This window comes from Leptosomus discolor, chromosome 9 (genome assembly GCF_034619465.1).
Source record: "Leptosomus discolor isolate bLepDis1 chromosome 9, bLepDis1.hap2, whole genome shotgun sequence".
Taxonomy (NCBI): domain Eukaryota; kingdom Metazoa; phylum Chordata; class Aves; order Leptosomiformes; family Leptosomidae; genus Leptosomus; species Leptosomus discolor.
The window spans coordinates 16,868,874-17,002,547 of record NC_141399.1 but is presented as its reverse complement, the minus strand read 5'-3'; the positions used below and the strand labels follow the sequence as shown (position 1 = coordinate 17,002,547).

Sequence of the window (133,674 nt, the reverse complement as noted above, 5' to 3'; positions counted from 1 at the left end):
TTTGGGACAGACATGGGCGCCTGTGTGTGCTCTGTCGGGGATGAGGAGTGGGCAGCTGGGGGCTGCGCTGCTGCCTGGGCCCCATCGTGTAAACCCCTTACCTCTGCCCCTGAGCCCTGCCGGCAGTGTGGAGGGCTGGGCTGGAGCCAGGCGGGGAGTGGGGGGACCCTGGGAGAGCACTGGGAAGCCAAGGGCACTGGGTACAGAGATGGGCACTGGGCAGGATGGGGGACCTGGGGAGGTGACAGTACTAAGTGGTACGGCCTGGGTGTTAATGGTACGCTGGGCTGGACTAGCGGCCGGTACTGGGTGTTACTGAAGATACTGGGAGCACTCAGAGTCTATACTGGGAGCACTCAGAGTCAGTACTGTGAGCACTGGGGGAAGTACTGGAGTGCTAGGATTCGGTACTGGGAGCCGGTACTTGGTGGTACCGAGGGTATGGGGTAGGAGGGACTCTACAGGCAGCACTGGGGGTGGTAGTGGGTGATACTGGGCTGTACTGAGAGCACTTTGGTCGGTACAGGGGGCAATGGGGGTGGTACGGGGCTCCTCTGGGCAATCCTAGGAGGAGGCACTGGGGTCAGTGCTGAGATGTCCTGGGTTATACTGGGAGCAGTACTGGGCACACTGGGGGCGGTGCAGGGCTATACTGGGGGCACTGGGGGTGGTGCAGGGCTACACTGGGCACAGTACTGGGGACACTGGGGGCGGTACAGGGCTATACTGGGAACAGTATAGAGCACTCTGGGGGCGGTGCAGGGCTATACTGCGGCGGTACTGGGGGCTGTGCAGGGCTATACGGGGGCAGTACTGGGGGCGGTGCAGGGCTAGACTGGGGGCGCTGGGCTGGGTCCTTTCGCCCCCTGGCGGCCTAGCGCGGCTCTGCAGGAGCTCTGCGGGGCGGGGCGGGGCGGGGGGGCATGGGCGGGGGGAGGGGGGTCGGGACACTGGGCTCTACTGGGAACACCTAGGGCAGTCCTGGCAGGGCCTGGGGACACTGGGGGCGGGGGGACACAGAGGGGTTACTGGGGTGTCCCTGGGAACGCTAAGTCTTACCGGAGTGGCCATGATGGCAATGGGTGGGCGCTGGGGACATGGGAGGGGGGAACTGGTGGCCTAAGAACACTGGGGAAGGGTGCAAAGAGGTCTGGGGTCAGGGGTCACTGCGGTTGGTGTGGGAGCACTGGGGTGGCACTGGGGTGCACCTGGATGTTGGGCAGGGCTTTTTTGGTGGTGGGGGGGTGGTGGTGATGTGTGTCCTGAAGACACCAGGGTGTACTGGGATTGCCTGGGGGCACTGGGGTCATACTGGGATTTCTCCTTGGGGTACTGAGGAATGTTACTGGGGAGGGGCTTGGGGGCCCTGGGGAGGCATCCCTGAGGACATTATGCAGGTGTTGCTGGAGGCGTCTGGGGACACTCAGGGAGTGTGATACTGGGCTGGCCTGCTGACAGCGGGAGCCTACTGGTGGGTGGCTGGGGACACTAAGAAGTGCATCCCAGGGGCCTGGGGACATTGGTGGAGGGTCCTGGAAGGGGTCCTGGAGACACAGGGTGGGGTGACTGGGGCTGGCGTTTCACCACTGAGGGTGAGGGGGTGTGTGTGTGTGTGTCTGCCTGTGGGGATACTGGGATGGATTACTGGGGGGAGCTGTGGGCACTGGTCCAGAGCGGGAGGGATGACTGGCGTGAGCTGGGGACAATGGGGACATTTCCACCCACTGTCTCCAGCCCCTGCCAGACCCCTGCAGAGCCCCCCAGCTCAAACCCCTCCAGGGTCCACAGCAGAGCTGGAGCTGTGTGGTCCCACGTCCCCAGGGATGGCTGGGTCACTGTCCCCAGCCCCAGAGCAGGGGGGGGGCGGGGGGTGTGGGGCTGGCTGGCCTTGAGCCCCCCCAGCAGAAGAGCTGACGCTGGGAGCCACGGGATTGCTGAGCTCAGCCTGCTGCAGATTTAAGGGGGTTTATCCAGGGAGGGAGGGTGGACAGCTTAAGCCATGGGTGCTGAGCGCAGCACCCCACCACGCATCCCCCGGGGACCTTGGCCCCGTCCTTGGCCCACATTGGGTGGGCGGTGGCAGCAGTGGCAGTGGTGGCAGCGGGGCAGTCGACGGCGAGCGCAGCGGGCACAGGGAGGCGAGCACTGGAGGCAGCGGGGGGCTGGAGCTCGTTGCCCATCCTGGTGCTGACCTCCAAGGAGCGGGTGAGCCGCAGGGCCGCAGGGCCGAGGATGGGCGCCGGGGCCAGTGCCGAGGAGAAGCATTCCCGTGAGCTGGAGAAGAAGCTCAAGGAAGATGCTGAGAAGGATGCCAGGACCGTCAAGCTGCTGCTGCTGGGTATGGCAGGGGACAACACCCTGGGGGAGACACCCGTCCTTTGTGCATCTTGCCCCAACAGCCCACCCAATGTTCCTCTGACTCTTCCCTGCACCCCTCAACCCAACCTAACATTCCTCCAACCCTCCAGACACACCCCCTAAACCCAATACCCCACCCCAACAGCCCACCCAATGTTTCCCTGACTCTCCCAGCACCCCTAAAAGCAACCAGCCCACCCCAACAGCACCCCCATTCCCAGGCAGCCCTAAACCCACTCTCCCCACCTCAACAGCCCACCCAGTGTTTCCCTGATGCCTCCAGCACCCCTAAATCCAAACAGCCCACCCCAAGAATGCCCTCAACAGCCACCTGCTCCCAGGCAACCCTAAAACCAACCAACCCACCCCAACGACGCACCTGAAGTTTCTCTGACCCCCCCTAAACCAAGCCCACCCAGCCCAACAGTCCACCCAACAGGCCTCTGGTCCTAAGCACCCCTAAAGCCAAGCAGCACACCCTAACAACCCCCTAATGTTTTCCTTGCCCCCCCCCCAGCACCTCTAAACCCAATATAACAGTCCCCCATTCCAGGGCTTCCCTAAACCAGCTCATCTCAACAGCTTGCTCAACAGCCCCCTCCACCCCACCCGCACACCAGGCACCCCAAACCCAACAACCCAGCTCAACAGCCCACCCTAAAATCCCTCAGCTTCCAGGTATCCCCTAAACCCAACCTGACCACCCAACATCCCCCCACTCCCAGGCCCCCCTGGACCCCACCCACGCACCTCAAGAGCCTTCAGCAACACCACTTACCAGCATCCCACCCTGGCAGACCCCACCCCGTCCTCCTAGGCACCCCCATGCAGCCCACACCACCACTCCTGTGTTTGTCCCTGCAGCACCCCAGCACTGAGAGTCCCTCCCAGTCCCTGCCAGCTGCCCCAGTGGTGCCCAGGGAGTGGGGTGCCATAGACGTGGTGGGGCCACGGGTGCCATTGCTGCCCTCCCAGCATGGGGCACATCCCCCTGCACTGCCACAGGCTCGAAGCATCAGGTGGTGGGTGGTGGGGTTGCAATGCCACTGTGTCCCCAACCCCTCCTCTGTGTCCCCAGACACGTCGCCAGCTGAGCTGCTGCAGATCCCATTAGCCACAGTGGCTCCGTCCAACCTTAATGCCTGCTGGCACGAGGCTGTAATCCCACTGCCCTGACCCATGGACCTGGCATGGCCACCAGTGCCCCCTGACCATGCCAGGCACCAGGGGGACCAGGGGGCCCGCGCAGGCACTACCATGACCTGTGCTTTGTCCCCACAGGAGCAGGGGAGTCGGGGAAGAGCACCATTGTCAAGCAGATGAAGTAAGTGCCAAGGGGTGCTTGGCTGTGTCCCACCCCACCACATGTCTGCCCCACACCGCAGCCACAGGGTGCCCCTGTCCCATCGTGCCTGGCTCTGCCCCATGCCATAGCCATGGGGTGCACCCACCCCTTAGTGCCTTGCTCAACCCCATGGTGCCCACCTCAGCTGCATGCTGCACACATGGGTGCCACCTACCCCACGGTGCCCAGCTCAGCCCCATGCCCCCCTCCCCGGCCAGGATCATCCACCAGGATGGTTACTCACTGGAGGAATGTCTGGAGTTCATCGCCATCATCTACAGCAACACGCTCCAGTCCATGCTGGCCATTGTGCGGGCCATGACCACCCTGAACATCCAGTATGGGGACTCAGCTCGCCAGGTGAGGAGCACCCCACGACAAACACAGAGGTCCCTGCATCCCCCCAGCCCTGCTGAGCCCCTCTCCCTTGTAGGATGATGCCCGCAAGCTGCTGCACCTCTCAGACACCATCGAGGAGGGCACCATGCCCAAGGAGATGTCAGACATCATTGGGCGGCTCTGGAAGGATACGGGCATCCAAGCCTGCTTCGACCGCGCCTCCGAGTACCAGCTCAATGACTCAGCCGGCTAGTATGTGGGGTGGGGGTCTGGGGGGGTGTGGGGTGTGTGTGTGTGTGCTGTTCTGGTGATGCCAACCCATGTCTTATGCTCTCCACGTGCCCGGCCAGCTACCTGTCAGACCTGGAGCGCCTGGTGACCCCTGGCTATGTCCCCACGGAGCAGGATGTGCTGCGCTCCCGAGTCAAGACCACCGGCATCATCGAGACCCAGTTCTCCTTCAAAGACCTCAACTTCAGGTGGGGGCCGAGCCCTCAGTGAGGGCTGGTGCCAGGAGGTGGGCAGGGGGTGGGGGTGCTGACCCCCCCCCCATGCCCTGGCCAGGATGTTCGATGTGGGTGGCCAGCGCTCAGAACGGAAGAAATGGATCCATTGCTTTGAAGGGGTGACCTGCATCATCTTCATCGCAGCCCTCAGCGCCTACGACATGGTCCTGGTAGAGGACGATGAAGTGGTGAGGAAGGCTTACCAGCCCGCACTCCCTCCTCTTTGTCTCCATCATCATGACATCTGGGGGGGGGGGGGTGTCCCTTGGGGCTGACGGGGCTGTGTCCCTCCACAGAACCGCATGCACGAGAGCCTGCACCTCTTCAACAGCATCTGCAACCACCGCTACTTTGCCACCACCTCCATCGTCCTCTTCCTCAACAAGAAGGACGTTTTCCTGGAGAAGATCAAGAAGGCCCACCTCAGCATCTGCTTCCCCGACTATGATGGTGAGGGTGGCAGCGGCTCTCCCACCGGGTGCAGGCAGGTGGTGGTGGGAAGGTGGTGAAGGGTTGGGTGCCAGCACCCTGCAGCAGCCACCCACCAGGTGTCCTCAGCACCCCATGCAAGTGATGCTGCACTAGCCTTGCTCATGGACCGAGCAAGGTTTGCTCACCCGGGAGAGCGCTGGGTGACACTGGGCGAGCACTCATGGTGGCGGGGGGGGGGGACACCAGCCCAGGAGGGGACCCTGCTCACTGCCACACCACCAGGTCCCAACACCTATGACGACGCGGGCAACTACATCAAGCTGCAGTTCCTGGAGCTGAATATGCGGCGGGACGTGAAAGAGATCTACTCCCACATGACCTGCGCCACCGATACCGAAAACGTCAAGTTTGTCTTCGACGCCGTCACTGACATCATCATCAAGGAGAACCTCAAGGACTGCGGGCTCTTCTGAGCCCCAGCCCCAGCGCCCCCTTCCCAGCCCGGGCCTCCCCATCCCCTGGGGTCCAGCCCCACCACTGCCCCCATCCCCGCTCCGCAACCATCTCTGTTTGCCCCGAAAACCTGGGATTTGACTCACTCAGCCTCAGAGCCACCCCTGGGTGGGGGGCATGGCCACACTCCCCCTCCTCACCAGCTCTCCCACTGGCCAGCACTGCAGGGCACCTGGTGCTGCTGAGTGCTGAGGGGTACTGGGTGACCCTGGGTGCTGCAGCATGCTGGGGATCCCTGGGTACCCCTTGGAGCTGGGGAGTACTGGGGGTCCCTTGGTAACCCTTGGAGCTGGAGGGGTGTGGGGCAGTCCTTTGGGTGCTGGTTGTCCCTGGGTACTCCTTAGAGCCAGGGGTGCTGGGGGTCCCTGGGTGCCCATTGGAGCTAGAGTGCTGGGGGTCCCTTGGGGTGCTGCAGGTCTCTGAGTGCCCCTTGGAGCTGAGGGGTGCTGTGGGGTCCTGGGTGTCCTGGGGTTCCATTTGGAGTTGGGGGGGGGGTGCCGAGGGGGGGTCTCCAGAAACCCCTTGGAGCTGAGGGGTGCTGTGGGGTCCTGGGTGTCCTGGGGTTCCATTTGGAGCTGGGGGGGGGGGTGCCGGGGGGGGGGGTCTCCAGAAACCCCTTGGAGCTGAGGGGTGCTGTGGGTCCCTGGATGACAATGCTGGAGAGGCTGGGAGGTCTTTGGGTGCCCCCTGGAGCTGAGGGGGTGCTGGAGGGGTCCTTTGGGTGCTGCAGGGTGCTGGGTGTCCACGGGTGGCCCCTGGAGCTGGGGATCCCTGTGGGCTGCTGGGTGCAAGAGGTGCTAGATCTCCCTTGGGGCCACAGGTCACTGGATGTCCCTGGGCACTGTGTGTCCCCAAGGACTGTGTGGTACTAGGGCCCCTGGGTGCCACCATTCCCCTGCTGCAGGGCCAGGGGCTAGTCATGGCTGCCCCCAGCAGCACCACCAGCTGCTGAGCCACCACCCCTGGCTCAGCCCCCCAGCAACATCCCAGCTCCCTCCCCAAGGCTGCCACTGCTGCCCTCACCTCCCACACCCAAGGGATGCTGCTGAGCCCCCCAGGGTGATGCTAGCCCACCCTATGTCCCTCTCCCATGCCTGGGGATCTCCCAGCCCTCCCACAGAGGTGAAGCACCCATGCCCACCCCCAGGTGATGGAGAGGGGTGTCAGTATACATATTTTGTTTCGTTTTTTTTGTTTTTTTTTTTTCCTTTCTACATTTTATTATTTCAAATCATGTGAACAATTCAGTAAAACATCCTGTGGGAAAAGCGAGGCCGCGGGCACCGGCTGAGGGGACCCCCCCAGGCTGGGGGGGGGACAGCGGGGGCCGGTCTGTACAGCGGGCTCTCCTCGCCCAATGCAACAGCTAGCCCTACAAAACTAGGCTTAGAAAGAAGGGGGGGGGAATACAGGCAGCGGGCAGCACCCCCCTGCCCGCCCTCCTGCCCAGCCGCTGCCCACCAGGGGCTGTCCGACCCTCTGGGCGATGGGGCGGGGGGCAGCGAGGCAGGGTGGGGCAGGGACCCCCCCCAAGGCACACGGTTGGGGGGTGGGCTGGCCATGGAGGATGCCGCCACCACGTAGCACTTGACGCTTTTAAATAGTTTGGTAAAAAGGTTTCTTTAAAAAGCAACCTCGCCCCAGCCGGTGTGGTGTGGTTTTTTGCATGGTTTTGGGTTGGGTTTTAGGTGTTGGGCTTTTTTTTTCTTTTTTTCTTTTTTTTTCTTTCTTTTCTGGTTTACTAAAAGGAATGTCATTGGTTGTGTTTTTGGCCAGCTGGGAATCCCTGAGGGGACCCCTGTGTCCCCTCCCCGAGCCAGCAACACTTACAATGTAAACAGTGAGAGCGCCAGGGCTCAGAAGCGAATGAACAGGGGGGCTGGAGGGGTTCGGGGTTTAAAAAACAACATTAAAACCTCTTTTTACCCAGGAAGGCTGATGCCGGCAAGGAGGAGGAGGAGGATTGCGGGGGGTGAGCATGGGTGGCAGGAGGGACATGGGCCCTGCCGTTGCACTGGAACCCAAAAAGTCTTTTTATGGGTGACGGGCAGAGGGATGAATCCAAAGAGAAGCAGGAGGGGGGGGGGCGGCATGGTCCTTCCTTCACCGGCGCGGACGGGGGTCCTAGGAGAGAGCGGGCGGTGAGTGGGTGGGGTCTGTGGAGCGGGGCACAGGCACCCACCATCAGCCTGGGTCACAGTGCAGATGGCAGGGGGTGCCCATCCCCAGAGGATGCTCTGTGACCACCCCATTTTGGGGGCCACCACCAGGACCACCACCCACCTGGGCAGCGCCAGCCCTCAGAAGAGCCCGCAGTCCTTCAGGTTGTTTTTGATGATGACGTCGGTGACGGCATCAAAGACGAACTGCACGTTCTTGGTGTCGGTGGCGCAGGTGAAGTGGGTGTAGATCTCCTTGGTGTCCTTCCGCTTGTTCAGGTCCTCAAACTTGCTCTGGATGTACCCAGCTGCCTCATCGTACTTGTTGGCCCCTAGGGAGGAGGAGACACTGGGCTGCCCTACGGCCACCCTGGGGACACCAGCACCCCCCTGCCACTGGCACCGAAGGGGTTTGGTCTCGGCTTGGCTCCCCACACCGTCGCAACCACCACCCTGATGCCAAATTGATGCTCTGCACAGTGAGCCTCAGCTAAATCCCCCCCAGGGCTGCTGCCTCTTTGTCCCCCCCATCTTCCCCCATCCCCTGAGGAACCTCAAACACCACCAAACTCCACTCGCTGCCCCAATGTGCTGTTCCCGGGTACAGGAGAGCCACCATCTCCATCCCCAGTATTTCCTGTGACACTGCCTGTGCAAGGCACCGCCTGCTCCTCCTGTCAGGTCAGTCACCGAGTGTCCAGCGATACCTGTGTACTCAGGGAAGCAGATGGTCAGGGGGCTGTGCACGATCTTCTCCTCAAAGAGGTCCTTCTTGTTGAGGAAGAGGATGATAGACGTGTCCGTGAACCACTTGTTGTTGCAGATGCTGTCAAAGAGCTTCATGCTCTCATGCATTCGGTTCTGGCAGGGGAGATGGCAGCCTGAGCTGGGCAGGGACCCCCAGGCAGCACCCGTCCCACTGCTGCCCCTCCACCACTCCTGCCTGCCCAGGCAGAGGCTGCTGATGGCCCTGCAAGGCTTGGGCCACACTGGCCAGGGCACTGTGGGCACCAGAGAAGGGGGTGCTCCCCCAGCCCCCCAAGGAGGGGATAAGACATGGTGCCAGCTCCATCCCCTCTGACTCACCATCTCCTCGTCTTCAGCCAGCACCAGGTCATAGGCACTCAGGGCCACGCAGAAAATGATGGCAGTCACCCCCTCAAAGCAGTGGATCCACTTCTTCCGCTCCGACCGCTGGCCACCCACATCGAACATCCTGCAGCAAGGAGGTGGCGTGGCGATGGGCGGCAGCTCCCGGCCCCACCACCCTCGCCCCACGCCCTGCCTCAGTTTCCCCAGATGCCTGGAGCAGGAGCAGCACCAGGGCAGGCAGAGCACAGTGCCTCTGCCCCAGGGATTTTGAAGTGCCGCAGATCCACTCCGGCACCTGCTGCCCATCTCAGGGGCAGGGAGGTGTCCAGGCTCACTTCCCAGCCAGAGCAAAACCCCGCCGTGAGCCAGGCAGGATCAGGCTGCCTTTCCCAGCAGGTGTCAGCATGATGTTCCCTGGAGCCAAGCTCCAGGAGATGCTCTCGGAGACCTGCTCCGGAGCAGGCGCCTGCAGGGTTTGGTCAGAGACCTTGGACCAAGGGGATCCGCTGGCGCTCAGCCAAGTAGCCACGGGCTCAGCAGGATTGTGGGCAGTACCAGGGCTCAGGGGATGGTCCCAGTGCCTCTCCCACTGTGGGCAGCAGAGGATGCCCTGCCTCCACGGAGATGAGCCTGGCAGCAGCGCCACACTCACCACCAGCTGCCCGGCTGGCAAGGAGGCTTCCTCACTGCTATGCCCCGCCCCACCCCAGACCGTCCTCTCTGCCCCACTGCCACATCCAAAGCACAGCCCTGGCAATGCGTGACCAAGCACCTCCATCCCACTGGGGTGGCACAGGAGTCCCTGAGAGGCCCCCACACTCAGAGAGGACCCCAGTAGATCTTTCTGTCAGCAGCTCCGTTGCCAAGTGACTAAATCCCCCAGGATGTACACAATGCCAGCCTTTTGCCTCAGAAACTGGAGCCTTAACTGTTTCCCATGGATTTTCAGTGAGCAGCAGCGCCAGTGCCCAACCCCAAGACCCCGGCTCCCACCCAGCGCCCTTCCCGCAGTGGAAGAGGCGTCATGGCACTCGGAGAACAGCTTCCCTCTTCCTCTCCTCGCCAGAGGCTGGATCCACCCCCAGGCCGAGCCCTGTGAGGCGTTTTTGAGGCTGCTCCAGCTATTTCGGCGGTTTCCGCTCTCTCCAAGGCAGCAGCTCCCACCATGAGCAAACCCAGGAGGCCTCGGTACATGCAGCACTCAAGGAGGATCCAGCCTGACATGGGGAGGAATGGGGATTTTTTTTTTTTTTTTGCCTTGGAAAAGCCAAAAGGGAAAGGGTCAGACGTACTTGAAGTGCAGGTCCTTGAAGGTGAAGTGGGTCTCTACGATGCCAGTGGTCTTCACCCTGGTGCGCAGCACGTCCTGCTGAGTGGGGATGTAGTCGGCACGGGCTATCCTCTCCAGGTCATTCAGGTAGCTGGGGAGAGAGCAGAAAGGCACTGGTGAAGCTGTCATCCTGCATCCCATGGGGCATCCCCACACCACCCCAGGGTCCCCTGCCCACACCCCAGCATCGTCCATTCGGGGTGGGCAGTGCCGAGCCAGGCAGCACAGTAGACCCCACCCGCACCCCGGGGTCACCCCAAGGCCCTGCCAGACACAGGCAGGGCAGGGCAGGACAGCCAGCTGCCTGGGCAGCAAGGGGACACATGGGAACATGGGCTTGGGGGGCACTGTGCTGGCACCGGGCGCCAGGCAGGACACACAGCTGGGGCTAGGGTGCTCCCCCCAGTTCCCCCAGCCGTTTGCACGGGGGAAATGGCAAGAAGAAAGTATTCAGTGCTATAGCAACCAGCCGCAGCGCCTGCGGAAACAATCGATGGCGCCGTGCCATTTATAGTCAAAAAACACAAAGGGCCAGCGTCCTGGGAGGAAGTGGGAGGCGAGTAGCTGGAGGGATGGGGAGCAGTGCGGCTGGGGGCTGCTGCCCACCCCGAGCCCCCCAGGGCGGCATCGCCTGCCCTGCTGCCTGGCCCGGCCCTACCAGACCCCAGCTCCCAGCAGCGGTGGTGGCTCAGTCCCCAAGCAGCTGCTGAGACTGACTGAGGGGTGCCAGGGGAATCAAGGCAGGTTTCAATTTCTCCAGCTCACGTTGCTTTAATTGGGTTATTATAAACAGGCTCCTTTAAGTAAATTAGGCTTGCGCTAATTAAGGCCTTTGCAGCTCCGTAATCTGGTGAAAGCCAGATTACAGCTAGCGAGGCCACGGGGATCCCCAGCTCTGATGGCAGCACGGCTGCTCACCAGCTCCTGGGAAACCCTCTGGCATGCCAGGGCAAAGCCAGAGCCGTGGGTGCCCGGGATCCCACCACGGGTGCAAGGGCGGGGGGGGGGCCGACGCGGAGCAGCTCAAAAACAGCCGGAAACACATGCGGCCTCCGGCTGACAAAAAAAACAGGAAACACCACAGCAAGGCCATGCACGGCACCAGCGACACTCGGACCTCATGCCCAGCCCCGGGGTGCTGGCAAGCGCGTGCCCTGGTGCCCTGCGCTCCTGGCACCCCAAGGGGCTGTGGAGGAGGAGGCCAGGGGCTGACGCAGAGGGCTGGGGAGCAGGTGGGCTGCGTGCTGGGCATGGCACGGGGCTCCTCGTCCCCAGGGTCACAGCACCAACCCCACAGGGATGGACAGGGCATTGAATACTGCACCAGCATCTCTGGGGGGCTGGAGAAAGGCTGGAGCAATAGCTCGAGGGGGCTCCTAATTAATGCTTGTCCAACCCCCGCAATGTGCCAAACGCTCCACAAATGCACTTCCAGTGACACTCCATTTGCAGATATATTTGCTCCTGCTGTGAGTGCGAGCTGCCAGGCACCTGCCAGGTCTCCTGTGCCTCCAAACCAGCACCCACGGCACAGCACGACACTGCCTGGGAAATGCCAGTGCTGGCTGGGGAGCAATGGGGCTGAGCAGGACAGGGGCTGGGGAGCATGGGCAGGTGCCAGGCAGGAAGAAGCGAAAGCCACAGGCACTGGAGGAAAGCACCGGTAGGAGCTTCTCCAGGGTGGGCGCCTGCCCAGAGCTTTCCTGCAACCTCTTCCCCTCAGTGACCTCAGTGCAGAAGAGAGACCCATCAGTGCCAAGCAGGAGGGGACGGCTGGGCTGGCACGCAGGGATCAAGCAGCCCCCAGCACAGAAGCAAGTCCCAAGGGTGCTCAAACCCCGTCGGGGCCAGCCCTGGCAGGGGTTTCCTGGCACACCACAAGCTCCTCCCAGCTCTGCTTTACCACAAGGGGTCTGGGCAGAGAGGGCAGGAGGGCACCATGCAAGCTGAGCGCAGCCTCGGCCACACCACCCTCTCCAGCAATCATACTTTAGGCAGATTAACTTATTTATTAAATCTCTTCAGGGATAAACCCAACCAGATGCAGGCAATTTATCTACCTAAACACTAGTTTGCTGGCTAATGCAGTAGTACAATGCCAAGTCCTTCCATATAAGTTAAAAGTTAAAAAGAAAAAGAAAAGCCTCTTGTGCATCCTACTCATCCTGTTCAGACATAAGAATCCCCAGTGCTTTCTTTGGGGCTTTTTCTTGCCTTCATGGCCCATAAAAGTCCATGAGGATGGGCAGGACCCCTGGCTGTACTCACATGAGGGGAGCCATCTCAGAGAGGCCAGGGGAGAACATCCCCAGGGAAGGGTAGGGGGCACAGAGCGGCAGCAGGAGGGGGATGGCCCAGTGCCCTGCTCCTAGGGGATGCAGCACCCCATCAGAGGAGGAAACAGCTTTCGAAACATCCGCCTTCCCAGTTCTGCTCTGGCTTAGCCCCAGCGCCGGGTGGGAAGTGGCAGCATCAGCCCCCAAGCCTGGTGATGGGGAACAGCAGCCCCCGAGGGGATTTTCTGTTGCTCAATAAAAGCGACGTGGCCCACAGGGCGCAGATCCAGGCGAGCTGGGGGAGAGGAGCAGAGGTACTCACTAGGCAGCAGAGTCATTCAGCTGGTACTCTCGGGAGCGGTTAAAACAAGCTTGGACTCCATTGTCAGCCCACAGCCTCCGGATCACGTTGGCCAGGTCCTCCGGCATGGTGCCCTGTTCCTCAGCAGTGCAGGAGAGTGCAAACAGCTGCCGAGCGTCATCCTGCGAGGAAAAACCAGGGCTCGAGCATCGGCATGGGGTTATCAAGGCTCGCTCTGCCCCAAAGGACTTGACCAGAGCCCACGGTGTCCCACCCGGACAGCAGGGCAGGAGCTCCAGTGGTGGATGGGGACAAGACCCAAGTGAAGCAGCAGGACCCCCACCCTTGCACCCATCAGGGGCTGTGCCAGGGCACCCACCCATGGGTTACGCTTTGGGTCCCCCCATCCTCAGCACCAGGGACACGAGGTCACAGCCAGCCAGGGAGCAGCGGGGCTTGGGCAGAGCCACCCTTAATCCTGGTCCAGCTTTGGGCACATCTGCTTTTGCCCCACAGGAACCCCCACCCCTGCCAGACACGGTGGGAGAAGGAGGGCACCCACTGCTCTGGAGGAGTCTCCAAAGTCGATCTGCAGGTTCCCCATCGCCTTGATGATGGCCATGATGGACTGGATGGTGTTGCTGTAGACCACGGCTTTGTACTGCCGGCACTCCTCCTCTGAGTAGCCATCCTCGTGGATGATCCTGGGGCAGGGGAGAGACATAGGCAAGGTCAGCCCTCTGCAGGGCACTCCAGCATGCTGCCCCCCACCCATGTTCTTCAGCAACACCAATGGGGAGCTTTCCCCAGCAGCCACCAGCTTCAGAGCCCATGGCCAAGGTCTGCGTGGTGTTGGCTGCAGCAATGGTGCAGGGACCACTCACTTCATCTGTTTGACGATGGTACTCTTCCCAGACTCACCAGCACCTGCACAGAAACAAGAAAGGGGGACAAGCAGTGAGGTGCTGCCCAAAGTCAGGGACGCCCATCCTATTGGTCAGAAAGGGAAGGCAGCAGGCACCTCAGCCATCAGAGAAGAGCTCCCAGTGTCAGCTGGAGCAGATGCTTAGATGGGCACCAGGCATGTCAGGGCCAAGACAGGGGGAGGAAAAGGCGAGCCTCGGGGGGACCTTGCAATAGCTCCGGAGAGGAGAAACAACACCTGCTCCAGGCCAGGAAAATGGCACCAACACCCTAATGTTTGCCCTGTGGTCCCAGCACGCTGCAGCCGAGACGACTGGCAGCCCCAGCTTCATTCAAGCTTAGAAATAGGGACACCCCTGCGACAGGGGGCTAAGCCCTGCCTGTCACCCTCCATCTCAGCTCCAGGAAGAGGCTGAGCTTAGCTGCTGCATCCCACATGCCACATCCCTACTGTGTCAGGGTACCACGGAGCATCATCCCTGCCACATGCCCACGACTGGAGCTGGCAGCAGCCAGGACACAGAGATGCTCGCGCCATCAAGTATGGGCAGTGGGTCAGGCACCCGAAACTGAGCACCCCAGGGAACTCTGGAAGAAGCTGCTGCCTCTGCCATCCAGCTCCCAGTGGGATCAGTCGCCCCCGGGTTGCTTTTTAAATAGTACGCACTTTCCAGCCTGCTGGGTCCTGCGCCCCAGCCCGGCTGCAGAGGCGGCTGCCAGCAGGGAAAGCCGATGACTTTTGGGCTGGGTTTTATTTTCAGCATCCAAACACAGGATGCCAGGGGTTCAGAGGGGACAGCCAGGGTGCCGAAGACTCCCACTTGGGTATGTTACCCCTGCGTAGGCGACGTGCAGCTCCTGGCCCAGCCCTCCCTCCCCAGGCTGGGAGCAGGGAAGGAGTGAAGTCACCCCGACTTCAAGAAAAGGGAAGCTCAAAAGGGAAGCTGAAAGTGATGGTGCATGTCCCTTGTCCCCTCTCCAGGCAGGGAGTGCCACGGAGATGGATGAGCACCTGGCTCGCCTTGCTCTGAGACCCCCAGCAGGACGAGCCCCCTTCGGCCAGGGATCAGTGGTTCCTGCCTCTGGGTGCAAATCACAGGGGATCCCCCCAGTCCAAGTCCACCCCTGAGTCCTCTGCCAGCCCTCTCAGCAGGTCCCCCCCACTGCTGCCCTCAGCCATGGAGCTGCCCTTACGGGGGGCCCCAAGCAGGCAGCGGCAGGGCTGCGCCGGCATGGCCGCAGAGGGGGAAGAGAGATTACAGAGGAGTTTAAAAAAAAAAAAAAAAATTACACTAAAATTAACCAGGAAAAACAGAGCCCGTCATGCCAGCTGAGACATGGCAGCAGGGAGCAAATGCTTTCTGCCCATGCCACCGGCATAAATGCAGCCTAGGTGGTGGGCACACATCCACATGGACATCACTGTGGGTACAGCTCAGGGCACAGAGCCCCCCGAGGGGGGGCCGTATCGAGGCTATTAACAGACCCTACATTTATTACCACGACCACCCTACTCCATGGTTTCCGTGCTGTATGTGCTAAGGGAGAGGCTTTGCTCAGCCCAGAGGTGAGCATTTGGCATGGTGGGGGCTCTCCAGCCCTGCCAGCCCAGCCTCCACCGGCACCCTTGGGATGCTGACGCGGCACCCAGCACAGCCCGGCTGGTGTTTGTGGTCAGCGCTGGCAACTCCTGCCCAGAGCCGGGAGCAGAGCGGGGGAAGGACTCAGCGTATCCCTTCATTTTTTCCATTAAATACCTCTGGTTTCCAACAACGCCGCCCTGTACCGCTGGGCTCAGCAGCCAGAGCCGGCTGCATTCACCGTGCTCTTCTCCGGCGGGTGCCTGGACAGGGAAACTGAGGCACACAGCAAGAGAGGATGCTGTTTATAAGCATCCCTGGGATGAGGTGTCAGAGAGTCATGCCCTAGCCTCCTGCTCTGCCTGACACTTGCTCCCTGCTCAGGAGGGAACAACCGCCCTGGGACCTCTTGCCTGCTCCCGGCAAGGTGACAGTCACTGTCAAGGCAGCAGTCACCGAGGCCAGCCGTTTCCCCTCACAGCTCCTGGCTCCTTCTCCGCAGCCTGCAGCCGTGCCATTGTCCCCCTGTTTCAAGCTAGCACCTCCACTCGCTGGGAGCTCACCCAGCACAAGAGCCCACATGCTTGCAGTGAGCAGAAATTCAGGCCTGAATTAATAACACCGCCCAGCTGCCCTGACAGCGCTCAGAAGGAAGCTGGGGGGAGCAGCAATCAGTGTGTGCGTCCCCCCACCTTCAACTTCCCTTTCAAATCATCATCTTTGCCTAACGAAGGGACCTGGTAATTGCCGGGGAAGTTGCGTGTCTCCCCCTGCCATGCCACCCCCAGCATCTGCTGGGGCTCAATGGGCAGCCCAGCACCCCTCACTCAAATGAGCATGAGGGGACCCTTCCTGGCCCCCCCAGGCGAGCACGGCAGACCGGAAGGGTTTCCAATCCCCGGAAAACCCTGGCTGCCATCCATTCAGCCCCAAAACAATCCCTGGGCAGGGTGCCAGCTGCCGGCTTCCACCCTCTGCCCAAACCAGGCAGGAGGCAGGCAGTGCCAGAGGGGCTTTGCGCCCTTCAGACCCCTCGTGTCGGCAAGGTATTGCAGGGGGACAGAGAGAAGCCCCCTGCCATGGGCTGACCCCACGGCCAGGTTTCCTCCAGCCCTGCCCACTCCCTGCCCGCACTGCCTGCCTGCCGGGACTGTGCAGTGCTCGTTCCCAGAGCAGCGCCTCTTAAAAATAGGAGAGCTCTCTCTCAGGCTGATTTCCCCCTTTTTTTATTAAAAAATAATCTTCAAAAATTTAAAATAAGCAAGCAGCTGCCCGGCTCCAAAACGCCCCATTAATCCACCAGCAAAAAATTTATTTAGCCAACATGTATTTTGCAGCCTGCGATTTAAGATGCTTTCTGGCCAGCATATATTTAATGCAATACATGGAATATATTTCTGGCCAGCATATATTTAATGCTATATTTTTAAGGAGTTGGTCACAGGTTTCAGGGTCCATCTCACCCCACAGCGCCAAGAGGGGATTTTCCATCTTGTCACACAGCACCATCATTTTTTATGCCTTCAAATATCCAGGCAAGGATGGAAGCCATGCACAGCTGGAAAATTTTTCTTATTACAGAGGAGAAGCTGGAATTCAATCTGCCAGTAGGTCCAGAGCCATCCCCATCCCCAGCACCAAGAGCCCCATCCCCAGCCACTGTGCCGGCAAGTTTTCCTGGCCTGGCAAGCAGCAGCTATTATTTGAGCATGGATTTACAGATGGTTTTTGCTGCTGGACAAATCCCTTCCCTGCAGGACAGACAGACAGACAGCTGGACAGAGGGACAGCTGCGGAGCCCATCCCCCTCAGCACCTATGGGGTCCTCGCCACCAAACGGGACTTTCAAAGGTGTGCATTAAAAGAAGAGTTACCCTAAAGACTCAAAAAATAATAATAAAAAGAGATTCCCCTCGCCATTTTCCTTCCTACCCAAAATAGATGGAAAATTGCTGCAAAAATAATCGCGTTTTTTTAAAAGCCCACAGCGACACAGGGCGTTTTTCCCAGGGGCCATCCCATTCCAGGGCAGGGCTGGCAGCTTCCCAGGAGGAGCCCACACATCAGCAGATGGTGGGATGCCACAGCCCCAGGCAAGACCCCAAAAAATTGGGGGTCACCAGGAAGGAGGCACAGACCCCCCTGCCCAGGGCAGCTGATGGAGACGTGGCAAAAAATTCCAAAAAATAAATAAAATAGAAATAAATCGGCAGTGGGAAGGATGTTTGGAGCACACGAGGGAGGAGGGGCTGGGCTGGGGATGGTTTCCCGGGGGGAGCATGGCAAATGCACCCCCGGTGCTGACAAGGGCTGCCGGTATTCGCAAGCTGGACAAAACTATCCTTGTGCCAGGCTTTTTCCAGGAATCCCAGAACTTTGCTGCTCTCTGTCCCTGCCATAGCTGGAGCGATCCCTCTCCCCTGGCACCAGCTGCCCCAGTGCCACAGCTGGGGAAGCGCCCCTGCATGGTTCAGCAGCGAGCTCTCCCCTCCTCCTCAACACATTTGGGGTCACCACCACCAATTTTGGGACTCAGCCCTTAGAAAAGGAGTTTCCTGAAGACCATCACCCACCACACCCCCCTAGCCGCTCCGGGTACAGGGACACCGCAATGGTCCCTGCGTTTCCCCCTCCCCAAACACCCAGAGTGGCTTCGGTGCAGCCCGTGCCAGAGAGCCACCCCCGGTGGTGCCGTGCCCCCACGCCTGCGTGCCATCATCCCCTCCATCCCGCCCTGATGGGGTGGGGGCGCACTCGCTGGCACAGCCGGGATGCTGCTGGCACCCTGCTCCCCCAACCTGGGTTTTCCGCCGGCGGGGATGGAGGATTACTCAGCTCCCCCAGCTCCGGTGATTCAGCCGGCCTCCGGCCCGGAAACCCGCACTCAGGCCTGGAGCAGGAAACCCGGCAGCTGCGGAGAGGCCAGGCCAGACCCGGCTACGGCATTCGGGCACATCGCGATCCCACCCCTGGCACCCACAGCTCTGGGCGGGCTCAGCCCATGGGAGACCTTCTGTGAAGCTATATATATAGGTAAAGCAAAAAGTATATGTATATATATATAATATATAAAAATCAATTTATATATTGCTCCATACAAAAGAGCAATATATACAAAAAAGCTATATATATATTTAAATATACAAAATATATTTTGAATGCATATATGCAAAAATATATATAAACTATATGCATATGAGCCTGCCACCTCTCCTGGGCAAAGCCTAAGCACTCGTCTCAGAACAGAGGGCAGCTGCCTGCACCTGGGACATCACCATCAGGGACATTGGGGTGACCTGTCCCAGGGCCTGGGTGCTGGGCTCCTTCCTCCCACCCCAGCCCTTCTCAAGCCTGGACGCACACTCCAGGGGGTTGGATGTGGGGTCCCCCTAGATCAAACAGCACCGAGCTCTCCCCTGCTCCCTACTCTCCACAACACCTCCTGGTCCATGGCCAGAAACACCACCAGGGCCCTAGCAGTGTCCTCACCAAAGGGAGGACCCAATCTCCTCCCATCACCCTGGACGGGGGCAGGAAGGAGGGCGTAAACAAAACCTCAAGACAGGACGCAGCACAGCACAACGGGCGGCTTGCACGCAAGCACAGGGCAGCGCTGGGGCAATGCAGCCTCCGAAAGTCACAGCTGGTCCCTCCCTTCCTCTATTTTTATGCAAGCCCTGAAAAAAAAGTATAAAGTTGCTGAGCCCTGCCCTGGCCGCCCTCGCCCCGGCTACCAGCTCGCCCAGGCAGGATCTTGTACAGGCAGCTGCCTGCGCGACTTACCCCAGTAAGACCCAGCCCGGGTGGGTGTGAGGGGAGCATCCTTGCCCCAGGATTTGCACCTCCAGCACTGAAAACCACTGGGGATTGACATGATCAACCCACCAGCACGTTCCCCCACCCTGGGTGCCTTCACAGCCTCCAACGCCTTCCCAGCAGCCAAGAAATCCTTTTGCTTTCCTAATCCTCCAAAGGAAGATAAGGAATCTGAACGCGGCGATCACTTGCCTGACACCAATCCTGCATCTCCCCGGAGCACCCCAGCTCCTGCAGGCAGGGCAGAACCTGACTTCCACTGCTGCCCAGCAGAAACGGCCAGCAACTCCAGTGGCTTGAGCTCTGGCAATGCCGAGGAGCCAACAATGGCACAACGGAGAAGATGTTCCAGGTGCTTTCAGGTGCCAGCAGCGGCTCCTGGCCTCTCCCAGCACCAAAACCTTGGGAGGTTGTTGGTTTCCAGCGGCAGGGAATGGGGGTATTGCTTCATTTGGGTCTTCTCCCTGCCAGAGACTGAAGCTTCAAACTATCTGGCACTCAACCTATTTGCCAGAGCTGGCAAACAGCAGAGGAAAAGCTCCAGGCAGTGGCAGGTGCCTCAGGCAGGAGCGATGCTGCGCCCATGCCTGCGGTGCCGGGTGCCATGGGGGGGCGGGGGGGTCCTACCTGCCCCCACCACAGCAGCCATGGCGTGTGTCCCGCCCTCCTCAGCTCACCCACTGCAGCAGAGGAAAGGCAGAAGTGGGCTCATGGCCACATGCAGGGCACGGCGCTGAGCCGAGGCGCCTTCACCAGTCAGACCCAAGCCCTCCACAGCGCCAGCGGCTGGCACAGTCCTACACTCCCACTGCCGCCACCACCACACACCAAGACCGATGCTCTCTGCTCAGGCCGCATCTTGCCCGGCTGCACCGGCAGCTCCAAGCTGCAGCTGCAGGATGGCACGAGCCACCAGCAAAAACCATGCAATGCTTAGAAGAGGCATCTCCTCTTCGTGCCACAGGGTGATTCGGCACAAAGGGTGAAACTATTTTTCTCCTTGGTTTTTTCCCTCCCTAACTTTTCCTCCCTGTTTCTGGAGGACACAGGAAGGTTGCAGCCCCCAGGGAGGACCACAGAGCTCTGCCTTGCCAAGCGTGCCCAAGAGCCAGGGTGCTCACCAGAAAAGCACCCTCCTGGGTTCACACAAAGCCCCAGTTCTCCTCAAAACTTTCCTCCGACCATGGGGAAAAAAATAAACCATAAGAAGGGTGGGCAGTGGGGACATGGGAGCATCCTCCCGGTACGAAGTCCCCACCTCGAGGGGTTCACGTAAAGGGGGCAATGCTGTGAGCAGCCAATGCCGGTCCCACCTCCCCAGCCGCTCCCTGGCGGCTTGGAAGGATTTTCTGGCTGTGGCTCAGCAACGGGCAGCAGCGACCCAAGGCTCCAGTGCTATTTACACCTGAACAGCTGCGAGGGCAAAAAATAAACATAAAAAAAAAATTAAAAAGCCATTTCACTCTATTTTTGGCTTTAGAAACCAGACAATATCAGAAATGTCGCTCGTAAATGCTGGACCTGGCAGAAGGGAGCGCAGTCATCCTCCTCCTCCCGCCTCCACTTTGACACAGAGCAGGACACAGGAAAGGGATGCCAGCCGGCCGGGCCATGCCTTGATCCTCACTGACCAGTGAGCCCCCAGCTGCCCCTCGGTGATGCTCAGTGCCAGCCGGCTGGGCTCCCCCAACCTGGGCACCCAGAGTCGACAGCACCGGGGTGACGTTGCCCATGCCAGCCAGTCCCTGGAGCCCTGTGTAAAGGAGGTGCCAACCCGCCAGGCCGGCTGCAGCCCCTGCCACCGTTACTTCACACCGGGCAGCAGTCTGCGAGGAGCCGCGGCAGCAGCAAGGCCCGGCGCAGAAGCAGCTCGCGGTGAAGCGAGGACCACGTGTTTCCCCAAGAGCCTGCAAACGCCATGGGGTTTCGCTCCGCCGGCACCCTCCCCTCCCCGGAAACAAGCGGGTCGCCCAGCTTGCACAATCAGTGAGCCCCCCCAGTGACGGCGCAGACCCCTGCCCAGCCCCCTCACAACGGGTCTTGCCACCAGCACAGCTCACACCAAGGCAAAAATAAAATAAAAATAAACCCCAAAAACCTAAGCGCTCTGTTAAGCGAGCGTTTCAAGGCGTTAATTACGTATTTCTCAAGGCAGGCAGGAGTTGAGCAAATAAAGGGCTGCCGGATTTCGGCGTGACTTCCTGCTGCTGGCGGCTTCCTCTGCCGACAGCGACAAGCTGAAAGACATTTTCTACCAGCACTCCCCAGGCAGCAGCCGGGGATTTCTCTGCCCATCCCTGGTCCCACCGCCCCACAGTGCCATGGGAGCCCTGCGCGCCCCCATGTCACACCTGGAGCAAGGCTCTCCCTGGGAATTTCAGAAAGGGAATGAAAAGCCCAACTGGGAGTTATTAAAAAAAAAAAAACAAAACACATAAATAAGTGGCTGCCTTGCCTGCAGGCACAGGGCAGGTCTGTGAACGCCCACAGGAGCATCACCGCGGCGCTTTGAAGAGTGCGAGCGGCCCGTTATCGGTATGAAAATTGGGTAACCCGGGGCAGAGCGCCCGTGGGCTGTGCGGGGTCCTGCCTGCTGTGGGCAGCACGTGCGGCAGAGCCTGCTGCCCAAGCCCCCCGCACCCCCACAGTACAGGGAGGGCAAAAGTGGGACGGAGAAGCTCGGGCCTGTGCCGGCGCCCTGGCGGGTGGAGGCGTGGGGCAGCGGGTGCCCCACGGCCCCGTTACCTCCACTCCAGCCAGACTGGGGCCAGGGTGAGAGGAGCCCATGGGGGAGCCCCCTGGCACAGCTGGGCAGCCAGGGGTCCTGGGCAGGCAGGATGGGGTGTCCAGGCTGGCAGGGCCTTTGCTGGGGGCGGGGGCCCAGCCCTGAAGGGATGTGCCCAGGTTGGACACCAGTGGGGTTGGGGGGACAGTACCACAGGGGGGTGGGGCTCGCACCCCACTTCTGGGGGAAACGCCACAGCCAGGGTGGGGCTGGCACCCTGCTCCAGTAGGCCCAGCATCCTACTCCCAGGGGGCAACCCTCAAAGTCCGGGGTGGGGCTGGCACCCCACTCCAGAGGGGATCCCCAAGGCCTGCTGCGGGGCCAGCATCCCACTGCTGGGGGGATCCCTGGGGCCTGCGGTGGGCTCAACACCCCACCCCTGGAGGGGATCCCCAAGGCCTGCTGCGGGGTCAGCACCCCCGTCCTGGGAGGGAACCCGGAAGCCTGGGGTGGGACAGGCACCTCACTGCTGGGGGGATCCCTGGGGCCGGAGATGGGGCCGACACCCCACTGCGGGGGGGTGGGGAGGACCCCGCCGCCTGGGCTGCGGCCGGCATCCCACTCTGGGGGGATTCCCGGGGCGGGGCCGGCACCCTCGCAGGCCAGTACCCAGCGTCGCTGCGGGGCAGCACGGGGAGTGGGGCGGCGAAGCTGCCCGGTTCCGGCAGGGCCGGGTGGGAGAGCCCGGGGCGGTGTCCCGGGGAGGCAAGGGGGGGGGGCGGGGGCGCGGTCCCAGAAGTCTCACCCAGCAGCAGCAGCTTCACCTCCCGCGCCGCCTTCTCGCCATCCTCCCGCAGGTTCTTGTCGATCATGCGGGAGCGCTCGGCGGCCGCCTTGTCCTCGGCGCTCACAGTGCAGCCCATGGCGGCGGCGGCGGCGGCTGCCTGCGCGCGCCCGCGGCTCTGCCCTGCCCGCCCTGTCCGCGCCGCCCTGCCCCGCCCCTGCGCGCCGCCGCGGGGCGGGGCCGACGGGAGGGCGAAGCTGACGGGGCGGGGCAAGGAGAAGGGCGGAGCCTGCCGGGGAGGGGGCGGGCCCGCCGCGGGCAGAGGGGCGGAGCCTCATTCCCTGCCCGGCGGGACGGGCCCCCATGCGGCAGCGCCGGGCACCGGCGTGCGGTAGGACTCGGCGTGCCCCGGGATCGGGGGCGTGGGGCCTCGGTGTGCCCCGGGACAGAGGGGCTTGGGGCCACAGTGTGGTCTGGGACAGGGGGGCATGGGGCTGTGATGTACCCTGGGACAGGGGATCAACAATCCCCAGTGTGCCCCAGGACAGACATGGGGAGGGTGATGGGGTCTGAGTGCTGCATTTGGGGACTGTGGTCTTTGGGCACAGAGAGGTGGGTGCAGCCCTGGGGCCAGCAGTGAGGGGGGATGCTGTGTCTCAGGGCCACCTTCTATGGGGACACCGTGTCACAGGGTGATGGCTCAGCCGTTGGGGCCCTGCTTGTCCCATCATTGGCCGCGGGGCTGAACCCATGTGCCGCGTTGCCAGAGGGTGCCAGGGCTGGGAGTGCCCTTGACGAGGGATGGGGCAGGATGGGGCAAGGGGTACCCCTAGTGCTTCTCCCCCAGCATGGGTCACTTGGGAATTGGACCCCCCATGCAGCCCGAGGAGGGTGCCCGGCTATGCCAGCCGCCCCGCGGGGCTGGCCCGTGCCCAGGAAGATGCGTCAGCTCCGTGCCAGCCCCACGGCAGAGCCTCGCCACACGCCTGGGCCCCTCATCACCCCCCAAGTTGGCACCCACCGAGCAGGGTGGGGGGCAGTGAGAGATGCTCTAATTTAGAAGCCGCCGTGCCAGGGGAAGGGGTGCAGCATTTACCCATGCAGGCCAGCCGTGGGGGCCGTGGGGCAGAGCCTGTGGGCCCGGCCTGGAGGGAGCAGGGCTGTTCCCGTGGGAGCGGGCTGCGGCGCTAATGAGGCTTCGCTAACGAGCTGGCACTGTGCCCAGGGCTGGGGCCGGCTGGAGGAAAGCCCCGTGCCCGCGGGTAGGGGAGAGAGGGGACCGGGCTTGGGGCGGGGGGGGGCATGGGGGGCTCACCCCCACATGCCGTGCCATGGGAGAGGGCTGAGGGGCTTGGGGCTGCCCCCGTGGGGTGCTGTGGGGGCACCCGCTGCCCTACACCGGGCACAGGACGCCCCCAGCCCCGGGGATCCCGCTCCCCCTGGCCGGATCCGCGCGTGGGAGGGAAGCGCCCCATTGCCGCCGCGGAGCCCGACCCCTACCACCCCGAGTTCAGGTCCCCGCGGGCCTACTGCCCCCGCTGGCGCGCGGCTGTCCCCGCGTCCCCCTGTGTGTTTCCGTGTCTGTCTGTCCCTGTGGGTGCGTGGGAGTGTCCACGCTGTCCCGGTGTATGTCTGTGCATCCATGTCCGTACATCCGTGCTGTCCCTGTGTACGTCTGTGCACGCGCGTGCACTGATGCTGTGCATGCGTGTCCGTACGTCTGTGCTGTCCCGCTGTATGACTGTGCAGAAGCACACAGACCCTGTGCTCGTGTGTCCGTATGTCCGTGCTGTCCCCCTGTACACCTGTGCATCCGTGTGAATGTGTCTGTATGTCCGTGCTGTCCTGCTGCACGTCTGTGCACGCATGTGCACTGATGCTGTGCATCTGTGTCCATATGTCCGTGCTGTCCCGCTGTACATCTGCACATTCAGACACACTGCCCCATGCGTGTGTCCGTAAGTCTGTGCCATCCTGCTGTACGTCTGTGCATCCATGTGCACTGACGCTGTACATGCATATCCATATATCACTGCTGACTCCATGTATGTCCATGCACCCGTGTGCACACATGTCCGTATGTCCCTGCTGTCCCCATGTACATCCGTGCATCCACGTGCGCATGTATGTCCATGCTGTCCCGGGATGCTGTGTGCCGGGTGCCAGCTCCTCACCCACCCCAGTGATGCCCGAGACCTGGGCACATTCACATCTTTATTCTCACTGCCAGAGGCTTTGCTGGCCACCACCAGCATCACCCCCACGGATAATTTATAAGCGTCGCCCCTCGGCACGGCGTAGGGGTGGCCACGGGGCAGCTGGGCTGGGGACAGGGCCACGCAGCAGCCGGCAGCCCTGGGGCGATGGCAAGGATCCGCAGCAGCGCCCCTCTCCACCCCATATAGATATGTACATTATACAGAGCTACTCAGAGCAACACAACACATTAAAAAAGATCTACTCTTATATACAGTATTTATAAAAAGAATCCCAGCCTCCACCACCCCGGTAAAAAAATACGTCTTATGTACTTCAACGAAGCACAGCCCCCCGCCTGTGCTGCCCACCCTGCCAGGCTGCACCCGAAAGCTGGGAAGGGAGGCGGGGGGGGGGGGCTGGGAGAGCTGCTCCCAGGGTTTTGGCATGGCATGGGGTGTCCCAGCGGCATGGATGAATGAGTGGGTGGGTGGGTGGCTGGGAGAGGGCTGTGGGGGGCCTGAGTGCTGGCCCAGGGTGCAAGGCAAGTGGGGTTGCGGGGGTGCCCATCACCCTGGCGTTTGGGCACGCAGGCAGGGGGATGCCTCCAGAGCCCCGAGATGGCCCCCAGTGAGCGCTGCCTCCAGCTCCCTGCGCGTCCCACCTTCACCCCTCGGGGGGGACCAGACCCCGGGCAGCCAAGCCGCAGCACAGGCAGGATGCCAGTGGGTGCCAAGACCCCGGCGGGCATGTCACCTCCCAAAGCAATGTGGCCAGTCCCCAAGTATGGCCTGGGGGTCACCAAGGTCCTGTCCACAGGTACTGGGAGCCAACCGTTCCCCCGGCAGGCTCAAGAGCAGCGTGCAGGGTATCGCCAGCTGCGGCGGCAGGACCACACACGCCCACGGGGGCCAGGGTGCCCCCTAATGCTGGGCCAGTGGGGTCACGTCTTGCCAGGGACCTGGGGACAGCAGGGGGAGAGGGTGAGTGGCTTGGGCATGGGCACTGCCACGGGTCCGAACACCAGGCTGGACTCCAGCCCCCTGTGGACGCTGTTCATCAGGGCTCTTGATGCTGTCTGAGGGGGCCAGGAAAGTGCCCCGGTCCTTGGCCCCCAAGGCAGGCAGTGCCCCACACCCCTGGCAGTGCCCGCTGCTGGCGGTTCTGATGTGCAGAGACAAGCTCCACCTGACAGCCAGCTCCCGGTGAGGTAGGGCAGTATTAGTCTCCCCATTTTACAGATGGGGAAACTGAGGCGCAGAGCAGGGAAGGTACCCGCTGGAGTGGCGGGGGGGCACAGCACCTGCCCCGGGCTCGCTGCCCCATCCCGGGCACCGCTCAGGGTGTCCCCCGCACCTGCCATCGCTCATGCCCCCTCACCACCACCGTGGGTGATGGGCAGCAATGGCGGAAGGTCCTCAGGGAAGCCCGGCGGGGCTGTGGCACAGGGGCTGAACCCGGGGCCAGCTCTCCCTGGGGCACCGGTGGGTGGGGCGGAGGTTGGCGTGGGCACCCGGTGCTGGCTAGTGGCTGCCGCCGCTCTTCCCCCCACCCGTGGCCCAGTCGATGATGATGAAGCTCAAGCTCATGATCATGAAGAGCACCCCAAGGAGGGCGAAGCAGGCAGCCTGTGGGGACAGGGAAATGAGTCAGGGACAGCCAGGGCCATGGGGTCCCCGGGACAGCCAGGGCAATGAGGTCCTCAGCCCAGCTGCGGGACCCCTGCCCCCATCCCTGTCATCCCCCCCCATGCTTACCAAGATCTTGGGGGTGGAGCGCAGCGGTTCCTTGTCCTTGGGCATGATGCGGATGTAGAAGATGGCGGGGAAGATGAAGATGAGGCAGGGAGCGGAGGTGGCGCCTGGAGCAGACAGGGACAGAGCGGGCAGGGGGCCCGCGCCCCACAGCTCAGCCCTGCCAGCCCTACTGCCAGGCAGGTCCTGTTGTTTCCCCCCCTGCCACCCCCAGCCCTGGCAAAGCCTTCCAGGAACCCAGGGACACTGTGTCCTGGCACTGTCCCCACGCCCCCCCGCCCCGCAGCCAGGGCCTTGGCACCGAGCCGGGTGCCGAGCAGGGCAAGCCTGGCTTGGGGGATCAAGGGGAAGAGCAAGCACCGGCTGGCAGCGTGGCAAGCAGCTGGAACCCCCCTGCAGGAACTAGCTTGCCGGGACAGGGATGGGACTGGGGACCCTCACATGCCATATAGTCCCAGCACAGTGAGAAGGGGAAACTGAGGAACAGGGCAGGGGCAGACAAAGCCCAGTGCCCGGCAGGGGCAGGGGCTGGTGTGCTGCCCACAATGCCCAGCGGTAGGCGGGGGACAGGAGCACGGCACTGCCACACACCGATCAAGCCGAAGATGCCAAGGATGGAGGGGGCAAAGATGACCAAGAGGTTGATGAAGGTCAGCAGGACCACAGCAATGGTGACGTGGCGGATCCAGCTGAAGTCCTTCCCTTGGAACACCATCTGCTGGATGGCCCGGCGCACCTGGGAACAGGGACGGGGTGTCGCGCTCCATCTGTGAATCCAGCGCCCATCCCCTGTCCCTGCAGTCCTGATGGTCCCCATCACCCCTTCCCAGCCCTGTCCCCATGGCCCTGCCAGTCTCCATCACCCCTGCCTCTGCCCCAGCCCTGTCCCTGACATCCAGGCAGTCCCGTTCCCCAATCCCTGCAGCCCCGCTGATCCCTGTCACCCTGTCCCTGGGCCTCAGTCCCATCACTGCCTCAGTTTCCCCTCTCAAAGCCTGGTGCTGAGGTCTTGTTTCAGCTGGGGGAAGGCAGTGCCACCTGGCATCCCCATGGAGCTACTCACCGGGAAGAGGACGATGGGGACGGTGAGGGTGACAGCTGTCAGCACGGCCACCCGCACGCACAGGATGAGCACGTCGAAGGGGTCCACCTTGTTGTACGTGTGCAGCAACTCTGACTCCACCCGGCCTGTAGGCACCGGTGGGGAGCCGCTGGGTGAGCCCCGGCACTGCCACCCCCCCACCTGGTGCCGGCATGCCAGCAGGGCCCCCAGCCCCCTTCCCTAGGGCTCACCGTAGAACGTGAGGTAGCCGAAGAGGGCAGCCAAGAAGTACATGAGGTACATGACCATGATGGAGATGTTGGAGATGCACTGCATCTTCTTCTTGGAGGGGCTGTGGGAGACGGCGGGCTCAGCATGGCCCCCGTGGCCCAGCCCACCCCGTGGCACCTGCTGGCACAGAGCACCCACCCAGCAAGGAGGGGTGATGCCAGAGCACCCACCCAGCAAGGAGGGGTGATGCCAGAGCACCCTGGGGTGCATGAGGGTTGTGCGGAGAGGGGCTGTGTCCTTTTTCCTGGGCTGCGTGGTGGGTTGGATCACCCACCAACAACCACTCACCCACCCACCCCAGGTCATAACACCCGTGTTCCAGGGGTCATATCATCCCACCAACCATTCCGAGCCGTATCACCCACCTCCCAGGGGTGAGACCACCCACCATCACCCACCCACCCACCCACCCACCCAACCAGGGTCATATCACCCACCTCCCCACAATGCCCCAGCGCCGGTCCCACACCCGGATGGCACTGCCTTTGGGTGGGTGCTGGACGCAGCCCACCCCTCCCCATGGGTGTCCCCACCCAGGACTCACTCCTTCAGCTCGGTGTAGATGGGCAGGACCTCAGGGTGGCAGACGAAGGCAAAGGCCATGATGGGGATGGTGTACGCTGTCTGCACAAGAAGATGGCAGCTGAGTGCTGGGGGCCAAGCCGGCAGGTGCTGCTGGCACTGAGACCACCCACCTTCATGGGGTGCATGGGGTCGGGGCTCACCAAAAGCCCCAGGGGTGGATCTCAGTCTCTACCTGGGAGTTCAGGGTGAAGAAGCTGGGGGTGCAGGTGCCCTGGTCAGCTGCCTGGAGAACGGTGTAGCCGTTCTGGTAGTCGCTGGTGATGATGGGGGTAGAGTTGAGACTGCCCGTGAGGTTCCCCTCCTGCTCGGGGAGCGGGCAGGGAATCTGAAACTTCTTGTAGATGACCTGGGGCAGGGGGGAAATGGGGACAGTCAGTGCCCAGTGCCACTAGCCCCCAGCACCAGCTGCACAAGCCAGCACCGTGCCCGGCAGGAGAGTGCACCCTTTGCCAGTGGTGCCCTGGGGCAATGCTGGCCCCTCAGCCTGCTCCTGTGAGGGTGGGCAGCAGGGCAGAGCGGGGCAGCGGCACGTGGAGGGGCCACACGCATGGTTCCCTCGCTGGCACCCTCTCCCTTCCCCTTTCCCCGGCACTCAGCTCCTTCAGCCAAAAATAACCCAGCAGTGTGACAGCACCGCCACAGTGTCTCCACAGCCTGGAGCACCCACTGTCCCCGCTGTCACCAGAACACGTAGCCCAGCTGCACACCAGCGGAGCCACACACTCCAGCAGAAGGGATGCTCAGCATCCCGAGCTGCTGGCACATGCCGGCGGGTACTCACTGAGATGAGGAAGAAGCCCATACAGCTGAGGGAGAAGCCGCTGGCGTAGCCGAGGTAGCCTGGGGAGGGAGGAGAGTGGCTGGTGGGTACAGGCAGGACCCTCATGCTGGCTGGGTGCCCCCTCCTTGCTCACCACCCCAGGCTGGCACCATCAGCCCACAGGAGTTCCAAGATGCCAGACCTCACAGGCAGCATCCCCCTGACTTACCCAGCTGCTTCATGAGGGCCAGGGGCAGGATGATGGTGACAGAAACCAGGATCACCAGGTAGTTCCCGTTCATATACCAGTCCCTGGAAGCAGAAGGCCAGCTCACTGCCCCACTCTGCTGGGGCATGAGAAGCAAAGGCAGCCTTGGGGGTGGGCTGTCTGCCATCAGTGGGGACACCAGAGCTGGCAGCCCCAGGGACACTGGCATCTCCTGCAACTGGCATCTCTGCTGTGCCAGCATCCTTGGGGATCCCAGAGGCCAGTGTCCCTGGGGGCCCTTGTGCTGGGGTCCCATAGTGGCATGCCCCCAAGGGCTACACCTACTGTGGGCAGGCTGAGAACTGCTGTTCTCAGCACATGTTTGCCCGTGGGCAGCCTGGGGTAGCAGCATCTGAAATGGGCCTCAGCCAGGTCCTCAATGCCCCAAGCAGAGCAAGCTGCCCCTGGCCATCCATGGGGCAGGATCCCTGTCCAGGCCTGCTCCCACGTGTGGTCAAGCAGTCGGGGTCGAGCCTGGCTGGGACACCCAGTCCCGGACTGGTGGAGGTCCCAGTGGCAGCTCTGCCCAGCTCTCACCTCCCATGCCACTGGGTAGGGATGTGGGCATGGGTTGAGGGGAAACCATTCCCAACCAAAGCTCCTGTTGCCCACCCTGCAGCCCTGGGCTCTGCTCAAGGAGGAAAGTCTGATCTCAAGGAGATGTGAGGAGCAGGGATTGGAAGTTCAGCCTGGTTTAATCCCACCCAGGGGCTTATTCAGCACTGACGGTTATCAAAAATAGTAGTGGCTTAATGGCACTAAATCCCTGCCATGGGCTGCACAGCTGGAGCCGAAGCCCTGGCGTCTGACTGGGGAAGGCACGCAGGCAGCGTGGGCAGGAGGCACTCACGTGGTCTTCTCCTCCAGGTTGAGGAAGGTCTGGATGACGAGAGGCACTTCGGATTTGACGATGTACAGGTAGCTGGACATGGCTGTGGGGCAGAGCAAGGTCATGCTGTGCCGGCATGCTCCAGTTCCATCCCCTGTCCCCAGCCCTGCCGGGTCCCCCCCCCAGCCCTGTCCTCACCTCCGATGTTCTGCAGCGTGATGGCAATGGCCGCGGCCAGCTTCCCTGGTGTGCCGAAGGCTCGGTAGCCCAGCTGCTCGTAGGCACGGATGCCTGTGGGACAAGGAGAAGTGGTGGGGTGAGGGTCAGGAGGGGATGCCCCCTAGCATGGCCCCGCTGGGGACCTGGCACTCACCCACGATGCCCGAGGACTTGAGCAGCAGGTGGATGGAGTAGCTGGAGAGCAGGGCCACCGCCGTCAGGAGGAAGCTGTGGGAGGACAGCGCCGTCACCAGCAGGTCACAGCACCAGGCTCAGACACAACCATGAGGCAAACAGGCAGCCAACCTGGCAGGCCACCCAGCCCCTCACCTCGACACTGGCTGGGTGCTGACAGGGTGGATGGGCCACAGGGTGCGGGCACCCCACAGCCATGGGGCTGCCCCAGCCCTGTGGTCCATGGCCCCACACCCAAGGGGAGCCGGCACACACATCCTTTGGGCCATGTGGGGAAATCTGGTCTTCTATTAAGGAAGTCAAGCCTTCATCCTCCTCCCCAGTGGGTCACAGCACCCGGCAGGGGCAGACAGGCCCATGCCAGGGACGGGCATTGCTCAGGCAGCGGGACACCAGTCCCTGCATCACCCCAAGCCAGGGACCCCTTTCCTGCCTGCACCCCGGCACCCTCCCCTTGGAGGAGCCCCCCACACGCAGGCCCCCCCACCCAAGTCCCCACGGGTGCACAGCGCTCACAGGAAGAGGATGATGCCGGTGTTGGCCATGGCATAGGCCAGCCCCAGGATTCCGCTGCCCATGATGGCGTTGCTCAGGTTGAAGACGGACATCCCAAAAGACGTCTTCCCTTCAAACTGCACGCACAGGACACAATGGGGAGGGGATGCACTGGTAGCACTGAAAGCTACCCCCATCCCACCTCCACCACAGTGCCCACGCCAACACTCACATCGGTGAAGTGCGTCTGCTTCTTCTCAGCACCATGGGGCAGGAACTCCTCCATCTCTGCCGCACCAGACTGGTTCTCCTCAAACCTGGCCGCCAGAGGGAGGGGGTGAGGTCGAAGCAGAGCCGGGGGCCGCCATGCCCCTCCTGCCCGTGCCCAGGCAGCACCGGCTGGCATCACAAGGGCAGGGAGCAGCTGGGAGGACCCCACAAGCCCCTGGCACCCTTGCTTGTCCCAGGGCCCTACCTGTCGCCTGCCAGTGAGGGGATGGCGGAGGCAGTGAGTGCGGCCGCGTGCTTCCCGTTGGGCACCAGCTCCACCATCTCAGCTTGGAGGGGCATGTCCGTGGCATCCATGGCGGGGAGGCGGCTGGGCTCGCTGCGGGCTCTCCTTGGGCTCTGCAAGAGGGTAGCAACAGGGGTCCGGCTCTGGGCAGGAGCACTGGAAGGGCTGGCCTGGGGTCCCACAAGTCCCGCATCCACTGGGCATGCTGGAGTCAGGCTCAGCACCAGTGCCGGCGGCAGCACAGGGACAGGCACCCAGGGATGACAGCGATGCCTGGCCACGCATCACCACAGCTGGACTTCTCCCTTCTGCCTGCTCAGCACACAATGCCCTGTAGTCCTCACCCCAATTCCGACAGCCCCACAAGGGTCCCCAGGTGGGACCGTCCCCTTGCTCAGCCACCCGTCCCGCAGCCCACCCCATGGGACCACTCCGCTCCCTTGCCCGCAGCATGGCACCAGTCCAGCCCCAGAGCCTCCATCCATGACGTCTGCCCACCTCCACTGCCCTGCCCGCAGCTCTCAGCTCTGTGCCTCAGTTTCCCCTTCTGGAGACAGGCACTGACAGGCGAGCAGGGGTGTTTAGGAGGGCAGCTGGGGATGGGGCGGGGAGCTCGGGGACCCCCCAGCCACCACCGTTATGTAAAGCCTGTGGCGCTGCCCAGCGTGAAGGTCTCGCCCGCATCCCGCCGCCCGGAGCTGGCACTGCCGGAGTGCCAAGGTAGAGGGGGCTCGGGGGCACGTCAGGGCTGGACAAACGGAGCAGGAAAGAGCACGGGGCCGGGAGACAGCTCCTTGGCAGGGGAAGGTGGCCAGGCTGCCGAGCGCGGGACGCCTTGGCACGCCGCACAAAGCTGCCTCTGTGAGAGCCCCGGTCCTCCCCGCCCCGCTGAGAAACGGCACAGGGTGGCTTTCTGGGGCAGGCTGGCAACCGGGGCAGGGTCCCCTGACACCCCCTGCAGCCCCGGGGGGCTGGGGTCCTGTCTGGCCGGCTGAGGGGGCTCCACCTCAGGGCCACAGGATGATGCCACCCGGCTCAAGGCAAGGGCTGGCCAGGGTATGGCGTGGTCCCTGACCCTGGGAGGATGCTGCTGCCCCATCACCCCAGTGCCTGGGGTCCTCACGGGCTGAGCAGGGGCATGCCAGTCTTTGCGCTCCCAGGGGATTGGTAGCCCTGGAGACCAGGCGAGTCTTCCCAAGGCACTGCCAGGGCAGGAAGATGCTGGGGACAGCAGTCCCCCCAGCACATAGGGGAAGGATGCCATGATGAGGTGTGGGAACCAGCACCTCTAGGCTCTTGAGCCACTGCCCTGCCTGTCCCTGCCCATCCAGGCCACCGAGGAGACCTGGCAGGGTCATCCCCGGCCACATGCTGGCTATCGTCAGTGCCAGGGGGGCTGAGGCCCTAAAGTTGGCCTGGGGTGGGGGGCACACAGCTGGGCCACGCCATCTGCGGCATCCAGGCTGGTGGGGAAACTAAGTCAGGGCGCAGGGCAGCAGAGACCAGAGCAGGGAGGCTCAGCCATGCGGGTGAAGAGAGGGAAGCACAGGGCGGGCACTGGGCAATGATTTATCCCCTCTACTAGGCCTCCACTTGGGCCAGATCCAGGCACGAACAAGGCTGCCAGCACGTCCAAACGCCACCGTTAACTCTGCACCTTCCCACCACTGCAGGCGGGCATCACTGAACCCACCGCTCCTGGTGCCAGGCTTGAGGGGGTCAGCCAGATCCCCGGTGCTCCATCACCTCCCCAAACCCCCTTAGCACCTCCAGGCTGCCTGCAGGCAGGGCTCCGCTGCATCCCACCAGTGATGGGCAGAAGCTGCCCCATTCCCCCTGCCCGCTCCCCCACGGGCGCCAGGGAGGCTGGGCGCTCTCTTCTGCAGCCCTTTTCTTCTCCCAGGTTATAATTACACCTCGCCGGGCGGCTCAGGAAATACCAGCTTCTTCCCCTGAGCGCCTCTCGGAATAGCAAGCGGCACGGCCAGGCTCATTTCGCATGCACCGGGCTTAGTGTCGCCACCCAGACACTTCCTCCCACCGGACAGCGCTGGCACAGCCCTGGCACAGCCCCGGCACCACTTGCCACCACCTCCCCAGCTGGCTCCGGCCTTTGCCCCTTGGCCAGGGTCTCCCGGCGGTGGCGGCTGGGGAAGGGGGGGACATGAAAGGGGAGGGAATGGGAGATGCTTCGATCGGGCAGAGCGTGCCCTGCCTGCTGCTGTTTGCCTTGCGATAAGGCTGGGAAGAACAGCAAATACATGGAGCAGCGGATGGCCCCAGTGGGGTGACGTGAGTACCCCCAGGGCTAGGGGTGGTGGGTTCAGCCCTGTCCCTGTGTGCCCACAACCTCCGCTCCAGGTAAAGAGCATCTCTCTGGGAATCTCTTCCCACGGTGTGCCAGCCTCGAGAGCCCCGGCCCACCGCGGGGCTGCCTTGCCACCACACAGATGGGATGCTGCTGTCCTCGCTGCCACGTTGGGTAGTCCGTGTGCCGCCCGGCATCGTCCCCCTTCTGACTGCCAGCCCCAGAGCCCGCTCACCCACCCTGATGGCGTGGGCACGGCCACGTGCACGGGAACAGAACCCCCCTGCTGTGGCACCCAGGGCCGTGACCCTGGAGGTGCTGAGCCAGCTGCACTGATTTCCCAGCGTGCGCCTCTCCACTGCCTGCCGGCTCCGGGTGACAAGGACAGCGACAGGCCCGCTGTGCCGAGACCTCCCACCTCTCCCTACCCAGCCCCAGCTCTCCCAGGAGCTGCTCCTGCTGTCCCACTGCTTGGTGATACCGGGGACATCGTCCACCCCACCAACCCTCCACCACAGCCAGGCAGCCCAAGCTGGACCCCAGTGGTGTCCTGCAGCCCCCCCGCGGGGAACGCTGAGCCGTATGCGTGGGGCGTCACATATCCTCCCCGCCGGCCACGTCTGCGCGTCAGGGAAGGCTACGTTTGGTCTCGCACGCCGCATCCCAGCCAGCACAGATGTCTGCCCCCGCCCCTCGCTGGGACGGGGACATGTGTGTGGGGCGGCAGGGCTCCCAAATCCATTCTCTGCCCTGGCAGGCAGGCAGCAGGTAGCCCTGGGCTCGCTCTGGCCCCCTGCCAGCCTTCCTTGGGGGCCAGGGCACCACACTGGGGGATGCGGTCCTGGAAGGGGCTGCGTCCCTCTGCCCGACACCTCGCTTCCACCCAGACTTTATTTAAAAAGTGGAAAATCCCAGCTGGAAGCAAGGCACAACCAGGAGCTCCATCAGCAATGCCAGAGGAACACGTCAGATAGGGGAGTCCATCACACCTGGCAGCACGGTGAGGACGCCGCGTGTCATCCCAGGAAAGCCTGGCACTTGCACTACACTGGTTCCCCCGGTCAAGCCTCAGCATGGCATAGTCCCCGCCACAGCACACCGTGCTGGTGGGAGTACGGCACACATGGGGGCCAACAGCTGCTGCCTGCAAGCCCTGACTGCACCACACAGCACCAGCCCAGGGTGCAACGACCCTCTGTATCCCCACAGCCCATGGCACCCATCTGTGGGCACCCACTGCTCTCACCCGTGGGGGACGAAGGTGCTGGGACTCCCTGGCAGGAGGTGAGGGCTCCTCCAGGCTGGGGACCACCACAGGGCAAAGACCCCCTCCTCATCTCCTCTCCCTCTGCAGATGAATCCTGGCTAATCCGCCCCAGCTGGGGCCGCGGGACTATTCCGGGTGGTAATCCGGCTTTAGCACCAAGCCTGCTGCAGCTGCTGGCCGGCATGTTCACAGCCAGGTACCCTGCTGCCGCTGGTGTGTGCTGGGGGGCCAGCAGCAAGGCCCCCCCATCAGTGCCCGCCTGCTCAGGTGGCTGTTCGGGTTTCAGCAGAGCCAGGCACGCAGAGGTCTCATGTTCCCTGGGGCTGCGCTGGCAGCAGAGCCCTCCCAGAGAGACGGGCAGTGTGGGCAAATGGGCAGGGACAACAGCCATGTCCCCCCACTGCCATCAGCCCCCAGCCCTGGGGTTACCCCTGGCACTGCTGCTGGGCACACGGTGACCCCCAGCTTTGGATCCCTGGTCAGCCCCTGGCACTGCCATCGGCACAGGGGTGTGCAGGCACACGGGCAGAGCTGGGGCAACAGCCCAAACCTTGGCGGTCCCTGGGCATCACGTCCCCAGGGAGGCTGACTCCAGCAGGGCAGGCACAGGCAGCAAGGACCCCCCACCACCACCACCTCCCCTTGCTCCTCCACAGAGAAAACTCCCCCAGGGCAACCCTGGGACTGGGCACTGGGAGCAGAGCCAGCCCTATCCTGTGGGAGCAGGGCCTGCCCTTCCCCCTGAGCACACGCAGATGTGGCTTTCCCCCTGACCTGCCTTCCTAAAATTAGCAGCCCAAACCTGTTTTTAAACCTACAGCATTTCTCCCTCATCACCTCCCAGCCAAGCAAAGACTGTGCCATCGGTCCACCTCCCCCAGGGGCAGCAGGCACTCAGAAGTGCAAATCTGGCTGCCTAGGGGCACAGCCAGGCACTTCACCTTTGAGGTGAGGGCTCAGGGGTGCACCCCCACGTACACAGGGACACCGGCAGCCATGGGGAGGGACAACTGGGGACAACCTGCCCAGTGCACAGCTGGAGACCCCGTCTGGGTAGCCCCACTGTAGATCCTCCCCAAATAGACCTGCTGGAGACCCTCATGACATAGCCCCACCAGAGACCCTCATGAGATAACCGCACCAGACAGCCATGCCAGTCAGCATGGTCCCAACATGAGCTGGGCAAGGTGGTCACCGCTCCCAAGCTCACCTAGCCCCAGGGCAACCTGGGGTTTCAGCCCCAAATACCACACCATGGCTCAGCGTCAGGGCAGGCAATGCCCCCGGTGCTGCAGCCAGGGCAGAACTGGCAGTGGCAAGAGGCAGTAAGTGGCTCTTGAAGCCACTGTCTTGGCTAGCAGGGCTCCCATGGCACTGACACCTGCCCCAGCAGCTCCAGTCCATCCCTGCCGTGCTGTGGGGGGAGCGGTGTTCACCCAAGGTCTTCCCTCAAAGAGCACAAGCAGCACCCGTGTCCTCAGGGATGGCTCTGCCCGAGCCCAGGGACGTGCCTGCAGGCAGAGCGTGCTGGCGGCTGGGCTGGCTCACGGCCACCGGCCCCCGCACCGTCCTGCAGCAATGGACGTGCTAAGATCTGGGACACACCGGGGAGGGGAAAGGCACTGCAGTGAAGAGGGTGGCAGAGCCAAACATCACAGGGGGGCCATGGGGAGGGTTTTCCAGAGCAGAAGCCACGAGGGGAAGTGAGGGGCCATGCAACAGGTACCAGCTACCATCATTACACTCAGCCCTTGGGACAGCCCCAGCTGCCACTGACATAACCCAGCGTGGAAGGAAGGTGCTGAGCCCGTGAGGGACAAGGTCAGACAGCAGAAGCAGCTGGCAGTGTGTGGACGGGGACAGGGATGGGGACAGGATGGGCACAGCGTGAGGCCGGTGGCACCCAGTGTGGCTCTAGGGGAGGCCAGATGAGACGGTGACTTGAGCCCAAAGTGTCTGAGATGGCTCTAGGCTCAACACTGGAGTTTGCTTTAAACTTAAAGCCAATGCACTGCCCATCAAGAGCTCAAGGCCACCTGGGGAGGACGGTGGCATGGATGGTGGCACTGTGGGGACTGATGGGCAAGTAATGCCTAAAAAAAACCACTTCAGTTTTTCTATTGCACCTCTGGATGTGCATTTCGCCTTGAAAGAGAGACACTTTCCAGTAGTTCCTGCTCCCTAAAACACACCAGGTGTTGGCGGGATAACATTGAGGGGCTGATGGCAAAAAAATCCAAGCTGACATTTGCTGCAGGCAGCACTGGGGACACCAGGAGGGATTAGCCTCAGCCATGGCCTCATGTGCCCCTCCACCACCCCAGCACCCCCAGCACAGCAACCTGTCCAGACCAGGGGCTGCAACCTGCTCAAGCCCCATGAGACCACCACTGTCCCCAGCCCTGCCACTCTCACCATTGGGCCACCCTAGTGTCTGCTCCCTGGTCTGGGGACAGCAGGACCATGCTGGCTGTCCCCCCATGAGCACGGAGGACCCAGCCAGCCCTGGACCTCGTGAGTGGCTGGGGAGGCACACTGCGGCCAAGACCCACATGGCAAGGAGGGCTGGGGGCGCGGGGGCCCGGCCTGGCCCCGACCTGCCTCTGTTTTCTCAAGGGCTGCGTTTCCAAAGGAGCCCGTGGGATCCCGCTCCTTCCCCCAGCCCCGTGCGCCAAGGAAAATAGGCTCTGCCGGTGCCTGTTTGTTTGCCGTGGCTGCAGCCCCGGCCTGTGATTACAGCTGCAGCACGGCCGGGTGCTGCGGGGCCTTTTGCGCCTCGGCCAGGCTCCCCCACGGTGCCGGCACCCCACCATTCCCCCTCCGGGTGGGCCAGGGTGCCCCCACTGACCCCCAGCACCCCTGGCTACCAGAGCCAGGGCACAGCAGCACTCGATTCCCAGGGGATAGGGCGACATCACAGGGCACGGAGGGTTTTCTCTAGGGCGCCCCCACAAAGGTGGGGGGCAAATGCATGCCAATGGCCGGCAGCAGGGACCAGGCAGGTCTAACGGCTCAGCTTGGGACGGATCCAAACGCCAGTGGAAAATTCCCCATCCGTCTCCTCCGCGGCAGCTCGGTGCAGCCATGCCCTCCCGCAGCCAGCTGAGGCTCAGCCCTGTGCCGGGACTCTGCCTCCCCTCCGTCCCACCTACCGGGGACTTGCCGGGTCCCCGGGCTTGCCCATGCCACCGCAGAACCAGCACCTGGCACGGGGAGCCCAAGGCCAGTAGCCGCCTGCTGTGCCTCAGTTTCTCCTTGGGGAAGGTTTCTCTCCGGCAGGATCTTTACAAGCCACCCCGGGCAGAGCAGGCCACCGTGCCGGCTGGCATGGGACACGCGTGGCCGGCGGGAACGCAGTGTGCCGCCTGCCTTTCCACACCGCCGTCCCGGCCAGCCAGGCTCTATAAATACCCAGGCCTGTGGAAGCACTGTGTGCGCGGCCCGGCCAAGCCCCAGCAGCGTCCGGCACCGCTCTGCCTGGCTGTGCCCCCCACCGCTCCTCGCCCCAGCACCCTGACACCCGATCCCGGCCGCGACCGCTTCCAGCCTTAAGAAACGTATGTCGTTCCCACCGGCGATTAAAAATTAAAGCGGAAAAAAGGGAAAGAAAAGGATGTTTGGGGTTGGTTATTACGGTCAGCAAAGCGGTCGGCGATGCCGAACCGCTCCGGCACGGCGCCGCGGGCAGGAGATTTGTCAGGGCGTTCGGGTGCCTTCCCCCTGCCCTCGCAGGATTCACCCACCCGTGGGAGGGTTTCAATAGCTGGAGAGGGAAGTGGCAGGAGAAAAGCAAAGCAAACAGCCCCGGAGCGCTGCCACCTGCCAGCGCCGCCGGAGCCCCGGAGCCTTCCCCCGGTGCTGCCGGGGGGCGGCGGGGGGACTTGCCCGGCTCCGGGAGGAGGAGGAGAAGGGGAGCGGGGGGTTGCGGGAGGGGCCGGGATGCGGGAGAAGAGCGGAGTCGGGCAGGGGGCGAAGGGAGACTAGAGGGGGAGGACGGGGTGCGGGGGGGGGGGGGGGGGGGGAGGGGGGGAGGCGCTAAGAGGAGGCGAGGGGTCTAAACCTCTGGCAGCCCTCAGCCACAGAGTTTCCAGAAGGGAAAAAGCACGGGGGGGCGTGCAACTGGGGAGACTGGGAGGACTTACCTGCCCCCGTCTCCGGCGGCGCCTCTGCTGCGGGCTGCGGCTAGCAGCCCCCGGTGGCCGGTGCCGCGGATTAGAGACTATCCTACAGCCGTAATCCCGGCGGAGCCGGAGATTAAACCGGAGCCGGACCCGCCCCCAGCGCGGCGGCTCCCAATCTCCGCGCCGCCGGAGCACTGTCGGGGGCAGCGGCGGGAGGGACCGGCCGCGGGGCGGGGGGGAGCGCACCCGCCCCGCCCCGGCCCCGCCTCGCCCACCGCCCCATCGGCTATCGCCGCCCCACCGGCCATTGCTGCCTCACCGGGCATAGCCCACGCCCCCTGGGCATCGCCCACCCCCCGGGCATCAGTGCCCCACCGGGCATGGCCACCCACCAGGTACCGCGCACCACCAGACATCGGTACCTAACCGAGCACCCCCACCCCACTGGGTATCAATGCCCCACCGGGCATTGTCACCCCACCAGGTATCGGTGCCTCACCAGGCGTGGTCATCCCACTGGGCACCAGTGCCCCGCCGGGCATCACCACCCCACTGGGCATCACTACCCGGAGCACTCGGGGGCTGCTGCTGGAGGCCAACAGCCTGCACTCAAAACAACGAGGCTGTCACACTTGTTCTAATCTCCCCTGACAGCCGGGGATGTCCTCCCAGCACCCCCCACAGCCAGATTTCTGTCCCCAGCCTGGGAAACTCAAGCCACCCCCATGTTAAACCAGTCCAGCTGGCTGCCCTGCTTGGGGGTACCTGCTGCCACCGCAGTGACCGTCCTGGCACATCCCAACACTGGGAGAAAATAATTGGGGTGGGACCATCCCAACACGACCTCTCAGAGTGGAGGGGACACTTCAGTTCTCTCCTCCAGTCTCCATCAAACTTCCTCACTTGAGCTGATACACCCCTTTTTTCACGGAGATGTAATTTTGGGGTCTAGCCCCACAAAAGTGCCCCGAAGAGGAAACCTCCCAAGAGCATCCCACACACTGCAGGGAGAGTCAGGAGCTCCAGGCCAGCCACCAGCCATGTCCCTGCAGGTTCCCTGCCCCTTCCCAAGGTCTGTCACCCCGAAACCGCCTCCTGCTCCTCTGCTTTGCCTGGCTTTTACTTCAGAGGAAAATCCTTGGGGTCCACGCCACAGCGAGGCTGGGGCTTGATGCACCCACCTCCTCGCACAGAGCAGCGAGCCCTGCAACAGCCGCCGCATGTTGGCCGGACGGCTCCGCGCGTTGCTGGGAGGCTTTATTTGTGTTACGCATATCTTTCATAAATCCTTGCAAAGGCTCAGGCGGCCTGCGATGGAAATGACTCCGCCGGCTAGCAGCGAGCGTCGCCACGGGGCTGGGAGGAGGAAAGCCTCCCCTCGCCCCACCGGCAGCAGTGGCACCCTCTCTCCCGCTGTCATGGGATGTTATATACTCAGTGACAGCTCCGCCCTCGCACTCCCAACAATCCTGCAGCTCCTGTTACTGCTGCTCTCCTTTGGCCGGAGACATCCATTAACTAATTTCTAATAACAGCAGCATGCGTAAGTGCTGAACCAGCACTGGCTGGCACGCTGGGGGGGACCAGAGGCAGCCAGATTTGGCAGGGTGGTGAGGGGGGGAGTCAGAGGCACCCAGAGCCATGGGCATGGCTGGGCTCAAGCCATCTGCTTAACCCTTCTCCTGCCCCAGTGAAGGCGAGTGCCAGCCACGTGGCACCGGTCCGGAGACATCCCAGGGACAGGCGGCAATGCACCTCACCAGGGGTTGTAAATGGAGGCCAAGAGCTGCCGCCCTGTAAGCAAACACAGCGTGGGTGGCTGGGAACAGGCACAGGCAGTGCGGCCCCATGGTGTGGGGAGCAGCGCCTGCTGGTGGGGTGGGCATGCTGGGGGGCCAGGGTACGGGCAGCAACTCAGAGCCTTCCTGCTCCTCCCCAGCCTCCAAATGTCACCTTTCCCCTTCTCCCATTAGCACAAATGAAGCCATGCTCCCTTTTTATCATGCCCTCTCCTGTCTGGCATGTGACACTCCTCTCCATCAATTCCCCCTTCTCAGCTGAGCAGAGATGTCCCACCATCCTCACCGTGCCCAGCTGAAGCTTTGTAGAAAATCAAAACAGTGAGAAGGAGAGGCGGAAAAAGGAGCGAAGACAGCCCCAAACCTCCCAGAGCCTGTTCCAGAAGGTGCCCGCACCGTGCAGCTGGCACAAGGCGGCTCCAGCCCCAGGCAACCGGGCTTGCCCTGCACGGGGGGAGCCAGCACAGGGACTGGTCTCCTCACCGCGGCTGGGGGCTGCCTGGGAGAGGGGTGGGCTAAGACCCTCCTCTCAGTCCCCCAAGCCCCTTGGCCGACAGTGCTTCCCCAGCACAGCCCACAGCAGTTTCACAGCCAGCACTGGGGGTGTCAGGCCTGTGCCCAGGCTCCAGCCGATTGCGAAACTGCAGCCGTGTGGTTTTCTCTGGGCAGCTGGAAAGTTTGACGCTGGATTCCCAGACGCAAGGAGCCTTCTAGGGAGCACGGCACATCCCGCCGGCAGCATACTGCCTCGCCGGTGGCAGGGAGCTGAGTGCCTTGCTGGCTGTGCCATGTCACAGCCTTCCCCCACAGCCCACCGCTGTGTGGTTTGCCTTCTCACCAAGCCTCCCAGCCAAAAGCTGCCCTATTTTTTATCTTTCAGTCATGCTCGGAGTTTGAGCAGATTAATGCAAACTCATAAACCCCCTCAGCCTCAAGAGTGTCCCAGCATGGACGAGGCCGGCCAGGACCCAACCACGAAGGAGCCAGTGCCATGTGTGACTGGGGCATGCTCCACTTGACACACTTGGTTTCCTTGCCCAGCCTCTGCGCCCTGCCTGCCACTGCCTGCCACTGCCCACCATCCTGCGGCCAAGATGGGAGACAGCAGGAAGATGTGGTGGAGGTAACGGCTAGATCTGCATCCCAAGCATTGTCCCCTCCTCCCACCACTGTCATGGCCTCTCAAGCAAGAAGGCTCCTGGCTTCTGTCCTTGCTGGGAACAAGGCACCAGCTGTCCCACAGGCACAGCTCCAGCACCCCTTACAGCAGCTCTAAGATCCCGGCTGCCCCCACTGACCCTGTTGCCATCACTGTGCTGGCAGAGTGGGGCACACTGGGGAGGGAACGCTGGTGGCAGGAGGGCGATGCCTGCAGGTGGCACAGCAGGCTGGAAGGACCTCGGCGTGACGCCTGCCCGAGGCCATGCCCAGGGCAGGACTCTTCCTCCTTCCAGCCACCCACCTCCACAGAAGCCCCCCGATGCTGGCGGCATGGCGCCTGGGCCAGCAGCTGGCGGGGGGCATGTCATGGCCCCTTCCCTTGCCCTTGACCGCCGGCACCCTCGCGGCACGCACTGTCATGTGGCAGGGCACAACAACAACAAGGACTAATTGGTTAATGCGATTTCAAAACATGATTTGCAATTATAACTCACCAGAGAGCATTCAATGATCCCGCACGTTGGGAGAGTGGGTTTTTCTCCTTCGTTTGTTCCTGGAACCTCGAAACCAATTAACTTTACAGAAGCCAGAAGCAAAGCACTGCTCACCAGACCTGAAGGGTGGGTTATCTCTGCACTCAATCGCTTCCCTGCCAAGAGCAGCACTGGGAACCAAGAACCTGAGGACAAGCCCCAGGGTAACCCCACCACTCCTCCCCACAGCACCGTGGGGCTTGGAGGGGGGTCCTGAGGCCCCCCAGCTCTCACAGCCCCTTGCCAGGACACCAGTCCCATGCAGGCTCCTCCAGCTTCCATCCATCAAGCACCATGGCTGCTTGGAAGCACTTGAGGACAGGAGGATGCCCTGAGCCCTAGGACATAGGGACAAACTGTTGCTCTTGGCACAGGGGGACCGTCCCCTCTGTCACCTCTGGAGATGCCAGCAGCAGCCCACACATCTCTGCCACCCAGACAGGGCAGCCATGTCCACGCTGTCCCCACTGGCAGCACCCACAGACCTACCAGGGCCAGAGACTTTGCTCCAGTGGGCTTGCCATCCTGCAGCAAGGGCTTAAATGCCTTTAAGGCAATTAAGCAAGGACTTAGGAAGGACTTTAATGCCCTTAAATGCAACTTAAAATGCCTTTAAAACCAAACAAGCCCAAGTAGCCATGATGCTCCTGAAACATCTGGCACCCAGTGCCAGCTCCTCTGAGTCTTGTCCCATTTCCCCAGTGTCCCCAGTTGCTGGGCTCTGTTGCTCCCCACATCCCACTATAAAGCTGGGCATGGAGCCGGCAGCGTTTTCCCTCAAACAGGCAAAGAGGGGCTGCTGGGGGGATGCTCTGGCAGCCATCCCTTGAGACGGTGCCAGGGCCTTGCTCTTCCAGGGGACTCAGGGGACCTGCCAGCCTGCAGGGGTTACTGTGCATGGGGCCCAAGGGTCTCTGGGATGTGAACCGCCCTCCATCAGCTCCCTGAGCCCTGGGGTCCTCCATTCCATGAAGAGCTCAGCACCCCATGCTGCAGCCTCCCAGGTTCCCCAGGGACAGGGAGGGAGCACAGCAGCTCCAAGGAGGCACAGGGCGATGACAGCAGTGCAGGGACAACCAGGCTGGGCTGCCCTACACCCCAAAACCTGTCTGGACCAGGTGCAGGACCAGATCCCCAGCCAAACCCTGCTGGGACACCAGGTCCAGGGCTGAGCCACAACTGGGGCAGATGGTTCATGTTTAGCAGAGCGGGAGCAGGCCCCCAGTGTGGGGTGGTGGAAGGAAATGTGGGGCAGCACTGGGGGATCTGCAGTGGCCAGGGGGGGGTCTCCCATTCAAACCCAAGCTCCCCAGCAAGCTGTCACGAACACAGAGCTGGCTGGGGGAGCCCCAAGGGGGGGGTGGGCACGCTGCCCAGGGCCTCAGCAGTGGGGCAGCAGATGGCTGGGGAGCTGGGGACCGGTGAGCACAGGAGGACCGGGGACGCCTTTCGGCCCACACGACTGTAACATCCTTGTTTAAAGATATAAATAACCGGGCCAAAAACAGAGGCTCAGCCACAGCCATGTCCCTCCTCTCCCTGGGGGGTGGCGGTTGATCTGGAGCTGACCAAGGAGCAGATACAGCTCATGCAGCCCCGGCGAAGTCGTGGTCTGCTCCAGCTCCCCACAGAGGCACCGGCACAGCCGTGTCAGGCTCCCACCCTCACCGGGGTGACTGGCGGTCCCGGGGCCAGACGGCAGCACAGGGTCCTGCCGGGTGTGATCCGGCCACGAGGAGGAGAGGGGATAAAGGCCCTTTCATGGCCCGCCAGGGAAAAGGATTCAGCAGCAGAAGCACAGAAGGATGTGCTGGTGCTCAGGACTGAGGCTGCCTTGTCCCCCAGCACCAGGGTCCCCAAGCTCCTGCAGCGGTGGGACGCTACCCCAACCACGGGGCAGCCATGGAGCACTGGGTGCTGGGGTCCCAGCGAGCAGCCCAAGGTCCCTGCTGCATCACCCAGCCTTGCACTTGGGCGGGTTGAGCCTGGCACTGTTTCAGGCTGGGCCACACTGGCATGGTGGCCCCCTCCACAGTTGGGAAAGCCCTGGGGCGACTGCCCCTCTCCCTCCCCTCCAAGCTGGCCAACAATTGGCTGCTCGAGGGATGTCGGCCTTGATCCGCATCGCTGGCCGTCCCCACGGCTGAGCAAACAGAGAGGAAAACAGCCTCAGCCGCCCCCCCCCCCCACTGCCAGCACGTGGCCAGGCACCCGGCACCCCGCGGCACTCCCATCCCTAGGACCCCCACTGCCAAGCAGAGGTGGTGGCACCACCCTGGTGCTGCCAGGGGGATGAACAGTTCTGACCCATCTGCCCCACAGCCAGTAAAGAGCCCAGGGGCTGCAAAGGCTGAGCCAGGAGCCAGGAGGAGGGAGCAGGAGCTGGCATAAGTGCCCACCATGCAGGTGGAGGAGCTGTGCCGAGGCAGCCAGCGCAGCAGGGAAAGTGCTGAGGCGCAGCTGCAGTGGCCCTGCAACTGCTGGCCCCGGGTACAGGGCACTCCCTCCTTGCCCAGTCCAGAGGTCAGCTCACCCAGTTCAGTGCTGTTTGCCGTGGGGCTGGGCCAGTGCCCGGGGGCTGCGGGCCAGCTGGGACCAGCCGGTGGGCGGCAGGCAGCCAGCATGCGCCAAGGGCACGTGCCTCGGCCCTGCCCTGCCACCCTATGTGCTCCCTCCACAGCCCGATTCCCTGAAACCCTTCCCCTCAGCAGAGCATGGCACTTCATGGAAATCCACCCGCCTGGCCCCCTTCCCAGAGCTCCCCCATCAGAGGGGCACCCGGAGGCTGGGGTGATGCTGGAGGCCAGTTCTGCTCCCATTGCCCCTTAGTGCACCCCACACCACCCAAAGTGCCCCATTGCCTTCTCTGTGGCACACTGGGACCCCCACCCTGTCCCACCCATCACCAACACCAGCTTCGGCCGGCCTCAGGAAGCACGGCCTAGGTGGCCGGGATGGGCATAGGGGATGCCGCCAACAGCAGAAGCGCTCATGGTTGCACCATGGCCAGGGTGGGGATGGGGGAATACAGGCTTCCAGCCACCCTCCTGGCACTGCAGCTCCAGCTTGTCCTCCAGGAGGACAGGGCACAGGTGCCAGGGTACAGATGGCTGCTCCAGCTCTGCGGAGAGCGCTGCTCGCTCCCTGTCCTGCCGCCGGCAAGGTGAGCGTGCTGCTGTGGCCACAGCCAGCCAGTGCCGCCCCCACCACCGCGGACCAGCTGCTCCCAGTTCTCACCGGCTGAATTGCCGGGCACCGCGCTGGTGACCCCGGCACACCGCCCACATGGGGATGCCACCGTCCCGTGACAGTGTGGGCAGGGGGAGCCTGCCTGCGCCCCGCACCCACCCCGGCCCTGCTGCCAGACTGGGGCATGGCCAGGCCACCTGTGCTGCGGCTGGCGGTGGCCTTGCCCCACCACCTCGGTCACGGCTGGGAGAGAGGCAGGAGCCCTGGCACCGGAGCGCCCGTGCCGGCCCCACAGCAGTACCGGGTTGCCCCACGCCAGCCCCGGGCTGCCCCGCGTTGGACCCAGGCTGCTTCACGCCATGGCCGGGCCTCCCGACATCAAGGCCTGCCTGCCGGCCCCACACGGGGCTCTCCCTGCACCGTGTCACGCTCAGGCCCCGCCCGCCGCGGCCGCCGCCACGTCTCGGCTCCGCCCCGGCCCGGCCCGGCCCGGCCGTGCGGGCCCCGACCGCCCCCTAACGGCAGCCGGCGGCACGGACGGGCCTCGCCTGCACCCTGCCTACACCCGGCCTGGCCTCGCTGGGGCTCCCCTTGCACCCACCGCCCCGTCAGGCTCGTGTGACCCCAGGCCCGTGTCCTCCCCAAGCCTATGTGCCCCCCAGGCCTGTGTCTCCCCTCTCTCCCCACTCGCACCCCAGCATGGGGCAGCCATGGCCCCTTGGCCTCTCCAGTGCGAAGGGGTGGCTGTGTCGCCCGGTGCCCCCGCAGTGGGGATCACCCACACCCCAGGGCCCCTGGCCATCCAAAAGCTGCCCATGGAGCTCAGTATTGCATGGTGCCCCACGGCTTCACACAGCACAGCGGTGAGCCGTGCGTCCACACTCCATCAGCTCTGGGACACCATGGCCTGCAGCCGCACGGGCAAGAGCCCGGCTCTGCTGTGGCACCAACACCCCAGGCTCTGGGTCCCCCCAGCCCCTCTCCTCCCGCATGGGGAGGGAAGCCTGGGCCTGGTGCAACTCCCATGGCTGGCAGAGCCCCCCCGCTCCCCCGCTCCCACCCCAACCCAGGAGTGGCTCAGCTGGCATGGGCTGCCCAGCCCGCTGGGTTTGCCTGTCTCCGTGGCTGGAGGCTCCACAGCCTCTGGGGCAGCCGTGCCAGCACCTCGCCACGGTCACAGCAGAAAGGAAAAAAAAAAAAAAATTTCTTGACTTCAGATGGAATTTTCTGTTTGTTTTTTTTTTTATTAAATTAGTGCCTGCTGCCTCCTGCACCTACTCACTCATTCTCACGCCCTGCCGTTGGGCAGCTGGGCTGAGCCTGAGCCTTTCGGAGGCTGGGGCAGGCCTGAGCGGCAGGTCAGCCTCCCCACCCCGGGGACGGGCTTGTTCCCATCCCAGCCCAGCATGCTGCCCCCTACATTCCTTCCAGCAAGCGCTGAAGTCACCCCAGCATGCCCAGCCACAAGACAAATCTTTCTTCTCCCTCCTGCCCCGTCTGCACGGCTCCCGCCAGGATAGAGCTGCTGCATTCCCAGCTCCCAGCATGCCGGTAGGCAAGAGGAGCCATGCGGCTCGAACCGCCGCAGCCCGGCCGAGAGCTCGTTACACATTTACCCCACGTTAATGAGGCGGCACGGGCTGCTCCTGGCCTTCGGACCATAGAGATGCTTTGCAGGCAACGATCCGGCCCCACAGCGCCAGTGGGGCAGGGCTCTGGGAGGTCCCATGGGGTGAGTTCCCAGGCACGGGCACTGCAGCAGCAGCCATGTCCCTTCCTCCTCCTCCAGCCCCACTGGGCTGGGCTTTGCACAAGCAGATGAGACCGAGGGACATCAACAAGTGTCTTCACCCTGGCACCTCTCCAGGCAGGGACAGGACCAAGTGGGCAGGGATGGGTCCTTGGGGACGTCGGGATGCTCTGCAGCTACAGTCAGCGACTCATGGCTCGCCTGCACCTCTTCTGCTTTCCCAGCACAGGCAGAGGGGGTCAAAGGCAGAGGGGGTGCTGGCACCCCAGGGAGCCCCGAGGTCCCAAGGGGCTGTCCCTGAGTGGACAGCCGGGTCGCTGGGTGCACAGGGAGGACACAGGACACAGTTGCCTTTTGTTGGTGCCGGCCCCGGGAGCAGGGACCCGGGCTTTGCGTCCCCTCCCTCCGCCCCCGCCGCCAGCGGGACTGGCGCCCGGCACCGGGGATTTGGTGTTTAAAGAGCAGGCAGCAGCCACAGCCCCAGCTCACCCACCGGGCAAGGAGGCAGGCAAGCCCCAGTAGAGCCCACGCACCATAGCAGGTGAGATGGCGGCTGCGGGGCACCGAGCTGCCCTGCCGAGGGGGCCTGTGGGGTCAGGGGGCCAGGGCAGAGGAGCTCCCCAGGGGGATGCCAACTCCCTGTCACCCCTCGCTGGGTGCTGGGTTCCAGCAGGCTCGGACATGGTCCCGAGAGGGAAGTGGAGGCACTGCCGAGCACACACCGCCTCCTTGTTGCTGCCACCCCACAGCTGCACAGGGACCCCAAGCCCTGTCCCAGCTGGGGTAGCCAGGGTGAGCACTGCCACATTGGGGGGTTTCCCAAGCTAAGCCTCTTCCTTGGGCACGGGTTTATGGAAAGGGGGGTTCACCTGGTGCCCTCCCACCCACGGCTCCAGCACCGTGCTCACCAGCTTGGTTCCAGGCAGGGCTTGTCGTGGCTGGCACCTGGGTGAGCTCCGAGCCATTTGGGGAAGAGGGGAGCCCAACGCTGGGCACAGGGCTGGGCAGGAGCGGGAGCTGGGCCAGCAGACAAGGCCCTATTGTGCCACGCTGCGGCCGCTGGCTGGCCCGTCAATAGCTGCATTATGCTCGGTGGTGGCCCCCCCAGCCTTCCCAGCCGCCGCGCCTCTGCGGGAGCACCGTGGGAGGCAATCTGAAGTGGCTGTTGTGTTGGGGGGCCAGGGTGAGAGGAGGAGGGTGAGCAGGGCAGGGTGTCAGGACCCCTCTGCCACCACCCGTCTGGGTGCTGCTGGGTGCTGTAGCAGTGGGATGCTGCACTCCCTGGTGCCGCTGGCTTTGGGGGCAAGATATCCTGGATGGGGAGCAGGCAGCCTCGGGGGGCTTCCAGGTACCCCATCCCTGCTCCCCTGCCCTCGCCATTCCCACCAGGTATCGCCCATGCCCAAGGCAGCCATGTCTGGGCTGTGCTGCTGAGTGCTGCCCAGGGCAGGGACGAGCAAGAGGGCAGCGAGGGGCTGACATCAGCCCTGGGTGTGGATGCAGCTGGGCCAGCGTGCGTCCTGGCGAGACACTCCCCAGCTAAAATTACCAACCCCATGGCAGGGCCACCAGCCTATTTTTAAACGCTGGAGGAGCTGAATGCCACCAGTCAGTGCAGTGCAGGGCAGGGCTGGAGGGGCTGAGGCGGGGCAGCAGGCAGGGGGGCTCAGCCAGCACCTCTCCTGCCCTCCTGCCAGGATGGGGAGAGGGCCAGGCCGGTGACAGAGATTCTGCCTGCTGTGTGTCACACACCATGGCTCTGCTGAGGCTCCTGCCCCACTGGGATGGTTTTGAGGAGCTTCAAGCTCAGTGGTTTTCAGTGCACAGGATGCAGCCCCTCTGCCTGCCCCAGAGTCTGGCTGCTGGTGGCCATGAAACCGAGGGCGGACGTTCGTGCCAGGGCATCAGAATGGGACCCCAGAAGCCCAGGATCCCTCCCTTTCCTAAAAATGCATTGTGCTGCTCCAGGAGGATGCGTGCCTCCTTCTTCGTCACCACCCCAAAGGTTCACCATGCACCCCACGGCTTGGTCCCACAGCAGGGATGCCCGATGATGGCACGCTGGACATGCTCAGACACTGAGGTTCATCCAGCACTCCATGTCCCCCTGGGCAGCCCGGCTCAGCCCGGCACAGGTTGGGGACAATTAAAAAAGGATTAGCTGGGCTACACCAGCATGGCGCTGCCAGGAGCCGGTACCTAATCCTGGCAGGAATGCAACAGGACCACGCGGGTCCCTCCTGCAGGGGTCTCGCACCAGTGTGCTATGTTGGGGGGGGGGGGGTGGATGTAGGGTCAAGGGGGCCTGTATTCATAGACAGGGTGTGAGCCCCTGAGCTGGTGTCCTGCTGGGACATCACCTCCATGCCACATCTTTGCTACCGTAGCAAACTAAAGAGGGCTTTTTGGGTAGCCAGGCCCAGGGGGTACCAGCTTGAGGAGGGTATCCCCATGCCCCAGGCCAGGGGTGCAGGCTGGGATGAGGATGCCTCTCCTCCCTCTGCTCCCTCCTCTTCCTCTGGCAAGCCAGCAATGTCACTGGGAGTGCTGGCAAAGGCCACCCCGCTGCACAAGCACATCTCTTGGCTGGGGAGCAGGGCTGTGCCAAGCCCAGGTGACATGGGGAGCCCTACAGCACCAGTTGGCACAATGCAGCTCACCTTGTCCACCTGGGATTTGGGCAGCCCCAGCCATGATGGCTCCATTGGGGCGGGGAGATGCTCCACAGCCCCCAGGGAGACAGGGGGGCCACCCTGCAGCCCCCTCACTCTGGGTCACCCCGCAGCTCCCCGCAACATCACCAGGGCTGTCCTGGTGAGGTACCACTCCCGTTTGGGGTGCAGGATTTGTCCCCATCCTGGTGGCTAGTGCATGCCCATCCCAGTCCATCTCCCTCTGTGTGGGCTCTCCAGGAGCCACTTGTCCCGGTCACCTGTCCGATGGCATGGATACATCCCGCACCGTGCCGGCTTGCCTGCTGGCACAGGAGGTGCAGAAGCCATTGGCCACTGCCTGACAGCTTGCCACCCCGAGGAGCCCTGCAGAGGCGTAGAGAAGCCGTTTCCTACCGCAAACATGGCTGGAGGGTCGGGCGCTGGCAGTGGAGCTATCAATGCTCAACGGAGCCGGAACTGCTGGGGGAGATTTGGCCAAGGCAGTGGTCCCCAGGCACGGATCTGCCAGCGGCAGGGAAGGGATCAAAGAGCAAAGGCACCAGCACCTGCTTGCACTGCCGGCGGTGACACCCCCGCACTGGCAGGGAGCCAGGCCACCAGCACCTGGCTGTGCCGCCCTCCGCTGGCAGCGAGCACAGGGACAAGGGCGGGATGCTTGTGGTGATGCCCGTTCCAGCTGGGGACCATCACCATGCCAGCACCCAGCAGCTTCATCACTTGCCAGGAACCCCCAGCAGGGCAGGAAAGGGTGGCGAGCGGGTGACGTGGCGCATCCCTCCCGCGCTGTTTTTTCCAGGATGGAAGCCCGGCCTTTCTGACGCCTGATGGTTTCTCCAGGCAGAGCTGCTGCCAGAGAGGTCCCCGCAGGGCTCCAGGGTTGGGGTGATGGTGACACCACTCAGCCACCTTGCCACGCATGTCAGGAGTGGTGCCAGGTGGAAAGGTCCCAGCTGGGTGGAGGGAAACTGAGGCACGGTGCTGGCACAGCACAGGAAGGTGCCCACTGTGCAGGGTTTGGTACCACGTCCCTGTCCATACTGTCCCAGCCTGCTAGAATGGCAGGCTGTGACAGTGGGGACAGGGACACAGTGCCCAACCCTGTGGGGGCCACCCAGCCCAAAGTCCTGCGGTGGCGCCTGCGCAAAGTCTCACGGCAGAGTAACCCCTGCCGTATTGGTGTCAGCAGCTCCCCTGTGACCTGACCCCATCCCCTTGCTGTCCTCGTCCCCCTTGCCATCCATGACACTGGGCTGGTGCTCAGCGCCACGGCGCAACCAGGAGGGGAACAAGCAGCAGTGCTGGGACAGAACCTGCCGCCAGCCTGCCAGCACGCCGGTGCACCCGCGCCGGCAGCAGGAGGGTTACTGGCAGTGAGACGGAAGGGCATTGCCTGGGCACCCTGACTGGCACAGCTCCTCCTGCCTGCTGCTGGCCTGCCTGTGCCTGCCTGCACTGCTGCCACTGCCTGCTGAACCCACTGCCTGCCTGTGCCAGCCCTCTACCTGCACCTGCACTTGACCTGCCTGCACCCACTGCCAGGCTGCTGGCACCTGCTGCCAGCCTGCACCCGCTGCAGGCCTGCCTGCACCTGCTGCCAGCCTGCCTGCACTCACTGCCTGCCCACCTGCACCCACTGCCTGCCTGCCTGCCTGCACCCCCTGCCTCTCCACTCCTGATGGACCTGCCCTCTTGGACTCCTGCGCCTGCAGGAAGGGACAGCCAGGGGCGCGGTGGGGACACACACACGACAAGGCAGTGGTGGCCCTCAGGGCAGCCCGTGTCCGCCCCTGCCCCGAGCCCTGCCCGTCGAGGCGCGCGTGGCCCCGCTGCCGGCACCGCTCGGCACTTGCTATTCTTGGCAGTGGCGGCTGGAAAATGGGAGGCAGCGGAGGAATTTTGTTTGCTCCGGGCTGGTCCCAGGCCAGACATCTGGACTGCAGCTGAGCGGGGTGCGGAACCAGCCCCCCGCCTCCCCCGGCGTGGCCCCCGGTGCCCCCCGGCACAGCCCGGACACACCCCGGCCCAGACCCGGGCACCCCGCGCCCGGGGCAGGCAGCACCCGGCCGGCAGCTGCCTGCCCCAGGGACGAGGTGGCCTCGTCACTCGTGTACCGAGCGTGGCGTGCTCAGCTGTGCGCTGGGGGTCACGGCGGGGGTCACGGCGGGCCGTGCGGAGTGGCAGCGCAGCTCTGGGGCGTGAGTGTGCACGTGTGAGTGGGCCTGGGCGATTCTGCACACTTGTCCTTGCCTGCGGGCATGAGCGGGTGCGTTTGCACGTGTGTGTCTGAGTGTGCCTGGGTGGTTTTGCACGCGTGCATTTTTGCACAAGCCTGCTTGCACGTGTGTACACGTTTGCACACGTGTGTGTGTGTGTTCGCACACGCGTGTGAGTGTCCGTGAACGTGTGTCGGCACAGGTGTGTCCGCGAGGTGCCTGGGGGTTTGTGCATGCCTCCGCCCCCGCGCGTGTGTGTGTTTGCACACGCGTGTGCGCGTGCACGCGTGTTCGCACGTGCGTGTGCGTGTGCGCGTGCCCCCCGGGCCGTGCCGCGCCCCCGCCGCCCCGCCCCGCCCCGCCGGGGCCGCCCCGCTCCCTCCCGGCGGACGCGGAGGGCGGGGCCGGGCCGGGCCGAGCCGAGTCGGGACCCAGGTGGGTGCCGGGGGCCGGGCAGGGTGCGGGGGCTGCCGGGGCCGAGCTGCTCCCGCGGCTGGTACAAGGGGGGCTCTGCGCTGCCGTCGGGGGGCTGCCTGGGCTAGCACCGGGGGGGCTGGCGCCGCGGTCCGTGTCCCGGCTGGCACCGGGAGGCTGGGGGCTGGGTCTGCCCGGACTGACACCGAGGGGTCTCGGCGGGCTGGGTCCGTGCCGGGGCTGACACCGGGGAGCGGGATCCGTGCCGGGGCTGGCACCGGCGGGCTGGGGGGTTTGGCACCGGGGGTTTCATGGACTGGATCTACCAGTGCAGGCACCGGGGGTCTCCGGTGCTGCTGCTGCTGCTGTTACCTGCACCCCTAAACCTGCTCCCCATGCCAGCATGGGGCCGTGGCAGCCGGCATGGGGGGGCCGTGCCTGGGGGTCTGTCCCGGCCCCTCGGCGGGTGCTGGCAGGCACCAGGCAGGCGGCAAGAACCCCGGTGCCCCCGCCGCGGCCCTGGCTGGCTGGCAGCTGGAGGGGCTGACAGAGCCCGGCAGGTCCCCCGCCTTGTCCCGGCGCCTCTGGAAATGCCATTAGCTCCTGCCGCCCTCGTGCCAGGCCGCCGGGCAGCCCAGCCCCACGGCTGGGGCCCCTGCCCGCTGCCTGCTGCCCGCTGCCTATTACTCGCTGCCTGCTGCCTGCCCAGGACTCGCTCCTCAACCCTTCCAGCCCGGGAGGGGGCTGCCCCTGCCCTCAGGAGCCCAGGGCAAGCCCCGGCCGGCCGTGCTGGGCAGCAGGCAGACGTGTCCAGATCTGTACCAGGTACTGCCACGTACGTGTGACCCTCTGGCCCGGCACCGACCGCGGCCCAGCTCACACCGTGCCTGACCAGGGCAGAAGAACCTGGGGCGGTTGCAACAAGCCCCAGTGCCGCGGTGGGGCTTCGGTTGGCACCGGTGTCCCGGCGAGGCCCCGGTGGCTGTGGCACGGGTGAAACCCATTGGCTATGTTGGGGTCTGATGACTGGCGTGGCTGGGCTTGTGCTTCGCACCCAGCGTGGGGAGGTGCCGGCTGGCACGTCCCGGCTGCCTGAAGCTGCCCAGGGCTGCCGCAGTGTGGCCGGCGGGCGAGGTGTGGAGCTGCGTGTTGGCGCGATGCTCGTGATAACCATCGCGTCCTGCTCCCCAGGCGAGAGAGTGTGCCGGTGCCAGTGCCAGAAGAGCTTTTCCCTACCCTATGGTGGGTGCCTGGGTGCCCATGAGGGTGGTGGGCACACCAGCGTGGGCCTTTCCGGGGGCTGTGGGCACCTGCTCAGCCAGAGCCCTCCCAAACACAGCTCCCGTTCGCAGGGTGGTACAGAGAGGGCCAGGGGCCAAACGGCGGGGGCTGTAGCTGTGGGGGAAACTGAGGCACGGGACACCATGACTCCCACAATGGCCAGCTTGCCCGGTGCTTAGGAGCCCACTGCCTCCTCAGGGTGCCTTGGCCAGCTGGCACCACCCTGGTGCTTGCCCTGTCCTTGTCCCTGTCCCTGCAGGACAGCTCTGTGCTTGCAGGCAGGAACGAGCAGAGCCCGGCACCCTCCTGCTGGCAGGGCTTGGACAGGCATGGGGATGGCTGGGTGCTGCTCGGCCAGGCTCCCTCAGTTTCCCCACGGGCAGGAGCAGGAGGGCTACTCCCAGAGCCCCTTAGATTCGGGGTTGGGTTAATGTGGACCTAAAACCCAGGGAGAGATACAGCTGGCCTGTGTCCCCCCCCCAATCACTGGGTCAAGCCCTGTGGGGGGGGGTCCCCTCGTGCCATGCTGGGGTTGCCTTATGCTCTCCAAATCCCATCGGGAGCACCAGGGAGGGATCATGGTCTAGGGGCTGCGGGGGGGGGGGGGGGGGGGGGCTGTAATCTGAGCTGAGGTCTTGCTTCTCTGCCCCAGCTGCGGGGCTGCCAGCCAGGCCCCAGCCATGAGCCGCACGCTGCTTCTGCTCCTGCTCCTGCTGCGCGACCTCGCCGCCACCGCCGCCGGCCGCCCCCCGCCTGCTGCTACCCCCCGCCTCAAGCTGGCCTTCCCTGGTGAGCATGGGACACTGGCAGGGTGGAGGGACATGGGGTTGGGCGTGGGTGTGCTGGTTCTTTGTCAGCACCCAGCATCCTCCCAGGGGGCAGGAGCATCCGGGGGGGGCAGGGGCAGCATGGCGGGAGGGGTCCAAAACCCTGGCAGTGCCAACTTACCGGCACTGATGCCACCCTCCCCATGGGCTGCCAGGCATTGGCACAGACTGCCAGGTTCCTCACCTGATGCCAGCCACAGCAGGGCCGCCTGCCTGCCCTTGAGACTGTGCCTGCGCTTGAGCCTTCACTCTCAGCCCCCGGTATGTGCCGGCCCAGGTGCTGGTCCACCTGTGGTGCACTACTGTGGCACTCCCTGCCCACGTCTGTGCCATGCCTGCTGGGGACACCGTGCCGGCTGGGGGTGGGTGCTGTGTCCCGGCTGGCCACCCCGTGGGCTCCGGCATGGCGCGGGGGGCTTTGTCCATCAGCAGGTCCCGGCAAGCATTCTTCTCCCAGCCTGACAAAGGGCTGTTTGTTCGCGCCGCGGTGGGATTAGCTCCGCAGGATGGGGAATGGCCCCTTTTCCCCTGCCGCCTGCCATCAGGGTGGGCAGTGCAGGGCTGGGTGCTGGGGAGCGCAGGGATGGATGCTGGGCTGGCTCAGGGTTGGGTGCTGGGTGGTATGGGGCTGGGTGTTAGACTGGTATGGGGATGGGTGCTGGGCTGGCACGGGGTCAGTGAACCCAGCCAAGCCAGTGGGACAGGTTTGGGGGAGGCAGTGGCATGGCAGGGGGGCCATGACCAGACCCAGGTCCCCCCAGGGCATGTGTCCGGGGCAGGCGAGTGTGCTGGGCGGCGGCAGGTGCCGTGGTGGGGCCGGGCTGAGCAGTGCTGGCGGGTCTCGGCAGAGCTGCGGGCTCGCCACGGGCTGCGCCTCTTCACGCTGGAGCGGTCATGCTGCTATGAGGCCCTGCTGCTAGACGAGGAGCGCGGCCGCCTCTTCGCCGGCGCCCAGAACCATGTCCTGTCCCTGGCCCTGGACAACATCAGCCATCGGGACAGGAAGGTAACGGGGCAGGGGGGACACAACAATATACACATGTGCCAGCTGGGTGGCCCCGGGTGCATCCCAGGGCTGTGAGTGTCCCCCTCTCCCCCCGCAGATCTATTGGCCGGCACCAGTGGAGTGGAGGGAGGAGTGCAACTGGGCCGGCAAGGACATCACCGTGAGTGCCAGGGGGTGATGGGGGGTGCCAAAGGGGTTCCGGGGGGTTGCCCCAGCTCCGCCTTCCTGTGCCCTCTGCCTCCAGGCCGAGTGCATGAACTTTGTGAAGATCTTACACCCCTACAACCGCACCCACCTGTATGCCTGCGGCACTGGTGCCTTCCATCCCGTCTGCGCCTTCGTGGAGGCTGGCCAGCATGCAGAGGTGAGCCCCTGCCCCCAGCACCGCCATGGCCCTCAGCTGCCGTCACACACCCTCATCCTGTTCTTACCCCGCTCCAGGAGCCTGTCTTCAAGCTGGATGCCCAGCAGGCTGAGGACGGCAAAGGGAAGAGCCCCTACGACCCCCGGCATACAGCTGCCTCTGTCCTCGTGGGTAAGGGAGAGTGGAGCCCAGTGCTGGGGGGCAGTGCGGCATGGGGGTGCCAGGTGGTCATCTCTAACACTTCCCTCGGTGCCTGCCAGGAGAGGAGCTCTACTCGGGGGTGGCCACTGATCTGATGGGCCGTGACTTTACCATCTTCCGCAGCCTGGGCCAGCGTCCCTCCATCCGCACTGAGCAGCACGACTCCCGCTGGCTCAACGGTCAGTGCCAGGGAGCGGGACGGCAGCAGCATCGCCGGCACCCCCTGGAGGCATTGGGGCAATGAGTCCTCCAGGCTTGGCTGCACCCTGTCCTCCGCTGCCTGCAGAGGGTGATTTGGGGGGTCCCTGTGCCCCCCGCAGACCCCTGGTGCCCAATGGGGTCCCACACTTGCTCTGCCTCTGCCCTGGGGAGCAGAGCTATCAGGGGCACTGGAGGCAGCACCCCTCTGCCCTCAGAGCCCAAGTTCGTGGCCGTTTTTTGGGTGCCGGAGAGCGAGGACCCCGACGATGACAAGATCTACTTCTTCTTCCGTGAGACAGCGGTGGAGCGGCAGCAGGGGCTGGGCAAGACCAGCTTTGCCCGCATCGGCCAGATCTGCCGGGTGAGAGCACCCGTAGGCAAGTGGGCTGGAGTATGGGGGTGCCCATGGGTGCCACTCACCGCTGCTAACATCAGTATCCTCCCTCTCCTGGCAGAACGATGTGGGTGGGCAGCGCAGTCTGGTGAACAAGTGGACAACCTTCCTGAAGGCTCGGCTCATCTGTGCTGTGCCGGGACCAGACGGGGCGGACACTCACTTTGATGAGCTCCGTGAGTGGGGGGGGTGTGGGTGGACCCCAGGGTGCCCATGGGCAGCCCTGGCACATTGGGGCGATGCTGATGCCCTCCTGGGTTGCAGGGGATGTCTTTCTGCTTCAGACAAGGGACAAGCGCAACCCCCTGGTCTACGCTGTCTTCTCCACGTCCAGGTTGAGCCCCCTCCCCACCTCTCCCTCCATGCCTGGCAGTGCCCCCCTCACCCCTCACATAGCCTACTCTCTCTCCCGCCAGCTCCGTTTTCCAGGGCTCCGCCGTCTGCATCTATACCATGGCTGACATTCGCCGGGCTTTCCTGGGCCCCTTCGCACATAAGGAAGGTCCCAACTACCAGTGGGTGTCATACCAGGGGCGCGTGCCGTACCCCCGCCCAGGCATGGTAGGTGGCACAGGGGTGTCCCAGCTGGTGCCGCTGGTGGGATGCTGGTACCCAGGGTGGGTGGGGAGCGAGACCCCGCTCAGTCAGCACCACCTCCCCGCAGTGCCCCAGCAAAACCTTCGGCACCTTCGGCTCCACCAAGGACTTCCCAGATGACGTGATCCAGTTTGCTCGGCACCACCCGCTGATGTACAACCCGGTGCTGCCCCACGGCCAGCGCCCCCTCTTCCTGCAAGCCACTGTGCCCTACACCTTCACCCGCATCGCTGTGGACCGTGTCACCGCCACCGATGGCCACTACGATGTCCTCTTCATCGGCACAGGCAAGTGGTGACCCTGGGGCCAAGGGCTGAGGGGAGAGCTGGGGGATGCTGGGGCCGGGACATCTGGCCTCACCCCTCCCTGCCTGCAGACATGGGCACGGTGCTGAAGGTGGTCTCAGTGCCCAAGGAGAGCTGGCACCACATGGAACCGCTGCTGCTGGAGGAGCTGCAGATCTTCCAGGTGAGGGGGGAGCTCCATGCCGCCCCAGTCAAACCCCCGCCCCGGCACCCCCTTATCCTGCCCATGCCCCAGGTCATGCCAGGGCACTCTAGCTGCCGGCAGCCTGGATGCCTGGGTCTCCCCCTACACCCTAACTCCTGCCCATGCTCTGCCCGCAGGATGCCTCCCCCATCACCAGCCTGCAGCTCTCCTCCAAGCGGGTAAGGGGGGGCCCCAGGTGGGTCCCCGTGTCTTACCATGGCTCTGCCTGGCCCTGTGCTGCGGCGTGGGGGTGCTCAGCCCTGCTCTCACCCCCCAGCAACAGCTCTATGCCGGCTCGGCTGTGGCGCTGGCCCAACTGCCACTGCACCGCTGCAGTGCCTACGGCAAAGCCTGTGCTGAGTGCTGCCTGGCCCGGGACCCGTACTGCGCCTGGGATGGCACCGCCTGCACCCGATATGTGCCGAACACCAAAAGGTAGGTGAGGTGCCAAGGCTTGGCAATGGGGTCTCCAGCCTGCCCCAAGGCCAGGGAGAGGGGCACAGGCTCTGCTGCCACAGTCCCTGCTCCTCTGTCACCCTCCCGCAGGCGTTTCCGACGGCAGGATGTCCGCAACGGTGACCCCAATGTGCTTTGCTCTGAAGGTGAGCCGGGACCGGGTCGGGTGGGTCAGCCCTGCCGGGGTGGGGGGGCTGATGGCTGGGCTGTGTTCCCCCAGACCCCTGGCGGGGCAACGTGCCTCAGAAACAGCTCTACGGGGTGGAGGGCAGCACCACTTTCCTGGAGTGTGTCCCCAAATCCCTGCAAGCCCATGTCCTCTGGACGTACCAGCGCACCCCAGATGACCCCCAGCGAGAGGTAGGCTTTCCCTGGCTAGGTGCCACCAGCGGGACCGTGCTGTGCTGAGCTGATCGCCTGTCCCCATGGGTGCTGCAGGTACAGGTGGATGAGCGGGTGGTGCAGACGGAGCGGGGGGTCCTGCTGCGTAGCGTTCAGCGCACCGACGCCGGCCTCTACCTCTGCCATGCCACCGAGCACGGCTTCACCCAGCCCCTGCTGCGTCTATCCCTGGAGGTGATCGGCACCTGGCAGGCAGCGGGCATGGCACCTGCTGGAGACCCCCAGCTCGCCGCCGGGCCCCCTGGCCGCAAGGTCTGGTACCAGGACTTCCTCCAGCTGGTGGAGCGCCCACCGTTGGGGGCCGCGGACAGGGTCTGCCAGCGGCTTTGGAGCCGGGGAAGGCCCCCACCGCCTCCCCGTGCCCACGCCGGACCCCCCGGCCGTGGGCAGGGCGAGGAGCAGCGCAAAGCCCGCCGCCGTCGCACCCACGAGGGGCCGCGGGCCGAGCGCGGCCCCCGCAGCGCATCCCCCTGGTGACCGCGGGGCTGGCCCCGGGCACCGGGCTCTGCCTAGGAGTGGGGCCGCGGGCAGGGGCAAAGCCCCCCGCCGGCCTCGGCCGCCCCGCCGGCAGCACCGGAGCTGGGTGCAGGTGGTGGCGAGGGGCCTGCGGATCTGGGGCCAGGAGGGCAGCCGGGCTGACCGCCCCCAATGAGGAGTTGCCGGCTGCCCTTGCTGCCGGCTCCAGCAGCGGTGGGGGGCACTCAGCCGGCTGCCGGCACCGCAGAGTCACCGAAATATTTATTAACGATGTTACTGATGAATGTAGACCTGCCCCGGGCGGGTGGCCGGGAGGGCCAGGCTGTGCCCCCCCCAGGCATGGCACTGCAGGGGGACAGGGCAGCAGAGCCACCTTTGGGTCCCTGGGGGCTGCGGGTAGGAGTGGGACCCCGGAGGGGCAGGACAGGCGCTGGCGGGACACGGGGGGCCCGGCAGGAGGAGGAGGTCCCGGGGGGGAGATGTGGGGGGGCACGGAGGTGGTGCCCAGCGCCCCGGGTGCAGAGCAGTGGCGCGGGACGGGGGGGGGCTTGTACTAATTGTGCACAATAAAGCAGAGGATTCAGCCCAGGGTCCCGCGTCTGCCCCAGGGAGCACTCTGGCTGCAGCCCCTCCCTCCCCTCCCACTTTCGTTTCTGGAAAACGAAAACCGAAACTCCGCAGTGATGTGACGTGACCTACGGGTCTGCTGCCTCTCACTGCCTGCGGTGGCACCAGGGACCCCCGGTGATACTTTCACTGGCCACATCCCCCATTGCCTGTGGTGACAGTGCCACCAGCACCAGCCATGTCCCAGCGCTGGTTGCCCCCCAGCCAGGACACTTGAGCCCCCAGCGTGGGCACAGGCAGGCGCTGGTGCAGGCAGGGCACCCCCACCGCCGGGCAGGGCTTGGCGCAGGGTCCTAGCAGTGGGACACTGCCTCTGGGGACACACACCCTGGGCAGGAGCCCTCTGGGGAGCCCCAGCCGAGGGCTGGGGAGAGGGAAAGCCCCAAGGCCACCTTAACTGCCTGGAAGTGATCGGGTTGGTGGCCTGGCAGGTTTAAAAGCTGCTGCAGGCAGGAGCAGGCAGAGGGAAGGCAGAGGATGGAGCTGTTTTTTTCCTGAGGTCTGGCTGGCACCTCTGATCCCCCTGGACACCCCAGGCTCAGGCAACACCGCTGCTCTACACCCATGTGTCCCTGTGCCATGCCAGCAGCTGGTGGCACTGAGGTCCCCCCTTATCCCAATAGGGTCACCCCTTGGACACCACCCCCGTGCCACTTGGCACCATCCCCAAACCATCAAGCAGCACAAGGATCTACTATAACATTTATTTCCAGTGTGACAGCAGGGGTACAGGGGCATAGGCGGATGCCAGGGGCAACACCCAGAAGGGTGAGCAGGCAGGGAACGGGCGGTGCTGGGGGCCTGCACCCCCCCGGAGCCGCAGGAGCATGAAGATGGTGCTCCTGGGCTGGATGTCATAGTGCGCCAGCATGTGCTGGTCCTCCAGCTCCCTGGAGCCGTACGTCAGACGCTGCTGGTCAGCGTGGGGCCCCTGCCGAGTGTGGATCTGCTCCTTAAGCTGCCGGACGGTGTCAGTGGGCAGCACCATGTAGGTGGTGGTCCGGCTTTTGTCGTCCTTCACAAAGACCTCCATTGCCTGGGGCTCTGTCTGCAGCAGTGTCAGCGTGGTGTTGTAGAAGATGCCGTGGTTGGCCAGGGTCTCGCCGTCCTGCAGGATGAGGGCGCCCGTGCCTGGCTCCTGCTGCGCCAGGCGCTGCCTGTACCAGGGAATGTCCCACGCCTGCTGGATCTCCCCCTTCAGCTGCCAAACGGTGGTGCCCGGGCTGACGGTCTTGCTCAGGCTGGTGCCCACCAGCTGCCTCACCTCAATCTTCACGGGCCGAGCTGGCTGCAGGGACAGAAGAGTGGGTGGGCAAAGCTGGCAGGGGCAGGGAGGTGGCCATGGTGCCCACAGGTGCAGGCTGCCTTACCTGCACATTCCAGGGCCGGACGGTATTGACACAGGGCAGTGAAAGGTGACGGGCAGCTTCCCGTGCCACCAGGTCCCACTTCTTGCCTTGGCCCAGGATCCCTGTGGGGTCGGCGGGGTCCAGGATGATAGGGCTGCAAACACAGAGGGTGGGCACTGCCGTCAGCCTCGGGCAGCACCACAGGGTAGATGGCACAGGTCCCACCAGACATGGTACTCACCGGGGACTGCGCAGCAGCCTCTTGACATGGGCACTGATTGTCTGGTTGTCCTGGAGTGAGTAGAATGTCTCCCAGTAGATGCAGATCTCCTGGTGCCGGCGCAGCAGCTCCAGCACTGTACGGAAGCCCTCAGCCATGACAAAGGAGTCACAGGAGCCTGTGCCCTCCTCCCAGGCATAGATGGTCAGCAGCTCCAGGGCATACTTGGGGGGCAGGTCCTCATTGGGGTACTGTGGCTTAAGCAGCTGGGGAGAAGATGGGGACAGGGGTGAGAGCTGGCTGGGGTGGGTGCTCAGCGGGTGCCAGGGAAGCTGGGCAGCCCCTCACCTCCTTGTACCAGTGCTTGACAAGGCGCAGGAGGTTCTTCAGCTTGGCGGGGTGACGTTTCACAAACTTCTTCTGCAGCTCGGTGAAGCAGGGGGAGAACTCCCCAGGGTCACTGCTGGCATTCAGGAGCTCCACATACACCTCCACATACACCCTCGGGTCCAGCAGGAGGTCCCGCTTCACCTGCCCTGTGGGGCAAGAAGGAGGATGAGAGCTGGCCCAGTACTGACACCGCAACCCAGCCCCACACCAGCCCCCAGCCCATACCTAAAGCATTGTAGGCGGGCAGGACATCCACCTCGATGGACTCCGAGGTCTCCCTGGAGTGGAGAGTGAGGCTGAGGGACCGTGGCGTGTTGCCAGGACCCTTGTACCGGGGCTCACTGACATTCACAGTGAACATCAGGCTCTGCCTGCAGGCATGCAGCCTCTTCTCGATCAAATCCAGGATATACTTTCTCTCCTGCTTCTGCTCCTTGTAGCTGGAGAAGCAGCTAAGGAAGAGCACCACATCGGCATCAGAGTTTTTCTGCAGGGCTGTGCCCTTGCCTGCCGAGCCGCCCTGCAGAGAGATACCCTGCCCGCTCAGCACCACTGCCCGCTCAGCACGGGGATCACCTGGAGCTGCTGGGGGAAACTGAGGCAGAGCAGGAGCTGGAGTAATGGGACAGAAGGAAGGGTGGCAGCAGGGGTGCTGGCTGGCCCCCGAGCTGAGCAGCGCTCACCTTGACGGTCTTGTGGACACGGATGTTGGACTCAAAGCAGTTCTCCTTCAGGAAGTCACAGATCTGCTTCACCGTCTGCTTCACCTGCTTGCAGAAATCCGTGCTGGGCTGCAGGGCCTCCATGATCCAGGTGTCCAGCTTGTTGGCGGCCACCGTGCTGAGCCCGTTCGTGGATACCTCCTGCCTCGCATCCATCCTGCCAGGTGTGGTCAACCCCTCTGCCTTCCACTGACTCCTGCCTCTTCTCTGCCTGCTCCTGTCTGCAGCAGCTTTTAAAGCTTCCCGGGCCACCGCCCCAATGGCGTCACCGCCGGTCGGTTAAGGTAGTCCCGTCCCGGAGCTTCGCCGCTCCTGCCCAGGGGATCCCCTGCGTGTCCCTGGTGCCACCGCCGCGGGGGCTGGGAGGGGGCGGGACGGGCTGCCCGGCAGCGCCATCCACCCGGCACCCACTGGTGCCAGCATCACCGGGGGCCCTGGTGTCACCCCCGGCAGCAGGACATAGCTGGTGCCAGCATCGCCGGGGGTCTCGGTGTCCCCCCGGCAGCGGGAGGCGGCAGGCGGTACGGGCAGGACGCTGCTGCCCGCGCTACCTTAAGCGCCGGCTGCGGCAGAGCCGGGAACCGGGAGTTTCTGTTTCTGCCCCAGTTTCGGTTTCTGACTCCGCCGGCTGGAAACGAAAGTGCACAGAAGTCCCCGCAGCGGCTCTGCCGCCCCCCGTCCCCCCCCGTCCCTCCCATCCCCCACGCGGGGCCGTGGGTGCCGTGGGCAGAAGGGATACGGACAGAGATGTGGGCAGGGATAGTGACGGGACAGGGGTGGAAATGGCGACAGGACAGGGACAGGGGCAGGGATACAGTCAGGAGCAGCGACATGGCCAGGGCAGGGAGCAGGGACGGGCGTCCCCTTAGTGTCGTGTGACAACGGGGCAGGGACCGGGGCAGGGATATGGGCAGGGGCAGAAATGGGGACATGAGCAGGTATTTGGGCCGGGACAAGGACAGAAGCAGAGTTACAGGCAGGAGCAGGAGCGGACAGGAGCAGGGAAAAGGACAGAAGTGGGGATATGGGCAGGTATGGAGACGGGGGAGGGGGGGGCGGTTAAGGGAGGGAGAGGGGCAGGGACAGGAGCAGCAGCGGGGACAGGGGTACAGGAGGGGCAGGGCTGTGGGCAGGGACAGGTGCCACGAGCATTTCACACCTGGCCCGTGTGGCCTGAGGAGCGAGGCCAGGATGCCAAGGCGAGAACTACAATTGTTCTTTATTCGTGCCCGTGGGGTGTCCCAGCCAAATGGGGGCACCCCAAATGTGCTTTAATATGTGGCTCATGCCCTTTGGGCACTGGGGTACAGCACGGTTTGGCCAATCCCTACTTAAGTCCCCCCCCAACTTGCTTTGCAAAGCCACTGCAATTGCATGGTGTCATCATCCTTCTTTCCTCGCCCAGGCATCCCTGGAGTTGGTCTCATTACAGGCACGTATCTGTGAGGCCAGCTAACGGGAGGGTCTCAGGGAGGTGTCTGAGGGGCTGGGGTGCTGGCCTTGTCTCGGGAGTCCAGGGCCTTCGTCCTTCGTGGTGGGGCTGTCCTCTTCCTCCTCCTCACGAGCTGGGGTCCCGTAGCTGTGCCTACTGAACCGTAGCTATGCAGTGTACAGTGTAAACTATTGCTATATGTATCTTAAGTTCATACGATTTCATACTATAAAGACTAATTGGTATGAAGGTTGAGACAATACTGGTTTCGGACCGACTCTTACAGGGGAGGAGATTTCCTAACGGGATGCAGGCAGGGGCAGAAGGGACATGGGCAGGGAGAGTGATGGGCTGGGGTGGAAACAGCGACAGGAGAGGGGCGGGGATTTGGGCAGGGCCAGGGTACGGATTTGGGCAGGGGCAGGGATACAGGCAGGGCCAGAGCAGGGATTTGGGCAGGGACACGGGCAGAGACAGGGGCAGGGGCAGGGGCAGGGGCAGGGCTGGTACACGGACACGGGCCGGGGCACGGGCAGCGCCGGTCCTGGTAGCGCGTCTGCCGTCGCCCCTCGCGGAGCGCGCCGGGAACTGCAGTCCTCAGCCCCGCGCTGGGGCGCATGCGCAGATAGCGGTGGGCGCTCCCAGGAGGCCGCGCGGCGGGGCGGGGCGGGGGCGGAGCTGTAGGCGGGACCAGAGGCGGGGCCTCCCGCCCGGGGAGGGGCGCGGGGTCCGCGCGCGCGCTGGCTATGCCGCGCTCCCGCCGAGCCGCGCGCCGTGAGTGGGGGCCCGAGCGCGGTGCAGGGCGGGAAGGCGGCGGATCAGGGCGGGCGGCTGGGGGCGGCGGGGCTGGGGGGGCCCGGCGGGGAGGCGCCGTGGCGGGGCCAGGCCGCCCCGCGCGCCCCCCCCGCCCCCTCCCCCCCCCCGGTAGCGGGGCATGGGGGGCCGCACAGGCCTCGGGTGTCCGCTTCGGCGGCCACCGTGCGGCTGGGGCCGGGCTGACGGGGGCTTGTCCCCAACCCCCCCGCAGGTGGCCCCGGCAGCGCCCGGGCGGGCTCGCCTGCCAGCGAGGAGGAGGCCAGCAGCGAGGTGCTGAGCCACTGCAGCAGCGCCAGCGAGGGGGCCAGCCCCGCCGAGGAGGGCGCAGGTGAGGCCGGGGGCTGCCTCGCCGCCCCTTTGTGTCCCCCCGTGGGTGGCGCTGCTGCTGCCGTGTCCCCCACCCGTGGGCACCCCGCCTTCGCACCCGGGCACTTCCGTGACGTGGGTGCCACCCCGGCAGGGAGCGAGGCGGCGGGTGAGCAAGGCCAGGAGGAGGAGACAGAGGACAGGCTGAAGGAGCACATGGACAACCTCCTGGACAAGAGGTGAGGAGCGGCTGTCACCCCCCGTGGGCACGCCTGGCACTATCTCCGTCCCTGCTAGCCAGGGGCAGGGGCACGCCCCGTCCCGGGCCACCCCACCCTGTCCCGGGCCACCCCATGACCTCCTGCAGTCTCTTGCAGCGCCAAGACAAGGCAGGCGGCACTGCAGAGCCTGCGCCTGGCCTTCTCCTCAAAAATCCTCGCCGAGTTCCTTCTGGAGCGCCGCCTCACGCTCACCGACTCCCTGGAGAAGTGTCTCAAGAAAGGTCAGGGTGCAGGCGGACACTGGGGCTGGGGCTGGTGGGGACAATGACCTGTATCTGAGGAAGGTCTATCGTGCTGCCCACAGGTAAAGGGGAGGAACAGGCGCTGGCAGGCTCTGTCCTCACCCTCCTCTGCCTCCAGATGGGCTCCAGCCCGGAGGGGGAAGAGGTGTTTCGCAGCCTGAAGCCCCTGCTCTTCAGCATCCTGACAGACAGCATGGCCAGCCCCGGCGCCAGGCAGAGCGTAAGGCCCAGCCCCTTTCCTTCTAGGCACAGGGGGCACCTCACTGGTGGACAGAGCCCAGCTGATGCCTTTGGGGACCACTGCAGTTGCAGGAGGGTGGCAGGATTGTGTGCTGTGGGGAACAGCGATGTAAAGCAGGGCCCCCCGCAACCCTGCTTCCCCTTGGGTGGGCAGTGGATCTGGCCTGGCACTGCCTCCTCTGACTGCCTTTTCCCCACGTCTCTCGCCAGTGTGCCACGGCCTTGGGCATGTGTTGCTACATTGCTGCTGCTGACCTTGAGGTAACTGCGCCCAGGTGTTGTCCGTACCCCTGCCAGAGGGCATCCTGGGGGCTGCCGTGCCACCCACCCTCCACCCATGGTGCCAGGGCAGCTTAGAGCTGAGCCGGGGAAGGGACACGGGGACATCAGTGACAGCCCAGGCCCATTGCCCGGGCAGCGTGGATCTGAGCTGCAGGGGGAAGCCCTCTTTGCATAGATGGGGTGTCCCAGATGGAGGAGTCTCTTCTGCCCTGAGGAGCTCCTGGTGCCTTTGGGTAGGGTGGGTCCCATTTGGTCCCCAGTGTGGAGCTTCACCGTGGCGTCTTCCTGTCAGCTGTGTCTGACAGACAGGTTTTCCCCCCTCCAGGACCTGGTCTCATGCCTGTCCTGCTTGGAGAGCGTTTTCAGCCCCCCCAGCACAGATGAGGGTGCCTCAGCACCCACCCAGCATGGCCCTCTGCACTGCAGCGCACTCCAGTCATGGTCCCTGCTCCTTACCATCTGCCCCCCCTCCCACATCAAGAGCATCTTGGACAAGTGAGTGAGGTGGGGGGGGTGCAGGGGCTGGTGTGGGGCAGTCAGCTGCAGAAAGGGGAGCCCCTGAGGTGGTGGCCACCCCTCCGAACTGCCCCCCTGACTGCCTCCCTGCCTTCCTGTCCCAGTCACTGGCTGAAGCTGCCCCCACTGTTGTCCAGCAGCAGCGTCGCGCTGCGCATCCTGGCTGGGGAAACTATCGCACTGGTCTTTGAGCTGGCCCAGGACGTGGAGGTATGGCGGGGTGCTGCGGCGGCAGGAGGCAGCAGGTGGGTGGGCAGCAGAGCGGCAGGGAGCTGCTGGCACCGGCACCCTGCCCGTGCCCCAGCTGAGCTGGCATTGATGGCGTTGGAATGCTTCAGGCTGGCGTCACCAGCAGGTGCTCAGACAGGGGGGCTGGCCCCGGTGATCCCCTAGCTCTGTTCTGGCAGTGGGCCATGCCTGGAACCACGTCTGCTCCAAACCCCCCTTTTTTTTTTGGCAGGAGGACTTGTGCCATCAAGATACGGAATTCCTGTGTGCCCAGCTCAAGGTCCTGGCTACTGAGAGCAACAAGTACCGAGCCAAGATGGACCGACGGAAGCAGCGCTCCATATTCAGGGACATCCTGCGCTTCATTGAGGTACTGGAGGCTGATGGTGCCCTTCCCTGCTGAGCCCCTGGCTGTGCGGCTGCTGCCCACCTGCCTGGCGATTCACCTCTGCTGAGGGCCAGGTGATGCACAATGCTGGTGCCCAGATTGTTGCTGATGCCCCTCTTTCTCTGCTCAGAGCGGGGAATACCAGGAGGAGACCATCCGATTTGGCCTGGAGTGCATGTACCTGGACAGCTGGGCACGCCAGCGGACCTACCAAGCCTTCAAAGAGGTGCTGGGCTCCGGCATCCGCCACCACCTCCAGGTAGGGGCTGGGTGGCCACACTGAGGGGTGCTGGGCTGGTGCTGGTGGGTGCTGATAGGCCCCTGCTTCCACAGAACAACGAGCTGCTACGGGAGATCTTCGGCCTTGGGCCCCCCTTGGTGCTGGATGTGGCCGCTCTGAAAGCCAGCAAGATCTCCCGCTTCGAGAAGGTGGGTGCTGCCACCCAGATTTGTGGCTGCAGTCCCCTCCCATGCTGCTGTGGGCTCCAGCTGAGCACTTGAGTGTGGTGGGCACTGGTGGGGCGGTGGTCAGAGGGGCACCCCCTAACCCATCTCTCCTTCCTTCTCCTCCCAGCACCTCTACAACTCGGCTGCCTTCAAAGCCCGCACGAAAGCCCGGAGCCGGGTGCGGGACAAGCGGGCAGATGTGCTGTGACGGGCGGAGGAGGGCAGAGCCCCCAGCCCAACTGGACTGCAGACCCAACACTGTGAGGGGCAGGTGCCCCCGGCCCTTGGGCTTTTATTGATGTACAGCAGAGTATTTAATGCCTGGAGCTGCCCCCCCGGGGGCTGCCCTCTCTTTTATTTTTTTAACCAAAAAAAACCCAGAAGGATAAAAGAGCGGGGGGGAGGTGGTGGTGCGCTGCTGTGTGCCTGCTCTGTGGCTGGGGCTCCACGTGGCACAGCGGGAGGGAGTCTGACAGGGCTCCTGCAGTCCCTTTCAGAGGCAGGGCTTGTGTCCCCCCTCCTCAGTCCCACGGGGGCACTGGGGTGGCCTGGCATAGCCTGAAGGGCTGGGTGGGAGGGCAGAGCCTTGCAGGGCTGTGGGGCAGCTGGCCCTAGTGTCTGTGCCTGTGGCAGGAGCGCTCCCCTGGCTGTCCCCTGCCACGCTGGGCACAGACTCTGCCTCTGCAGCCAGCCTGGCACCCAGGGGTGGTGGCAGAGCGGTGTCGGGTGGCAGGTGCTACCCAGCACTGCCAGCTGCCTGCTCTGAGCCCTTTTCCAGCCAAATGTTTTATATGGAATAGTCTTATGGGAAATGAGTTACAGGAGGGTGGCACAGCAGGCGAGTCCCAGTGCTGCCTGTGCAGCCTCTGGGGCTACTGCCTGGGTGGGCATGGGGTCACACCAGCTGGGAGTGCCTGCCACCCTGGGAATGTATCTGTGGTGGTGATTTTCTAAGACTTTGATTACAGGAGGTAATTAAAAGGCTATTTGGAGAGTGCCTTCTGCCTCGTGAAGAGGAAGGGCTGTCACTGAGGCTGGTGCCGGTCCTTGCAGCCCTGTCCCTTTCTCTTGCAGCCTGGGGTGGGAGCCAGGATTGCCCCAACCACCCCCTGCACACCGTGGGGCAATGCTGCCAGGTCTGAGCAGGATCGGGGGGTGGTAGGGCTGCCCGCTCCCCCCTCCAACCCTTTGGTGCCCCTTCCCGTGGTGGCCTGGTGCCCGTGGTGGGGCCAGGAGCAGCTCAGCGGTGCCCGCTGGGCTCAGCGCTGGCGTTGAGGCGAGCCCAGAGCTGCCCGCTGGCTGACCGCAGCTGGTGCACGGCGTCCTCCTGGCTCTCCAGCCACTGGGCCAGTGCCCGCACCGACTGGCTCTGCAGGACTGTGGGGAGAGGATGGGGACATGCTGGGGATGGGCAGCCTGCCGCCACCCCGGCCCCCCCTCCCACCCTGCCCAGTGCCACGTACCACTCAGGTAGATGGCCAGCGTGGCCAGGACCAGGCTTGCCAGTGCCAGGAGCCCCAGCAGGGCCAGGAGCAGGGGGTGGCCGGGGCCGAAGCAGGGGCAGGGGCTGGCAGCAGGCACGGGGCGCAGGGTGGGCAGGAGCACCGGGGGGCCGGGGCGCGCGGGGCGAGGCGGGGGCTGGTGCAGGCTGCTGGAGGGAGCTGGGCCGTTGCCTGCAGGCAGGGGAGAGAAGAGGTGAGAGCCCAGCCGCTGGCACGGCCGGGGCTGGCACCAGAGCCCCCCATCCTGCTCTCACCCTCGGCGCCCTTCTGCCCGCCTGAGGCCCAGTGCAGGTCACTGATGGACTCCACGGGGCGCAGGCTGATGGCTCCAGGCTCGCGGCCGTCGAGGTCCCCAGGCTCTGCCGGTGTGGCACCCTCGGCCCTTCCCATGCTGTCTGCCAGGAGCAAAGGCAGAGGGTGAGCCTGGGCCTTGCCCACAGCCCCTGCCTGCCCCGGGCACCCCTGCAGGGACAAGACCCCTCCTGGAGGTGACCCCAGCTTTGACGCCAGCCCGGTGCTGTGCCGGGGCAGGCAGCCAACACCAGTGTTCCCTTGGCACAGCCTGCGGGCAGGCGAGCGCTGGCTGTGCACCCCAGCCCTGCTGCTGTCATCGGAGCAGTTAGCGGGCGCCTGGTGGCCACGATCCCAGACCCTCATTAGAGGGGCTGGAATCTGGCCTTGGCTTGGGGGCAGGAATATGCCACCACCCCAGCATGGGTAGCCTGGGCACCATGGGGCTGGCTGGGGCTCCCCTGAGCCAGCTGGGAGCCAGCAGGCAGGGGCCGAGGCAATGCCAGCTTCAGCCCATGGCATGGCTTGGCTTGCCCCGTGGGCACTGTGCTCCTGTGCTGCTCAGGGGTGCACAGACGGAGATGCAGGGTGCATGCTGTGCCAGGGGGTCCTGGTGCCCACAGCCGAGGTGGGCACGTTCCCCATGGGAAGGAGGGAGCTTTCTGGAAGCAGGCATGGCTCCAGCACTGTGCTCCAGCCATGCCCATGCTAGGGTAGAGGGAAAGGATTTTTTTCTGGGCGTTTGTGCATTTTTGAGCACTGGGCAGGGCCCAGGTGCTATGCCCGTAGCAGAGCAGGGCAGGGTGGCACTGTGCCCACTCCCAGTCCCTCCCAGGGTCAGTAGCATGTCACAGGGCAGTGTGGTGCTGCACTGCTGCTGTCAGGGCAGTGCATGCCGCTGGCAGGGTTGGCAGGCATTGGTACTCGGGGGGCCTCAGCTGGTGCCCAGGGTCCCCCCGGACCCTCATCAGGGCCCTGCCTTTAGCTGGGGGCTGGCCCATGGGTACCTCCATCACCCCTGCATCTGCTCCCCTCCCCTGGCAGGGGGACACAGCTGGTCAGGTAGGTTTGGTACAGGGGGCTGTGCCAGCCAGCTGCCTGCCCTCTCCCCAAACCCTGCTGCCCTGTACCTGCAGCCCTCCAGGACCCCCTTCTTCCCCAGGCAGGCATCTCTGCTTGCAGCCCCCACAGCAGAAGGCAGCATTTGGCCACTGCTTCCATCCCAACCCCATGGTCCCGTGCCACCTAGTCCCCCCCAGGGTGCCAGGGCCCCCCCCAGCCCACTCACCAGCCTACCTTCTCCAGCCTCCCTGGGCATGGCTCCCCGTGCCCTGTGCCTGGGCAGCGTGAGCGGGCAGCAAACCGGTGCGGGGCCTCCGGGAGCTGGGCACTCGGTTCCCGGTGCGCCAACTGTGCCGCTTAAAATAGGACAGTGAGAAACACGGCGGGGGGGGGGGGTGGTGAATATAAAAATAGCTGTGAGGAGGGGGGCCTGGCAGCACTGTCAGGGCTGCCCGGCAACATGGTGCCAGCGTGGCAAAGGGAGAGCAGCCTGTGGCGGTGCCCCGTTCCCAGGGTAAAGGGGCTGCCAGCTTGCTGAGGAATCAGGGTGCAGCCCCTGCAGGGAAACTGAGGCACTGGTGGGCCCATCCACAGCCAAACTGGGGTCTCTGCTGCCTTAGCAGCAATGGCAATTGTGCCAAGCCTAGGGGCACCATGGAGCCCTCTCCCCAGGTTTACCCACAAGGACCATGCCAGCTGTGCCAGAAGGCTTTTATTTAAGTTAACGAGACCACAGGAAATGCCAGGCAGCAGCGCTGCCGGGGTAGGGGACCATGGCGGTCCCCAGCCCTGGTCACCAGCCCCATGTGCCCCGTGGCAAGCAAGTGTCGGAGGGTGGGAGGTCATTGTGCCCGTAGAGACCATGAAGGTGGGTGGGCGCCAGGCAGGAGGCGGCAGGGCTGGGCTGGACCCGCCAGGCACAGCCCTCGCCAGCCCAACCACGGTAGCAGTGGCAGCGGAAAGAGGCAGGTGGCCCAGTGCCGGGGCCGAGGTGCAGGAGGCTGCCTAGGTCATGGGGCTGCCGGCGCACGCAGCGCCCATGCCCGTGGCACTGCCTGTAGCTGCACTCCCGGGCTGCTGCTGTCACGTTGGCCACGTAGGGACCCAGGGTAGATGTGAGGTAGTGGCGCAGGCTGGCACAGCTCTCCTGGGGGGGGAAAGCACCAGTAAGAACCTGCCCCAGCACTGGGGTCCTTCTGGCCACCCCTCCCCAGTGGGCACAGAGGATGTGGCTGCCCCGTATCTCCCATGCCTGCACCAACTCCTGGTGCCCGCCACGTGCCGGCTCCAGTCCAGCAAGGGGACGTACTCACAGCTGAGCGGGAGTACGACATGTCTCCCCAGAGCACGACTCCAGCCGCACCCAGCGCCGCGCTCTCCCCAATGGTGTGCACCAGGTCAGCCTGCCGGGGAGAGATAGACGTGACTGGGCTTGGGGGCACAGTCCACATCCCAGTGCCAAACAGGACCCCCGGCACACCACGCAATGCCAGCCCCGGTCCCGTGGTGCTTACCAGCTCCAGAAATCGGGGCGAGCGGCGGAAGGAGAGGCGGGAGTAGGCGACCACAGGCAGGAGGCCGTTGGCACCAAAGGCGGCCACGCGCAGGGCCTCGCGCAGCCGGTGGTGCACGTAGCGGCGGCGCAGGGCTGGCGGCAGTGCCCGTGGCAGGTAGATGCTGGGGTAGAGGGCGGCCGAGGCGGCCCAGAGCCAGCCCAGCCGGTTGTTGCGTTGCACCTCTGCCAGCCGGCACTGCCCAGTGTAGTTTGCCTCCTTGGCCCAGTTGCTGTTGAGGCAGTCAGGGAAGCGGTAGAAACCCCAGAGCCCCCTCGGGCGCAAGGTCCGGCCCAGCAGAAGCGTGTCCTCCATCAGAGTGTGTGCTGCCTGCTCAAACTCCCGCTGGGCCAGTCGGAGCTGCTGCCGTGCCGGCAGGAGGCCATGCTGGGCCCGCACCCACTGCTCTGAGGCTGCCCGGTAGATCCGCTTGGCCCCCCAGTTTTGGGCCCAGAGGGGCCTCCACTCCTCCCAGTCCACCACTGCCAGGCCGTGGAAAGCGGGGCGCAGGAGGAGGTGGATGTCCCTGGCCACCCTGGTGAGGTGGGCGCTGAGGGGGACCCGCTGGGGGATGCCCCCGTTATGGGGGACGCCCTGCTGCGACAGGTAGGGGTACAGCCCAAACTTATTCTTGTAGAAGATGGTGATGTTCTGGCCAGCAAAGCGGCCACGCTGGTTCTCCACGATGCCATAGTTGCCAAGGGGCAGCCCCATGCCAAAGCGGCGCTGGCAGCGGCCGGTGGGGATGTTCCACACCACGGTGAAGGGCTGGCCACCCACCAAGGATTCTGGTGCTGGACTCTCCCCGCCAGCCATGCCCAGCATCAGGCAGGCCCACAGCACCAGCCCCAGCCCCATCCTGTGTTGCCAGCTGCCCACGGGGCCAGCACCCTGCAGGGAAAGGAGAGCGGCAGGGGTGAGGCGGCAGGGCGCAGCAGGCACCTCGGCCATGCTGGCGCTGCCACCCTGGCACACTGTGGGCTAGGATTGGCCACAGGGGCTGGGCTGCCCCACAGGCATGTGCTGCCCGCCCCAAAATCCCATGGGACTCAAGCAAACTTGGGGGTTTCAGACACCTCCTGCCAGAGCACCACCATGGCGTGGCTCTGGTGAGGCATTGCAAACTGCTGACCCCGGTGCCTCAGTTTCCTGCTGGCTCCTAGCCCTGCCTGTGGCGGGGGCACCATGACCCCCTTCGCTATTTTGCAGCAGGGTCTAGCCAGGCTGGGTGCCCTGCTGAGGGACTGAGCCCCCTGAGAGGCGTGGCAGAGCCAAAGGGGCAGCTCTACCCCCCCAAGCCGGGTGCCCCTGTCCGGTGCCAGCCAGCTCCCCGGGGTGAGAGGATTAGGCAGGGGATGGGCCCGGGGGCTGTGTGACGCAGCAAGGATGGTGCTAATCCCCCGGCGTGGAACCCAACTGCTCTCCCTGACCTTCTCATTCCCATGCCTCCGGCCCTCATGACTGCCGGCTGCCTTGGGGGGGCCCTAGCCGCCTGCCCCCTCACAGTGCAGAGCAGGGGACCCTGCAGCCCACACCACCCTGCGCTACTCCCCCTGGTGCCCCTCCAGCCATCACATGCCTCAGTTTCCCCAGGCTGCTCAGTGGCGAGTGGCAGCCACATTGGCGGACAGTGTGTCATCAGCCCCAGCTGCCCCACAGCAAGTCCCCTGCGTGGAGGAGACACTGGTGGGACCAGGCAGCGCTCCTGGGACCAGTCCCAACCCCAGAGCCTAGGGTAGGCCTGGCTCCCTGCCATGCCGGTGGTCCCGGGGCCCCGGCCAGGCGAGCTAGGGACTAGGTGGGAGCAGTCAGTGTGCCTGGGCAGGGCAGGGTGTGGGGACCGCTTCCCCACCAGCCCCTACACAAGCAACGGGGCCAGGGCAAACCAGGGAGGCTGGGGGAGCTGGTGCCAGCTCCAAAGAATGGCAGGCAGCCCCTGCCCACACTGCTTTTAATCGCTGGCTCGGGGCCCCAGCCCCTCAGATGTCCTTCTTCATCCAGAAGATGGGCAGCCCTTTGGCATCACGGTAGGGGGTCTCCAGGAGGCTCTGCCCACTGCTCTCGGCCAGGACTCCCCTCGCCCAGACCACGGTTGGCGGGGGAGGTGGGGGGGGGGCAGCAGGCGGTGGGAGGGGAGGCGCGGGAGCGGAGGTCACCCTTGGCCTGGTGGTGGTGGCAGTGCCAGGAGTGGTGAAGAGCTGCAGCACCTCAGTGGGTATGGCGGGGCTGAGGAAGGCCACGCTCTGCACCGGCTTGCCCAGGATGAAGCCCAGGTGGGCGTAGAAGTGCTGCTTGTCGTGGGTGGTGAGGTGCAGGCAGCTAAAACCTTGGGCCCGGGCCCACCGCTCAGTGGCCTCCATCAGCCGCCGCCCGTAGCCCTGGCCCCGCAGCGCCCGGGCCACCACCACGCTCTCCACAAAGAGGTCATGGGGATGGCCAGCCACGCGGGAGAGCCGGACATGGCCCACAAGCTGGCAGGGACCGTCCCGGGCAGTGGGGACCTCGGCAGGGCCCCGGCTCCGCAGCAGCAGCAGGCAGGCGGGGAAGGCATCTGAGGAGCGCTGGAGCATGTGGAGCCGCGACGCCCGGCTCTTCCCCCACTCCTCGCCCAGCAGCTCGGCGCAGGCCTCCAGCAGCTCCGGCCTCTGGTGCAGGGGGACCAGGCTGAGCTCCTCTGACACAGAGCCCATTCTTCTCACTGATGGGAGACCAAGCAGGCCACAGCTTAGAGGCAGCAGGGGGACAGACCGTGTGTGTGTGTCCCCTGGCCCAGCACTGGTGCAGGCGCAGCTCCCCAGTGGCAGGGCCAGATGGGTTTACGGGGGTCAGCAGTGGGTCCGAGGTTGGACAACAGCACAGCGGTGCATGGTGCCGGCTCCAGGCACCCATGCTGTGAGACTCGTGGGCAGATCTGGCACTGCCGAGCCGGCAGAGGGGCAGGGCAGAAGGCACAGGGCTGGCCTTGCCTCTTCCCCAGCTCCTGCCATCTCAGCACCCGCCCGAGACCAGTCAGTTCGTCACACAAGCGGCCCAACCTGCTAGAGAAGGCTGCAACACCATGGAGCTGAGCAGGCCCCAGCCATGCTGCTGTGGTGTGGGGGCTCAGGGGGGCTCTGCCAGCCTCTGAGAGGACGGAAGCCCCTGCCACAACCAGAGAATGGCAGGGATCCCTCTCCTGGCCCGGCAGCCATTTCTCTGGCAAAGGAGAAGCTGCAGGCAGTGGGCAGGAGGAACCGCCATGCTGGCTTATTGGCTAGGGTTGGGCAAACCCCACTTCCCCCTCTGGCAGATGGAGGGCCTGGTTCTGCTCCCTGCACCCTCCGTGTGCCTCCCAAAGTCACCCCCAAAGCTCCAAGACCCCTGACGCCCAGCCCACACTCCCCACTTCAGAGGCCAGGCAGTGCCCTACGTGCACCCTCAGGCGGGTGACACTTTTCCTCCTGTCTCCCCAGCAAACCCACGCCAGGACCTTGCCAGCACCCCCCTCCGCACTTGGTGGGGGTCCCCCCCCCAGTGGAGGGAGAAGCCCCCCCTCTCCCAACGCCTGCCCTCTGCCTGCGTCTTCCTGCCAAGCTTCGCCCACCCCGGTGCTCAGTTCTCCCCCTGCCTGCCTCTCTCCAGCCCCAGCCCAGGGGCACGGGGCTGCCCACCCTGCCTCTCGCTCACCCTGCTCACATCACCCTGCTCACACTCACTCACCCTGCCTGCTGCTGCCGGCTCCCGCGCCCTCGCTGCCTGCGCCGCAGGAAGCAGCCCCGGCTCATGGCCAACCGCAGCGCCGGGTTCTGCTTCCCCGGCGTGCGTGACACGTCTGTCCAGGGCCCCACACGGCCCTCCCCCGCCCCGGTACCCCGCCCCGCCCCCCCCCATCACTCCAAACCACACTGCACCCACACATGCTGCGCAAACCGCAACGGCACCACCCAGCTCATCACTGCCCACACCCCACGCTGCACCTCCTGAACGCACGGCCCCCACCCCAGCACTGGTCCAGCACTGACCCATCAAGGATCCCATCATCGACCTCATCATTGACGCATCGCTCACCCAATCGCAGACCCATCACCGACCTCATCACTAACCCCATCGCCGACCTCACCACTGGCTCACCCCTGGCCCATCACTGACACCGTCAGTGACCCCAGCGCTGGCCCATCACCATAACCCTCTCTCCCGGCCCCCTTCCCATTCCTTCTCCTCCCGCTCCCCCGGCCCCGGCCCGCCCGTACCGATCTCCGGGCCCCGCCGCCACTTCCGCCCTCGAAGGCCCACTTCCGCCCCGGCCACGTCGCTTCGCCCCAACTGCGCCCCCTGGCGCCCGGGGGCCGTGTCCCCTCGCCCCCCGCATTTCTGCCTCTGCGCCTTGCGGCGGGGCGCTGGGTCGCCGCCATGGCCTGCCCCTGCCCCCGGGCCTCTCGCCCCCCCCTCCCGCCCGGCCCCGCACACCGGCTCCTCTGTGCCCACGCCACCTCCTGCCCGGCCCCGCCGCCGCCGGGGTGCCGCCGCCGCCCCCCCCCCAGCACCCCGAGCCGGGCCCCCGCGCCCCCTCGGGCGGCCTCGTGCGCCCTCCCGGGCGCAGCCGTCATCAGGGGACACGGCGTCCCGAACAACCGCGGGTCTCGGCGGTTGAGCGCACGGCAGGGCGTCCGGCGTCCCTGGGTGCTCGCCGGCCTTCGAGCGAAGGGAGCCCCGCGGGCCTCGGCCCGGACCTCGTCCGGCGAGAGCGAAGAGCCTCGGCGTGCCTGAGGGGCTGCGGGCGGAGCCGCGGCTCGGCCCGGCCGCAGTTGGGGCCGGCGCCTGGCCCCGGGAGCGAGAGGACAGCGGGGTCCCGGGGACAAAGAAGGTGCCCGCCGCACAGACGAACCCCAGTCCCGTAGCGGGAGGAGGAGGAGGCGGGAGCCCGTCCTGTTCCCCGGGGCGAGGAGGGCTTCGTGGGGCTCTGGGGCAGCAGGAGGGCTTGTGGGGAGGGGCTTAGGAGGGGGACGCTGGGCCACTAGCTGACCGGGTGGTGCGGGGTCCCCTTCACCCCTTTCCTCTCGCACTGCTGCAGGATGGAGAGGAGAACCGTCAGCCACCCCAAGCAGGCCTGGGAGGAGGACGGAGATGCCCCAGCTCCCAGGCCCAGGCTGGAGCCCATCAATACATGCAAGGTCCAGCCACCGAAGGCAGGTGAGCAGGCAGGCCCTGAGGACGGGGGGCTGCCCACCCTGCCCTGTCCTGTCCTGTCCTGTCCCAAGCTCACATCCCCCACTTGATGTACAGGAAGTGAGGACAAGATTTTTTTTCTCCTTCTTGTTGCACACCGGGTGATGGACCCTGCTCGAGGGACAACAGAGCCAGGCAGGTAGCTGGGCTCCCCCGGCCCAGGGGCCCGGCAGCCAGCCCTGTCATGGCATCCCTGGGACAGGGACCATCCCTGTCCCCTGGTGCCAGCACATCCCTCACCCAAGCACGAAGGGGCCCCCTCCCCGTGCTGCCCTTCAGCATCATGCGCTTGCCCCTGGGGCACACAGAGGACACCGGAGCCCCAGCCCTGAGCCAGGGGTGGTGACATCCCCAGGAGCTGGGCAGAGGGTTCAGGTTTTCCACCCTGCCGGCCCCCCAGCACTGCCTGCTCTCTCGTGGCCAGATCCGTGGTGCTTCGGCTTGGCTGAGCCCACTGAGGAAGACAAGAGCCTGATCATCATCCAAGCCTTCCTCTGGAGCAGACCAAAGGTATCCATGGCCAATTCGACAAGGCTGTGCCCGCGTCTCCTGGCCGGTCTTTCTGCCCCCGTCCTGTGCTCAGAAGGTGCTGGGGGCCGTGCTGGGCCCGTCCCAGCTGTCTGTCCCCCCTGACACTGTCTGTCCACCTGTTCTCTCCCTGGCTGACAGCAAGAGGCCCAGAAGCTGAGGTTTCTGGCCAGTGTCTGCACCGTCTGCAGCACCACCGCAGTGGGCTCGGTCACAGGGAACACACTTTCTTTATGCCGGCTGGAGGTGATGAAGGCCATCGAGGTGAGGGGCTGGCCAGGCAGGCTGGGGCAGGGGCAGCGGGAGGCGGCAGAGCCTTGGGGGCAGGGGAGGGCTCGGCCGGGCAGGGGGGAGAGGCTGAGTGCTGCTCTGGGTCTCCATCCTTGGAGATGCTCCAAAGCCACCTGCGTGGCCCGGCTGGAGCCAGGGCTTGCACCCGACGCCGTTTGTGGGTCTCTTGGCCAGCCAGTGTCTCTGTGATGGGCACGGCCCTTCTTGCCATGGGGCTTGGGACCACCGGGTGCTGGGTGGGGAGGGAGTGCCAGGATGAGGGCAGCCAGGCTCTGAGAGCTGTGCAGGCTCTCGCTGGGCAAAGGAGACTGCCCGTCCCAAGCCATGCCACCCTGCTGTGCTCCCCAGGTGGTGCTGCAAGATGAGCCTGCTGACCACCTGGACACCATGGTGTGGCAGCAAGCCGCGCTGGCCATCGCCTCCATGAGGTACCTGCCCCAGCCCCCAGCTTGGCCTCCCCCGTGCTGGGCGATCCCAACGGCACTGGTCCCAGGTGGGGGACATCACCAGTCCCGGGTCTGAGAGGGACGCAGACAGCAGAGCAGGGGGTGCCATGGAGTTTTCCCCACAAAGGGGAGTGTTGGTGTCACGGGGGGGGGGGGGTTAAGATGTCCCCGTGCCATGGGGGGGATCAGCCCAGGTCTCCAGCCCTGGAGCCTGCCTCCTCCCAAGAGCTGGGTCCCAAGAGCACCTCTCTGTCCCTGCAGCAGAGTGGGGCTGCTTCCACAGGAGAAGAGCAGCAGCCTCCTCCACACCTGCTTCTGCAGCATCTTCCACCTGCCTCCGCTGGACACCCAGGGCCCCGAGGCTTCCCTCTACTCCAAGGTATGCCACGAGGTGAACCACGGGGAGCTCCCCTGCCCCGAGGCCCCTTCCTGGGCACTGCAGGGCCACGGCCGCCCCCCTCCCCTCCCCTCCCCCCCTCGGCTTCCAGCTTTGCCCGCAAGACTCTGTTCCCCTTGCAGACCCTGGCCGCTGTGGACAGCATGCTGCAGGTGCTGGTGCGCAGTGCTGGCACCCTTGGCATCTCGGAGCTGCAGAACATCTTGCAGGTCTGGCCTTGGCACAGGGTCCCTGTGGGCAGTGACCCCCAGCTTGAGCAGTGCCCCCCGCAGTGCCTGGTGAAAGGAGGGAGGCAGGGAACATCCCTCCTTCCCCGCCACTCACCCCCCCCCCGCCCCCAGCCCCTGGCTACTGCCAGGGCCCCTTCTCCCCCCGCCCCAGCCCACCCCGCCCCTGCAGCCTTGCCCCACTGCCCAACCTGCCCAACGCTCCCTCCCAGCTGGACCCGCCTGGCGGGCAAGGGGAGCCCAGCCCTGGGGCTTTCCTCCTCCGGCTTCACCACGGGCCACATCCCAGAGCCCCAAGCACAGGTCCCCAGGGAGGGGTTCACCCCAAAGCCTTGGGGTCCTTGGGTGGGGGGTGGAGGGACATTTCTTGGCGGGGGGTGAGCGGAAGGCAGCAGAGGCAGCAGCAGGAGCGGGATGTGGCGACCTGCCTGGCTGCAGCAGGTTGCTGCGAGGGTCAAGAAGGACACGTGCGCCACCCCCGGCACTGCCCCGCAGCGAGCCTGGCCGTGCTGTGCCGTGCCGCGCCGTGCCACCTCCCTGGCTCACCAGCAGCTTTTCTCCTCCCAGCTCCTGCTGCCCTTCACCAGTTCCAAGCTGGAAGCGGTTCAGGAGAGGGCCATGGCACGGATTGGCAGGCTGGTCAACTTCGTCACCACCTACCCCGGGCTGGAGGTACCATGCTCCTGGTCTGGGCAGCCCCAGTGCCCTATCCCTGTGTCCCTGAGCCCCAGCACCTCCTGGGGAAGCCAGGCACCCAGTCAGCAGGAGGTTGGGAGCAGGGGGCTTTGCCCTGCCCCTGTCCTGTCCATGCTCTCTCCCAGGGCAGGGCGGGGCTGCCCTGGGCACAGGCAAGAACCTGGGTCTGGCAGCCCTGCCCTGCTCTGGGCTGCTGCCCGGCTGCTCTGGGAGCAGCTGGGGCTCACCCTGTGCCTGGGCTCACCTTGTGCCCATGCTGCCTCTCTTCCCTCAGGTCTGCCCCTGCTTTGCACAAGGCACGGTCCCTGAACATCAGTGCTCCCAGAGCCACCAGTTTGTGATGCTGGGGAAGCTGGTGGGGCACGTCACCCTCTGCTGCACCCGCGAGGACGAGGGGACCCGCCGCGAGGCTGCAGAAGCTCTTCAGCACCTGCACACTTTTGTCCTGCAGCAGAGAAGTAAGAGAAGGCGTGTTGGGCTGGGTCTCCCCAGGCACGGGCAGCCAGGGGCCGCTCTCCTTGGCGAGAGAAAGCCCCATCCCACCTGCCTGCCTGCCCGCAGTCTGAAAAGCCATTTCCCCTCACCCCTGCTTGCAATAGCCCTGGACCCTCCCCGAGTATCTGCTCTCTGGCTCTGGCCGGGTGCCCTCTTTCCTTGCCAGCCGCTTTTCTGCCTGACGCTCTCAGACTGCGCCCCTAGCTCTGCACCCTCTCTCTGAGCACCCTGGCTTTGCTCTTCCCCAGGCAGGTGCCCCCAGCTGCAGGACACAACGCAGCTGAAGCTCCAGGAGAGCTGGCAGGTGAGGCAGGTCTGGAAGCTTTCGCAAACCATCTACACCACCAAAATCTTCTCGGTCAGAAGTGCCTTCAGTTCCTGGCTCGGGGGGGTGGCGGTCAGTGGGAGTGAAGGGACACCCAATGCACGGGGATGAAGGAGGTTTGTGCTGTTCTCGAGTGGGAGCTGGGCAAAGGCCCCCGGCAAGCTCCGGTTCCCTATGGGACCCTGACCGCCACTGTCACTCTCCTCCCCAGCGCAGCCTGGCTCTGTGTCCCCCTCTCGCTGTACAGCCGAGATGCTCTGGGTGACACTCTAGGTGACAAATGTCCCCTCCTCTCCTTCCTCCCTCAGATGTTCATGGAATACCTCCAGCCCTCCGACCGGGCAGACATCATCCTCATGGCCTTTGAGAACTTGAAAGCCCGAAGCACCTACAGCATCTGCATGGCTGCCGACATGGTGAACGCCCTTGTGGAGAACTCTGCCTTCCAGCTGGCAGGCGTGAGTAGCCTCTGGGTGGCATGGCTGGTGCTCCAGCCCACCAGGGCACTGGCTGGCATCCTGGCTTTGTGCCTGGCCAGCACTGACGCCTTCTCAAGCTGCCATACTGCAGCAGGAATGGAAGCAGCTCCCAGTGGGAGCTGGGGAAACAGCCGCGCTCGCCCTGCTGACGTCCCCACTCCCACCTGCGTCTCCCCTCCAGGTGTCCAACATTGTGGGGGCCATCTACACAAACCGTCCCTCTGTCAAGGTGAGGTCAGCCCTCAAGAGCCTGGACAATGCCCTGCTGGTGCTGACGAGAAAATACCCCAGAACAGTGGTGACCAGCCTGCTGCAGTGCTCTCCAACGTGCACTCGGTACGAAGCCCACCAGCCTTTGGGGCTCCTCTCACACTGGGAGAGAGAGGGGCCCCAAGACCCTCCCGAGGGACTTCAGCCCGGCCATCCTCTGGGGTGCCCCCGCTGACAGTGCCCTGGCTCTCCGCAGCGTCGCCGTGGCCATGTGGAAGGCAATGGTCTCCAAGCCCCAGGCTGCAAAGAAGGTGCTGCGGAAGCTGCTCGGCATGTTAACGAACCGGTCCTTGCACGAGACCTCCACCACCACCAACCTGCGCATCCTCTCCCTGGCTGTGAGTTGCTGGATGAGGCCTTGCTGACCTTCAGGGCTGCTCTCAGTTGTCCGGGGCCCCCGCTCCCCTTCCCTGCCCACCCCAAGCCTTGACCTTCCCAGGGTCATCTCGGTGTCTGGGTGTCTTCTGCAGGCAGCCAGGGTGGTGAGCAAGATCCTCCTGCTGTCCACCAGCCTGCCTGTGGAAGCCATTTTCCCCCAGCTTTTCCTGGCGCTGCTTTTCCAAGTGTCATTCGCCATGAAGCTGACGCTGCAGGAGAGGGACATCTTCTGGAAGCAGCACCAAGAGGACCTGCTCGCTCTCATCAGGTGCTCCATCGCTGTTCTCTCACCCCTGCCAGCCACCTGGAGCCAAGCCAGGGGTCCCAGTGGGAGCTGAGCATTTCTCCTGCAGATCTGCGGTGCAGTCCCTGAAAGTGCTGCTCTGCAGGATGGGCTTTGAGAGCCAGCTGCTGGCCATTGAGGCACAGGGTGGCTGGGATGCCCTGCTCTGCACTGAAACCCACCTGACAGGAGTGTGTGTCATGGCCAGGTGAGAGCCCCTTCTCTCCACTCCTTGGGGACGGGGCACCCCCTGCCACCCCCTCCGTGGGGGCTCAATGGCAGGGGCACCTCCGTTGCTTGGAGAAAGTGCTGCAGACTGGTGACGACCAGACTGGTGCAAACCCCCAAGAGACGCGCCTGCCTGGCTCAGGCCTGATGGCACCTCCTTCCCCCCACCAGGGAGATGATGAAAGCCCCAAGACCCCTGCGCTCCACCCTCTTCTGCCATCTGGAAGAGCTCCTCAGCGTGGAGGACCCCACCTGGGAGATGGTTGCCATGGTCTTCTTCGTCGAGGTGAGCCTGGTGGCAGTGCTCCAAGCTGCCTCCGGCACGTGGCTCTCCCACGTCCACCGCTGCGGGGGCAGCTGGGGCAGCGGGTGGGCTCTGCTTGGTGCCATGGAGGAGCAGGCGACCAAGCAGTGCGGTGTGGTGTGGGGCACGGGGACTGTCCGCAATCCCCACCGCCTCTGTCCGGGCGTCCTTGCCCTGAGCTGATGGTTGGAGCCAGCACCGCACCTCGCCAGCTCCCGCCACGCGTGTTTCAGATGCTGGGCTGCACCGACTGCAGGGAAGAGCTTGACTGTGCCCTGGAAATCTTCCCCGTGTACCTGCGGAGCCAGTGCCTGGGGATGCCCAGCCTGGTGCTCAGGGCCATCCTGAGGCTCACCGAGAGGCCTGATGCGGTGAGCACCGATGTTCTTCTTGAAGGTGTAAGCAGTCTCATTTTTTTTAAATGTTATAATACTTAAAATACATGCAGAAATATTTTTATTCTTTTTCTTAAACAACTAACATCCTTCTCACCCGTGGAAAATCATCACATTTTACCAAAACTAAAATGTATTTGAAATGTCTGGGTGAAAATCTTCCTGAACTAATTTTTCCCTAGAACTGGGAATATCTCCAGTAGGTGAGAATCCTCTCTTTTTCAGTAACTACTTCTTTCTTATTTTACTTGTATATAGTTATACTTTTTATTCACACGAAAACTTAGAAATAGAGGCCAGCAAAGTCTAGAAGGGAATGCTTGATAGTAGTAGTTGGAATTTTGTTCTGCCCATGATAACAAGAATGTAAACAAGGGAAAGTATAAAAATATGGTTTTATATATAAGGCTTATAAGGAAGGCTTATAAGAAGCCCTGAGATGATACCTTTTTTTTGAAGCAAAAGCTTGATTTCTAGCAGTTTGGTTTTGATAGATAGATGTTGTTAATGGGCCTTAGGGAAACAGTGTATCTAAAGAATTGTAAATTTTCTGTTAAGTGTATATAGATGTGATATTTAATATTTGCAACCTCTGTTGGTAAAAAAGGACATGTAGTAGTTCAGGGAACCAGCCTGTTTGCAGCTGCTGTGTTTGAAGCTCTTCTAAGAGCAGTCAGCCAAAAGTCTAGTGTGAATAACTAAATAATAAAGAGTTACAGGTCAGGGCGGGGGGTGTTGTGTTTGTTTAATAACGTGGCTATTTAGCACTTTCAACTCCACAGAGTGTTTCCTGCTGAAATATAAATGCGCTAAAAGAATATTTGAAAGCTCTTACATTATTTAATAAAGAGCTTGGCTTTTGGCGGCACTAAAATAGGTTTTAAGAGGTTAGAATGCTTTCAATTGTATTATTTCAATTTCCCGTGCAGGGTTAAGTTGTCCAACCGTCAGCCCGTGAGGTGTTTCCCTCTGACGCCGGAACGGTGCTCAGCGTTGTGCAGGACGTGATGTAGACGTGCCTGGTGATTAGTGAGCGATAACCTTGTCCGGACGCTGCTCACGGACGCGCCAGACGCGGACAGAAAACCGCGGCGGTTTGCCTGCGCTCTGGCACCGGCAGGAGCTCCCACACTAGCATTCCAGCGAGGCGGGCAGTCGCTCTACGGCACCCGGCTGCTCCCCCGAGCTCCTGGCGAAGGATACCGAGGCCCTCCCCCGGCTGCCCGCCCGCTGGGGGCCCGGGGCCGCGGGCGGGCGCGGCGGGGCCGCCTGCCCCTGCCCTTGCGGGCCGCGAGGGGGCGCGCCGCGCCCGCCTCCCGGCTACCCTGCGGGAACGGTTGGGGCGCTCCGGCTCCGCCCGCCCCCTCTCCTCTGGCGCCCGCTTGGACTCGCCCACTCCGGGCGGCGCCGGTCCCCCGGGGAGGCGGTGCGGCGGCGGTCACGTGACTCCCCGCGGCGGGGCAGAGGCTGGAGCCGGCGCGGCGGCCGGGCGGCGCGGGGCCGGCAGCGCCATGTCGCTGCGGGAGCGGGGCTCAGGCGGCGCCGTCGAGGCCGGGGAGGACGCGGCGGCGGCGCTGCTGCTGGCGGAGCCGGACGGTGCGGAGCGGTGCCTGTCGCTGCTGCCCTGGGACCGTTTCTCGGCCTGGCTGCACTGCGTGTGCGTGGTGGGCTTCGACCTGGAGCTGGGCCAGGCCGTGGAGGTACGTGAGGCGGAGGGAGCGCGGTGGCCGCCTGGCCGCGGCGGTGTGCGGGGCGCCGCGCACCCTCGGCGGGCCTGCGGGCAGCGTTCCCTCGGGGCGGGCGGCGTTGCGGCAGGGCCCGCCGGAATCGGGCACTTCCTCTGGTGCCGGTGTTGCACAGCAGCGGGGGAAGCGCGGCGGCGTCTGGAGAGCAGTGTGGTTGTGCGGAGGGCCGGGGAGGCCGGGCCGTGCCTCGGCGGGGCGGCCATGGCGAGCGGAGAGAGCGGGAGGGTGTTGAGGGAAACGGCGGCGGCTGTCGCGGAGCGTGAGGGGAGTTCAGGGGACGTCAGACAGCCGTTCTCCTTGCGCTGCCTGCCGTGGTGAGCGGTTTTCATCTCGCGCCAAGATTTGCGTTAAATGCGCCATTGGACTTCTTTATACTCGAATAGCGCTAATTTCCTTGACACCTAGATGGTAAAGGTTTTGAAAGAGTATAATAATAACGTGAGTGCAAGTAGTCTTCATAAGTAAGTGTTCTCCAGGTCGCTGAGGCACGCAAATAAATTCTCTAAACGTTTGAAGCATGTTCTTTGCACCTTTAAATGAATGTCGAGCTGCGAGGATGCCACAAACTGCGGGTGTCTCCAACTCCCTGCTGCTCTTCGCCCTTTTGTGCAACAGGCAGACATCCACGCAGCTGCACTGGGGAACTGATGGGGCTGAAAAATAAAGTGGAAAGAAGAATTATCCTTTGGATCAGTTTCACATCCTGTTTCACCATGTTCACCATATGACTGTGCAGCAAACAGTTGGTGTGCAGGGAAAAATGTCTCATCTTTTTATTTTTTTTTCTGTGTTAAAGTGGTGCCAGCATGAATGTATGGCAGACTGCCCTAGAATTCAACCAACCTAGCTATTACAATATTTAAAATACGTAATTGATATGCATTGTTGGCTGCAAGAGAAATGCAAATAAAAAACCAGCATACTGTGCTGATTATGAGTTGTATTTGCCTGATGTTATAAGGTGGTGGTAGCAACAAAGACAAGCATTTTTTTATAACCTGTGACTTAAGCAGGTAGTGCTTGATGGCTGAGGGAAGCAGAGTAGCAAACACCTTAGTTAACAGTCCCATGAATTTTAGTTGAATGGACATATAAAATGAAACTTACAATGTCTATATAACTAAGGCCTGAGTTTTTTCAGTTATGTTGCTGTAGGAAGAATAATTATCTTAGTTTCAGTTGGAATTCTGAGAAGATACACCAGCTAGTGTGGAAAAGGAGTATGAATTCAAGTCTGGTCTGGTCTCCAGTCACGGACTTTGTGGCCGGGGGACAGAAAGCCTGCTTAGGAAGAGACTGGCCAGTGGATGTATTTATTGATTTCTACAGAGTAGGATAGCATTATATTATCAGGAGATTCATTTACTTACATTTTGTTGAACGAGATTAAATTAGATATCTGGATGTTAGCGGTATGGTAGTATGAGGACTCTAGATTAAGCTAGTTCTTTGAAAGGTAATCTTTGAATTCATGTTGAATTTTTTTTGCTTACAAGCTAGCCACCCCTTTCAGTAGTTTGGGGGCTTTTTTTTAGGAACTCTTTAGCTGAAATTTCAGCTATCTCAGATTTGTCCGCTTTCCTGTATGTTCTTTTCTCACTTGCATAATCACTGGTTTTGAATGTCCAGGTTTTTTTTTTTTAAATGGTAGTGCTTCCGTATCTTACATTCTGTTGTATCATTTTTGATTTGTGTTGTAAAAACAAGTAAATAAATGTTACTTTTTTCCTGTCAGTACAAAAGTTATGGCTTTTTGAGTGTCTTCCATGCTTTCACAGTTCCCAGCTCTCACTTGGGGTCAGTGTTCATGCCCCAAGGTAATATAGAGGGTGTTTTGTGATTGAATTTTGATTCCTCCCACCTAACTATCCATTGCAACAGATTTTGGACAATAATGTGTTGTTGGCTTTCTATGGAGTCATCTGCTGCATTTTGTATGTACAAGTTAAATCTAAATGATGTCATCTTGCTCTCCTTTGAGACCTGTTGCACCAAAAATCTCAAGTACTCTAAATTTCTTAATGTATCTATATGGTGTCCAACTGGTATCCAAAATACCTTGTAAAGATGGGTCATCAAGTTAGCTTAAAAACATATCAAGAATAAGAACAGAGACATAGTATTAATAGCTTGCCATTGAAAATAGCTTAAGGCTAGGCAGGAATTTGAGGGTTGTATCATAAAAATATTTAATAGAAGCTTACTGCTTATATATACCCAGTTTATTTCCAAATAAAATAATACTTTTTTCCTGTAGGTAATATATCCTCCACATTCAAAACTCACAGATAAAGAGGTAAGTCATGGTTGCTCTGTAAATACATAATTTGTTTTTAGTTCAGTAATTTCAGGAGATATAACGGCTCTCTTTTCTTTTCCCCACCCTTCAGAAAACCAATATTTGCTATTTGTCTTTTCCAGATTCCAATTCAGGTAAGCGCTTCCTTCATGCTGTAGCCATCTGTTGTTGGACTAAGCTATGTTTAAAAAGGTAGAATTTGACAGTATATATTCATGGGTGTAGCTTAAATACTTATATGAATATCTTAATTAATGTTACAATGCAGAAAAGTTGCAAATAAGGTTAAATATAAAACTGTAATTGTCTGTATTGCAGTAAGGTCTGAGAATTCTTTTTCTTATTTTATGTAAGTGAAATATCAGGAATGGAAGGAAGACCTTCCAGATGACACACACACAGACATTTCAGGATACTTTGCAAGTAAAGAATGAACATCTTAATCTCAGTTTTAAACAAAATAATTATATTGTCATTGTAGAGAAGAGTGTAGGCACAGAATTTGAACAGTTTAATAAAGCAAATGGAAGGGATATGGAACCTTCCTCTTATAAAGGAGTAAATGTATGTTTTCTAAATTTCTATCAGTGAAACTGACTTTTAAATTCAAAAGCATTTAGGAAAAACAGTTGTGAAGGGAAAACCTAGACTATCTTACATCTTTATTCTTGATGCTTCTGTTGCCGTGTGTGGTCCTGCTTGCTAAATTCTTCTTTAATCTAACCTTTACTGTTCTGCTGCCAAAGAGAAGGTGGAGGCTGATGGCTTGGACCACCTGCAAAAAGATATGGCAGCAGTACAGGCACTTGCTTTCACATTTATTTCTGTACAAAAGTCAAAACCTGTAGTAACAGACTTGGCCCTATAGCTGCTCTCACTCTGTGCTTTTGGTTGCTCTGCAGCATAACAACTCTCATGTGGGGTGACGCAGATGTGTGCTTTTAATATGTGTGTGAGCTCGCCCTTACATAATTTTACAAAATATCTTGCCTAATTTTTCCCTTTTGTCTTAATGTCATTAAAATTAAGATATTTTCTCTGTTCTTGATATCCTGTATGTAAATAGAGGACGAGCTTCTTTCTATTATTGAAAGAGAATATGACTTAACAACATCTTCTTATTACTGTCATTGTTAGTGCCTGTAAATCTGTCCAGCCTTCAAAAGGAGTGTTGGAGGTACAAAATAATGCATTAGGATTTTTTTTTTTTCCAAATAAGAGTGGTAGTAAAGTTCTGTTAGGCAGGGTAGGTATATGTAAGGAGGGTTTACTTTCAGCACAAAAAAATCACACCTTTATGCTTTTTGTAATATCCCTATTAAGAACCTGTAGGTTCTTGATTGTTCTTGGTAGGCTGCAGTTTAAATGATATAGGGGGATTACGTACATAAAACCTGTGGTCTAGAAGTTATCTGGGAGTGTATGTGATCTGTTATGGTTTATTTTTTCATTATAGGCCGTAACATAAAAAAGAAAAGCTGTGTGTAATATAGCAGTGAAGGAAGTTACTAGCTTGCAGCTAAATTTGAGGTCAGTCCTTAGGTTTTCATGGCTCAAAAGATTAATTGAACTTTTTTAACTACAAATAGATATCATTCTAGGACTTGCAGTGGTTGTGAGTTTGGGGGGAAAATGGATTTAATCGGGTACTAGATCATGACACTTTTTGTGTTTTTAAGCTAAGTTTCCTGGTACCATTAACTTTATAATAATGCTTTAGGCTTTTCTACATGGATAGTTGAAGAAATAATAGACATTTACCCATCTTTTCAAATTATGCATGCCAGAAGAGCTTGTTAAAATAGCCACCGTCATATTCTGAATGATATTTCAACATAGTAATGATTAAGGGTAATTTACTTCTAGGTCTTCTGTGTATAACTTCATTATAATAGCTTTTTTTTCCCTTTTGGATGAAGGGCACTGGCTATGAAAACTTGGAGCAAATATTTAGTGCTGTGTTATTGGCACGTGCTGTGTTTTTTCTTGTTGTGGTTGGATCCATATTGCTAAGCACTTGCTTTAATTACCTGTTTGAATTGGATGGTTATCCCATCATACAATGTTTTGCTACTCTTGGTTTTGTCTTGGTGCATTATGGGTTTTCTGTTGCAACTTCAATGGGTTCTAAGAGTCAGACCTGGATGCTCTGAACATGCCAGTGTTACTCCATGCTGCCAGTTGCACAGCCAGTGAATTTGACTGAGGGTTTGGGCTGTCTGTGGTTACTGTAACAGTATGTGTGTGACTGAAAGAGAAGATGAAATTGAGCTTAATTAAGTCTGAATCATAGTTACCTGGAGAACAGAGCTCTGCCTTACTGTTTAGTCAGTTAGCACTGGCTGACAGAAGACAGGACGGCTGTGAGGAGTGCAGACAATCAGTAGTGACTTCATGATTTTTTTTTCCTGGAGGTCTTTGCAAACTATGTCCGAAAGCTGAAAGAGCAAAGCAGTAATGAGGATGTTAGGTTCAATATGGAGAAGTGAGTGTCCTTTGCCAGCTGGAACCTGACTGCTGTAACAGTAGCTATAAGTTTAATAGTGGATTGTTTTTTACAATCACTTATATAAACGTTTACATTGTTAGGGTGAAGATAGTCTGCTTGCCACAGGTTGGCAGTGCTCAGGAGGTTGTCTTTCAGTTGATCATTTTCATGTTAATAACACTGCCTTCCAAAAGGATGTTTTTAAAGGTTTGCTAGAATGAGTAACATACCTGCATGCTGTGAAGATTCTAGCAGTCCTTCTTATCACTATTCCCATGAACAGGATATTCTGTTCAGCTTATGTAGCTTCTACCTGAATTAAAGGCTTTTTGGAGCTTCTTCTCTTTTAACAGCAGATAGCATTTGTAATGGTGAGAACACAGCCATGAGAGTAAGTGTGATACAATTTCTGATACGGCAGTTCTCGTGTTCCACTTGGAGAAAGTTTCTTTGATACCTCATGGAAACTTAGCCCAAATATATTTTCAGCTTGCAAATAGTCAGTATACTTAGTTACATTTTTCTTTCAGAAATTTATTTTGATAGAAATGAAGGGAAACTTCACTCCTTGGGAGTATTACTGGGAAGTAGAACTCAGTTTCACTCAGTTTTCTGCAGTTAGTTTTGCGACTTTCAAAAATACTGAGTCCTAGGCCTGCACATGGAGTTGTAAGAGACCAGCATAATACACTCTTACAGTGTGACTTAGGTGTGAAATGTTTGGTGACAAAAAAAAAAAAGGCTAAGTGCAGTCATTCTACAGAGAAATGATGTCGTTAAGATGCTCAGAACTGTACAGGCATACCAATGAAATGTATAATAACAGTAGGAGGACAGTCATTAGTGGAGCTGTGTAAGGACATGACAGTCTAATAAACTCACTGTGAGGCAGAGTGACATTTTTTTTTTCTTCTTGTTGAAGGGAGGGTATTTATCATTGCCAAAGATGCCGAATTGTTCACTTGTAAAAATAAAAATATATAAATGGTCGTAATAGCAGGGCACAATAGCAGTGCAAGGTAAATGAACCGAAACTATTATACCTCTTCGGCTGTGAAGAAGTCCTCTTGTTAAACAAGGTTCAAACTCAGAATACTGTCTATTTGTTGTTTATCTCTTCCCCCTATGTAGGTTGTCTTGGGGACACACAGTTTTGTTTTAGATTTCGACGGTCTCCTGGAAGGAAAGTCTCATTGTGTTGTTTTCTGGACCAATTGGATAGAGATCTACCAGTTTACTTAAAGGTTGGAAATAAGAAAAAAATGAAGTTAATTTATTTTGGGTAATGTTAAATTTAATGGTTGAAAAACAAAATCTCTGAACTGGATGTCCTGAAAGACAAAGCTAAGCAAATGTTTTTTGTAGCATTTCATTATCATGATAATTAACTAATAATTAGTTCTGTTGACTATTCTTTAAATTTTATTACTGTGGGGTTTGGACTGCAAGGAATTAAACTGAAGACCTGACCTACTTTATTACTGTAGATCAAATTGTAAAAATGATTACTTTTTTTTAAAATCTGAAGTGCTTTATAACTTAAAAAAAAAAAAAGTTGAGATGTCTCTCTGTTTCCACCCTTTATTTTTTGAAGATGGCGCAATTACCTAAAAGAGGTAGTGGCCAAAAAGTAGTTCTCAGCATGTCCTTGTGCCATATTGAGGCCTTTAACTATGCTAGTGGGAGTCTCATTCTCAAACTCAATTTAGATCTGTTTTTGTGGCAAATACTTGAATTCCTGTTCGTAGGAAGGATGAAGATAATGTTTTGTCTTTGAAATGTGAGTGCGTGCTTCCTTAATATTCCAAGAATCTTTTATAAAACGAATATGTTGAAAGACTAGTTTTTATCTCTTCAAGTCAGGGCTTTAAGGTTTTTAATTGCTAAAATATTTTTAGTGCTACTTGGAAAAATTATGAGTGTTGATTTATTCCCCAGGAAATTAATTCTATTTTTGCTTTCATGGTGTGTCAGGAGAATGTAGACGTAAATCATAAAGCCAGAAAGCACAGCTGTTTCCATACAGTGTTGTTTTTTCTTTGAAGTACTTCCTGAAAAAAAGTAATGCAAATAAACAGAATAATCCTTCTAGTTTATTGTATCTAATCAACTTTGGAGCTTGCAGGGAAAATAAGCTTTTAAAATACTTATCGAACGCTTCAGAAGGAACGACATACCAGGTTGTGGTATTGAATTCTTTCCTTTTTTTTGCAGAAAGATCCAGCCTATTACTACGGTTATGTATATTTCAGACAAGTTCGAGACAAATCATTAAAAAGAGGCTACTTCCAGAAGGTAATTTCAATTGTTTTAGCAAAATATTAATTTGGAAATTAATTATTTTTTCAGTGACCTCAGAGGAGCTGGAAGAGTATCTTGCTGTCTTAACTAAATTCATTGTTGATTTATAGTAAATTGGTCTAATTTTACATCACCTATGCTATGTTTCAGCTACGCTGTCAGAACAGAATTTTTTTTTGTGTTTAAAAACAGAAAGCTGGAAACTTCTGGGAGTTGTTTGTTTGCAGTTTCCTGTAGTCAAATTTGTGGTCGGCTTGCATGCCTGAGAAAAATCACACCTGGTGTTCTCTGAGGATAACCAGTAGAACTGCAATAGAACTGAGGGAAAGGGTTAACTTAAAATTACATTTTTGTTTTATTACTCTTTATTCCAGTCACTGGTCCTCATCAGCAAGCTACCTTATGTCAATCTCTTTCGCACCATGCTTAAGCAAATAGCACCAGAATATTTTGAAAAATGTGAAGCTTTCCTGGAAGCAGGTAGTAGTACTATTATGTGGCTCTGGAAGAGCTCGTGCAATATCACAAACTTCTTTTGGGGAAATAACAAACACCACTGTTGCAATCTCGTTTGCATTTCTGTCTTATTGCAGGGTAGAGGGTTGACACTTTAGCAAATGGGCTTGATTTCGAGATCATTGAACAGACCTAATCTAATTTTGGATCCTCCATGGGAGAGTTGAAGCTCCCCCCTAAAAAACATCTAGAGGTTTGTTGTTGTATGTTTTGGGACCAGCTGTTCAGCACAAGTAGCTGATGGCAATCCTTAGTTTGTACTCCTCTCAAATTGAGTCCTTTTGGGCATTCTGACAACCTTTGTTAAGCAATTGTACAAATGTCATCGGGGGGGTGGGGGCAGGTGTTGCGTGGTTTGGGTTTTTTTTTGAGGAAAAAGCAGCAGAGCAGCATTGATAACAGGTGCCTCAGACTTACTGTAGAACTTTAAGAGCCAGAGAGGGTGAAGTGGGAAAGTTATTTGCTCTTTGCCTAGAAGTGCTGTGTTCTTTGTACTATGTCTGCCCTATACAACACTTGTGTCTTTGTGCTTTCACTGAGCAGCAATTTGTGGAAACCAAAGTTTTGTAATATGTACTTGCATGGTTTCTCATATAACATTTCTTCAACTAATTTCAAGTCTAGTTGCTACAAAAAGGAAGACAAGAGGACACTTTTCTTGAAATGAAAAATTATTGTTCTAACAAAATAATACATTAAGAATGTCAAAAAGGCTGTAAAACTTCTTTAGAGTTCAGAGTGATCAAGAGATAAGTAGAACTGTTGTGGGCTATAAGCACTAATTTAAAATCAGTGTGCACAAAGGTGACTACAATATCATGGGTTATAGCATATATAAACTAGCTATAAATTATACTTTTTTTCCTTTAAGTTTGTAGTGATGTTGATCGTTGGCCACCACCAATTCCAGGGAAAATACTGCATTTGCCTATTATGGGTATTATAATGAAGGTAAATACTTGTGTGCTTATTTTTCTCTGAGGGTGGTTTCCCCTACCTGTACTGCATGCGTACTCACTGTATTCTGCCTTGCTTTCAGCGTCTCGTACTTCAGAACAGGAATACGTGTATGCACCACTCAGAGTGAAGGTCTGGGAGATCTCGATGAGGTTCCTTGATTGGGGGGAGGAGCTTTTATGGTGCATAGGTTAACATGTAATTTTTGTAGATAGTACAAAGCACTGTTTCGATACAATTACTAATTGCAGTGTCAATGTTATCCTTCTGGAATATGCATTCGAGGAGACTTTAATGCCAATTATATTTGTCAAATCAAACATTAAGTAACACTTCAAAATACTGAGAATTAAGTTCCAGTCAGGCAAATTAAATATATCGATGAAAATCATTCTTGTTCTGAAGTTTGACAAGTAAAACTCTTTTTTGCCCACATACTGGAAATTAATTTCTTGGTCTGTTGATAATTTTCAATGAAAGTGAAATATGTCTGAAGAAAGCTGTTAAAGAAGCTGTATCTAGTGCATGGGGAAGAACTGTAGAGGTTAAATAGTGGCTATGAACTGGGCCTCTGGGAGTTGTAACATCTTCACATGAAATGAAATGAAAGGGATTCTGTGGATCCAGAAGTTATAGTTGGAAATACATTCTTAGCATATACTCTCAAGTTTATGACTAGACATATGTACATCACCAGGGAGAGGAAGGAGAAGTTTCTGAAGATGTTCTGAAAACATGAATGTAATAAAGCTGTGTTCTGGATGATGAGTGTCAGATATGACTTGTTTGGGTATTGTCTGCATTTATCTCATCGGCAATTCTTATCCATGAGAGTTGAAATTGTGTTCTTAAACTGAGTAAAGCCATAATTACCATCTTCAGTGATATTGTCCCCGTTGTTTTACGCTGCTTGGGCAGTCAGTTTTAATTGTTGTGTATAAATTACATTCATTGGTGCGCACCAGCTTCCAGTGTGATTAAATTTGTAGTACTCGAGACTTAGAGGCAGACTGTGAGGTCAGAAAAATATTTTTATGTTGTTCAGTCTATTTGGATTCTGCCTCATACCCACCAGGATGTCTGATGTTTCAGGAGAGGATTTTTTCTAAAAGTAATTCTGTATCTTAAAACCCCATAACCTTATTTCAGATCATTCTCACCAACATTTACATGTATTTTTATTGAAGTTACTGTAATAGTTGTGACTAATATTATTGGTAATATTTTTTTAACTGAAGTATAATTTTCATATTCTAATATTCAATTTGTAATGTAGTACTACATAGTATTGCATATTGATTGCTGTAGCAATGATCTGTAGTCTTCAGCTATGTATTCATTATGTGGATATTCTGTAGAGTGAATTAAACATCATACTGTAGTAGATCCTCTTTAAATGTTACATCTTGTCTGTAAGGCGGTATTTTAAGTCTCTACTGAATTTGATACCAAGAAAAAAACAATCTCTCTCTTCTTTCCAAGTTACGGATTCCAACATACCGTGACAAGCCTGGAACAACGCCGATAGTACAGAATATGCACCAGGTAGAGATTAGATACTTCACTTGCGTATAACCCCAAGACAAAGCTAAATATCTGCCTTCAATCTTTTACTTCAAAGTTGTTCATAGAAGACTGGTAGTGAATCTTCATATACTTTGTTAATAATGAAATTCACAGTCTTGAAACATTGAGTGGAGGAGTCTTGAGCTGGATTCTTCATAGAAAAGGTGTTCAAACCCAGTTACCGCAAGTACTTTAGAAGAGGGATGTCCAACAACTCCTGGATGAGGATAGTTGGCTGAGAAAATTACTGAACATCCTTTTAATGGGTGAAACTATACTAAACTAGGGTTTTTTGAGGATGAAAACCAAATTAAAAATCTGTAGCCATAGAAGATGGATATAAACCAAATCTGTCTGTGCCTTTGTGTGCTGCGTGACTGTTGCTTAAAACAGCTTCAGTATTTTATATATTTTCTGGATAGAAAGTTACATGCCAATAATTGGTGTGTGTGTTGGGGGAAATCTTGTTTTTCACACACAAAAATAGGTACTTGTGGAGGTAATGTAGTATGTACTGCAGCAGTGGTAAATAATTAGGGTATATACCATCTACTGTCTGTAAGCGTTTAAGGGAAACTATTTCATTTAATACCTAGGTGTTCTGATGACTAAAAAACAAGCATTGCGATGTCTTTTAGGCAGATGCTCAGATCTCCATGGCTTTACCGACTGTTCATGAAGTAGATCTCTTCAGGTAGGAGTTTGGACTGATTTATTCCTAGTTGTAAATTCCCGCAAGTCAAAGGTTTATGACAGTTCCATAACGCATATCTCGTAGCTGTCTCATAGCTTGCAAGCTAACATTTATCAGTATTGTTTTCAATATTCTTTTTTTGTCTAAAGCTGTCCAAAAAATCGTTTGGACAATGCGCAGGCTGAAACTGCAATAACTAAGCAAGTCATTAAGTGTTCCATTTTACAGCAGTATTTTGTATTTTTCAAATTCCTATTAAGTACTACTACAAATTTCTTTTTTATCCAGTTCTTAATCAAATACATGTTTCTTCCGGTTAAGTGTATTAAAATACTTCATTCTGTTTTTAGATGTTTCTGTCCAGTGTTCTTTCACATTCAGATGCTTTGGGAACTAGTACTGCTAGGAGAACCACTTGTCGTTATGGCACCATCACCATCAGAATCTTCAGAAACAGTGTTGGCACTTGTTAGGTAAATGTAGTGGAGCTTCCTAACTGATGACTAAGTGAGTCATTGTAGATTGCAGCTGAGTGCGACTTCATTTGATCTGAATATAACAAAGCATTACAAATTTTAGATTTGCTTCTGTCTTTTATGAAATTTTGCACTGTGTATACATACAACAAGCTTATCCTCTTTCTACCTTGCAGTTGTATTTCACCATTAAAGTACTGCAGTGATTTCAGGCCATACTTTACCATACACGACAGTGAATTCAAAGAATATACAACTCGCACGCAAGCCCCGTAAGTAAATCAAACTTCATTGTGAAGGTGTTGCTCAAAGCCACTTGTAACCATAAATGTTTTTTAAGATACTGCTTAACTGTTCTGAATTTCTCTCATTAGAGAGTTACATTTAGACTCCTTATTTATAAGATTTATCTTACAGAGTGCAGTAATTAGTTAAGTTTTCACTCCAGTTAGGTAGGATAAAGAAGTTACAAACCAATGCCATCATTTAACTACGTTTGAGCTTCATAGGATACTTGTGTTCAGAATAAGTAAAACTGCAAATATGAAAGCAAGAAGAGTTTTGCTTTTCCGTAAGGATTTGTCTATGCAACACCAGCTCTGTAGTAGCTCTTTGGGAAGTTGTTCTGTAATTGTTTGTGTTTTGAAGCTATTACTAAACAAAGCCACTTCTAGAATTCAACATCCATACAGCTGTTTTGTAAGTTAATCCAGTCCATGTCCTAGTTCAGACAATGATTTAAAAAGTAAATATCTCTTTACTAAATTTGTAAAAAAAAAAAGTTGTAAATAATTCAGAAATTAAGATAATTTTTTAAGACCATGAATATACAAAACCAGTTCTGTTTGAAACTGCTTTAAGGACACACTTTCCCCTTCTTTTTTTTTTTAATCCTACTCTTATTTTGAGAACATACACTTCCAATATTTCTTATTATATGTTGTTTAAATGCAACTTGATTTGGGAATGGAGGCATCTGTTAGATTCACTGATTTTTTATAAATAAATTTTTTCTAATGTCTGAACAGGCAGTGGTTGTTGTGTTGGTTTTTTGGTTTGTTTCTTTGGGGTTTTTTTACTGTATTTTTCCTCTCAACGGAAGTATTTCCAGAGATACAGCAGTGGAAAACCATACAAACATAGGCACTATGTTTCAGACTGTATTCCATGGGAATGGTTATGCAGTATGTAATTTAGTTTCTAAAAATAATTCCAGGAAGGATTTGGTTAAACTTTAGTAACCCATGTTTAAAAACTGCATCTGCTTCTCTGTAGCAAAACAGAAGGGTTGTTCAGTACATGCATTAGTATTTGAAGTAGAGCTAGAATTGCTCTGGCTTTCTTATGGAAAACAAAAAATTTGAAAAGATTGAAAATGGGCTTTTAAAGCAGTGGCTTTAAGAAGGGGAAGAATCTGGATGATGCAGATTCTGCGTATCTTATTACCTTTCGTGAGAGGGGAGCAAGGGGGTATATTTTGTCTTAATGTTTTGATTTATCGTGCCTTTTCAGAAATTACTTCAGTGCTTTAAAATCAGAATTGGTTCTGGTAAATATGATAGATTAAGGCTCCTAAAAGTGACCAGGTAGCTTACCAATTCTTGCTATTGTATCATCAGTAGCAGTGAAACAAGATTCCTCATGATTTGCTACCTGTTTACCTTGACTTGGAGGACTATTTTTGTTTGTGTATAAATGAAAGCCTTACTTGACTTTAACCCTCGATCTTTCACCCTCCGTTTAAAAGAATGTCAATTAGTGTACATTGGTCCAAGCCAGTTCTGTGTGAAACTTGCTTTTTGGCTCGCACAAAATAGGCGATTTAAAAGTTAAGTTACATTAGACTTGATCCGTTCCTAGGGAGAAGGAGGATGCCTATTCTTTGGGTTCATTTGAGCCTTGGTTTGTTTCTTATGTTGATTCTTACTACGTGACCATGAAAAGAATGTAAGATAAAACTTTTCAGAGTACAACAAAGGAATCTCTTGAGACCTTTTTATGGACGCTGGTCTTTATCATTTTGGAAGAGAGATTGTAAATCATGTATGACAACATTGAAGAATCATGAACAACATTTGCAAATCCCAATGAATTTAAATCAATAATGCAAATGAGCTGTTTCTATAATCCTGTTAATGAGACTAAATTCAAATGAGTGGGGAAAAATAAATAATTTCTGGAGTGAAATGTTTTCAGGTGAACATTCTTGAACAGCAGTAGAACTCGGAAGAAGTGATTTTTCTGGTGAAGGTTGAGTCAATGACAAGCAAGAAAAAACTATGAAACTGATACAATTTGGTGCTGCTCATTCTAAGATGGAATGGAGAGATGAAAATTGCCATTTCCATAGCCCAGACATTGCTACAGAGTTGTATGATCAGATTTTTGTCCTGTCTGTGAATGCCTAATGAGTTTATATTTATATATATATATATATATATATATTAGTTACAGTTGCAATTAACAAGTGGAGGGAGGAATGAAAGTCAGAAATGTTTGTAGGTTAACTTAAAAACCGATGCCAAATTGCCATCATGATATAGCTAGAAAAATTGAATAAAAATTTGAAGATTACTTGTTTTTCTCCCCACCTCGCCTTGAGAAACAGGAAACTTAAGGATGGTGTAAAGAAAGTGTTAAAATTTGGGATTTTTAAAACTGGTTTGAAGAAGTGATGATAATCTAATATTGCAGTTCCAATGAGGCTTGCAGTTAGACTCTCTCCTTAGCTAATGTTTGACTGTAAAATGGATGGCAGCTACTATACTGAAAAATATGTTGATATTTCATCACAGTGCTATAAATCCCAAATTCTGCAGGCCTGTGCTGCAGCAGCAGCCCTATGCTCTTACTGCTGCTTGTTCTCTGGGTGCCCCTATGCATCCTCAAAGCCAGATTCTATGCACAGAGTAGACAAAGAAATCTAGCAGGTTGTGAGCTTGGGCACAGTGCTATTAATGTGCTTGTAATTCATCACTTGATAACTGCTTTTTAACAAAGATCGCTGAAGTGTTGGAAAGGAAGTAGGGTATTAAATGTCTCTCTTAATCATGTCATCTGAGCCATAGCTTTACTGAGAAGTTTCACAAACAGCAGTCACATTGACATGCACATTCAAGTACTGAGTTTGTTATAATCAAATAAATCCTGTTCAAATCCTGTTCATTTAAAAAAAAAAAATCAGGTAATAAATGAGATAATACCCTGTTCTCATCATTGCAAATGGGCAGAATTTAGGCAAGAGTCTAGGCAGATGATGTCACTTTTATTCTCCACTACCATTTGGACTTTAAGATACATCTGTCTTGCTATTTTCTAAAACTTAAAAACTTTGATAAACTACTGTGCTCTTACATGCAATTTAAAATGTAACTCTTAAATACAAAAGGAAAGTAATTTCAAGTTAAGAATTAAAGTTGACCTTTTGTATTCATTAACACAGAAGCTCTTACTGTCATGTTTTAAATGCTGTCATTATTTTTTCTAGACCATCTGTCATTCTAGGCGTGACAAATCCTTTTTTTGCTAAAACACTTCAGCACTGGCCTCACATTATCCGAATTGGAGATATTAAACTTCCAGGTAAAGTACAAGTATCTTCTACAATCCTGTGTGACAAGATCTAACTATGTGCTTATTTATTTACAAACATATGTAATTTAATTCAATTAATTTAGTTTAATACTAACCAAATTCTCATGGATGTAAATCTGTCAAGTGACATTAGGCTCTTGAGAACTGTATGTCTTGTATTGCCAAATCTGGTATATTAAATGCAAAAGGTGGTAGTAGTAGTAGTTTTTACCTTTCACATGATCCTGGTTTTATTTCTCTACCAATAAAGTATTAAAATGAGGATCATTTACTACTGATGTTAATTTTAGGATGAGTAGAATATAATAAATCAGTCATAACAAGTGCACATAAAGAAAGACTTAAGTGAAAGTAAAGTTTGAATGTTACAATAATATAAAAAGTTGTTCGTTGACAGTATTTTGATAATATATTTCTAATCTGGCAATATTCCAGTAATTAGTAATTGTTCAAGTTGGGTGATTTCCTTACATGATTGAGTAGAATTTTAATGTAATCTTTGGATAATGTGCCAGTTGCTAACCTGTAATAAAATACTGCAGTACTTAATTATTATATGAGATTCCTGAATGTAGCTGTTTGCTGTGACAGGTTCACTATTCTATTCTGAAAGTGGGAATGCATAGATATCCAGTTAGGATAATACACCATTAAATTAATTTTTGAAGAATAGGTTATAGTCAGTTACTGAATACACCAAAACAATTAAAGATTATGTATTGTATTCAACATAATTAGGCAAGGTTTTGCTTTACTTTAAAATATCACACTTGTCCGTGCTTCAGAATACCTGGTGGAGGTTTGGGGTGGAGTTAGCTAACTGCTGTGTAGTTAAGGTTTGGAAAAGAGAATCTTAATTAATCTGCCATGCCATATATGCAGGTTGCCTTAAAATTTGATATACAGTTTCAAGTATGAAATTTTAAAGTTTTGGTGCAGCTGTGTGAAATGCTTAGTTAGGAAGTTCTAGAGATTTATCTGTCTGACCTGCCTTTAAAAGTTGAAATTTTATTTCTTTAGGGACAAAGAGAGGGCTTATGATTTTTTTTTTTTGTTGTGTAGTTGTTGGATTTTTTTCCCCTTTTCTCCCCACTCTGCAGTTTCAATAGCAATTTATACTACTGTCTTTACTGAAGTCGAGTATCCAACTAGATGCAAGAAGAAGCTTCTGCTGAGGCTGCAAGACTGTTAGCAGGGTTTAGGGTCTTCTGGCTGGAGAAGGATATATTTGCAAAACAAACCAAAACAAACATAGTTTGGTCTATGGAAAAGGAGACACAAATCAATTTTCTTACAGCACTTGATCCATGGCTACTGTTTTAATTTCTTGTATACAATTTTTATTTTGGCCAGACTGGTTCCTGAAAGCAGTTACCCTAAGGAGAACAAAGGAAGGAGGAGTAAAATTCGAAATTAGTGAAACAGTCATTCACTGCTATATAGTCAGTATTTTTCTTTGGCTGCTTTGATTCACAAGGTTGTCCTTTTGGTACTTGGGTTTGGTTTTGTGTTTGTTTTTTGTTTGTTTGGTTGGTTTTTTTCTTTTCAACAAGGAACCCTTATTTAAAGAGAAAAGCCTGTATGCTGTTATTCATATGTTTACTGGATGTTTCTGGTTATATACTTGGATGCCTGTCAGTGATTCTAATGCTTCTTACAATATTAGAAAGTCTTCTAAAGGAAAGTATCTGTTTCTGAAAATCAGTGCAATGTATAGTAGTACGTCAACTGTAGTATCTAGTAATAGAGAAGGAAATTTAAAGTAATGTGGCTTCAAATGTCTTGGCAGGTGAAGTTCCAAAGCAGGTGAAAGTGAAAAAACTGAAGAACCTAAAAACTTTGGACTCCAAACCTGGTAATAAGTTGCTTCAGAGTTAAATTACCAGTATTTTGATTTTAAAAAGCATACTCCATTTTTCCTTTGGCTCTATGCTGCTTTTCTTCTTCAGGTGTTTATACCTCTTACAAGCCATACTTGAACAAAGATGAAGAAATTGTTAAACAGTTACAAAAGGTAATACTGCAAATCTCTTCTTAGTGGGAACTGTTCCGTGTGCTGTCATATGGTGTTTTCATTTAAGGCTGAGCTCTGTCTACGTAACTGGAATGGAACTAGATTCTGATTCCTTTGCCTCAATTCATAACTGGATAAATATGTATCTTAATCGCAGAAGGGCTGCTGCCTTGTTAGCAGTTTCTATAACAACATGAATGATAGAACTCAAGAAATTAGCTTAATAATTTATAGAGAATTGGACTGATTCATCAGTTCATATGTTTTGGGTTTTCCACCCTCTGCCATTCCCCTCTAGTCTCTTTGGTCTAGCAATCCCATGCATCAGGTGTGTAAGAATCAGAGCTTCCAAACTTTAACTGATTTGCACAAGTTTGTTTATAGAAATTTTTCTTTCCTTGAATTTCTTTACATGAAAGTAAAAAATGAGCAATTGAAGGGATGAATATCTGTGGAAAAGGAATGGACACTATTGCTTTTCTTTCATGGTTCTGGGTAGGCAGTGCAATGGTAGGCTTGTGGCAATGAATACTGAAACACTGGAATAAATATTCTTAACACCCCCCCCCCCAATTACTTACATATTTTGAGGTAACAGACTTAATGTGATATTTTATTTCTTTTTTTTTTTTAAGGGTGTACAACAGAAACGTCCTACAGAAGCACAAAGTGTGATTCTTCGGCGGTATTTTTTGGAATTGACAGAAAGTTTCATTATTCCATTAGTGAGTTCTTAGACTAATGGATTTTTTTTATATATGTAATATGGAGTAGCTTTTTTGGCATTAGCCGAAGTCCGGTAACTATTCAGTAACTAGCAGTGTACCCCTGGGGTCAACACTGAGTCTGGTCCTGCTCAACATCTTCATTAGTCATCTGGATGATGGGGCAGAGTGTATCCTCAGCAAGTTTGCCAATGACACAAAACTGGGAGGAGTGGCTGATGCACCAGAGGGTCGTGCTGCTGTTCAGGGGGACCATAACAGGATGGAGAAATGGGCTGAGAGGAACCTCATGCACTTCAGCTAAGAGAAGTGCAGAGTCCTGCACCTGGGGAGAAAGAAACCTATGCAGCAGCATATACTGGGGGCCACCAGGCTGGAAGGCAGCTTTGCAGAAAAGGATCTGGAGGTCCTAATGGACATGAAGTTGAACATCCTCCAGCAATATGCCCTTGATGCAAAGATCGCCAGTGATATCCTGGGCTGCATTAGGAGAGGTGTTGCCAGCAGGGAGGTGATCCTTCCCTTCTATTGAGTGCTGGTGAGGCCACACCTGGAGTATCATGTCCAGTTCTGGGCTCCCCAGTACCAGAGAGAGATGGAGGTACTGGAGAGAGTCCAGTGAAGGGCCACTAAAATTATTGGGGAACTGGGGCATCTTGCATATGAGGAAAGGCTGAGGCAGCTGGGACTGTTTAGCCTAGGGAGGAGAAGGTTTGGGGGGCAATCACGTCAGTGTATGTAAATCTGAAGGGAGGATATAAAGAAGATGGATCCAAGCTCCTTTCAGTGGTGCCCAGTGATACGACAAGAGGCAGTGGGCACAAATTGAAACACAAGAGGGTCTGTCAGCCATGAGAAACACTTTTTTGCTATGAGGGTGACTGAGCACTGGAACAGGTTAGGTTGCCCAGAGGTGGTGGAGTCTCCATCCTTGGAGATACTAAAAAAACCCACACCTGTCCACGCATAGTCCTGGGCAGCCTGCACGCGTGCTTGTGCAGAGGGGAAAAGGAGGGAACTGGACTAGATGACCTCTAGGTGTCACTTCCAACCTAACCATTTTGTGATACTGTGAATATTTGAACTACACCCATTTACCATTAAGCTATGTCTTGACTTTTCTAAAATACTGTAGTCTTACAATTCTTTAATTACCATACTTAGCATAAAAATGATGAAGGCTGTAGCTTAATGTGAAAAATGAAACACATACCTAGACAAAAGGTTCAGGTCTCAAAAAGGAATGCTTCTTTGTATATGTTGCTAGACAGCATTTTCAGATATTTGCTTGTGATGTACTGTGTAGTATTTATGCAAAGCAAAACTGTCTGTGTGTATTTCAACATGGAGTGGAGAAGGAAATTTCTTTAATCCTTCCTCAAGTCTTGGAACCCCTGTCCACTGTTGAATTCTTTTTTTTTTTCATTTAAGAGTAAGGGTGTTTCCCTTGACCTTGAGAAATGTCAATATTGGAAAGGCAGAGTTGGAAAGTACTTTGTAGTAAGAAGAGTTCTGTAAGTGTATACTCTTGTAGCAAACTGCTGTTTTCTCTGATAGCTGAGGGTATACTACAAGGAAATCTTTCTATTACTATGTGAAAAATGAACCAATTCAATTGGTAATTTTTCCCTTAAATATTTATTCTGTCTTCTAGTGGTAATGCTTTTCCTTGAAAATCATTAAAGTTTAGAGAATTTTCCCCTTTTCCAGTCATATTTGTGCACTGACAGCTGTTATGCTTGGCATTAGAAACTGTATCTAGCACATTTCAGTTCCTTTCATCTGCCTTGTCCAGACAGAGCATTTCATTACTTGTCCTCTAGGCAATTCACTTGCTTCTCTTTCTTCTCAAACTTACCTTTGCAACTCCATTTTTACCTGTGTTCTATCTGACTTTCCAAGAACAATGTCCGTCTCCAAAGGTAGACAGTTTGGGTTTTGTTTTGGTTTTCTTTTTTTTATTTGTGATTTTGGAGGGTTTTTATGATTGGATTACCTGAAGTGGACAAATTTCAGCAGTTGGACCTCCTTGGGCAGTTTTTTATGGCCTCGAGGCAACTTTTTCCTCAGATTACTGCAGTATTTGCAGGATTTTCAAGTCTTGCATCTATGTCAAGCATAAACAAAAGTTACAAGAGACTTTAGAGAAAAAGGCAATGTCTCTGCTTAGATTCAGAGCATCTGGAACCTGCAAAAGGATTATTCTGAAACTAAGCTTTACCCCTGTCTCATTTCTTGTCAGGAAATGTTAATGGCCAATATGTTGCAGCGGAGTTTGCTTTCTCTTACCTGGTTTCAGTTTTCCTCATTATTCCTGCTGTTTCAGAAAAAAATGGGCAAATGAAATTTAGTATGGATGGCTATTTCAAACACTTAAATACCTTTGGGGAAAAATCGCATACACAGAGCTTTTCACTAGATCATAAAAGCAAAGATGAATATAGGTTAACTGGGAGACCTGATCTGACCCCACACTCAGAAACAAGCCAATTTGAATATATATCTAAATATCAAACCTTGTTGTACAAGTGTAGGCATGAACTTTTGGACAAATTGAACAGACTTATGTCCCCTGATTCTAGGGAAGGCTTTGATCATTGTCGTCATGCTTTGTCTTCCTCGGAGGCAGTAAATACAGCTTCTAGATCACCAGTGACTGCAACGATCACGCACAGTACTGCTCTTTCCCCAAGCCTTGGACTTTAGAGTATAAGACATTTTCATGATGACCTGCCATTTCTCAGTCCTGCTCTGCTTGGCCATAAATCCCATACAGGTTTACATCCGGGGGGAAAATCCCAAAACAACATTGAAAGCTTTCAGAGTTTTGTGTTTTCCTTTTTCTTTCGGGGTTTTTTTTTTTTTTTTTTGTTTAGTGTTTTGTTTGGTTGTTTTTTTTTGTTTTTTTTTTATTAACTTCAGCAAAGAGCTTCCAGTTTTTGTTCTAAACTGTAGTAGAGATCAGTCCAGCAATCAGAAGGTTCTTAATGAGACTAATGAAATCTAGTGCCTTAAACTCTCATTTCTGTTCAGGAATTTTCCTTCTGATTTTTGTTGTTTTGTCTATTAGTGATAAGCTGGTTTGTTTTTCCTCAGAGTCTCATCTTCTAGAGAGTAAAACTCAAGACTTTCTGTTCTCCTCCCAGCAGTTTCTATATGCTGTTCCTGTAAAAGAATGATACTCACAAGAGTTTGCTTTATCGGGTGATAATTTCTTCTGGTTTTGGGTGCAATAAAACAGATTCTGAGGAAACTCTAGATTCAGGTGGCTCTAGAAGATGGTATTACACTTTTACAACGGAGAGTATCACTGAATGTTACGATACATCTACTTTATATCAGGGTGTCACATGGAGAATATTTTTTCAGTGGATGAAAATATTTCATTGTACAGCATCATGCTGTTCTGGAAATGGCAGATACCTGGGTTTTACTCTCTAAACATGGTATTTCACCTGTTCAAATCTCTAAGCATGTTAGGGGGTAAATTTTGACTCATTTCTAACCAGTCAGCAGAGTTTGCTGGAATGCTTAATGTTCATGGATTATTTTTTTTTCTTTCTTCTGGACAGAGATCTCAGTTTACTTAAACTGTAAAACAGGAATTTATATCTAATGTAATAGTAAAAACTTACCTGTCCTGTAAATTGAAATCGTATTGTAGTTTTTACAGACTCCTGACAGACCTTTATGCTGACGAATGAATATTCTGTTTAGGTTGCTCAATCCATGTGGATTTGTAGGCTTTGGCTTGCTGTCTGTTTTCTAATTTGTGCATTACCTACCATTTGGCAGGATGGAGTCCAAGTAGTGATGGACTTCACCAACCCATAAAGTTCTGTGTGAAGTAAAGTGATTTCTGTAGGCAGGTGGTTAAAATTGGGAAGTGACACCTCAGGCATTGGATGTTTACATATCAGCTGTCCCATTCTGAGCTCTCTAAACACATTTTGTGGATGACCTGAAGTTTTCATCATTTTAGAGCATGCATGATCAGGTCCAATTCTGTCTGCAAGAACCGGGACATCCCTAGAGACTTTTTTGTCCTTGGGTGTTAATGATTAGAGGAGTTTTTCCTTAAAATTTGTCTTTGTCTCCTGCTCTTTTGAGACACAATGGACATGTAGGGTGAATCTAAAACCTTTCCTTGGCATTCCCTGCCATCTTGCTCAAACTTTCACTTCCAGTAAGAAACTTAAAACTTTTCTGTTTCCGGGGTGAGATCACCCTTTGCATTCTCTGCCCCAGGAAAAGTATATGGGGAGGTCCTTTGTTTCTTCAGATGATAAACTAGACCTTTCATAATGTTGTTGAAGCTGATGACATTCACAGATCAAAATATATGGCCATTTGCGTACAAACACTTTCAAAATGTGTAGCAGCCTGTATTATTGATGTGGTTGTGAGCTGGCAAGGCAGAGCTGTTTCCTATCGTCAAACATCAAGCTTCAGCAGTGGCCTTGCTGAGAAATGTCTCCACTACTCATATTAGCCCACTGGGGCTCTAGCCGTGCCTTTGCCAACACTGCGACTGCAGAGATGCCCACAGCTGATACAGCATTTTTAGGTTAGCTATGTATTTAATGTTTATATGAGGGACTCTGAAAATCACTTCCAAATACTTGAACCAAAGTGGGATTACTGTTTAGAATTGCCCATGATATAAAGATACCTGTGGACTATCACCACAGAAAAGAGACAGTATTTACTAGTGGCTGAAGTTCAGAATATATATATTGCACGTATATGTTTGCTTCCTGTCCTCTTTTCCCTCGTGTTCTTCTGGGGTCTTGCTGACATAGTTCTGTATTTGGGAAATACAAATGGTATTAGATAAGCTTCTTATGCTCTCATGTGGTAAATATGCATGACCCCACCCTGTACCAATACTTAGAAGAGAAAACGTTGTGGTCATAAGTGATAAGTAAACGTATACGTGGTTAATACTGGTTATGCAAACAACCTTTCTTTTTCCTTTTCCTAGGAACGTTACGTGGCAAGCCTAATGCCTTTGCAAAAATGCATATCACCATGGAAGGTAAGGAAATATAATTCAAATGAGCTGGAAATTGGTGATTAGAGAAAACAGTTATAGTATGCTAATGATTGTTTTTTCTTTCCATAGAGTCCACCACAGCTGAGGCAGTTTAGCCAAGATGACTTCATGAAGACACTGGAAAAAGCAGGACCACAGCTCACATCAGGTTTAAAAGGAGACTGGATAGGACTTTACAGGTCATTTAATTTTTTATGCTGATGAAAGAAATCATATACATGAAGACAAATCAGTAATACAAATGCTTTTTCCCTGAGCAAACATTATCCATATTGATTTGAATAAGACTTAGTTTTACAATATATGGTTTAATAGGAATTGATAGTGCTTATACTCACTTAAGTCTGTTTCTTTGTAACCTGTTAATGATTTTCTTAAGATGCTACTAACACTAGAGGCTCTGTATACCCATATTATTTGTGGGTTTATTTCTGGTTTTAACTTTATTCTTCCTTCCAGTCAAACACAGAGATAAAACCAAGGATATTTCAAACTGAGTCTTTCTTTTTTCCTGACAAAATTCCTGATCTTTATTGTCTTTCAGACACCTTTTCTTTACATTGTTTTCTCAATCCTTGTCTTGATTAATAGCAGCACCTGTCATTCTCCACTTCAAAATATTATGTTTTTTGACAGTAAACAGAGAAAGGGTCCCAATAGCTTCTTCAATCTCAAACATAATTACTTTACATCTGATGATTTAGAAAACAATGTTATCAAAATTGTAATTAAAATATAAAATGTATTTTGCTTCTGTGTTTTACCAGGCATTTTTTGAAATCACCAAACTTTGATGGTTGGTTTAGGAGCCGGCAGAAAGAAATGACACAGAAGTTGGAGGCCCTTCATTTGGAAGCACTCTGTAATGAGGTTAGAAAAATGTGTGCTTATGATTATATTTATCATCGTGTAATGAAAATATATTCTTCCTCACATCAGTTTTACTCCTGCAGTTTTCGTTGGTTGAACATAAAAATCGTGACAATTTTGTCAGGTCTGATCTAGCAAAACATGATTATGTTAACCAAGTACAAGCTAGAAATAACTTAGCAAAATAGAGCAATGTGAAAAACACAGTTCACTTTTTGATAACAACTGTCATTGTATTTTTACTACTTTCAGTTTGTTGTGTATTTTGAAACTGAATATGGCCCTCCACACCCCCCCCCCCCGAAAGCTTTCTTTCTTGGCATTTCATTTGACAACACATTTTTAGTTGTGATATAGTTAATAGCTTTGAAGGTATCAAGTCGATGAGTACCATAGAAAATTGAAAACTAATTAGGTACGGATAGTAGATAAGCCTACAACTGATCCATAGGAATTGGAAGCTGAGAAGTGAAATCTGTTTATTGATACATAACAAAATGCCACAGTAAATGATCTTACGTTGTATAATTTGAATCGGAACAACTGATAAAGAAAGGTATCGCAAGAGAAGAGATTGTGCAGCTAAAGAGGGAATAGGAAGAACAAAAATAAGTAATCACACCCCAGCTTTAAAACAAAAAAACTGTGCTGGTTATTTTTAAAAAAGCCATTGATTTCTATCCCTTGCCTTGTCAGTTCCCAAATAGTACATTGTAGCAACCCAAACGGATTGTTCAAATAGAGCATCCCAAACAATTTGCAGGGCAATAGCTAGGTCGATTATAACATCTAGAACCTGTCCAACTGTATTTGACATTAACTCACTGCAAAGAAAAGGAAATGTCACAAATTTGTTACTAGTTCTGCTCCTTATTAGCTTTTTTCTTTTGATCCAAGTGTTAACATCTTTCTGTACGTGAGCAAACGTCTTTAATAGGTGAATAGTGGAGGAGTAGGGGGACAGAGCTTCCATAAGAAAGCTCACTTAATGAGTGTATTTTACTAGTTACTGACTGCATAATCTCCTATAATGCCCCAGAAACAAAAGGGCCACCTGGCACTATTTTAATATTTCACTGTGCTGGCAGATCTGATTTGGTAAACATTCACTGCCATTTTGCATTGTAGATGCTATTTTTGAAACTAAGCCTTTTTGGCATGATTTTTAGATTTTAGTTGTTTATATTGTGTTTGTGTGCTAGTCTCCTGTTATGCTCAGGCCTGGGCAAACATGCAAATAAAGCAGATTTTGCAGTTCACAGTAGAGACAGTACATGAGTAAAATGAGTTTAGTAAATGGCATGAGAATAAGGAAAAGGAGAAGACCCATTCCGAACAGTAGGTGTAAATTAATACTACTTTTGAAAATTATATATGTTGCTATAAATATTTCAATGCTTAATTTTTATTCTTTTAGAACTTGGTTTTCTGGAGTCAGAAACATACTGAAGTAGAAACGGTGGATCTTGTCTTAAAGTTAAAGAATAAACTGGTAAGTTACTGCATTGAACATAGCTCGAATTTGCGTGACTTAGCCAGATAAAATTATTATATAATTGTGTTTACAGGTAGTTAAATAAAAATATTCTTTAAGGTCTGGGTAGCTCAAGGAATCAATCATTCAAGTTTTTAAAACAGGAATGGTTCATTTCAGCCATGATTGAAAAGTTAGCTAGCTTCCCAACGTAGTCCAGCTATGTTGGAAGCATTGGACTGATCCTGTTTTTAAAACTAGTTGGAACTTTGTGACAGATCTGAGTGGGAGCAAGGCTGAATTCTTATGGAAGAAGAAACCCAGACTTTCTTGTGATTATTGAAAGTCCAAATCAGTGTTAGCTCACGCTGTTGTGTAGTTCATAGAATCACAGAATGGTTTGGGTTGGAAGGGACCTTAAAGACTATCTAGTTCCAACCCCCTGCCATGGGCAGGGACACCTTCCACCAGACCAGGTTGCTCCAAGCCCCATCCAACCTGGCCTTGAACACTGCCGGGGAGGGGGCAGCCACAGCTTCTCTGGGCAACCTATGCCAGTGCCTCACCACCCTCACAGTGAAGCATTTCTTCATGTCCAATCTAAATCTCCCCTCTTTCAGTTTGAAACTGTTACCCTTTGTCCTGTCGCTACCCTCCTGATAAAGAGTCCCTCCCCACCTTTCCAGGTTGAGGAAACCTGCTATTGTCCAATTCCTACTCAGTCGGCAGATGAGGAATTAATTTTCCAGATCAGTATGTCACTTTGGTGTGTCTTAAGGTAAACTTGCATTTTTTAGTAGAAATCATGTTTCATTTTACCTTTGCAGTTACAGGCCGACAGAGAACATCTTCCTGTGAAAACTGACACACTGAAAAAGCTGCAGACACACATCAATGATATTATACTAGCACTTCCAGATGACTTGCAGGACATCTTGCTCAAAACTGGCACAACATGATTTCTATTGGGCTTTTTTTGTGGAGAAAACAAAAGGCAAGTGTAGTTTCACAGAAGACAGTGGCTTACCATGTTTGGAACACAGCTCTAAGTAGTATATTAACACTACAACTGGACTGTACTAATAAGAATAGCCTACTATACTATTTCCACTGTTTTTTTCCACTTAAATACCAGTGCAACTAAAGGAATTTTTGTATCTAATAATGTTTGAAATAAGTGCTCTTAAAGAAAAATCTGTGGGCATATGAAACTATACCACGGTATAGGACCACAGTGCAGTGCTGGCATTGCTGAATATTTTCCAATTGGTGCTGCTATACCCAATCCTGTTAACTCAGGGGTAGGCAATATTATACTGTCCTGTTGATGTAGTGTCTCATGGCCTTTTTTTTTTTTTTTTTTTTTTTTCTCTTTTAGTTTTCATCTAGTGATAAGTACAACTGACATATTCTGTGACTTGGTCAGAATACATTGCAGTTGAGGTATTTTACTGGTAAATCATTGCTTTCAAAGCTATTTCAGGGACAGCCAAAATAGTCAGATGGGTTCTTAACTTTCTTCCTTTCTCCTTCTTACCATCTTTTCAAAACTATATTAATTCAGCATCTTTGAAGAGAAGGCAGCTGACAAAAATTTCCTGAAGAGAAGTCTCTTCCATTCAGTGTCAGTTAATTAGGGTGCTCTTACTCACATGCCTTAAATATAAAGTAATTGTATGCTAAGTGGTGGTTTTAAACTGCTGACATTCAGGATTTAAAGTGGATTGCTGGTGTAAATGTAAGCCTGCAGTATCCATCACAGGAATTAAACACAGTGGTGTTCTGATACGGATTTTAAAATGGGTGGTTTCAGTAGAGTTAGCTGATATACGGTCTGTTTCAGTTGAAGATCATAACAGTCAGCTCCTGTAAGAATTTTTTTTTTTACTTTATTTTTTGTACTTACACCAGTAGAGTGTTTGAGGAGGTAATGAGGCTGGAGAGAGAAGATGTTGGCTTCAGCTGAAAAAAGCCTATGGAAAGGTCAAACTGTGGCAAGAAAAGATTGTAGCATGAAATTATTCTTGGTATGTGCATATAGCAGACATGCATAAAGAGTAATTTCCTCTTGCATATTAAGCAACAAGAATGTGATGTTTATCATCTTGAACAAGTTTCAGTGGTATATAAGAACTCAGCTGCTCCACATGCAGTGCTGTGCTTTGACCAGTTTCAAGCAGAATAAACTTAATGCTATAGCGTACACACAGCATACATTTTTATATGGCAAGTGGATCGCAGTTATAAAAAACACCAACAAACGCAACACTCTGCTTTTAAGTGCTTGGATAGAATTTTTAAAGTTTATGACATAATCCTGCTATAAGAATATGCTTTTTTATGATAAATATTTCATATAATCTTTCTAAAAATGTCTTATTTAGATATAAAGTGGCACATTGGTATTTTTATTAAAATAATGTATTTTAATACTGTTATGGTTTGTATACAATTACTCATAACCAAAAGTTTAATGTCTCTGTTATGTTAAACTACACCACTTCAGCCATTAATGTCTAACTTGCAGATTTTTTTTTTTTGCACACCCTGAGGAATAGCATTTCTAATCCAGAAATTACTAAGTGGCCATTCTTATACTAAATTATCTTAAATATTTAACCTGAGCACTGTGTAGTTTCTTGGAACCATGTAAACTGGTAACAACTATCATAACTATCATATGACTGCAAATACGTATTTTTGTAAAAGAAAATAAAGCGTTTGATTTTTACTTTTTTCTTTGGATTTATGTGACTTAGATGATGGGTGTGATTTGCTTCTTTGTTTTTCCCCTCTCCTGTGTAAGCAGAGCTTGTAGAGACTGCTGCTTAATCTGACTTGATGAAGCTGAACCCCCTAGGTGACCAGAAATACCTGATGTGATGGAGTGGTGGTGTAGTTTGATCATGCATCATGTCTGTAATATGATAAGAGCTTCAGGATCCTCAAGAAAGCATATGGCAGGGACTGGCTTCCCAGCAAAATTTATCCAGTCTTCAGTCTGTTTCCTGTACACATCTGAGAGGCCTTTGAGAGAAACATCATAGTGGGAAGTAGACTGCAGGCAAAGCTCAATTTGTGTTTCTTTAATGGAGTTGGTATTAGTTTAAATCCCTGAATAACTAGATTCTTAAACAGAATTAGAATCTTGTTCAAAAGAAAAGCGAAAAGAGAAGTTGTACTGGGTTGTTCGCCATCTTCATCAGTGACGTATAATGCTTTTAATAATGGTGGTCCAAAAGGACCTTAAACCTATAACTACAGATCTAGGCAAAATGGAGTCACTAAAACAGGAGCAGTCTGTCCTCACTGCAGGTTTCTGGTCTTGCCCTGTCTCCCTGCAGCCCTTTTACACTAAGCATGCATATTGTGACTAGGGATGCTTCAGCTTCTGTGTTGCAGCAGAGGAATTGCATCATCTGCAGAAAGTAGTTGCCAGCTTGGTGAGCTAGAATTTTCCTACCCTTGCTCTTTGTTTTTGTTTTGTTTTTAACTCAATGTGCTTAAAATGTAGGCAAAGAGCTTGTACTAACCCTCATTCTTCTGAGGCTTGATGGCTAAAGGACAGTGCAAAAACCCTGCTAGTTTCAGTAACTTGGCCTCAGTGTTCATCTGACTTTTTTTTTTTAAAAAAAAAAAAAAAAAAAAAGTATGTATGTATGAACACACACACACATTGTTTGGACCAGGATGAGAAAAAGTCCCTAAGTGAAGGAGAGAATTCCTGGGTGATTAGAAAGGGTCCTAGAGAAGAGATAGCAGCTGTTCAGTAAAGAAATTATAAAGGGCCCCAATTGGGTCATTAGAAGTTAAGACTGCTTCAGTTAGTGTAACAGGAGAGTAAACTGGACATGCATAAGCTTTGGGACTTCTCGAATTTCTTTTAAAAGTAATGCCAAGAACCAAAACATGACACAAGTGCAGTCAAATATGGTAGAGGTGCAGTTAGTCCTTTCAGTGTTAACATCCATGATCTGAATAGAGGAGAAGGAATCAAGTATGTTGTGAATAAGTTATGTGTGATTATACAGAGCAACCACTTATGTTAATGTTGAAATGCTGATTATTGACAATACTTCTAAAGCAAATGTTTGTTAGATTGTACTCAAATAACTGAAATAATGAAAGGTATCTATTAATGACCTAGCTATAGTAAGAATATGCCATCTTGGAGGTCTAGAAAGTAACTTACTTCAAAAAGAGTCCTTCAAATATTTTGTAGTACCCTTATCCTTAGCTAAGTTCAGGGAAGCTTAACTTTCCTGGCCAGAAGGAAAGTGTAGATATCAAGTGCTCCGAATAGAAAATAGGTTAGGTATTGGAGGCCTGGAACTGGACTTCTTAAAACTATCAGGAGATTTAGTCTAATAGTTGATCAGGATCATATTAACATCTAAGACTAACTAGATTAACTTAAAAATACGAATTATTTGAAAATTAAACTTTATAAAAAATATCTTTCAATCTTAATTTAAAACATTTTTGGTTCAGAAGAATGTAACTTAAAACTGAGTAAGACTTTCCTTGTGACGCATAAGAACAGCCTAGCTTGAGTCTTACTCACAGTAGCCTACTGTTGGGATCTGGTTCAGGACTGTCTCTTTATCAAGATCATTAATGATGTTGTTTTTTTAATGGAGGATAAGTAAATAGCTTCTGTTTGAAACATGCTAGCTTTTGTGTACTGATGTAGTTTCTAATTAGGTAGGCTGTAACTCCCTTGAAAATTTGTAGTGCTTCTGGTTGAACCAATGTTTCCTTAGGCTGGGGAGCTCAGCCACTTAAGCATTAAACGCAGCTCATCTTACGTTGCCCGAACTGAATTATCACCATACTACAGGCTTTTCACAGCAGCAGTAAAAGAAGCTGTTACAGTGGGTTATGAAATCAAACATACCTCAGAACGTGGCACCTTTCTAATAAACCACGGCTTGTTTCAGTTTGTTCTCTTACTGCTTCCTTGTACCTGTCTGCTGCTCCCTGGCCGAGAAACCGCGCGCCGGTTCGGTGCCAAGATCACCGGCTCTGCCTTGACGCTGCAGCGTGCGGGACCCTGCGGAGGGCCCAGGCCACGGAGACAACGTAAGGAAAAGATCCTGCAGTAATCGGCGTTCCTGTGATAGAGGGGTTTTGTTTGAGGGGTTAATGTTTGTTTTAATTACTTGGTTCTGTTGCTGCGAGGGTGCATTTGGGGGCTTTCTGAGGTTTTGTTTTACCCTGACCCCCCTACTTCTCTCTCTCGCACTCAGCTGTCCTTCGGGAGAAGAGCCTGTGGGCTGCCATGCCCCAGCCCAAGCTCGGCGGGCGGGTAAGCCTCAGCGAGGTGAATTACCGGGTCTTGGGGGTGAGCCAAGGGCACGCGTCCCCGGGGCGGGCGGTGCTGCGGCACGGGCAGCTGGGCCGGGGCCTGGGGAGCCGCCGGGCGCCCGGCGGACCGCATTTCCCGGCGTGCCGCGCTCCGCCGTGCCCGAGGCGGCCGGAAGCTGCGGTGAGGCGGGGTGGAAGCCTTCGACTACATCCCCCGCCATGCCCTAGCAGCGACGCCGAGAACGAGCGAGGCGCGGAGCGGGCGCGGCGCTTGCTGGGAGCAGCAGTCCCCGCCGCCGCTGGGCGCCTGGGCCGCTGGGCGGAGGGCGGTGCCGCGGCCGGGGGATGTGGCGAGCGTGACGTGATTTTGTCCGCGTTGGAGCCGGGCGGCCGTGGCGAGCGTGACGTGGCAGAGAAGGAGCAAGCGAGGTTCCCGTCACAGAGCAGCAGCTGCCGCCTGCGCTTTACAAGTCGGCGCCGCCGGGCGAACGCCGCGCCTCAGCAGCCTGCCTCCTTGCCCGCGGAGGGATCCGTGAGCGCTGACGGGAGCCGGACCGCGCTCCCCCTCCCTCCCTGCCGCCTCGCCGCACTCCTCCTGCCGCCTGCGCCGCCGCCCAGCCCCGCGTCAGAGCCGCCATGGGCCTCACCATCTCCTCGCTCTTCTCACGCCTCTTCGGCAAGAAGCAGATGCGCATCCTCATGGGTAAGGGGCGACAGCGGCACGCTGCTGCTGCCGCCCGCCCGCGGCCCCTGGGAGCCTTGCCGCCGCAGCCGCTGCCCCTACGCGGCGGCGGCCGACGGCAGGCCCGCCTGTCCGCCTGCTCCCTCCCTCACGGACGCGTCCCGCTGGTGGTGGGGGAGGGGAGGCCGGCGGGAGGGGGCCGCGGGTTTAAGGCGGGGGGGGCTTGCCCCGTCCCGGGGTTTGGGGGACTGGACACCTCTCTGCCGCCTTTCCTTAGGGCTTGCGGGGTCGCTGGAAAGTGAACGAACGGAGGGGAGAGGAGGAGGGTGGGGGAAGGGGGTGGGGATCGGGATATGTCTGCCCTTCCTTTTCCTCCGCCGTGTTCTCGTTTTCCTTTCTTTTGTGCTCCCCGCCCCCCCAAGGAGAGGCAGAGCCCCGCTCTCGGCGGGGGTTGCGCTGGACAGGGGCAGGCAGAGCCCCGCTCTCGGCGGGGGTTGCGGCAGGGCCTGCCAGGCTCCGGCCCCTTCCCTTGCACCTGCGTTTCCGCTTGCGCTGAGCCGGGGCAGAACGTAGAACAAAGATCGAATTGCAGCAGGTGAAGCCGGTGTCCGCCTGCGGGGAGCATCGTCGGGCTGAGAAGGGTGTCTCTTTCCCGAGGAGGCGAGGGAGGTCTGCGCCTGGCTGGTGGCCGCGCAGCCGGGCGGTTGTGCTCTCGGCCTGGAGACGCCGCTCCTGCCCTAGCCCCGTGGCTTTCCGAACAGGGTGTGACAAAGCCTGGCGTGTTGAACTCCGAGAGCTCAAGAAATTGCCGTACAGTGGCCGATTTTGTGCTGTTTGTATCTCTTACTCTTCTGAAAGGACGTTTCTGTATAGCTTCTTTGCCTTTAATTTTTCTGTACCTCATGTACAAAACCACAAAAGCTGTAGGTTGCTCTTTCAGTGCTTACTTAGTTTTACTGTTTGACCGTAATTATTTATTTGGAATTAGATGGTAGTTCTCTTGATGTGGACTGTGTAGGCGTTGAAGCCAGATGCTCTTGAAGGTTCTCACTTTAAGATTATGGTTCAAAAGGTCAAAGCAAGCACACACTACGTTTGTATTTCCTCCTCTGCCTCAACTCTTCCCTGCCTTCTTCCACCCACTACCCACCCCCGCGAGCTTTATGTATAAACAGATCTTAAACCTCCAAATTTCTTTCAAATTCTGTTACCAAAGTAAATGGAAGTTGAACCATGCCTATTGACTGAAGTAGCTTGTCTTCTGTGAAGTGCTCATTTCAGCATAGCCAGCAATGGGACTGGGTCCTAACTGTGAAACTTGTTGGTACACTACTCATCCTTAACTCTGCCTGGGTATGCACAGCAGACACAGTAATGCAGCTTTTTTAATTATAATTTTCCATGTTCTCCATCCATTTTGTGATGAGAGAGTTCTTTATTGCATGCACAGTAATTTTTATTGTATTCTCTCTGTTTGAAATTAGAGACTCTCATCCATTTCAAAATAACCTGAGTAATTTTTGTCTTTGAGACAACTTAGTACATCAGCTGGTTTCAAGGAAGTGATCTGACTGTCTCCCTCAGCCAGACTCTTCATATGACTCTAAATGAATGAAGTAAAATCTTCAGATGAGCTTAACTGTCGGATGAGATAGTTGTCTATGGTATTTGTAGTTCTGTTGTGTTCTGCAAAATGATAAAAACAGGAAAGAAACGTCATACGGATCAAAACAGCTTGCAAGGCATTAGTTTCTTCCTGGGTAGGTAATCAGTTCAAATTTAGGTTAGATATGAGTCAGGGAGCTGCACTTCTAGCAATTAGTTCAGATGCGTTATTTTTTTTAAATAATTTTGATTTTAAGGCATTGTATTCCAATAGAGGACTGGATCAGAGCATGAGGCTGTACCATATTTGTTGCAGAATATAAGAGGATAAAATTTTTGCTGTGTTGTAATGAGAGTGTATCATAGGACCTAAACTGGATGTTTAGAAGCACAATGTTACATTGGATATGACATAATTAGTTTATACCTGTAATATGGAAAAGAAGCTCTTCACAGCATTCAACATTATATATTGGCACTTTGAGGAGAGATGTCTGAGTGAATACTGAGACTGAATTAAACTTTTCCTCAAGGTGATAATTTCCAGTCTATGGTTTGAGAATGAGCTGTACAAGGCTAGGCATTTAAGTTTTTGCATGTAGTGTACCAATGAAATAACTTTGGGATAAGGTGGTTATGGAGAAATACTTAGGGGGAAAATATTATATGGGTGAGTTGATAATGAACAGATGATTAATTTATAATTCAAACTTCCCTTTCACAGCTTCTGTTTCTGCAGAATTCAAGAGAAAATAGAATTAATTTCACTTTTAAGACAGACTTTGTTACAGAGTTCTGCAAAATTTGAGTGTTTCTCGTCAGGTACCGTTACCAACAGCAAACATGGCACACTACCTTCTATATTCTCAAACTACATTTATGACGAAAGGTGGACACTTAATGGTATACTGTTACTGAAATTTGGTCTAAAAAAAAAGACACTCGTATAATTAAGTATTTTTCAGAAATACTAAGTTAACATTCTGAGGAAATGAATGTAAAATAATTCCTGTGTTGTCTATATAGATGGAAGTAGTGTGAGAGAAAATAAATAACTGTAGAATTGGATTGAATGACTCGAAGTTAGACCAGGCACCTGGGCATTACAGTGGAAAAAAATGAGTCCTAGCCCTACGTGTACCTGTCTGTAAAACTCGCCACTCGTAGTTTCTTGTGCTTAAAAAAGAAAAGTTATTGATTCGTTGCGCGCCTTTTGGCATCGTAATTTAATGTTCTGTCTTGGTGTGGCTGTGCATGTGTTAACTGAGACAATAGCAACTCAGGAGCTTTGAATACAAAGGTAATTATTAAATACATTAGGGAAAAAAATGTCAGATTCTTCAGGAATTCTGTCACCATATAGCACAAAAGCATTTAGCTTGTTCTTATTTGCTGGGTTTTTTAACCACTGTTAGTTTGCGTGCTGTTGTTTGTTTTTTTTTCGTGTGTGTGTGTTTTCTTGAGAAGTTGTATTGAGAATCATCTCTTCGTGTCCCCCAAAGACTTACCCAATTGAAATGAAACCTGAAAGAAGAATATTATGTAAAGGATAAATAAGACAGGTTTTTAGAGAACTGGTAAAAAGGTAAAAGTGAAGGAATACAAAACTATAGTAAATTGTGATTTATTTATTTTTTTAAGCTGGCTTTTGATTGTAACCTGAGTGTCATGAATCAGTTAAATACAGCAGAAGCTTTTTTTTCCCCTTCTCTGATTATGGGAAACATTCATTTTGGAAGCAGGAACATGCTGTATTCTGTAGTAAACTTTGAAATCACAATGCGACAACCAAAATCTGTTGGTCTTAGTGGGGGTTCTGTTTAAAAAGTCAATTCTCAATTTTTCTGCATCTGTAGTTTCTATGAATTTCTGGGCTATGATAGGTGAGGCAGCTTGATACTCGACCACCAATGGTCAAAGTAGAAAATTGGTAAATGAGGAATGTGATGTGGTCACAGGGGCGGTGTTCCCAGGGACAAGCAGACTACGAGCTTGGTATTTAGAAACACGACTGACAGGCAACAAATAAAACACTCTTACGAGGAGTAAAGGACTTAAGACCACAATGGTTTTAACAGCAACTGAAAGCATTGTAGGTATTTTTTTTCCAGCTAGAGGAAGAGGATGTTTGACTCAGTTTAAAGATAAATGGTTGCAAGTGCAAGTCTGTGCTTCCCATTTGTACTTTATTGTCATCTTAATGCTTTCTGGTACAGCTGCTGACCTTCGTACCCTACATCGAGTTTCCTGCATCCTGGTCTTGTTGGTGGTCAGTCAGGCAGTGGAGTCAGAGTGAAAACGTAGAATTGGAAATTTACATTGCATTACTTGGGGATTTAAGAGTTGGGTTTTAATCTTGATAGTTAACTTAAACTTTGACATGGAAGCAGCTTGTAGACTTACGTTCGGTGTTCCAGTGCCAGTGTGAAACGTGTTTTATTCCCGGCCTACGAAAAGCAACAGTTATACTTTCTAGTGGCTCAAAAGATTAAATGTGATGCGGTGCTCTGAAATTTCTTCTTCTAAAAAGGGTGGTTAATGGCAAACTGGAGTAAGAAGTATGAATAGAGGCTATGCTCTTGATTACTATTGCTTGTTTAGACTTCATGACATTTGCAATTTGGCTAAAAGAGTTATTTTTTTGCAGATAGTCGTGGTGATTTGCAGAAGTTGCCTTCCCTCACTTAAAAGTTGCTGCATTGAGTGTGGAGGCAGAAGGAGCAAACACATATCCATAACTCAGCCCGCCTCAGTGCAAAGTCCAACAGCTTAATTAGAATTGTGGATAAGGGTGGACTTAAGCAAAGTTTCTGGGTTTTGCACTTGCATAGCTAATGTTTCAGTCTGCCAATGCCGCTGAGATGTTGGTGGGTCCTGGTACAAGAGTCGAGTAGATAACTGGGGCAATAATTTCTTAAATGTAGCGAATAGCTTAAAATTCTTGACTAGCTTCTAATTTCTTAACTCTGAGTCATGTCTTCAGATGGTTCTCAACACCCTGTGTATATTCTTTGAAATGAGATCAGCTTTTTTTTCTTTGTCTTTATCTGTGTCTTTAGTATAACCCCTAAATATGCTACAACTACTTGTGTGGATAACGCCATCTTTGTTGCTAATTTTAATAAATCTTGTCTGTGTTCGTGATATTGGTACCCTTGGGGTTTTTTGGGGGGAGTGGGAGAAGAGTTTGTGAGTATGGGTAGCTTTAATTGATGGTTCACTAAATGATCTTAGTGTTAATTTCCTGGAAAACTGTCACACATATGTCATCGTGTACATGCATTGTGTTTTCTTGTAAAGATCTAGGCATCCTACAAATGCTTACTTGAAGCTGAATTGTGTGAGAATAGTGTTGGGCTTCAAGCATTGTGCTATTAAAAACATTGTTTTTCAGCATAGATGGAGTATTCAATGGTTTCAGAGCTTGCTTAAAGGGTTTTCTAAGGCTACCTGACACTTCATTGGTGTAGGGAAAATGCTAACGTTCACAAGTTTCATGACCTGCAAGCTCTTGTGAAACTTACGCTGTATCATGTCTCATTTTTATTCATGCATGTGTGTGGTTCTAAAAGAGACCAACCATTAGACAATAGCAAACTTAAAATTGTTAAATTTTGATTGGAGCATTTGAGGAGTTCATTACCCCTCAAAGAGCTTTGGTTTTGATGGTTGATTGATTCCGCGCCCCCCCCCCCCCCCCCTTCTTTCATGACATTAGCAATTAGAATAACTTTTTTTTTTAACACGTAATGACAATACCAAAGAAACTGCATTGGCATCTATAATCCACAGTATCAGAATAATAGGACAATTATAGATAGGGTTTTTAATTAGTTTGCTGTTCACAGCAGTTTGTGTCTTGAGAAGGAGGAGGCTTTTTAAGAGTTTGGTTTCATCCTTACTAAGTAGGTAATTTCAAATTCCATTTTATTGCAATGCTAAGGAAACAGTTGTATTATCAATAGTAAAGTCATCGAACGACTTAAAGCTTCATGTATGGTAGTCACCAAGTAGGAAATTAACTCAGAACACTTAAGAATCAAATAAGGATGACATTTGGTTTCTTGTGCAAGTATTATTTAAATCTTTGATGGGGGGTTTATTTTTGTTTGGGCAAAATATTACTGACTATTTTAAGTTTCACAAATAGACACTTTATTCTAACAGTTGCTGCGGTAAGCGTGTAGAACCTACTGTTTTTTAGGCGCTAGACATTGGATTCTAATGTAAATAATTGTATTTTGAGTTGCTGTTTTGTGTTCTGAAATGCCTAAGCAATAAGCAGTTGCACAAACAGTTTTGGAAAACTACAGTGTATGCCTGCAATGTTGGTGATGCCTCTCAAAAAATGTCTTTGACGCTTCAGGATTTTTTTTTGGGTGGGTTTTTTTTTAAGATCACATATTTACAACATGGCTTACATTGGAAAACAGCAAGCTTAAGTTTTGTTGTAGAAAGAGAAGAGCAAATTTCAGTGCAGAAGGCCTTCTGTGAAGATCAATAGTGGAGACTCCTAATGAAAGGATCGTAGTGGATCTCAATGAATATAAGTTATATCCTAAAGAAGAGTTGCAGACCTTAAGGTATATGCGGAGGGATGGCAGGAATTTCCTAATGTACGTGGTTTTGTCAGTGCAAAAGAAATGTATAACAAAGGGACAAGTGACTGGAATGAGGGAGACTGAAATCTCTTCCAGTGACAGTGTCAATTCCTGTTGTTTCAGGTGCGTGTGAAACTGGCCTTAGCTGAAGGTCAAGTGAGACCTTCCCCAACTCAGTACGGGGTAGCAAATGTGTGACCAGTTAGAAACTGTGTGCTGCTTGTAGGTTGTTGCTAGGTGTTTAAAACCATCCTGACTTACACAGAAGAAGCTTTCAAAGTGAATGCTAAAATTTAAGTAACACATATATGAAGATGACTAGAAACTTGTGAGCCTGTAGGTTGTGGATGGAAGTGTGTTACTGAGCTTGTTTTCTTCATTGCTTGTCTCTCTCTCAGTGCTGGGTAGAGGAGATGGGGAGAAACAGAGTAATCTATCAACAATGACTTAAGTGTTTAAAAAGTTATTTCTTCTCAAAAAAACCCCTAATACTCTGCATGTAAAATAGCATATTTTTAAATTAGCATGTGGTAGTTCATATTGTGAACTAAATCAAATTTTCTGTTTATTCTAGTTGGTTTGGATGCTGCTGGTAAGACAACTATTCTTTATAAACTGAAACTAGGAGAAATTGTCACCACAATTCCCACTATTGGTAAGATAACCAATTCTCATGTCTTCATTCTTGTTACTCTAAATTTATGTTATAGAGACTGGCTTCTGAAAAGCATAGGGATTTGATGTTAGTATAAGAATCAAGACAAACATGGGCTTTCTGGTACAGCCATAATGTAACGGTCAGACTAAAGATGCACAGAATCCTGTGTCTGATAGTGGCCAGTAGCAGATGCTCAGGAGTGTAGGAACCAATTAAGTAGCAGTACTTCACCATGAGCCTCTAGCAGTGTGTGGCTGAAAGATTTGCTGAACCAAAGGTGGTGTACTTGGATTTATGTGATTAATTTTGACCCACCCCCCACCCTTCAGTTAATTTTCTTCTTGGGAGAGGTATAACTTTGGGAGTAGCTATATTTAACATGGTTAGAATTACATTTTAATACTAGCATTAACTGTTTCTAATTACTCAACTCTTTTATTTTTAGGTTTTAATGTGGAAACAGTAGAATATAAAAACATTTGTTTCACAGTTTGGGATGTTGGTGGTCAAGATAAAATTAGACCTCTTTGGAGGCATTATTTCCAAAACACACAGGTAAGAGTTCTGAGACTGCAGTAGTTAAAAACCTGTTTTGTAAAGTCTCGTTATGTTCTGTAGAGTATATATGGAAAGTTGTCTTCTGTCCTTTCCTTTCAGAAAGGCTCCTCACTACTTCCTGCAAGTTCTGAGGGATGCCCAGATTTTATTACAGTTGAAGCTAGTTTGTTACCCTGAAGGCTTCAAGTGTAGTCATGAGTGTGGCCTGGCAAGGATGAAGTCCTTTAGGATCTATCTGCTGGTGTTCTGTAATGTGCCAGAGCAGCTGGTTTGTTTGTGAGGAACTCTTGAACGTTGCAGTATCCATGCTTTGATCTGTTTGAACTGGCATTGGCTTATGCATAAAATATCTTATTGTTTAAACATCATTCTGCAACTGTTTTTTTAATACTCGGCCTTAAAATAAACAGCTTTTTACTGTGCTATATCAGTGTATTTAGTACACTGAGTATCTAAAAATATTGTAAAATATTTTGGTAGTGATTGATTAGAAAGTGTCAGCTTCATATTGATGTGACTGCTGTATATAAATGTGGTTCTTCCCTTTGGTTCACAAGTAGTGAGGTAAGTTGCTTGTTAGTATCAGGAAACTTCGGGAGAAGGTTGTTGGGTTTTTGTTTTCTGTGTTGAATACAGAATGGTTTCCAAGAAACTTCCATGCAGCATGTGATTGGTGCAGAAAAATGGGGAAGCCTGGATTGGCAAAAAGGAGCTAGCAAAGTACTGTTGTGAATAGAGTAATACTTACTTTCAGTTCCTTATTCAACCCTATTACTAAATATTTTTAAAAGATGCTTCTCTTTTCTTAAAGAGAATAATAAAATGTAATGTTTTCAGACTGGAATTTCAGAGTAAATAGTGTGTCTAAGGAGGACACTTGAGTAACAGAGATGCCACTAGAAATACTGTTTTGTGCAAACTTCTTTATACAGATTCAGGCCTTACTTTAAGGGTGTGGGTTTTTTTCAGTGAAACGAGATGGTGCGAAGCACTTGTGACTCTCTTGCTGCGTTGAATGTGATGCAATAAATAAAAAGGGAGAGTTAGCTTCTGAAATTTTGCTGGTATTTTTTTTTTTTTCTTCCACAGTAATCTGTAAACCAACATTTGTGGGTTTTAACTTTTTTTGTTTAGAAGGCCTAGCTTTACTTTGCAGCTGAAACGTACGTAGTTCAGACAGACATCTTGCATTGCTTAAACAGAAATTTCTGTCAAATTTGCTTACCTAAGAGGACGGAACGATCACAATATTCAATATGAGGTTTTTTGGTTTTTAAAATAGTACTGCACGTTTACATTGGTTTTTCAAAACTGTTTAACTTCTTACAGGGCCTCATTTTTGTGGTAGACAGCAATGACAGAGAGAGAATCCAGGAAGCAGCAGAAGAGCTGCAGAAAATGGTAAATATAGATACCTTCTGAAATATGATTGTTTTACTTACTTTTGTCATATTTTTGGATGATTGTCAGCTTCCCTAAGAGATCTAGGATTTTAAAATTTTGCGGAGTTTGTACAGTGCATATTGTATTTGCCTGGTTATTCTGGGTCACATAGTGCACTGAGTTGTAACTACAGTTCTGCAGAGAGCTTTAGCTTAAGAACTGCTAATGCATCAGAACCTTCCTTTCCTTCATAAAACCTTAATAGAAACACACCAGATAAAGAATTTTGGAAAAACAAATTGGTGTTACGAGTTTCATCAGCAAGGTGCCGGTAAACATAAACTGCCTGTTACTTGTAGGGGGAGTTCTGTTGGGTACTAGTTACGTTTCGCTCAATACTTACTAGTGGCTTCAGGAGTAAGAATGAAAATGTTCATAAATCAGTATTTAGGATTTCTTTAGTGCTGGTTGAAGTAATTGCAGTACTAACCTGAGCTAATTTAATAACGTGACCATTTTTTCTGTTAGCTTCAGGAGGATGAGCTGCGAGATGCAGTGCTGCTTCTGTTTGCAAACAAACAAGATCTGCCAAATGCCATGGCAATCAGTGAAATGACAGATAAATTAGGTCTTCAGTCTCTGCGTAACAGAACTGTAAGTGCCGAATTTCCTCGTTGCTAAACTCTTGTCTTCCTTTACTGTGTATCATAAACATAAGTTTTCCTTTAAAGGAAAGGGAAATCTTCACCTCCTTCTGCAGAAGGATGCACAATCTGCTATTAAACTCTGTAGTACATAGTTTAAGGTCCTTGTTCAAAATAAGTGATTTAGAAGTATAATCCAGTGTGTACAGCTGTTGCAGGTGCTTTGTCTCTCACCTTTTCCTGGAAAAATACCAGTATTCCAGCCTGTCACTGAAATACAGCTGTCGAACATGTTTGACAAAGTATGTGGTGGCCTTTCCCATTTTCTCAGTATTTGTTATTCTGGGGGAGCAAATGCATGCTGCATTCTCACCCCTACAAAGATGGGAGGAGACTAAAGTAGCTCCTGAATTGTTAGACTCCTGCACAAGCCTTTGAGACGTAGGGTTGCTTCACAGAAACCGTCTAGCCCTCTGTAATACTCGCTTAATGTCTGTATGTTGACACACTAAGATCGTAGCCATAGAAGATGTTTTAGAGGTCTGTTAATTTAGATAATTCCATGTCCATTTCCTGAAGAGTGGTCTTTCAAAAACAAGAAGCAAGTTTTCAGCATATAAACCAAATGCAAGTTCTGTATTTGTTTCCTGATGCCTTAAACAGTGTTCTAGCACTTGGTGGGCCAACACTGAGTTTCTGGATGATGTCTGAACCCCATCTACTTTATATATGCTTTTCAAAACTCTTAAAAATACCATCTGTTCAGTATTGACTCTACTTACGGCACAAAACAGTGCTTAAAGAATACTGTTTGAGTGTGTATCTGAGTGTCACATACTGTGATAACGTAGTTTGCATTTTGTCAGTGTTTAAATTTGATTTTTGTTTGTGTTCTACATTAACAGTGGTATGTCCAGGCTACCTGTGCTACGCAAGGAACTGGTCTGTATGAGGGACTTGACTGGCTGTCAAATGAACTCTCAAAACGCTAACTCAAACTGGATGACACTTTCACCAGGGACATGTTTGATATAAGTGGTCTAGGCTTGTTACAACAAAATTAGTTTGCATCTTGGTTATTACAGTATCTGGAACTGATATTTGGGCAGGATATTACAGCGTTTCAACTTATTTTGTTGCCAATTATTGTTTACCGAGCTACATGTTGCAAAGGTAGCAATATGCTTGGGTAAAAATCTCCTTAACTTGGAAAAAGTGTATCTTCCAATTTTATTTCCCTTGTTAGCATAAATGCCTGAATATAGTTATTGTGACATCTTTAAGATCAGTTTTGAATACTCTTTTTGAACCCAAATAAATTAATGTTTTAATTTTTTTTTCTCCCTGCTACTTTTAGTTTACTGATGCCCTGTTTCATTCCTCAGACAGTCTGCTGATTTAAAAATGTAGCATTCCATATGTATTTATTTCTCTCCCTTGCCAAAAAGAATTCCTAATACTGCTTGTTCCAGCCAAGGAAATGCTCTAAAACACTATACAAATCTACTGCACTGAGGAACATTTTATTAATCCTTGGGTTCTGTCAGCCCAACTTGCCTTTGTGTGAATTGGATTTGATGGGTAGAATAGTTCTGTGCTGGTTGCGAAGAGCTCATGTTGAGGTTGTTTTTAATATTCAGCAGATTGTCTTCCTTTATATTGTATCTTTTTTTTTTTATGTTGCATGTTGCTTTTTGGTATCAGCCTGACTATTTTTGCCCAGTGTATAATAGTTCTGCTGAAGTTTTACTGTTTGTTGGTGAACATATCTTCATAAAGAAATTTTGGAAAATTCATCAAACTCAATGGATTAGTTTCTTCATAACCCACTTGGAATTATTCCTAATAAAATGATAAAATGTATAGTTCTGTGTATGCTCTTCCTGATTCCTGAAATAGTTGAACTGCAAGTTACCACTTAAACTTTTTTTCCATATACTGAGCTTTCCTGCAGCTTGAATGTGAACATCAGTCTCAGATTTTCACTTGTTTGGAGCTATGTAGAGTGGGAGACGAAAGGTGGGCAACAGTTGTATACAGTGCAGTAGAGTAGCCATCATCAAGACTTACATGATTCTGTAAGTGTCTTTTGAAGTTGTAAATCTAAAATTCTTTTTAAGATGTCCAGATATGAGAATACTAACAGTTACAAAAATTGTAATAAACGAAATACGAACTGCCTGAAAAGCATGCATGTCTGTTTCGTAGTTGTATCTACATTTAAAAACCAAGATGGGCTCTAGCAGGAGAATCAGATCCTGTTGGTGGCTAGCCAGGAAGCTAACTTGAACACTTTTACAGGATTTAGTCAGTATTATATTAATGGTGATAGTCACCCCAAAAATCAGCTCTGTGGAGCTTCTACTGACTTCTTTCATATTTCTGCCCCCTTACATCTCTGTAGTACAAAAGACTTAAATTAACATGTTTTTTGAGGCTGCTGCTAATGGGTATTTTAAAATCTATTTTTCTATTGCCTGTCTGCTGTATGGATGCAAATATGGCTCAATCTTCCAACTGAAATATTCTATTCTATTTATTGTATGTCTTTAGGAACCCAAAGCATGATTTCATTGCAGTTTCAGGCTGAGTTCCTCTCTTATTTTTTACTCCAGGTCTTGTTATCCTTGCTACAAGAAATCCCAGTGACAAGGTCTGGTAAACTCAAGCTAGTTTAGGTTAAGAACACCTTCCAAGGCAGCTTCTGCTGTAACTGCGGTTCAGGTTTCTAGGAAGTACTGTTACTGTGAACACAACTAACCAGGGAAAATTCCAAAGCATTTGAATATGGTCATTGACTGTTTTCAATGTGTAACAGAAACCCAGGAGGCAGTGTAAGGTGAGTAGGGTTTTGCATGTACCTTCAATGAACGCTGATTACGTATTAACCGAAGTTGAGATATCCATGCATATTTCTAGCAATGCAGTTCCTTGAGATAAACCTTGAAAGGACCACCTTGTTCAGAAGAGGCGGCTTGTCGTAATACGGATTGTGTTGGTAGTCCCGATAGGTTAAAATGAAACAATGCTTGTGACAAATGAAATGCAATCTCCTCTTCCAAGGAAGAAGTTAGAGGTAGACTTTTCATTTAAAAAAGCAGATAGTTAGGAACAAATTAGGCCTATTTTCTTGAAGGAAACATTCTGTTTGGTAGAGATGAAATTTCGTTGTTTTAATCATTTCAAATGCTGTAGTGTTAATCAGAGCATAGGGAGGAACTGAAGCCAGTACTTTAATCTTCCTGTAAATAGATAAGATCACAGTTTACCTCTGTTACTAAAATGGTATTTTGCCTCTTAGTACTCTATAAGGTTGTGATCTTGGAAGCAAGGGCTCTGTTACGCAGTTTATTCATTGTAATACTGAGATGTTGAAAGGGACAGGACACTTGATGGGCTATGGAATAATGTCACAATTGACAGAAGTAAATAAACTTTCCATCAGGTTAATAAATTCTCATCAACTCTCTGAATTCTCTTAACGTTTTTGAGGTACGCTCTAGATCACGTGTTCTAGATTCTAAGCAGCAGTCCCTGGGGTTGGTGCGTGTGCTTGGAAAACTGCCTTGTCTTCAGGTGACAAACATGAAGTAGTTTGTTATGCATATTCTTACTGGCTGTTACTGTGAGCTGAAACTTGTGAGCACATCACCTTGTCCCAGTATGTCTTTCCTGCCCTTGCCAAGAATGTATTGACAGGGGACTTGAGTAAGAAATGACATTTGATGTGCTGCTGTTGGACCTACGAATGAAGCTTAGCTACCGCATGTGGGATGCGTTGTGCAGAAAAATGTTTAAAAGCATCAGGTTCTATTAAGGGATCTGATGCAAATTCTAGGAAAACTGTGGAATGTTTCAGGCTCTTCCTCTTACTGGGTGGGAGTTGAAAGTGTTAGAACAGGTTTTTTGATGCTAGGAATGTGAGAAGCAAGGCAACTACATAATTTGAGGTGTTGAAAGATCTGACTCCTTAGCATGTTGGGTATTTTTTTTCCCTTCCTTTCTTGTACCGTTTTTCTCCTTCCTTTTCTTCCTCCTTCTGTCAATCATTGTATTACTGTTTGCTTTGTCCTGATACATAAAGGCATTTTACTGAAGGCTTCAAAAATAGTAGTGATACAAGAAACACTGATGTGTAAGAATGGAAGTACTGTCACAGGTTGCTAAGACCACTTTGTCTGGAATGGACAAGGCTGGAGAAAAATGAGTTCCAAGTTGCCAGACCGGTCAGAAGGGTCTGGCAGGACTTGGTTGGGTTTTGTACGTATCAAATAAGACAGGTAAACTACATTTCACAATAACCCAAAACCAAGCCAAGTATCTGTTACCTCCAGAAGGCCAGTCTTTCAGTGCTCTTAATTCTAGTGATGTTCTTGTGAGTAACAAGTTTGTTCACAGCAGGAGACAGTGTGAAAGAAGAAACTCCTCCCTTCTGAGACAACAGCTAGTCAGAGCAGATGCTGGAGCAGTGCTGTCTCTCTTGAGTTCACTGCATCAGAGATGGGAAAGTTGCTTAGAAAGCAAAGCGAGATGTGCTTTTTTCCCTGTTTCCTTCATGGCTGGTCTGGGAAAGCAGAGTAACAAAAAAAACCCAACCAACCAAACCCCCCCCAAAAAAAACCCCCAACAATCCACACACACATTTGAAAAGATGCAGAGAATCTTGTGCAACTTTTTGATGTGAAGGATATGGAGCATTCCAGTTGCTGGAAGAGGAGGAACACAGGTGAGTTTAGGTTTATGAAATAAAATGGAGACAAGCTTAATGGGGCTTCTATAAATCTAGGTTCTGGAGGTGATGTAGAGGAAGAATTAATTGCTGGGCAAGGTACAGATGTGTAGGGGGAGCTAAAATGGGAGTTAAAATCACCTTGTGTGGAGTAGGAAGCACCATGTATTACCTCACATAGGTGTAAATACAGCTTGGGAGCATGGGGGATGTGGGCCAAAGGTGCACCTAAGGATTGCTTTTCACTCCTCAAAACATGACAGTTCTTTTGAATTGTGACTTTTTCCTGACCTACACCCCAGTGCTGCATTCTCACTCCAGAAATGTCAAACTAGTTCCTGACACACTGCTGTTATGGGCAGTCAGCCTGTGCTGCTGCATTTTACTAATTAAATGAGGGATACTTGGACTGAAGAATCTCCGGCATTGGCTTGTGGGGCTGAATTTCCTCCTGAAGGTATTAAAGGATTATCTGCCATGTGCAAGGACCATCTAATTTTACTGGGCCCGTGCCAGTGCTGTGTTTGTCCCTTAGCGCTTGCTTCCTGCAGATGCCAGCTTTCCTGTGGTCTACCTCTCTTGGGTCTGCAAGGAGACAGAAGCAGCAAAACAGGGAACGAGGGACTTGAGGTTTCTTGGAGAAGTTACAGATTTTTAATGTTTTGCTCTTGTAAAGTAAGATAAAGCAAGCCAGTTGTAATGGATAGGTACTTAAAAAGGAGGAAAAGAATGGTTTTTAAAGTTACAAGGGGAGCTCAGTTAGCCTATGTAAGTAATATAATTTCACTTCCAAACTTAACAATTGCAATCTTACTATTCTAAGTGACTGAGACATTTCTCTGCCAGTCTGCAAGCCCGCATTACTCAGTGGAGTTGGTTTGGGTTTTGGTGAGTTTTTCCCTCAAATTTTTCAGAGCTGGTAAATTGTAGGAGGCTTCAGAATCAGCTGTAATGTAGTAATTTTCAGTGTTTTTCTGAGGTGTTAATATTTATAGTTTCTTCTTGAATAGATCTTCCAATTAATTTTTCTGCCATTTAAGATGCCATAAGTCCAAATATGACATCCTCAGGTGTAAGCTTTCCTTCATTTACTAAACTAGTAAATATCCTCTGCCCAGACACGAGGTTTACAGCCTCCATTCTGTTTGCAATATTTTCTCTACACTTCTGTATCTCGAAGTTTAGTTATGAATCACTGATACTTTATCAACTTTGTAGTCTGGAAGAGTACAGACATCACCTTCAACTCATACGCAAGATTGAATTATACTTTACCTTTTAATTGGACTTGTAAGAGAACAGTAACTGATCGAGGATCGACCCAAAGTATTTAGGGTCCAATTTTACAGGGCAAGTACTGTCCATTGCTCTGTTGCAGTATCTAACATAATTCATTGCCATTTTTATTACCCCATTCCCCGTTCTGCTTCCATTTTTTTAATCCAAAGACCCTTGGCTACCATTTGGCTTAGCTAAAATGGTGACTTGGCAAAAATGGAAATCTGAAGGTTTATCCATAAGCCTGACAAAGCCTGTTACAATACACGAGCACTCTTTCTATGAGGTCTTGTGTTTTGTGGCAGATGTGTTTAAGCAGGTGAATGCCTTGCTCCAGGCCTTGATCACTTCCTACCACCTCCAAGCCTGTATCTTGTTCTTTGGGCACAAGAAGCCTTTTATGGTGAATCAGCTCAGGATACAATGACCCAGTAAAACAATACAGTCAAGAAAATGAAAGGCCCTGTATTTTTAGCTGGATCACTTCCCTATTTAGCTTGGTATAGCATGAGCAGGAACAAGCAGCCAGAATTCAGAGATGGTAGAGCAGGATCGGGTAAGAGGCTGGGATGAGAGGAAGATGGAAGGTTAACTGCTTCCGTTGCTGAAAAAAGCTACTTGCAAAGGATACTTACATCAGATCTTTAGTAGTAGGGGCTTCTACAAACTTAAATATTGGTGGAACAGTCCTTTTGCCCATTTCTGTTTACCTGTGTTTTTATGTTCAGAGTTGGTAACAAAATTCTGGACACTTCATGAGATACTGCGAGAAACATGTTTTGAGATTTGTAGGCCTGCACCTTTTTAGCCTTCTATCACTTCTGAGGCAAAACCTGCCTGTTGGCTTTAGTAGTGCAGTTTATCAGCATCACCTTGTTACTACAGTAACAAAAGCAGTAGTAATTTTATTAGAAATAACATAGAAAAGGCTAAAGAGCAGACATTTACATGCTTTTGCAAAGCACCACCCTTTCACAGTACAGTAGGTACTTGAGCAAGAGACAGGACCAACGACCCTCAGCAATATGCTACTTGTGACTGTCTACTCTCAGTAGTATATAAATAGTTTATGAAACCCAGCTATAACCTACAGTCCACCAGAATGCAGTGGAGGGGAGTAGTTGTGCAAGTGTAGGGTACACAGCTTTTATCAACTTGGGCAGACTTGTTTTGCTGTGAAAGACACCAGTAACTAGAAAAAAAAAAAAAATCAATTAACAACAGTGACAGACAACTGAACAGGGAAGTTTGATTAGATAAAAGAGGGAGATCTAGTGAAATGTTTTTCAGATGCTGTTTATTTCATGTGGACTAAATGATGCAGGGAAAGAAGCTTGTTAAATGACTCAAACCTCTCCAACACATTCAATGAAGGTACGGATAAAATCCATTTTCCCGCATCCAAATTATCTCCTACAAAAGAGGGAAGACTAGACTATTTCTAGCAAGAAAAAAATGCAGGTAAAAAGACTATTAAAAATTCAGGTTGTCTTTGTAGGCAATAGAGGAAGAAACTAGAACAACTGTGATAAAGGTTTGCAAGTCACTTGTGTTTCTTTTTAAAGACTTGGGCACAGACAGCTAATGCACCACACTAACTTCTGTATCGCCCCCTACCTGAAAACAGATCATATTGTTAATAAGCGCCCTCCCATCCAGAGTTGGCTGACCTAAACTTTTAGTATTTCTTTTATTGCCAATGACTATAAACAACAGAAGGAACACACGTTCAAAGTAGATGCTACCTATATCTGCAGGCCAACTTCACCAGGTCTAAAGTTACCCTTGTTACCTGTACTAAGTGGGCAAGCAAAATGCTTCCAAATCAGTAACAACCTTGAATTTAACATGGTTGATTGT

At 55.0% G+C, this 133,674-nt stretch overlaps 12 protein-coding genes across 16 annotated transcripts; 6 read left to right on the top strand and 6 right to left on the bottom strand.

The window, feature by feature from the left end:
* Positions 1 to 2,232: 2,232 nt before the first annotated feature.
* GNAT1 (G protein subunit alpha transducin 1) lies at positions 2,233 to 5,453 on the top strand. Its single transcript, XM_086469910.1, has 8 exons — positions 2,233 to 2,338; positions 3,640 to 3,682; positions 3,922 to 4,063; positions 4,137 to 4,294; positions 4,393 to 4,521; positions 4,607 to 4,736; positions 4,845 to 4,998; positions 5,263 to 5,453. Exons 1-8 carry the CDS (start codon positions 2,233 to 2,235, stop codon positions 5,451 to 5,453), a joined length of 1,053 nt encoding a protein of 350 aa, XP_086326036.1.
* Positions 5,454 to 6,998: 1,545 nt separating this feature from the next.
* On the bottom strand, positions 6,999 to 22,619 carry GNAI2 (G protein subunit alpha i2). Its single transcript, XM_086469865.1, has 9 exons — positions 22,502 to 22,619; positions 13,536 to 13,578; positions 13,214 to 13,355; positions 12,673 to 12,833; positions 10,037 to 10,165; positions 8,739 to 8,868; positions 8,360 to 8,513; positions 7,777 to 7,984; positions 6,999 to 7,617 (listed from the first exon to the last, which is right to left on the bottom strand). Exons 1-8 carry the CDS (start codon positions 22,617 to 22,619, stop codon positions 7,794 to 7,796), a joined length of 1,068 nt encoding a protein of 355 aa, XP_086325991.1. The 3' UTR covers positions 6,999 to 7,617; positions 7,777 to 7,793.
* A 3,580-nt stretch (positions 22,620 to 26,199) lies between these two features.
* On the bottom strand, positions 26,200 to 32,606 carry SLC38A3 (solute carrier family 38 member 3). Of its 2 annotated transcripts, XM_086469678.1 has the most exons (16): positions 32,307 to 32,606; positions 31,590 to 31,728; positions 31,347 to 31,431; positions 31,136 to 31,251; positions 30,579 to 30,652; positions 30,404 to 30,496; positions 30,227 to 30,308; positions 29,338 to 29,420; positions 29,130 to 29,188; positions 28,521 to 28,694; positions 28,308 to 28,387; positions 27,724 to 27,824; positions 27,494 to 27,618; positions 27,022 to 27,166; positions 26,434 to 26,537; positions 26,200 to 26,304 (listed from the first exon to the last, which is right to left on the bottom strand). In XM_086469678.1, exons 2-16 carry the CDS (start codon positions 31,697 to 31,699, stop codon positions 26,200 to 26,202), a joined length of 1,536 nt encoding a protein of 511 aa, XP_086325804.1. In that variant the 5' UTR covers positions 31,700 to 31,728; positions 32,307 to 32,606. The 2 variants fall into 2 exon arrangements, with proteins under 2 accessions (XP_086325804.1, XP_086325805.1); XM_086469679.1 differs by lacking the exon at positions 32,307 to 32,606 and having other exon boundaries at positions 31,590 to 31,735.
* A 20,008-nt stretch (positions 32,607 to 52,614) lies between these two features.
* SEMA3B (semaphorin 3B) lies at positions 52,615 to 59,753 on the top strand. 4 transcript variants are annotated; one of them, XM_086470134.1, is made up of 18 exons: positions 52,615 to 52,666; positions 55,096 to 55,128; positions 56,015 to 56,172; positions 56,270 to 56,332; positions 56,417 to 56,536; positions 56,614 to 56,707; positions 56,797 to 56,916; positions 57,154 to 57,299; positions 57,394 to 57,508; positions 57,597 to 57,666; positions 57,749 to 57,893; positions 57,997 to 58,216; positions 58,306 to 58,397; positions 58,556 to 58,597; positions 58,696 to 58,853; positions 58,965 to 59,020; positions 59,095 to 59,234; positions 59,313 to 59,753. In XM_086470134.1, the coding sequence occupies exons 5-18, from the start codon at positions 56,426 to 56,428 to the stop codon at positions 59,751 to 59,753; spliced, it is 1,950 nt and encodes a 649-aa protein (XP_086326260.1). In that variant the 5' UTR covers positions 52,615 to 52,666; positions 55,096 to 55,128; positions 56,015 to 56,172; positions 56,270 to 56,332; positions 56,417 to 56,425. The 4 variants fall into 4 exon arrangements, with proteins under 4 accessions (XP_086326260.1, XP_086326259.1, XP_086326257.1 ...); XM_086470133.1 differs by having other exon boundaries at positions 57,394 to 57,523; XM_086470131.1 differs by lacking the exon at positions 52,615 to 52,666 and adding an exon at positions 53,000 to 53,079 and having other exon boundaries at positions 54,992 to 55,128; positions 57,597 to 57,893.
* A 1,317-nt stretch (positions 59,754 to 61,070) lies between these two features.
* On the bottom strand, positions 61,071 to 63,237 carry LOC104340299 (2'-5'-oligoadenylate synthase 1). The gene is made up of 6 exons (XM_009951268.2): positions 63,023 to 63,237; positions 62,565 to 62,859; positions 62,298 to 62,485; positions 61,971 to 62,215; positions 61,751 to 61,883; positions 61,071 to 61,668 (listed from the first exon to the last, which is right to left on the bottom strand). Exons 1-6 carry the CDS (start codon positions 63,215 to 63,217, stop codon positions 61,084 to 61,086), a joined length of 1,641 nt encoding a protein of 546 aa, XP_009949570.2. The 5' UTR covers positions 63,218 to 63,237; the 3' UTR covers positions 61,071 to 61,083.
* A 2,002-nt stretch (positions 63,238 to 65,239) lies between these two features.
* Positions 65,240 to 68,830, top strand: IFRD2 (interferon related developmental regulator 2). Its single transcript, XM_086469827.1, has 12 exons — positions 65,240 to 65,267; positions 65,521 to 65,637; positions 65,770 to 65,854; positions 65,993 to 66,117; positions 66,201 to 66,358; positions 66,589 to 66,639; positions 66,986 to 67,155; positions 67,281 to 67,386; positions 67,637 to 67,774; positions 67,923 to 68,051; positions 68,126 to 68,221; positions 68,367 to 68,830. Exons 1-12 carry the CDS (start codon positions 65,240 to 65,242, stop codon positions 68,445 to 68,447), a joined length of 1,284 nt encoding a protein of 427 aa, XP_086325953.1. The 3' UTR covers positions 68,448 to 68,830.
* Positions 68,831 to 69,479: 649 nt separating this feature from the next.
* LSMEM2 (leucine rich single-pass membrane protein 2) lies at positions 69,480 to 71,350 on the bottom strand. Its single transcript, XM_086470508.1, has 4 exons — positions 71,329 to 71,350; positions 69,996 to 70,136; positions 69,703 to 69,912; positions 69,480 to 69,616 (listed from the first exon to the last, which is right to left on the bottom strand). The coding sequence occupies exons 1-4, from the start codon at positions 71,348 to 71,350 to the stop codon at positions 69,480 to 69,482; spliced, it is 510 nt and encodes a 169-aa protein (XP_086326634.1).
* Positions 71,351 to 71,887: 537 nt separating this feature from the next.
* On the bottom strand, positions 71,888 to 73,505 carry HYAL3 (hyaluronidase 3). Its single transcript, XM_086470178.1, has 3 exons — positions 72,609 to 73,505; positions 72,408 to 72,497; positions 71,888 to 72,241 (listed from the first exon to the last, which is right to left on the bottom strand). The coding sequence occupies exons 1-3, from the start codon at positions 73,503 to 73,505 to the stop codon at positions 71,888 to 71,890; spliced, it is 1,341 nt and encodes a 446-aa protein (XP_086326304.1).
* Positions 73,506 to 74,602: 1,097 nt separating this feature from the next.
* Positions 74,603 to 75,337, bottom strand: NAA80 (N-alpha-acetyltransferase 80, NatH catalytic subunit). Its single transcript, XM_086470396.1, has one exon. It carries the CDS (start codon positions 75,335 to 75,337, stop codon positions 74,627 to 74,629), a length of 711 nt encoding a protein of 236 aa, XP_086326522.1. The 3' UTR covers positions 74,603 to 74,626.
* A 2,361-nt stretch (positions 75,338 to 77,698) lies between these two features.
* On the top strand, positions 77,699 to 85,040 carry LOC147414872 (maestro heat-like repeat-containing protein family member 7). Its single transcript, XM_086470653.1, has 17 exons — positions 77,699 to 77,816; positions 78,277 to 78,362; positions 78,522 to 78,644; positions 79,020 to 79,099; positions 79,379 to 79,496; positions 79,637 to 79,723; positions 80,309 to 80,413; positions 80,712 to 80,895; positions 81,181 to 81,329; positions 81,566 to 81,715; positions 81,918 to 82,072; positions 82,203 to 82,344; positions 82,477 to 82,652; positions 82,738 to 82,875; positions 83,067 to 83,181; positions 83,433 to 83,570; positions 84,738 to 85,040. Exons 1-17 carry the CDS (start codon positions 77,699 to 77,701, stop codon positions 85,038 to 85,040), a joined length of 2,367 nt encoding a protein of 788 aa, XP_086326779.1.
* A 65-nt stretch (positions 85,041 to 85,105) lies between these two features.
* DENND6A (DENN domain containing 6A) lies at positions 85,106 to 113,100 on the top strand. Its single transcript, XM_086469809.1, has 20 exons — positions 85,106 to 85,294; positions 87,597 to 87,635; positions 87,730 to 87,772; positions 91,258 to 91,370; positions 92,341 to 92,421; positions 92,802 to 92,907; positions 93,815 to 93,894; positions 95,383 to 95,445; positions 96,105 to 96,160; positions 96,511 to 96,633; positions 96,813 to 96,908; positions 100,124 to 100,218; positions 102,020 to 102,085; positions 102,180 to 102,244; positions 102,880 to 102,969; positions 107,954 to 108,007; positions 108,095 to 108,204; positions 108,793 to 108,895; positions 110,313 to 110,387; positions 111,197 to 113,100. Exons 1-20 carry the CDS (start codon positions 85,106 to 85,108, stop codon positions 111,326 to 111,328), a joined length of 1,779 nt encoding a protein of 592 aa, XP_086325935.1. The 3' UTR covers positions 111,329 to 113,100.
* A 3,166-nt stretch (positions 113,101 to 116,266) lies between these two features.
* On the top strand, positions 116,267 to 127,670 carry ARF4 (ARF GTPase 4). Its single transcript, XM_086470438.1, has 6 exons — positions 116,267 to 116,379; positions 123,139 to 123,219; positions 123,668 to 123,777; positions 125,110 to 125,181; positions 125,692 to 125,817; positions 126,713 to 127,670. The coding sequence occupies exons 1-6, from the start codon at positions 116,313 to 116,315 to the stop codon at positions 126,797 to 126,799; spliced, it is 543 nt and encodes a 180-aa protein (XP_086326564.1). The 5' UTR covers positions 116,267 to 116,312; the 3' UTR covers positions 126,800 to 127,670.
* Positions 127,671 to 133,674: the final 6,004 nt, after the last annotated feature.

Bases quoted from the DNA above. Each gene is read 5' to 3' on its own strand.
- GNAI2 (XM_086469865.1), bottom strand. From the start codon at position 22,619: ATGGGCTGCACTGTGAGCGCCGAGGACAAGGCGGCCGCCGAGCGCTCC. The intron at 13,356-13,535 runs GTGAGTGGTCCC...CCCCTGCCCCAG, and splicing joins ACCATCGTCAAACAGATGAA to GATCATCCACGAGGATGGCT. The intron at 7,985-8,359 runs GTATCGCTGGAC...CCTCCTCCCTAG, and splicing joins CTGCTTCCCTGAGTACACAG to GGGCCAACAAGTACGATGAG.
- IFRD2 (XM_086469827.1), top strand. From the start codon at position 65,240: ATGCCGCGCTCCCGCCGAGCCGCGCGCC. The intron at 65,268-65,520 runs GTGAGTGGGGGC...ACCCCCCCGCAG, and splicing joins CTCCCGCCGAGCCGCGCGCC to GTGGCCCCGGCAGCGCCCGG. The intron at 67,156-67,280 runs GTGAGTGAGGTG...TTCCTGTCCCAG, and splicing joins ATCAAGAGCATCTTGGACAA to TCACTGGCTGAAGCTGCCCC.
- NAA80 (XM_086470396.1), bottom strand. From the start codon at position 75,337: ATGGGCTCTGTGTCAGAGGAGCTCAGCCTGGTCCCCCTGCACCAGAGG.
- SEMA3B (XM_086470132.1), top strand. From the start codon at position 55,020: ATGAGCCGCACGCTGCTTCTGCTCCTGCTCCTGCTGCGCGACCTCGCC. The intron at 58,598-58,695 runs GTAAGGGGGGGC...CTCACCCCCCAG, and splicing joins TGCAGCTCTCCTCCAAGCGG to CAACAGCTCTATGCCGGCTC. The intron at 58,854-58,964 runs GTAGGTGAGGTG...ACCCTCCCGCAG, and splicing joins TATGTGCCGAACACCAAAAG to GCGTTTCCGACGGCAGGATG.
- DENND6A (XM_086469809.1), top strand. From the start codon at position 85,106: ATGTCGCTGCGGGAGCGGGGCTCAGGCGGCGCCGTCGAGGCCGGGGAG. The intron at 91,371-92,340 runs GTTGGAAATAAG...TTTTTTTTGCAG, and splicing joins ATCTACCAGTTTACTTAAAG to AAAGATCCAGCCTATTACTA. The intron at 110,388-111,196 runs GTAAGTTACTGC...TTACCTTTGCAG, and splicing joins TAAAGTTAAAGAATAAACTG to TTACAGGCCGACAGAGAACA.
- LOC147414872 (XM_086470653.1), top strand. From the start codon at position 77,699: ATGGAGAGGAGAACCGTCAGCCACCCCAAGCAGGCCTGGGAGGAGGAC. The intron at 82,073-82,202 runs GTACGAAGCCCA...GGCTCTCCGCAG, and splicing joins TGCTCTCCAACGTGCACTCG to CGTCGCCGTGGCCATGTGGA. The intron at 83,182-83,432 runs GTGAGCCTGGTG...CGCGTGTTTCAG, and splicing joins CCATGGTCTTCTTCGTCGAG to ATGCTGGGCTGCACCGACTG.
- LOC104340299 (XM_009951268.2), bottom strand. From the start codon at position 63,217: ATGGATGCGAGGCAGGAGGTATCCACGAACGGGCTCAGCACGGTGGCC. The intron at 62,486-62,564 runs GTATGGGCTGGG...CTTGCCCCACAG, and splicing joins GCCCGCCTACAATGCTTTAG to GGCAGGTGAAGCGGGACCTC. The intron at 62,216-62,297 runs GTGAGGGGCTGC...TCTTCTCCCCAG, and splicing joins TCAAGCACTGGTACAAGGAG to CTGCTTAAGCCACAGTACCC.
- LSMEM2 (XM_086470508.1), bottom strand. From the start codon at position 71,350: ATGCCCAGGGAGGCTGGAGAAG. The intron at 69,913-69,995 runs GTGAGAGCAGGA...CCCTGCCTGCAG, and splicing joins CGGGCAGAAGGGCGCCGAGG to GCAACGGCCCAGCTCCCTCC. The intron at 69,617-69,702 runs GTACGTGGCACT...CTCTCCCCACAG, and splicing joins GCTGGCCATCTACCTGAGTG to TCCTGCAGAGCCAGTCGGTG.
- GNAT1 (XM_086469910.1), top strand. From the start codon at position 2,233: ATGGGCGCCGGGGCCAGTGCCGAGGAGAAGCATTCCCGTGAGCTGGAG. The intron at 3,683-3,921 runs GTAAGTGCCAAG...CTCCCCGGCCAG, and splicing joins ACCATTGTCAAGCAGATGAA to GATCATCCACCAGGATGGTT. The intron at 4,522-4,606 runs GTGGGGGCCGAG...TGCCCTGGCCAG, and splicing joins TTCAAAGACCTCAACTTCAG to GATGTTCGATGTGGGTGGCC.
- ARF4 (XM_086470438.1), top strand. From the start codon at position 116,313: ATGGGCCTCACCATCTCCTCGCTCTTCTCACGCCTCTTCGGCAAGAAG. The intron at 116,380-123,138 runs GTAAGGGGCGAC...TGTTTATTCTAG, and splicing joins GCAGATGCGCATCCTCATGG to TTGGTTTGGATGCTGCTGGT. The intron at 123,220-123,667 runs GTAAGATAACCA...TTTTATTTTTAG, and splicing joins CACCACAATTCCCACTATTG to GTTTTAATGTGGAAACAGTA.
- HYAL3 (XM_086470178.1), bottom strand. From the start codon at position 73,505: ATGGGGCTGGGGCTGGTGCTGTGGGCCTGCCTGATGCTGGGCATGGCT. The intron at 72,498-72,608 runs GTAAGCACCACG...TCTCCCCGGCAG, and splicing joins CGCCCCGATTTCTGGAGCTG to GCTGACCTGGTGCACACCAT. The intron at 72,242-72,407 runs GTGAGTACGTCC...TTCCCCCCCCAG, and splicing joins TGTCGTACTCCCGCTCAGCT to GAGAGCTGTGCCAGCCTGCG.
- SLC38A3 (XM_086469678.1), bottom strand. From the start codon at position 31,699: ATGGATGCCACGGACATGCCCCTCCAAGCTGAGATGGTGGAGCTGGTG. The intron at 31,252-31,346 runs GTGAGTGTTGGC...CTGTGCGTGCAG, and splicing joins AGCAGACGCACTTCACCGAT to TTTGAAGGGAAGACGTCTTT. The intron at 26,538-27,021 runs GTGTGTGGCAGT...TGTCTGCTCCAG, and splicing joins TGGCATCTTCGGCTTGATCG to GCGCCACCTCCGCTCCCTGC.